At 37.1% G+C, this 110,799-nt stretch overlaps 1 protein-coding gene across 4 annotated transcripts; it reads left to right on the top strand.

Moving 5' to 3' along the window:
- The first annotated feature begins 1,417 nt into the window (after positions 1 to 1,417).
- On the top strand, positions 1,418 to 94,130 carry OGDH (oxoglutarate dehydrogenase). 4 transcript variants are annotated; one of them, XM_051976437.1, is made up of 24 exons: positions 1,418 to 2,147; positions 17,234 to 17,482; positions 38,414 to 38,602; positions 41,280 to 41,382; positions 52,084 to 52,128; positions 58,948 to 59,063; positions 62,710 to 62,864; positions 63,331 to 63,477; positions 64,641 to 64,731; positions 65,961 to 66,140; positions 72,757 to 72,885; positions 74,717 to 74,896; positions 77,753 to 77,905; positions 80,173 to 80,275; positions 82,553 to 82,681; positions 83,269 to 83,419; positions 83,868 to 83,995; positions 84,142 to 84,320; positions 85,210 to 85,281; positions 87,104 to 87,226; positions 88,454 to 88,526; positions 90,842 to 91,005; positions 91,874 to 92,028; positions 92,533 to 94,130. In XM_051976437.1, the coding sequence occupies exons 2-24, from the start codon at positions 17,261 to 17,263 to the stop codon at positions 92,651 to 92,653; spliced, it is 3,108 nt and encodes a 1,035-aa protein (XP_051832397.1). In that variant the 5' UTR covers positions 1,418 to 2,147; positions 17,234 to 17,260; the 3' UTR covers positions 92,654 to 94,130. The 4 variants fall into 4 exon arrangements, with proteins under 4 accessions (XP_051832397.1, XP_051832394.1, XP_051832396.1 ...); XM_051976434.1 differs by lacking the exon at positions 41,280 to 41,382 and adding an exon at positions 41,067 to 41,157; XM_051976436.1 differs by lacking the exons at positions 41,280 to 41,382; positions 52,084 to 52,128 and adding an exon at positions 41,067 to 41,157 and having other exon boundaries at positions 1,419 to 2,147.
- Positions 94,131 to 110,799: the final 16,669 nt, after the last annotated feature.

Raw genomic sequence — 110,799 nt, 5'->3', positions numbered from 1 at the left:
GATCTTTACATAGATGAAACTGGCTTATAATATAAAGCAACACAGAATCAGATGTCAAAATATATGATGGAGCCAATTATAGTAGTGTGGAAAGACAAGAGTCTTTTAAAATAAAATATAAAAAATAAAATAGTATTTTTTTCCAAATACATGCAAAAGTACAATTAATCTTTGCAAAAGTTTGTGTTTCAAATTTTTCTCCCTCTCTAGAACAAAAGGGAAAAAACACAAGAAAAAAAAAAGCAAGCAAATAACAAAAGGTAAAAATTCTATGCTTTGATCCACATTCAGTCTCTATAATTCTCTCTGATGTGGATGACACTTTCCATCACAAAAAAGACAAGGGATATGAAATCTGTCAGACAAATGTCTGTCATTTATCAAACTGTGCTTATCTGTATTGCAATTTAAGTTTTTTAAAAAACAAAGTTATTGATTTTCTGCATCTCTGTCCCCTCCTATTTCATTTTCTTTTACCAGTTTCCTGTCTGCTGTTTCTACTACCATCACTTCATGCCTCAGAGATTCAGTTCCTCGTTTATAAAAATGAAACTAAACAAAAGATATTTAAGTTCTTGTCTACCTCTAAGATTCTATGAGTCATTTGAATTTTTTTGATTTCTTTGGCTTCTGCAGCTGCAATGATTTCATTCTCTTCCCTCCCAACTCTCCAATTTTGTTGTATTGTTTTCCCTCTTTAGACTTTTTGAGGGCAGGGTTGTCTTTTTTTTTTTTTTTTTTTTAAATAATCCCAGAGTTTAGCACTGGCTAGAATTATTGAATTATTGAGGCTTTGTGAAGGGGATATAGCTTATGATTCAAAATACTCATAATGCTTTCCTGGTAGACCATATTCTTCCTTGGCTATTTTCCACATTCAGGGCAGCTAGATTGCACAGTGGTTAGAATCAGGAAAACCTGAATTCAAATCTGACCTCAGACACTTAATGCGTTTTCATTCAACCCTTGGTTTTCTCAGTTTCCTCATCTGTAAAATGAGTTGAAGAAAGAAATGGCAAACTACTTTAGTACGTTTGTTGAGAAAATCTCAAATGGGGTCACAGAGTTGGGGACTGAATAATAAAGTTTTTTTTAAATAGCACACACAAATTGAATGACCTAGAGTCACACAACTAATGAATGCCCCAAGAATAATTTGAATCCATAATTTCCTGAGTTAAAAATCCAGCTGTCTAGCCCACTACACCAAGACACCTCTGTAATGGTTTATATGTCACGAATCTCTTTGGCATTACGGTAAAGCCTATAGACCCCTTCTAGGAATAAAGTTTGTATATGCATAAAATAAAATACAAGAATTACAAAGGAAAGCAGTTATATTAAAATGGTATATACCATAACACACACAAAACCCTTCAGAACCCCCGTTAAAGAGGTTGCTGCTAAATGTATTTATTCCTATTATCTCACGAAAGAATTAATGTTTCACGAATCAAGCAACTAGTAAATGCTTGTTGAATTTAATCGACTAAGGAATTATTTCATCCTCAAGAAGGTTTCCTGCTATCAGCAACCCTTGCAGTCAACGTCAAAGTAGGTCCCCACCCGGCAGGGCAGGGCTGGGCAGGGTACAAGGAACTATGACTAAGCACTGTATGGCCCGTGCTGAGAGTTGAGAACCCACACGAGCTGGGGCCTCCAGTTGCTTCCCCACTTCGCTCCATCTTTTCTGCCACTTTCTCCCGTTTGCAAGAGTCTGGTACTCGCCCTTCCAATATCATAACATTCCATGGGCTCCAGATGTCTCAGAGGTGCTGGATACTGTGACGTCACACACTCGGGCAGAGCCGTCTCAATCCCTAAAGGGTACCTGTGAGGTTAGGCCTCGCAGGCTATTGCAGGCCCTAAAAAAGTACGCCTTAAGGAGGAAGGCCCTCCGGAGAGGCAGCTGACCGTTTTCAAGCCCAGGGAGTCTAGAGCTCAGGGGTGGGGCGAAAGGGTGACGGAAGAAGGAGGAAAATCTAGGGCCAAGGGGCGGTGCTTCGGTTCTTTCGGGTTGAGGGGCGGGCCAGGCTGCGTAGTGACGTTACACGCCGGGGCGGGCGGGGGCGGGGCGAAGGCACTGGTGTTGCTGAGAGTGGGGGAGTTGGTACCTCATTCCCGGGTGGAGCCGGAGCTGGAGACAGGTAATTCCTCTGCTCTTTCTGTTTACCAGGAACTGGGCTTGGACCAGGACTGAGACTTTTGCCCTACGGGCTATTGAGGCCGGGCAGCCGCGACCAAAAAGCATGGACATCGTGTCCTTGCAGCCGCCGCCCGGGTGACTTGGCCTGCGGACTGGAGGGGGAGGGGGTTTGGAATTGGGGGCGGGAAGATAAAACGGGGTAGGGAGGAGAGTCGGAGTCATAGTGAGGCGGAGGGAGGACGGGTGGGAATGGGAGAATTCTGAAAGACTACCTTTGGAGCCAATGGGAAAGGCCGAAGCGGTTTGCGGGCGGAGATTGGCGGCTGCCGGCGCGCGCTTCAGATCTTGCGCGGGCGCGGCGAGGCTTCTGATTGGTCACTTGGGATAAGGGGGTGGGGTTATTTCGGCGGGCGGATGTGAGGGAACTAGTTGCTGCCTCCTCTCCCTTGACCTTGTGGGTCAAGGGGAGAGCGTCACGTGGGCAGAGGAGTGGAGGTGATCTTGTCCGGACACTGTTTGTCCCTTCCTTCTTTCAGTCTAGTGTCCGGGCTCCTCCACGCGCACCCCCTCCTTCCCGGTCACGCCCTACAGATCTTTCCAAAGCGCTGCCTCCTTCGGGGTGGAACCGCACCTCCCTAGTGCCGGGAGATCCGCCCCATCCCACCCGGGAGTCCCGCCCACCTTGCTGTCTAGCCCGGCTTGTTAGAGCAGCCGGCTGGGCCAGGCTGGTTCCTTGTAGCTGCCTTCGGATCCTGTTTGTGCCTGTGTCTGGCAAAGCAGAAGTTCTCTAGTGGAACCTGCGCCTCGGATATGCGTTTTCTCCCGGACCTTCAGCTCCTTAGATTTCGGTGCTTGGGAGGAGGGGAAGCAGGGGTCTGGACGAGGCTGGAGTCATATTTTTATAACCTTACAGTTACTCGTTTAAAGCCCATTAATTCTTCAAAGGATCAGATTCATTAAGGACTTTATTTCCTGACCTCTCCTCCCTGACCTTAACCCTCAGCATATTGCTCTTTAATTTTCTTTTAAGTTGTTAGGATGTTACCACTTTCCAAGCTTTTGGGGATGAAAAAACTAGTAGTTATAAAGGACTTTTGAACTAGGGTATAAAGTTTTAACAGCCCCCTGGACTGAGTGGCTCCTTTTCATGAAGCCTATGAATTCTAGCAAAAATATCCTTATGACAGAGCAACAAAATTTTATGAAGTTGACCTTTCAAACAAGGCTATGATGTAATGAAAAGACTTATGATTTTGAAAAGAGAGGATCTAGTTTTGAATCCAGACCCTTCCAACCTGCTACCTATGTGTGACCTTAGAAAAAGATTTCACTTTTCCTTATTTTCTTGAAAGGTCAGGTGATGGCCTCCAAGTACTCTTCCAATCTTCATCTCTGATCCTAAAGGAAGAAGGGAAAGTGACCTTTCCTAGATTCTCTAATCTATGACTTGACAATTCTTCTAACTTCCTATTCCCTACTTATTAAAAGTCCCATAAATTTCCACTTTTCAGAACTTTTACTAAAGCATTTTAAAATAAAGAATAGGAAAGTAAAGTGAATTGTCAGAGGTCGAATTAGGGAATATACAGGAAAGCTAACCATGGCTCCAAGACCATATTGATGAAACTTTTTTTCTTTCAAAAGAAAGCAGTTTTGCCAAACACCTATTTGGTATTCCAGTCCATTTTTTTCTGACCATATTTTCTCTCCATTTCCTTTTGCCAACTTTCTGTCTCAAACTGAGTAAACCTCATCTTATTGCACTAGGCCATAAGAGGTGATATCACGGAAGGAACTTCCATAGTGCTGGCTTCATCTATCTTTATATTATATATTTATATTATAGCCACTTTTACAGTTTGTTGATTAGGCTTTCTTTGACCTCTGCAGCCATAATAACTTTAAGTAAAACTGAGTATCCTGGTCTCAGGCAATTAGCATTTATTTGAAGTTGCTTGTGTTCTGAAGATTAATTAGCTGGGAATTGCAGAGAATTTATTTAGCTTTTCCACAATCACAGACTGTTTTCCCAGTGTTGGGGTTAAGCCTATGTATCCCAGGATGCCCTTTGCTCTTTGTCAGCCTACTTGGTTGCCCAATTTTTTGGATCCTCTTTTAGAGGATTTGATTTATCTGGTAACTGACACATTATTCATATCTGCTTAGTTTTTTTTGAATCAGAGGCAGGTGGATAGCTGAGCAGGAATCAAAAAAAAAAAAAAATCAGTGAATATTTATTAAATACCTGTCATGTGCCACGCTTTATTCGAAGCTGTAGGGCTACAAAGAGGCAAGCAACAGACAGCCCTTAAGGAGCTAACAGTCTAAAAAAAAAATAGGCTATGGGAAGTTCCCCATCCTGTACTTAGCCATTATTGATAGCTAAATGTATCCTTTTTAAATAAGATTTTTTTGATTTTTCCAACATGATGTGTAGTGGAATGTACCACTACATTAAAACTCATAGAATTGGGATTTAAATCTGGGTTCTCTTACTTAGGACCTGTGTGACCTTGGTTAAATTACTTCTGAGGGAGGTAGATTTAGATGTTTTTTGATGTCCTTCCAACTCTAAAACAGAAGTTAGAGGTAGAGGAGATTTTAGAGGCCGTCTAGTACAACTGTCTCTCTTTCCAGATAAGAATTAGCCCCATGTCAAAGCTAGTGAGTGACAGGGGCAGAATTTAAACTTGTTCCAGCTCTGTACATACTGTCTCCATGTGAAGTCAAATTGTAATGCTAGCCTCTTCTGAATTCTTAAAGTACTTTTTACAAAATGCATAGTATTGTTGTTTGTGCCTATATATTATTTCTCTTCCATTAGTTTATAAATGTTTTGAGGATAGGGAACAAATTTAATTGTCTATATCTCCAGCATTTTTATATATAGTAGTTGCTCATTGAGTAAAGGAACAAATGCATATGACTCCTAAATTTATATTTCTAGTTACCAATAAGCTGCTTTTTGGATATTTCCATTTGGATGTTTTGTTATCTCTTCCAGTGTTCAGCATGTCTGAAATAGCATTCCTTATTTTTTAAAAGTCCTTTATTAATTGTTTTATTTTTTTTCTGGTTATACTGTATGTTAACTTTTTTTTTTTGGCTGAGTCAGTTGGGGTTAAGTGACTTACCCAGGATCACACAGCCAGAAAGTATTAAGTATCGGAGGTCAAATTTGAACTCAGGTCCTCTGGACTTCAGGGCTGGTGCTCTACTCATTGCACCACCTAGCTGCCTCTGCATGTTACCATTTCTTTATAATATATATACATATATGTATAATATGTGATATAATATAAATGTTACACATTTCTTTATGAATTAAGCATTCCTTATTTTGTTCCCATACTAAGTTCTACTTTTTTATACCCATCAATGATGGGATAATTCTTAAGAGTCACTCAGGAACAAAACCTGAATCATTTTGAATCATTCCTCTCAAGAAGCAGCCTTATGGTGTTAGATAGAGATCTGAACCTAGAATTAGGTGGACTTGTTCAAATCCAGCTTTGGACATTTTCAAGGTATACTATCCTGGGCCAAGTCACTTCACTTCTGTTTTAGTTTTCACACCCCCATAATGGGAATAATGTTTACCTCCCAGAGTTGTTTTTTAGCTAAAATGAAGTTATTTGTTAAGTGCTTTGCAAACTTCAAGAATGCTTTGTATAATGATATCATTCCCTTGTCCCTGATAGCCATTAAGTTATTAAATCCTGTTGAATTTTTCCTAATTTTTCTTTTTATATGTCTTTATTTTTTTCCATTATCACCATTTAAGTTTGGATCTCATTGCCTTTACACGTGGACTATTATAATAATTTCTTGGCTTCTCTATCTGGATCATACATAGATCATAAGATTTGGAGCTGGAAGAAATCTTAAAGATCATTTACTTCCACCCCTTCATTTAATTAAAAAGGAATTTGAGGGGCAGCTAGGTGGCACAGTGAATAGGGCAAGTCACTTAACCCCAATTGCCTCAGCAAAAAAAAGCCAAAAAAAAAAAGGAACTTGAAACCCAGAGGTTTTAAATCCCTCTTTCCCAAGACCACATAGGTTTTTGAATCCAAATTTTTAACCTTGTTTTTTGAATCCAAATCCGGAGCTCTTTATAATATATCACTGTTGGCAGTAAGGGAGGCCTCCCTATCTGTAGTTCCTTCCTCTTCCATTGAGTCTTATACACTTGGCACCAAAATATACTAAAATTCCAAATTTATCATTTACTTCTGCTCAGGTACCTTAGGTGCATTTCCATAAGACTTTGTCTTTGTTTGTCATTGGAGGCCCCAAACCCATCAAAATAACAAACTTTAGCCCCCCACCCTTTTCCAATATGAACTTTTTGTTATAGTCAGGCTATATTTCTCACTGCCTCCAGGACATATTTTGGCATTTCTTTCTTAATACTTTTGATCACAGTATTTCTCCTAACAAAGATCATCCCACTTTCTTTTCCTATCCTTTCTTCAAGGGCTAGCTCAAGACCTACATCTTCTATAAAGTTTTTCCCTTTTTGAACCAACTTAGATTCTGTTATTTTCCTGCCCTGCATAAAGACAAAACTTCATTTGATTTTGATTTTCAATTTGGTTGCAGACTGAAAACTATTAGCCTTAAATCTTTAACCTCATAAATAGGAGGTGTCCTAAAAATGCTGAACCTGAGTATCTGTTGTATATGCCACACATAATCATATCAGTGGGGAAGCAGGATGTAACCTGGTGGATTATAAATTACACATATACATTGATAGAGGGAGATTTGGGGAGTTCCCCATATTAACAAAATGACTGGGTTTGTCAAAAGGTCTATCTAATGTATCTACCATTCCTGTGATTTCTTTGGTACAAGGAACTCCTAGGGGAAAAAACAACTGCACCAATGCAAGTTTGAACCTTCTCTATAACTTACTCTGATTAAATTATTTGCTGATGGTCATAGCCAGAGAGTTTTAAGCTCTCCTTCCACTACAGTATACTACTGTGCGTGCGTGTGTGTGCACACACTTTTATTCATTTTCAAGTGGCTTTTTTAATTCAACAAACATTTGAGTGTTGACATCTGTAAACCAATGATTGTGCCAGGTGCATCTAGAAAGAAACAAAGTGGCATGCACCAATAGAGTACAAAGTAGAAGTTGATTTGTGAGTCCCTATTGCTTTGTGAGGGAGTGAGAGAGAGCCCTTCTGGCTAGATTAGTTTGGGCTAGGCCATAAAATGGATGGATAGGATGGTAACAAGTGACAAAGAAAGAAGGATGGCATAAGTAGGTAAGCATAAATGAAATCAAAGAGATAGGAAATTAGGGATCTGTAGAGGGAAGGACCAACAATCTTGTTTAGTTGGAATTTGGGTAACAATGGAACTAGTGTGAGGTAAGGCTGGAAAGTTGGAGTTGGTCAACTTGCTTGCCAGGTATGTCTTCTCAGGAAAGAACACAAACTGTTTCATACTTCTACAGATCTCAACATAAGACTTTGTGTATGTTGTTGAATTCTTTCAATTATATAGTGCTACTTAATTATGTGTTAGTTGGCGTAGTTTTTATTTAAAGCTATAGTTTATACTCTTCTACAGCATCAGTATTTTATAATGTGGTTTATGTTAGGTATTTATTGAAGCCCCAAGCTCAAGCTTAATCAGGAAGACTCAAGTGCCCCAAACCAGATTAAAATATCTTTGAAAAATGTATAACAAAATAAGTAAAACTATAATAAATACAGTAGAGATAATAAGATAGTTTGTGGTTTTCTAAGTCAGTATGCTTTGGGGATATTTTTTTCTATTTGGCTGTGACACCACTGCTTTATCACATTGACTCAATATAATGCTAGATTCAAATCCTCAGGGGGAAAAAAAACCATTTCATAGAATCTTAGATCCAAATGAATGTAGAAATTTCATCCTTATGTATCCTAAGGAGTGATTCCCTTCCACTCACCCCATTCCTTTTGTTTGTTTTTCCTTTTGGTTTTGGCCTCTTTCATGTCTTTTCTGTTGAAGTTAAATCTGAGAGGAAGTTTTTGGACTGTTTAGATTCCTGTTCCTAGACCATTTTGATTGACAGAGGATTTAGCTCCTTTAAGTTGTACTATCTTCCTCCTTTCCTTTCTCAGAGCTTTTTCATAACATCTTTTATGACATGATAAATGTGATTTCCAAATAGCTTTCCCCTAAATTGTACTGTTAAACAAAACAGAACCCTCAATTCTGGAAGATGCCATGAATTTCATACTTTGCTGTAGTAAGAGGGTGAGAGATTTGATTTTTTAAGTTAATTGTTATGTAAAAAGTAATTTGAAAATCATTTGATCCAACCTGCTGTTACAAAGTTAGGATAAACATAATTTCCAAAATGTGAGACAAACATAATAAACCACACGTTATTCCTGTTAATTAGATAATGTAGAAAATCTTTGTATCTAATCTAATATCTTGGCTTAAAAAAATTCTTTAATATCAGAATCATCTGTCAGTTTAGGATTGTAGACAACAGGATTCCTATGAAGGACTAGAGACAGAGAATTAGAACAAAATTCTTCATTAAGACTCGTTTAATTGGCTCTATAATTAATTTTGGCAATGGAAATTGCCATTTCAGCTTTTGGGGTCTTAGTGGCTACATCTATAAGATGATGGGGCAGAGAGAGCAATTAGATCATCTCTAATGGCCCAGGTCTAAAATTCTGTGACCTCTGATTTGGGTATGTTTGAACTTGGACGGTCGGATTTTTAGATCAACAAGGATAGGTACCTTTGACTTTTTCCTAGTCCAATCCCACCATGTGACAGGTAAAGGAAAGTTCAGAAAAGTTACAAGACTATTAAAGATGGAATTTGAACCCAGATCTTCAAACCACAGTTAAGAATTTGATAAATACTAAAATTCCCTTGCAAAGGTAATTGACAACATTCTGGCCTTTGTGCATTAGACTCTTAGTTTTCATTTATGTGTCATTTTTTAAAGAATCCACTTTAGCATTACTAGTAGGTTATTGGATACAAGTCTCTTCTGCAGTAAGTATTATAAATGTGTTTCCCACAAAGATCTTAGTTTTTTAAGTTAAATTAGCTAATTAGAATCTAGTTAGTATCCCTTATTGGAGGACTGGAAATTGCTTAGCTAATTTCATGAGAGGTATTTGGGGTGTGTGTGTGTGTGTGTGTGTGTGTGTGTGTGTGTGTGTGTTTATTAGTCTATGTATGACTAAAGAAGGGAAAAGAATAAGCATTTATTAAACAACTACATTGTGCTAAGCCCTTTACAAATATTATTTCATTTCATCCTTACAACAGCCCTATCAGATAGGTGCTATTATCATAATCTTTATTTTATTTAAGATGGAGAAGTCTGAGGCAGACAAGGTTATATGACTTGCTCAAGGTCACACAAGCTAGTTTAAGTATTGGAAAGTGCTTACCTATCACTTCGCCTGGTACATAATAGGCATCTAATAAATGTTAATTGATATATTGATTTTAACTCAGGACTTCCTGAGTATAGATCCAGCTTCTTATCTACTGTACTAATGAGTTTCAGTGAGACACAAATAATAAAGTCCCAGATGGTGACATTATTTGATTTCCAAATGCATATTTCCACTGGGCTGGAACTGATAGAAACCTAATTTATATACATTATGACTTCAGGTGTTACAAATGCCAATCCACGCCTAGTGGAGGTTGACATGTGTGAAAATATAAAAGCAGGGGATGTCTTGAGTCAAGAGAGACCTGAATTTAATTGAATTAATTGAGAGAATACATTGATAATTCCCCTAGACTCTAATAGCAATAAGTTGCTGGAGAACTAGGGAATTCGTCTTCAGAAACTCCTGCCTTAATTAGTTCAGGCACTGCTGTGCTTCAGTCTCCTATCACCTCAAGGCCAGCCATATCTCATTTGAATCTCTGGCTCAAAGTGCACAGAGAAAAGGCAAAAACTCCTATTTTCTGTTTCTCTTCCAAGAAAATTTCTTTGAAATTGTAAATGTAAAAACATTAGAATAATAGTTTCCCAGGTTTCTGGGCGGGTTGGGAGGGAAATATTACTTGAATAAAAGAGGTAGGAGAAAGGTATGAGAATGCTAGAGGCATCTATCTACACCCAAAGAGATGACTGTGGAAACTCAGTGTGAATCACAACATATCATTTTCACTCTTTTTTGTTGTTGTTGTTTATTGTTGCAAAATGTTTGTTGCATTTGTTTTCTTTCATTTTTTCCCTTTTTGATCTGATTTTTCTTGTGCAGCATGATAACTGTATAAATATGTATATGTATATTGGATTTAACATGTGTTGTTATCTAGAGTGGGAGAAATGGAAAATTTGGAACACAAGGTTTTGCAAGGATCAATGTTGAAAAATTACCCATGCATATATGTTTTGAAGATAAAAAGCTTTAATAAAATTTTAATAATATAAATGATCTCCAGTACATAGAACTGTGTCAGAAACATGGTAAAAGATTAATAAATGCTTGTTGATTAATTGGGGGAGAAAAATGCTACAGGTAGACTAGAAATATTCAAATTTTCAAGTAGGAGAAAAAAAGTAGAACAAATTACAAACAAGTAAATTAGAATGAATTGCTAAACTTAAGGTTTGTAAAATACTTCTAGAGGCAATGTAATAAGACTAGTTAGTGGATAGAATATTGGGTCTGGAATCAGGAAAATATGACTTCAACTACTGCTTGTCAACACTTCCTAGCTATATGACTTCTAATTTGTATGCATTTTTTAGACCTTGATTTGTATAAGTTTCCATATAACCTAAAATAGTTTTCTAGTTGAGATCACAAATACTTCATCTTTTCTTTTACTTTTTTTCCTAAAAAAGAAAGTGTTATTACTAGGGCAATTATATCATGGATTTGTGAAATACATGTCATGGCCAAATAATTTTCCTTTTTTGATAGAAGATTTCAGCAGGGCAATTAATAAAGTTTCGTGATATTCTTATGGACAGAGTAGAGACATGTCAGTAGTATAATTGAGTAGATCTACAATTAGTTGCATCACCATAACCTAAGATTTTTGATTAATGCATTATTGTCAGTCTGGAGCAAGGTCCTTGGTGCTTTGTCTGTAGCTTCTCCTTTGTCTTGCCTTATTGTATCCAACATTTTAATTAAGATATTAGTTGAAAACATTCTAGTCATTGTAGATATCTCATAGTTAAGCATGGCTAAAATGTTGCATACTGGGGGTAAAAACACCTAAAATGACTCTAAGTTAGAATGATGAACCAGAGCCAACAAAATAAAATTCAGTCAATGTAAATGTAAATCTGACCTTACATTTAATGAATTCTTTCAGAATAGGGTGGAGTAAACCTGGTTTGATAACAGTTCTTTTGAAAGATACTTAAGAGTTTTCACTGACCATAAATTCATTATAACATATTAATATATTCTTAGGTTGCCCCTTTCCTTTTTTTTTTTTTTTTTCTTTTGGAGAAGACTAGTAATTTAAGAGGTTTGGTAAAGAAACTCCTTGACCAATGCATACTAGCAGGCCTTTAATTTGTGGTCTTAAGACAGTTGCTTTTGGCTTTTGGAGTTGGGGTTGGGTTTGGGGGCTTGAGGTTTCAGTGACTTGCCCAAGATCATACAGCTGAGATGTATCATATATGTGGGACTTAAACTCTGAGCCTTCTGATTCTGAGGCCAACCTGCTCTTTAGTAGGCTATGTTTCCTCTCCAGGTTAAACAGCCCAAGTTTATAGATCTGACAGTGAGAGGCTATTTTATGTTACTAAGTCTTATTTACTACAGGTTAGGATTGGCCAAACTCCTTTACAAGCACCCACAGAATAAGGAAGTACAGGGGCAGCTAGATGGTGCAGTGGATAGAGCACCAGCCTTGAAGTCTGGAGGAACTGAGTTCAAATCAGATCTCAGACACTTAATACTTTCTAGCTGTGTGACCCTGGGCAAATCACTTAACCCCTCAGCAAAAAATAATAATAATAATAATAAGGCAGTGCAGAGAGTTGGCTTCAGAATCAGAAGACCTTGTGATCTAAACCCCAGTTCTACCATTCAATGCTTCCTTCTTATGTGATCTTGGGCACCTCACTTAATGGGCCTCAGTTCTCTTATTTGATGACCTCTTGAGATTCCTTCTAATTTTAAATCCATGAGGGAACCAAGTTTCTGATATCACATTAGTAGATATCATAAGTAGGAGCCTAATCCAGATTTTTCCAGAGGCATTTTTTCCACTCTGTCACACTGCACCTCTCGCTAGGAATATGATGTCCAGATTGCTGGAAATAGTACTAGACCTTAGTTGTAGGTGGAAAATTGTTTCTAATTATGTAGCTACTTAAAATGGGACATTTATAGACTATATCCAAGCAAAAAATAACTAAAATAGGGTGGGTAAAGTTCTGAAGGCCTTGCTGTTTGAGTAATTTGGACTATATGATGTAGAAAAATTTAGTAAAGGGAATGGATTTCTCTCTTCAGATATTTGGAATGGAATGGAAATCTATTTACTTTTTATGTCTCCAAAGGACAGAACCAGGACCAGGAGAAATTAACTAGAACAAGAAGAGAGTTAGGCTGCCTTTTTCTCATTGATAGTGGTATTAATGGGGAGAAACTGAATCATACCTATTAAGAATGTGGTGTAGAAGTGGTAGCAGAACTTATACATTAAGTTTGGGATTTCATCATAAAATCATATATTTAGAACAGGAAAAACCCAAGTTATCTAGTCCATTCCATTTTACACATAGGACAACCCAGGGCCAGCCAAGTTAAGTGACAAGCCTGCATTTATACTTAGGTACTGGATCTGCACTTTAAGCCAAGATCATGCTCAATTAGATTAGACAAAAATCTTTTCCAGCACTGAGTGAATGTGATTATTGTTTTTGTAAAATATAGAGTAATATAAGCAAAGAAATTCTCACCAACCCTGATTTATATTCAGCTTACATTTCTTGAATCTTTAAAGGTATCAAGTGTATGTTAAACAGCTTTGAGATCTTTAAAGTTGAAGTGAAGAGATATTTTCATTTTAACATCACAAAAAGTTCTGTGCAGTTTTTTAAATTACCTTTTTAGAATTTTCTTAATGAAAAATGTTGAACCATACAGTAAGAACCATATGGATGACTACTAAATGGAAATTGAAGTTGACCTCTTTACTAAAGTGATTTGTCAGGTGGCAGTGTAGTGATATGCTGAACTGGCATTTTAGAGGATATAAACTGGGTTAGTGTTTTCTTAATAGCTCACCCATTATCAGTTATCAGTGGGTAGCTTTTGTGGATATTATCTTCCACATCATTAACATGATATTTAGAGAGAGCCTACATACTTTGGGCATTTCAGACTGGAAGGAATTAGTTTTAGATGTGTGCATGGAAGGCACATTTTAAAAATTCTTGGCCTCTTCTGTTAGACAAATCTTTAAAGGTATATAGATAGTAATACTAAATTTGTTTTTAGTTAGTCTTTCTTTAGTGGAAAACATTTTAAGATACCAGTTGAAAACATGTTTGGAAAAATATTCAGAATTGTTCCTGTTTGATCATATGTTTTGTTTTTCCTAATTTGTTAAATATTATTTTATTGATATCTTTTGTTTCCCATTTTGCGTGGAGTAGGGGGGCAGGTTAATAAAACTAACCAATACCAGTCAATGCTGAGAATATCTGTTCATACCACATTCATAGTCCTCCACTTCAAAGAAGGAAGCTATTTTTCTCTATGCCAAGCTTGATCATTATAATTCCATATTTGCTTTGTAATTTAAATCTGGATTGAATGCTGCATTTTTATAAATCCAATTGATATCCATAAGAACTATATGTTCCAGATTTGAGATTTATCTTATGTTTGTATACTTATAAGCAAAGTTGCAACTTTTGTGTCTTTATGGTAACTAAGTTTTCACATAGTTTCATATGACATTCACTGAATTCATGATCATTTTGTATCATTAGCTCTCTTTCCTTGATAAGATACTATCTTTCCTTGATGACTAAAACTCTTAAACCTTCATTCCTCTCAATGTGCATTCTAGCAGTTTGGAGAGCATAAAGAAAATCATATACATGTTAACTTGGCTTAGATTTTAAAATAAGAACTTTGTACTAGTGAATAGAAGACTACCAAAGCTATCTTTGTATCTCCCTTGTTTTAGATGGAGGAAATAATCATACTGCTGTATTTCTTTGATTAAGTTGATGCCTGATTTTTTCTGACCTTCTTTTGAGTGTCATTTTCCTCATTTATAAAATTAGGATAATAATTGCACTTACCTTCCAAGATTGTGGTAAGTTTGAAATAAGATATTTGTGCACCACTTTGCAATCCTTGAATGCCAGCTGCTATTTTGATTATCATTATTATTACTACCATGTTTAGTAACAAGTCTATATTTACATAACCCTTTAAAAGTTTACAAAGTCTTTTATGTACAATAGGGTGGTGAGATAATTATAAATATTATTCCCATTTTATAGCTGAGAGAATTGAGTCTGGAAGGGAGTAAGTAATAATATTATCTTAGTTATTTAAGTGTTGTACCCTGTAGTTGAACACTGATCTCTAGACCTCAGGTGCAGTGTCCTTTTTACGGCAGTGATGATTCAAAACCTTTGCAGTACTCTTTTTCTCTGAAATGCCCTTCTCCTATACAAAAGTCTAGTCATTCCAGCCAGCTCAATTCCTATCTCTTCCATTAAGGGCTTTTAAGATTGTCTCCAGTCCTCACTGATATTCTTCTAAAATGGCAACACTTCATGTTTGTTTCTTGCATTGTCACGTAACTATTTTTTTGTGTACCACACATCTTGTCCCAGCATTTTCTCTTATCTACACCTCCTGGCTTCCTTCAAATCCCAGCTAATACCTCACCTTTCTTAAAGGAAGCCTTTCCCAAACCTTCTTAATTCTGATATCTTCCCTCTATTGTTTATTTCCAGTTTATTTATTTATTTTTTAGTATATAGTTGTTTTCATGTTGTTATTAGCTTATAAACGCCTTGAGGACAAGGACTCTGGTTTTCTTTGTTTCTCCATTGCTTGACACAGTACTTCATGTAATTAATGTTTATTGACTCTGTGATAATCTGGGTTAACATTCTAGAATTGAGCAAACAAAACATTAACTCTTTACTCCTGGAGTTAAATGAAGAACTTTCTCCCTTCCATTGATACTTTAGTAGAATGAGTGCTAACCCACCAATCACTTCTATCACTAGACCAATCTTAATCACCAATTATTGGACCTTTAGGTGGGGAAGACAATGATATAAACCAGTGTTTTTCTTTTCTTTTTCCTAAGGCAATTGGGGTTAAGTGACTTGCTCAGGGTCACACAGCTAGAAAGTATTATAAAGTGTCTGAGATCGGATTTGAACTCAGGTCCTCTTCACTTCAGGGCCAGCCCTCTATCCACTGTATCATCTAGTTGCTCTGTTTTTCTTTATAAAGATTTGGTACTACCCTTAATCCATTTCCCTGAGAAAAAGTCTTTTGATCCAATGAGGTTTTCTTGGGATTTTGAAAAGGGCTTTGGAGGAAAACATTTTAAAGAAACTAAAAAGGGTTTTAATATTCTCCCATATTAACCAGTGAAATAATTGCTGTCATGATCCGATTTTTCAGGTCCTTTATGAATTCGCTTGAAAACCATCAATGCTACCAGAATTTAGCTTTCCTTGTCTTGAGCTTCTCTGCCTTTTAAACCCTATTTTGCCCTATATACTTCACCAAGGGACCCAAACCATAAGTTTTTCCCTTTCCTTTGTAATTATATGTGAGACTGATTTTTTTTGTACGAGTAGTGGATTTGCTTCTTAAAATGTGGCTGTGTCATCCATTTGAAATCTGTATATACAAATTCTTGTTTAAAAAACTAAAATATTAAAAAATCAATATAGTAAAACATTGATAAAAAGCACAAACGTATATATTATCTCTCTAGAGCATTAATATGGTGCCTTCTACACAGTAGACTCTCAAAATGTGTTATTTTGATTTGACTTAATCATTTATTTTGCTCTTCATTTTGTCCAGTGTGCCAAATGCAGACTAAACACTACTACTGAAGGTAATGCTGGGTTTAAGGTTTTATTTCTGTCGTGTTTTATTTCAACCTTGGGTGTCTAAAATATCCAATGAAACAATTTTTGAAATGATCATATGTAAAGCAATATATTTCAAATTATTCTTTATCTTTTGTCTTTCCATATTCCTTTATAGTCTTCCTGTTTGTATTTTTTAATGTACAAAAGTGTTTCACTGATATACTACAATATGTTCAGTCATTTTCCAGTATTACCATAACTTTGGATTCTTTTCCCCTTTTTTTTTTGGTATTACATCTATACAGGCAATTTTGGAGACCATCATTTTTCTCCTGAATAACCAAAGTAATATTTAAAGGAACTGTAATTTCCTGATGATAATGTAATTTCTCTTCTGTGGTTTAATAGATGGTTTTTTGAGATTTGTGTGGTTAGCCTGTAGATCTTTCTCAGCTTAGTTATGCTGATCCTTGAATGTGTGTGTGTGTGTGTGTGTGTGCGCACGCACATGCGTGCATGTGCATGACCAACCGATAGTTATCAGTCATCAATCAAGAATTAGTTATTAAGCCTCTACCATGTGTTAAACTGAGAATACAGAGACAAAAATGAAATGCCCTCTGCCCTTAAAAGATTCATTCGATGAAGTTAAGAATTATCAATTTGGCACTTAGGTAGTATACTAGATAGAGCACTGGATTTGAAGTCAGAAAGACCTGTGTTCAAATGTGGCTTCAAACATTTACCAGATGTTTGATCCAGAGCAGTTTGCTTATCCTTTGTATATTCATGTGAAGCTTTTTGTAAATCACAGAGCACTGTGTAAATTTCAGCAATTATTATTGTGTGCTCTTGGCATAGCCTTCAAGCACCCAGGCTCATCTTTACAACCTGAGGTAGGTAGAGATTAAGAGAAGGACCTCTGATAAAACCAAGTTAGTAGAATTTAAAGTCTAAAAATATGTATTTCCCCCTTGTTCCAGTTGTCTTGTTGCTTAAATATTATTTTATTCCTATTTCAACAGGAGCTCGTGTGAGGCTTCAGGACAAAAATGTTTCATTTACGGACTTGTGCTGCTAAATTGAGGCCATTGACGGCCTCACAGACTGTTAAGACACTTTCACAAAACAGGCCAGCAGCAGCTAGGACGTTTCAACAAATTAGGTGCTATGGTGCACCTGTGGCTGCTGAGCCCTTTTTGAGTGGGACTAGTTCAAATTATGTGGAGGAAATGTACTATGCTTGGTTGGAAAACCCCAAAAGTGTACATAAGGTAAGAAAGAGCACCCAGCATCGACTTTTCTTCGTCATATCAGATATACTGATTTGAACAATTCAGTTATTGGTTTCAGGTAAGTGCATTTATTTAAAGGAGTCACAAAATAGAAGGCAGCATGGAAGTCTTGCACCATTCAATTCTTGTACATCAGACAACAAACTTGGATCCTTCAACATCTGGATGAACAAAAATGGGCATCCCCTGGAGGCCTGGCTGAAGTCAAATGAGCTTTGGAAGTACTAAAGCCTTGGAATATTCAACTTTGAAAACTCAGATTTATCAGCGAAGAATACAAGAAAGTGCTTCTACTTCTACTTCTACTTCTTAGGATTTGCTGTTGGGGTGGTATGTCATAAAAAGAAGGCAAATAAGGGAATATTCATGGAGGCCTTTTTTCCCTAGTACTAAGAACATGTGCATTTTCATATTTTTAAGAATCTCCTTATAATCAATTAAATAATTATTATGTGCTATTAGTCACACAAAGAGAAAAATGAAGGAAACAGATCTTACTCTTAAGGGAATTTATGTTTTAATGGGAAACAATATGTACACATAAAACTATGTAACAAGCAAATAATTTCAAGAAGAAGCATTAACAAGTGGGAAGATCTGTGTTTGCATTCTTGTAATAGAAATCTGAAGGTTACATTTTAAGTTCTTCCAATGGTGGGGATTTAAATTTACATTTAATGACCATTTCTTAGGTTTTAAGTGAATGTAAATTTGTAGACGGGACAAATGGGAGGAAATTATGAAAGTAAACAGTATTTCTGATTTCATAATGGAATTATATAAATACAATTACATATATTTATAATACTTATAATTTTCAATATATTTATACAATGTGTATTTTTTTTATAAATGCAAATTAAAGAGGCATTGCATAGTGAATAGCAAGCCTGTCTTGGAGTAAGGAAGACATGGGTTCAAATTCTGCCTCTGACACATATTAGTTTTGTGACCTTTGGCAGGTAACTTAACCTCTCATAGCTTTGGGCAGCTCTCTACCTAGATGTTATAGAGAAGATACTTTTCTTTCCTCAATCTCACATTCACCTTGGACTAGTGGGCATATTCTACATATTGAAGTTTTCCTGTTCTTTAAAAATGGATGTGCCAAAATGCCTAGGAATAGCTGCCCAGTAGTATTGGGATCTGCTCTTGTTAGGATTTCCATCTTTTTCATGGGGCAGTAGTAGGGTTAAGAGCCATGTATACATACTTTCATGGCAACTATCATAAAACTTTTACATCTAGAGGTTTGAGGCTCTAGTTCCAGGATTCAGAATGCTTTAAAATAATCTGCTCTGCTTATCTAAAATAATCTGATAAATGTTTCAAATTGCCAGAAGTGACATATCACATAAATAGCACATTTATACTCACAGTGTACTCTCAAGCAATTTGAAGAACATAAAGATTTAACAAACTTGGCTAGGATTTTAAAGTAAGAACTTTGTATTAGTAAGTAGAAAATTACCTGTAGCCACCAGTCTCCTTTGAAAAAAGTGGATTTTAGATCACTTCAAATGAGATGAAGTAGTTTTGCTCAGTTTATAAACAAATCACCCGCCTAGGAAAAAAAAAAAAAAACCTTGTAAAAATATTTATCTCAAGCTTCATCATCTTACAAAAGTATATACAAAGTTTTTTGGTGGGGAAGGGGAAGCAGAATATTTTGTGATTTTCTGTTATGAACTTTGGTTTCAATTTAGGGTCTGAATTAGGGTTCAATAGGTTCCCTTGACCTATTCTCATAAGAGATGAAGATATGAAATTAGAACACTTAAGAACTTTTCAGAGCCATGATTTTGGAATAATTTTCTGCACAATGATGCTTTCATGTAAAAAAAGATTTTTAAGCCATAACTCACATTTTTAAAAAACTTGAAACATTTTGCTGGCTTTCTTCTGATATTTATATTTTCCAGTAATCCTTCCTTCCTCTTCTAAGAGAGCCATCCCTTAGAATAAAAAAGAAGAGGTAAAGATTGAAGGTTAATAGTATGTAACATATAGCTTATGTGGATAATAATTATTATTATAATCAAATCTAGCATTTACATAGTGCTTTGTGGGAGGGTAATTCTGAACCTAGTACCCAAATTCAAGTCTGTGAAAAGCAAAACTGAACTTTGAAAAGTCAGATTTATTAGTCAAGTTTATCAGGTTTATTAGATAAGGAAAGGACCGTAGTACTTGTAGAGTCAGGTAATCAGTAAATCTTTGATATTTGGCAGTATATAATATTGATAAAATTTCTAAGATACTTAAGGTGAAATATGTAAAGCACATCTAGAGATAACTTAAAAAGACTCAATATTTGCGTTTACATGAGCATACATACACAGATAATCTGAATTTAAACTTAATGGGATTTTTTTTCTCTACCAAGAGCCAAAATGAGCAGTTGATTGAGAGCCAGCTGGTGTGAATGATTTATTAAATGGATTTTATTTTTGCTTTTTGAAGGAAGCAAATTATTTTGAGACTGTGAATAAAGTGTTCATATGTCATGCTCATTTTGAAAGCACATTTCTTCATGAGCATTGTAAGTTGACAATTCAATTGGTAATCTTGATAGCCTTTTAAATATGTAGATATTTTTTATGTTCATCTGGTTTTCACTAATCTGGAAATGTAAGCTGTCCAGTAATGCCTTGTTGGCTTGAAACTGAACTGCCTGATTTTGTTTTTATTTTTGTTTTTTTCTTTTAAGAATTCTTATTTTGAACTTGCTTTGCATTTTCAGGGGGTAATTGTAGGGAAGAACAGAGGTCCTATGGGTTTGAACAACCAAATGAGCTTTCTGTGGGAAACAACCAAATGAGCTTTTTGGGGAAGTTAGCCCTTTAAAGCCTCAGACTCCAAAAATGTTTTAAAAGTCAGGGAATAGGAGAGGAATAGGAGTCACTGCTATTAGGATAGCCCTAACATGGATTAAAAACAGAATAATTGGTTCGTTTGATTTTATGTCCCTATCCTGCTCCATGTGACAAGAAATTTAGAGATTTGCTGTGGTCTTCAGTTAACTAGACCAGCAATTTAATTATTAAATTCTCCTTTACAAGGTAGTGTGCTAAGTATTGGAGTTATAAAGGCTAAAAAATGGCAGTCCCTGTCCTCAGAAATTTATTCTATAATAGGCAAAATAATGTTTGATGGGAACCAAAAGAGAAAGAGATTCAGATAAAAGTGCTTTAGGAAAAGTGGAGGTAAAGGATAATGCTTTCGAATAAAGAATTCTCAGGGAAGGTTTCATGGAAAAGATAACACCTGAACTATAAGTACATAGTGGAAGGTAGAATGATGGGACTTTGCAGGTACTTGTCACCAGAAGTCAGCATTTCATCTCCCATAAAATAAAGGATTGAGGTTTGAGCCTCAACCCTCTTGCCACCTCCTATGATGGGACTTTCATGATTTCCTCTTCATGTTTAATGCTTACATCCAACTCAGATTGCCTTGTATTATCTTTGGGTACCCTTGAGGGCAGGGGCTTGTTTGTTGGTTTTACTTTTAAATCCATAGGACCGAAGTTAAGGAAAGGCTTTTTAAAGATAAGGGAGGGAACTAGTAATTAGAAAGAAAATAAAGATGATTAAAGAAATCAATGAAGATTCCAGGATTGTGTCAGGAGTAATGTTGAGATAGAATGAAGAGGTATAAGTGCAAAGATTGAACGAAAAAGGATAAAAAGCCACTTTGGTAGTTTTTTTTTTTTTTTTAATAACTCATTTACTAAGTTCTAATCCTGCAGAAGTGCAGGGGTTTTTCTAAATGTTTGATTCTTTAAAAACATATATATAATATATAAATGGAGGGGACCATATTTAGAACCTTTGAGGCTTGAGGGTAGGAGGAGATTTGCAAAGCTCTGAAATCTTTTTTTTTCCTGCCCATTTCACTACTTTCGGTTAAATTAGATTAGATGATGAGGTACTTTGGATCATACTTTTTCCCCTTTGGCTTCCATCTCTTTGCTTTCCTGATTCTTTTATGTTTTCTCGTTATTTTGTGATTTTTCCTTTCTGTCTTGTTTGCTCGTTTCCATTTTGTGCTTTTCTTTTTATTCCTGTTCTTATTGAGTTAATTTAGTGCTTTTCTTTTTCTTGTCTACGACTCTTACTATCTCTTGCTTATTGTCTAAAAGTGCCATAAATACTTTAATAAGCATCATTTTACTGTACAATATGTGGACATGGAAAAAATATTTTAAACTAGTTTAGCAACAGCATGTATAAAAATAGGTCCTCAAGGCTTACTAATTCATTACTTGTTGGTCAACCTGTTAATGATGAACCCTCCTGTTCTTTAGCTAGACTGATTGGTTCTTAGACAAGTACACAGTCTGAAAGCACCCTGAAAAGTCTGTCTTGTTTTTCTCTCCTGGCATACCCTTTCAAAACTCACAGTCAACTCTATCATTACGGTAAGGTATCTAAGCAGGTGGTATGAAAAATTGCAATGGATGGAGTAAGTTTGACAGAATTGCCTAAGTTTTAGGTGATCAGCTATTCTAAACCTAGGATATGTACTTCTCTTTCATGTTCATAAAAGTTCCATTGGTTTCAGCCTCTCCAGTTATAAAAGAAAAAAAATTGAATTATGGGGCACCAATCATCAGTCAGTAAACATTAATATCAGGCACGGTACTAAGCACTGGGATAGGAATACAATAAAGAAAAAAACATCAAGAAGCATACTTTCCAGGGTGGGGAAATAGAATCAAAAGAGCAGCTTATAGAAGATGAACAATTGATTAGGAATTCTGAGCCCTTCATAAAGGGAGGCTTTAGGAGCAAGTGTTTTTGCTCTGTCCTCCATCCAATCAGAAGAGAGAGGTAACTGAAAGGTACTAAGAAGGTGTGGGGTAGCACAGCTGAAACAGTCTCTAAGCCTTTCTGGTGAGGAGCTTATGCTGGGTGACCTTGATATTTATGGAGTCCAAACCAAGCAAAGCAGCTAATAAGAATTGAAGAAGAGATTTCACAATAGAGGCAGAAAATACTGATTTACAGAAATGTGTTTATTAAAAGAAAGGCTGACCTATCTTTTGAGTGTGATTTAAAAGTACCTAGTCGGTTCAATGGATAGAGAGCCAGGCTGGGAGTCAGGAAATTCAAAAGAGATATTTGTAAAAAGCTTAGTACAGCACTGACAAATAGAGGCTACTGCCATGCTAGTTACTATTGAAATCCTGTTAAGTATGCCATGTAGACTTGTATTATAATTCAATTTTGTGTCAGAATTCAAAGACTTGCTCTCTGCAAGAAAAATAAATAGATATTTGAATAGATATTTGCAAAGTAATCTGCTCTTTATGTTGTGCTACTTAATTTTGACAGCCTATAGTAAATAAGAGTACTTTTTTTTGGGTCTCCCACGGATACTTTTAATTGCTTTTTAAAATTGTGTGTGTGTGTGTGTGTGTGAGAGAGAGAGAGAGAGAGAGAGAGATTGATTTATAGGCTTCTTTGGAAATAGTTTTAAATTAGAAGCTTTTTTCTAAAATAGGATATGTGGTTCTCTTATGTGGGATTTCCCTTAATTACGACTCTTAATGCATTTTTGAAACTATGCCTTGGCAGTCTTCATCTTTGGGAAGAGAAAAATCTCTAAAATTTCTGTTTTGAATTGATAAAATATGTGTACAAGTACTTATTCTGTACTAAGCACTGTGGGAAGAACTATTCTCAAGAATGAATATCTTCAAAGAGGTAAATCTTAACACTTCTTTATTTAGTAATAGCTTTTTATTTTCAACATAAATGCAAAGATAGTTTTCTACATTCACCCTTGTGTACCAAATTTTTCTCTCTTCCTTAGACAGCAAGTAATCCAATATATATTAAACATACTAACACAATTTTTAAAAAGGAGCAAACTGTGAGACAATGAAAAGTTAAGTACTAGATTGAATGATATACGATAGCTATAAATTATAGAAGAGAGTTTTGATGATGGCAGAGGCTAAGAAGGTTTCAAAGTACAGTTGGAGTTTAAGCCAGATAAGCAGAAATTTATTTATTTTTAAGTTTTGTTTTTATTATTTTGTTTTATTTTGGTGAGCAAGGATTGAAATAGATAAGGAGAGAATTGAAGGCTGAGTATTGGAAATGGATGATTCATGTTTGTAGGTTAGTTAGGAATTTGATAGAACATTGTACTTATGGGGCAAATGATGGGAAATCATTTGAGAAGGTAAAATCTTATTGTGGACAACTATGTAAAACAAATAAACATTTAAATTTGAGATAAGGGAACTATAGAAAGTTTCTGATAGGGAGAATTAAATGAAGAAAATGCTAAAAACATTAATCTGCAATATGAATTAGAAGAAAAATACTAGAGTCAGAGTGCCTTACTAGAAAGCTAGTGCAGTAATATGAGTGTAGGGAGTAAATTGGCAACTAAAATGATGACTAGAAAATATATCCACAAGATTTCTGGAGGGAAAGAGATTGTCATAGGCAGAAGGATACATGTTACTGGCTCAGTACTTTTTTTTTTTAATAGTTTTTTATTTATAAGACATAAGCATGGGTAATTTTTCAGCACTGACCTTTGCAAAAGCTTGTTCCAAATTTTCCTCTCCTTCCCCCCACGCCCTCCCCTAGATAGTAGGTAGACCAATACACATTAAATATGTTAAATATATGTGTATATATATGTATACAGTTATCTTGCTGCACAAGAAAAATCAGATTTAGAAATAAGGTAAAAATAACTTGGGAAGGAAAACAAAAATGCAAGCAGACAAAAACAGGAGTAGAAGAAATGCTATAGTGTGGTCCACACTCATTTCTCATAGTTCTTTCACTGTGTATAGCTGGTTTTCTTCATTATTGAACAATTGGAACTGATTTGGTTCATCTCATTGTTGAAGAGACTGGCTTAGTACTTTTTTAAAAGGTGGTAATAACAGGCAAAGTCACTAGAGAACTTGCTGCTTTAAGAAGGGCAGTTTCTAATGAATCCATAAAGAAGCTGGGTACAAGTTCTTTTATTCGAGAAAAATAACTGTGGAATATTGATATCATAATCCTGTCAATGCTGCTCTCTGCCTGTCTCAGGGAGTAGTTAAGGAAATTCTAATAGGGAGAATCCATTGTAGCAAAGGCTCACTTAGATTCCGCTTAAATTATTCAAAAGTCTACTCATGCCAATTGCCCCTCCCTGTAATCCATCAAGCTATCTTTTTCTGCCTCCTCATTTTCATTCCCTTCATCTTATAAGACCTGCTGATAGTTAAATTCTTGAATGATTAACTGTCAAATGCCAGCAGTGGAAAGAAAGTATGATCTTTGTCCTTCCTTGAGCTTAAAGTCTAATGGAGGAGATAAAAATGTACAAATATGAAATAATTTACAAGCTTGTAAATGTTATACAAGATGGGAAATACTTATAATGGTAGAATTTGTCCTAGGCTTTGAATGATAGAGCACTTAAAAGAAAGCGTTTATGGCTAGTAGAATAGAGTGAGCAAAAATGTAGAGGAGAAACATGATCAGATGTTTGGAGACTGTGAGGAACCTTGAATAGAATGAAATGTCTATTTGAGGAATTGGTAGGAAATAAAATTGGCTGGAGGGAGTAGGGTTGGAATTGATTATAGAGGGCTTAAAAGCCAAATGTAAGATTGAGTTAGGGCTCTTGAGCATGACAAAAATGGAGCATAAGAGAGATAATAAGGCAAAAATGTGAAGCATGAAATATAGTAACAAAGAGAACAATGTTAAGAAAGTCCTGAGGAGACAGAGCTATCTAAATTTAAGGAAATATGAAAGTAGTATAGAGAATAAAGGGTCAATAGCAAATCACAGAGATTCTTCAAAGGAAAAAATGGACTTTTTTTTTTTTTTTTTTGTCCATAAGGACTATGGGGTTTCTCATTGGCTATAAGTTTGAGGTTAAAAGACATTTAAGAAAGGGTGTTTTCTAGTCATTTGGAAATACAGGCTTGGGATTCAGGCCACATCAGGAACAGAGATGACTAATAGAAGTCTTATGAGTAGGTTGGCTCAGAGTGAGCTTGTAAAAGTTCAGATGGTCATGAACAGAGAAGACAACTGAGGGAGAACATACACAGTTTGGGAAAGGTTTTAAGAACAGGCAAAGGAAAATAGTTAAAAATGTTGGAGAACCATCAAAAAATTGCAGTGTCAGAGGAAGAATAAGTTTCAAAAAATGATCAGTGAAAATACAGAGAATTCAAAGGATGATGATTAAAGGCCATTATATTTGTCTTGGAGATGATTATTAGTTACTAATCAAACACTCTTGGAGATAGGAGAGGAGAAAACTAGATTATAGACCATCAGGGATGAATAGAGACAGTGTAGAATCAGTGGCTATAGAATATTTTTTCAGGCTAGAGAGATTACTGCATGAGAATTAGGAGGCGCATTTAAATCCTATCTCTTAACAGTTCCTGGCTATAAATCCTAGATGGACATATCACTTAACCTTGCTGAGGCTCAGTTTCTTCATCTGTAAGAGATGGAAAATAATAGTGCCTATTTCTAAGAGTTTTTATAAATATCATATGAAGTAATATAGTAAAATACTTTGCAAATTTTAAAGTACAATATAATTATTAGCTGTTATTGCCATAGGGTCAAATAAAATTGTATTTTTTTATTTTGTTTTAAAGATAATGGGAGAACTGAGCATGTTTGAATTAGAAGAAAAGAAGTCCATGGAGGAGAGATTGAGAAAGCCGATAGAGGGGGAAGAGATAATTGTGGGAGCAAGGTTCTTCAGCAAGTGGGAAAGAATGATCCCAAGAACAGGTTGAAGGGTCTCTTTAACATTCTCTTGTGAAGGGGTTAATAAACATCTAAAATAGTGAGAAATGAGACAACAAATGGAAGAGAGAACCCTGGCCCTCTAAACTGAATCAATGGACCCTGAGTAAAGATTGTTTTTGGTTTTGGTTTTCCTTCTGTTATTTCTTTGGTTTTGTTTGGGGGTGGAGTGTTCAATCTGGAACTATGAATTCATCCAAGTAGGGACTTCCCAGTGATGAAACTCCCTCAGTATAGAGCTGATTTTCACCCCCAGGAATTGCCTCAGCATTGAGAGGTGGTGATTAGCCAAAGGTGACTCAGCCTAGAGTGTGTTACAAAAGCCTACGTCTTTTCCACACTGAGTCCAGCTCTCCATTTTTGCTACACACTCTCTGGATCTTCTGGTTTTTTAAGTTTGTATTTTAGGTAATAAAATTTCATTTTTTTTTTTTAATACACATAACAGTATGAAAATAGAATATAGAAAAGAACTGATATAACACAGCATAGGGCCAATGGACAAGCAGCATTTATTATTAAGAAGTTCCTCTATACCAAGTGCTTTGCAAATATTTGATCCTCACAACAATCCTGCGAAGTGTTAACTATTATATTTATTTTATAGTTGAGGAAACTGAGAAGTCCCGAAAGAGTAATATTGAATTATATCTATGATATGAGTTTTTTGGTATGTTTTTTCTCCTTCCCTTTGGAGGATGGAAGAGAGTAGAAGCTATATTTTATTCTTCTGTAATTTTAGAATGGTGACTCTTTTAACATAAAATTGGGTACCAGTAATCACCAGTCACATTGTAACACTTTCAGGTTTACAAAGCAGTTTCTTCACAACAATCTTAGGAAGTGTACTTTTTTAACCTAATATAATTAATGTTCTTCATTTTACAGATGAGGAACCAACTGAAAGAGAGTGCTTATCCATACTAACACAACTAATAAATCTTGTGGTTCCAAGTTCAAGTTTTCAAGAAGGCAATATCAGTTTAAAAATATAGAACAGATGAAATTAATGTGTCATTGATTTTCACCATAGCTTTTTAACCTTTACACCAAACATCTATAATCTTTTTATGTTATGGGTGTGTTTGGCAGTCTGTCAAAGTCTATGGAGTCTTCAAAATAATATTTTTAAATGCAATTCTCAAATTAACTTATTATTTGACTCTTAATAAGTTGCAGCTAGTTGGCATAGTGAATAAAATACTAGGCCTAGAGTCAGGAAGACCTGAGTTCAGATCCAGCCTCAGACACTTCCTAGCTGTGTGACCCTGGGCAAGCCACTTCACCCTCTTTGCCTTGGTTTCCTTATCTGTAGACTCAGCTGGAAATGGCAAACCACTCCAATATATTTTTTGCCAAGAAAACCCTAGATGGAGTCATGAACATGACTGAACAACAAAATTATTGTCAAAATAATTTTGGAGGTCTTAGGGATTCCCAGGAGTCCTCAGACCATACTTTGAGAATCACTACACTAGAACTTGAGACTACCTTATCAACCTGAAGGAGGTTGAGGCATAGGGAGAGGAACGAGATTAAATCTTAATTTTCTTTTCTACTAAATCCATAATTCCAAGACTAGGTAAAATGAATGTGGGGGACTGAATGGAATTGGATTACACAGGACTTTGTACTTTTTATTCATTGTGTTGAAAGAACATTTTAAAGAATTCATTCTGGATGTTGATCACAAATTTTTTTTGCAGGTGTAATAATCCTAATTAAAATTGTTTGGTGCATTAGAGCCACCTTTGATCTAAAGCAAAGTCCCTGAGGTTTGCTATCTCTAAAGTCATTTTCTGAAATCAGCACATTTCAGGGGGTGGAGCTGGAATAGCTTATTTTTATCTAGTATATGCTGCTATGTGCATACAGAAGGTCAGTAACTCCAGTTTATTTTCCAGGTACTTTTCCTCCTGGACTTTTGAAATATAAACTAGAGTACTATCATAACTAGAATAACTTTTTTTTTTCCTTCTTTAGATCTTAAGCTTTGTTTGTAATAAATTGAGTTTCTTCCTGTTACCTTAAGGCAAAATTCTCATCTTGTTAGTTTTTTAATACCACATCAGAATTAGCATTGTAACAAAGCTTTAACAAATATTAGGGATTCAAAAGAAATCTCTTGCTCATTGAAATATTGTAACGCATCAATAGGCATTTATTAAGGGCATATATGTTCTAGACACTGCCAAGGCCTAGAAAATTTGAGAAGGAGGATTAGTGTTGTCTCTTGGAAGGCTGAATATTATGCCCTATGAGATCAATCAGAAAATGAGTTTATCTTATTTTGGAATAGCAGATAGGAAACCTTAGAGCTAGGGGATAATCTCTATTGTGTCTTTAGAGCCTAGTGGGTCTAATAAATTTTATCATCCTGGTGTTTTTCCTAGTCTCAGAGGGAAACTGGCTATAGATATTGGTAGAATCATACTTCTTTCAGAACTACATTGCCTTTCCTCCATGGGGTAGAAATAGCCATGGGGGATCATATCCTCTTAGCAGCTTAAATCAGCCCTACCTATGTTCTTGGATTGAGATCACCTTCTAACTTGACAGAATTAACATGAGTCAGCCATTTCTGTTTTTTAGAAACTGCTGTTCAAGTATCATTCGTTGGCCCTGATTTCTTGAGAAATGTCTTTCAAACAATATCTGCGTTTATCAGAATAAGTCTACTGATAACTTGTACTGTTTTAGGAGCTACATAGACCTAGTTTCTATTACTGGGAGCTTACAGAGTTAGGAAAGCACTTTGGCATATAGGGCCAGTAATTACATTAAGCCTTTTTAATGTACAATTTAGTAGGTGACATATTCTTTACTGGTCAAAATGTAAGGTCTCTACCCTCCTTTTTCTTCTTGGTTATTATTTTAATTTTATTTGTCTTTGTTTCCCCAGTATTTCACACTTAGTCTAGTCTACTACATGATAGGTACTTAATGTTTGTTGAAGTGCTGTGGGGAAAAATTCCAGTTGACAAATGGGACAAATATCTAAACTAGTCAGTCTTGCTAAGGAGGAAAAGTGGAGCTGCTAAAGCATCACTCTTGTCTCTTACCATGTCTTTGGGAGTAAGAAGAGGCATAAGTATGTATTGGGGTAGTGAGAGGACAACAAGAAAATAAGAATTTTAATTTCTAGGCTGGATTGGGATAGAGGGAAATATTAGTCCATATCCAAATCCAATTTGTTGAAGGTTGGTCAAATTTCAGGAAGTGTTCTTAAATCATGAGAAAATTCTGACTTTGTATGCAGAGGCTAGAGTGGTAACACTTGTAAAGCAGGAGTGAGGTGAGTGGGCTCAGTATTGGAATGGTGACGGAAGTCTTGGAAGGGGACAGGCTACGCTAAAGATGATGAATATCATCCTGTCTTTGCACCAGAAAGGATTTAGGCTGCTGTGGAGTTATTTTCTGTTATCCCTCACCAAAAAATAGAACTGTTGTTTTATTGTCTGTGGTGAATTTTAGGACCTGGTTATCTGGAAAGAAGATGTAGTCCCTTTTTGGATTTTTTAATTCTTGAACATAAGAGGTAGGGGCAAAATATGTGATGTCCGTGAACATCACAATTGATGAGACAAAACCATGTCATTCAGTGAAAAATCAGTGACAAATAAGTGAATCAATCATTCTTCTATGGAAGAAAACTGGAGCCATTCAGCTCTGTTTCCTGATCTTGCTGATCTTTGTCAGCTCTACAGAGTCCAGAGCCTGTACTGAGTCCCTCTTAGCATTAGCTATTAATTTAACAGTAGCAGGAAGCTAATGAATTCAACCACTATATAGTCCCCCTTAACTTAACTGAAAAGAGCTTGAAAAACTGAAAAAGTCAAATTATATATAAAGTTTTGGAAATTATTCCATAAAACTGTTTATTCTTAAAAATCTCAGTTGTACTCAAGTTTTGAAATAGCTTGAGAAAACAAGCTCTAGCCTTGGTACCAAATTCATGAGCCTAACAATGGGTAGGATTTAACTAATTTGAACTGTTGGGAAACCTAACTGCAATCCGTGACCCTATCCAACCAGATCATCACCTCATTTGTAAGGAACTCTTGATTGTGGGGCCATTTCAGATAATATCTGGAGCTGTAATCACCTTAAAAAAGAGGAAGAAATGGCAAGTGATGGGCTAAATTAGCCAGAATTGGAATTTTATTAGGCTGATCCTACAAGCTCATGGTTTTGTAGCATTTTATAGTTTATGCTACAGTTTCAGCTATAGTTTATGCTAAGTTCGCTAAACTGGTATGGGCCAGTGCTGACATGTTAACCCAAGATTTTTGACTAAAACATACTGGTTTGGAAATCACAACTTTTCTTGCTACTTGTGTCACGTCACCTTGGACAAATCATTTCACCTCAAGTTTCCTCATCTTTAAAATGAAATGGTTGGGTTGTGGCTCTAAAGGTTTCCAGTCCCAGTTCTATGACCCCTGGATCATGCAAAAAGTAGATGTGCTTTAGAGATGATATTATTTGTTTATTATCTCATTTCTATGAATCAATCCTCAGTTTCCTCAAATGTAAAATGAAGAGCTGAGACTGGACAACCTCTAAGGCAAAGGTTTTTAACTGGAGTTCTGGATATTGTTTTAAAATATTTTGATAATTGTATTTTCACATAATTGGTTTATTTTGCATTTTATGTTCCAAATTTTAAAAACATACTAAGAAGGCTTTAGTAATCTGTCAAAAGAGGCTTATGACATCAAAACAGTTAAAAAGCCTTGCCCCAGAGTTTCCAGCTCTATAGAATCCAGGACTTTCAGTTTTTTACCCTTAGAAAGTAATTTTCAGGTCAGGATGAAAATAGTGCTTTCCTGTGCCATTGATATTTACCTGCAATGCTATAGAAATAAAATCAAATGAATGAGGTCCAAAGAAATCCAAAGTGAAAAGAGCCAGAGTTCTCAGAGAATAAAATATCAAAGCCAAATTTTCTTGTTTTGTTTTTGTTTTTTTCATTGGTTTTATTTAGGTTCTCTTGAGCTGCATAAACAGTAAGGAAAAAGAGGCTGGTGGCAGATTTAAAGAAGGCAGCATCTGTCCTTGGCAAAGCTATTAGTGCACTATGTAAAGCTGTATTTCCTGGATATATGCTTTTTCTTTCTAGGAGGTTCCCAGCAGCCTGAAGATACTGGTATAAACCAGTTTTTTCTGACAGCATTCTGCTTGAGCAAAACTTTCGTCATTACATTTGTGCTCAGCCAATTGAAAAGCACCTGGGGTTCTATCTAGAGTACAAAGGAAGGTCAGAGAGAAGAAGCCTGATCACAGGGATTGGGCCTGTCTCCCTTTAAGGAGGAGGTAGGACTCTGCAAAAGGCTGCTTGCTCCTGCCTTGGATAAAAATCTGTTGTTCTCTAAAACCCACAGCACCTCCTTAGGAGTTTAAAGAAATAATGTGCTTGACCCAACCTCTTAGACGGAAGTTTCTTTGTATAGTTGACAAGACAGAAGCCCAGAGAATGAGTGTGTCATCCCTTGGAGAGAGGTTGAACTGGAATCAGCCTTCTGGGTCATATATAGGCAAATAGATATAGAGCTGAAAAGGACTTTATAGAAGCCATGAACTCCAATCTCCTCATTTTACAGAAAAGGAGTCTAAAGTCTGAAAAATTTACCTTTTGTTCAGAGTTTATGAGCTTAAAGGCACAGCCTTTTAATTTGGAGATAATATTGATGAGGATTTCCTTTCTTTGTGTATGAGAAAAAAGTGTTAACATCAGAGCCTTCTAAAATTCAGGAGTAGTTTCTCCCCCACTACTGAGGGTAAATAGGGTAATGATAAGTATGCTAAATTTATTGTTAACCAGTCTCTAATTGATTTACAGATACCAATGGAGCAGCTCCTCTTTTTGATGCAAATAAGATACTAAGTGTATTATATTTAAAGAAGTTTAATTGTATAGTATTTGTGAGATATCTGGATTTGTGGCTAATGTACATTTGCAAAATAGAAAGCTTCCATTTTACTGGGGAAAAACCACCCCTACATAGAAAAGCAAATTTATAGCAGTGAGGAGTGGGGATGGAATAAGATCTAGAAGAATTTAGTGAGAGGCAGGAAAGGCCCCAGTTAAGTGTGGAACAGAAGACTTTTTCTTTATTAATTGTGGTGCTAGATAGTATATGTGCCAGTGTATTCTGGGTATTTGTTTTTCAGGAACAAAGACAAATAAAGATTACATTATTGGATAAAAGATTCTTGGTTAGTCAGGTACCAAATATGCCCAGTATTATTTGAGGTTGGAAAAAAATGTGAACATAGATTTATGGTAGTCTACTACCAATACTTCATAGATGAGAAAATGAAGGTTCCTAATAATTTAAGTGATTTGCCCAAGATCATCTAGAGCTAACTTGCAAAGGTGACATTGTAAACCCAGGTTCATTGCTCCAAGTCATCATCCTTGCTACTAGAGTTTTGCTGGCTGATGATAAAGAAATTTAGTTAGGTCTGCCATTTCTTTTTTTTTTTTTTTTCTTTTTCTTTTTTTTGCTTTTTGCTGAGGCATTTGAGGTTAAGTGACTTGCCCAGCATCACACAAGGAAGTGTTAAGTGTCTGAGACCAGATTTGAACTCAGGTCCTCCTGACTGAAGGGCTGGTGATCTATCCACTGTGCCACTTAGCCACCCCTGGTCTGCCATTTCTTTATGTAACTTAGAACATGTCTCCATCCTGTTTTTATTATTCCCCTTCATTCATCCATGATCTGGCTAAACTGAACCAGTAGTATCAGAAGTAAAATTTGAACCCAATATCTCCAGAGTAAGTGCTCTAAACATTATATGACCATAGTTCTGTGTTTATACATAGCTCCTTAAGTTACTGTGTCTTCTTCAGTCATGGTTTTGCCATTCTGTCCTAGACACATTATACATTAACATGCATAAGCCCCTCTCTCCCTACCAAAAAAAAAGTATTCAGGCAATGCAATGACATGTTCATTTGGAAATTGACATATTTGGGGAGCAGGAGGCTGATAGTGAAAGCTCCATTTTCCTATTGCTATTTTTCTCAATTGGCAGTTATTCAATCTGCCATGGAGGCTTTCATATCACTGTGCTTTCCTCAGTGCCTTAATTAGATGCTAAAAAGTTCTGATGTCTATCTGCAGAGAGTGTGTTAAAGAAAACTGTTGAAATATAATGTATATAAAGCACTTTATAGATTTTAAAGGGTTATGTAAATTTCAGCTATTATCATTAGAAAATTTTGTGTTTGAGGAGAATTTGGCTTTATTCTACCTTTTTTTTTTTAATCCATTCTAGAAAGCTTAACTCATTTTTACTACAGAATGCTAGATAAGTGACTGTAGGTCATTATGCTGATCAGTAAGCAGCAAACTGTACCCAAAGGTAGTAAAGATTGCATAGAATCATAGATTTAGAGATGGATAGATTAAAAGCTATCTAGTCCAATCTCTCCTTTTACAGATAAGAAAACTAGAGGACCACCGAAAGTAGGTGATTTGCTGAAGATTACATTGGTTGTAAATGATAGGCTGGATTTTTGAAGTTAGATCCTCCAACTCTAAATATCTTTCCATTGTACCATTTTAAAATAAAAATGGTTTGAGTGGAAAAGAGAATTATGCAAGTAAGCACAATGGTTTGATTTTTGAATGGGTTGATAGACATATGATTAGTGCATCAGAATATTTTATAATGGAGTTGTTAGAGAGAGCTGACTTAAGTCAGGATGATCCAGGTCCCACCTCCAGGCAGGCCATTTAAATTCTCTGTGGCTAGGGCAGTCAAGTCACTAAGACAGGGTTCATCTCCATTGACAGAAGTTTCACTAGCCTTTCCAGGCACCAGTAAAATCTCAGAGCCAGACAAAAAATTATGACAACTATGGAAATCAGTAGGAAAGTTGGTTTTGCTTCAGTGACATTAATTTTGGAAACTAAACTTCAGAAAAAAGAAACATGGTAAGTAAATCACCTTTGCTTAAAAAGTCTACAAAGCCAAAAAAAAAATCTCATCTTTGTCCAATTAAATAAAGTAAATTAAGAGTATTAATTAATACTTTAAAATCAAGATTACTCCAGCAATCATAGTCAAAACTTTTTACTGAAAACCTAATAGATAACTATTAAATTGTTTTTGTATTGCCATAAACATGAAAGAATGCTGTTGCTATTTCCCTCTAATATTGATCTCATTCCTTCACTAAGATGTTAAGCCTGATACCTCCTGTGGCATCAGGTGTTCTGGGTTCTCAGGAACTGTGCCAGCTGAGCAGAAATTTGAGCAGAGTCTACCATACTCCCATAGCTTCGAGGGTGACCATGGTGGTAGATACTATCATCTGCAGATCAGCTCATCCACTTCAGGTTGAAAGTAACTAGGAAGTTTTCGAACCCTGTGCTCAGGAAGACTGTTTACAAAGACAGAACTTTGCCAGGAGAGGAGGTTCCCTACACCAATGAGATGATAGATCCTTGAAGGATTTAGGTCAGTAGCCTCATTGCACTAATAAGAAGATTTAAACCATGTAAGCAGAAAATTTTATGAAGCTTTTGCCTGTTTCATAGTGGTCCTGGCATGTGATTAGCCACCTTATCGTAACCCTTTAAAAGTCTGCTTTTTGGGGACTAAAGTTGGAGGTGCTAATATGACTTCATGAAATACTATTTGGCATGCAGAATTAAAAATAAGCTTTTTTTTCTTTTTCTTTTTTTTGCAAAGGGGTAGTTTTTGTATCTCAGCAGCCATATGGATAAAAAAAAATTATTTATTTGGATTCTGTATCATGCTTTAACATTTGCAAAGCACTTTATATGTATGATCTCATTTTGAACCCCCACACCATTCCTATGAAATACGTACTACAGTAACTGGTATACTTATTTATAGATAAGAAAATCGAGGCTCAAAGGGCTTATGATTTATCCTGTCACACAGCTAATAAATGTTTGATGTGGTATTTAAGCTCAAATCTTGCTGACTCCCAAGTCCAGCACTCTGTCCATTAAACTGGACTTAAAATAGTCACCAACTAGAATAAATATTAACTTTTCCAAAAATTGTTCACTTCTAAGACTTTGAACACTACATTTTCATCCTCAGTTTACTTATCTGTAAAATAGATATCTCCCTCAAGGATTATTAGGATGAAATGTGTAATATATATAAAAGACCTTTGCAAACTTTATAGCACCACGTAAATGTTAGCTGTTGAATTAAAATTTGCCTATATAATTCATAGTATCCGCTTCCTTATTCCATCTGTCTTCCCTTTAGCAGCAGACGCCATTTAGCCATTTCCTACAATCAAGTACAACTTAGTAGACATCTCATAGTAGTATACATGCAAAAAAGGTGTTAGAGAATCGAAAACTTGAGAAACTTCCTTGGCTGTTCTTTGTAATATTTCCTTGATAGGGAAAAATACTACGAACCATTGTCCTATAGATGTTAATTAACTCTTTGGGCAAGTTGTGCCCTCACAGCCCCTAGACAGATGTTTCTTTACCTACAAAATGAAGGGGGCATAATTACATTTCTCTGTAAGTCTCCCTCTGTTGAAAAATTCTCTGATTTTAATTTAAGGTGGAGATGCCCAAAAAACTGAATAGAGACTCAGTAATTGAGCCAATATTGAGAGTTAACTGAAGTCAATATTGTGTTGGTTGGTTTTCTTGAACTTTCCCCCCCATTTTTACTTTCTTTTACAAGAGATGGCTCAATGAATATGGGAAGATAAATGGATATATTTAGAAATCAAAATGATGTTTAAAAAAAAAGATTCAGTAATTTTTATAAACCATATTTGCAGGTTCTTAGGGATAATACCTTTTAATTTCTTAGGTATGTCTCCTGGTTTCAGATATAAAATTCCTCCTTTTGAACTGTACTTTAAAAAAACTTAAAGTTTAAGAGCCCATGTCTGACTTTTTTGCCATCTTTGAGTCAATATATTTCTTCATATATTCATATACAAATTCATATGCAACAAGCAAGGAAATTGGGGATAAGTAATTTGCTCAGAGTTCCACAATTAGGAAGTGTGTGTTAAGTGTTTTGAGGTTGAATGTGAATGCAGGGTTTCCTGACTCCAGGGCAGTGTTCTATCTACTGCACAATCTAGCTTCCCCCTTTCATCTTATTCTCAGTAGTTTTCTGTCTTCCACAAGAAAATAATTTTTCTGATTTTATTTGGAGCCAAAGAACTGTGAATTTAAATTTCATCCCTGCTAGCTCCCTGTGTTAGCCTAGAGCTATCATTTAGCCACTCTAGTTAAGCTGCAGTTTGTTTATAGGTTAAATGAAGGGGGTGGACCATATGACCTTCGAGTTATGACTCGAGTCTATGATTGACTTTCCAGTTATTGTAACATGCCATTCTCCTGTATAATCCTGAGTAAAAGAGGAATTGTTTATTGATAGCCTACTCCACTACTCTCCTGAGGACTTGGGTTCACATTTGTGAGTCATAGGTTAGCAGACTAGAGAATACCTAGCAATCAACCAATTACTATTATACAAGAAAAACTTAAAACTCAGTCGTTTCAAAAATTTTCTATACATGCTTGGATTTTGTAAATTCCTGAGAAAATTATTCTAGTATTTCTAATGATATTTGTTAGGATAGTTATAGAGGGATTTCAGGCCTTGGAAAAAGCTTGTACTCAATTGTGAGGCCCTTCTATTCTGATTTTTTTAAAAAGATTTTTTTGGGGAGGGGTTTAGGTTCATGAGCTTCTATTGCATTTAAAGATCATTTATTGAGCTCTATTCTGCCCAGAACTGCACTAGGCATTAAGGAAAAGAAAACACATGAGCAGAGAGCCAAGAATTAAACTTTGGGAACAGTCACGCATAAATTTAGATTTGGAAGGAACATTATAACTGCTTGAGACCAACCACTTTATTTTCAGTGGGGAAATTGAGGACTGGAGAGGTGACCATAACTATTGGGAGGAGGGAAACAGGTATTTCAGTGGATGCCAACTGTGGTAGGCTTTATACATTTATTTTTATTTACATATATACACATACATTAATACATACATGTTATGGTGATATGTGTGGATAACACTCCATTTTCACAATAACATGAGTGTGTAGTTGCTGTTATCTATTTTACAGATTAGGAAACTGAGGCAGAGTGGGTAAGTGACTTGCGCAGGGTTGTATGATTAATAAGTATTAGGATTAGATTTGAATTTAAGCTTTTTGACTTGGCCCAGTTTTCTATCAACTACCATCCAGCTACTGTTTCGATTTGGGATTAAACAATAGATAATGAAATATGATTTCCAAAGAAGTGCTAAAGAGTCATATGCCACATTTTGATAATAATATTTATATAGTGCTTATCAGGAACTATACTAAGAGGTTCAAAATTATTTAATTCTCAACAACCTTTGAAGATAGGTGTTATTGTTATCCTCCTTCCACCACTGAGGAAATTTAGTCAAGATTTAATTCTCAACAACCTTTGAAGATAGATGTTATTGTTATCCTCCTTCCACCACTGAGGAAGTTTAGTCAAGATTACAGTTAGTAAATGTCTGAGGTTTGTGTTCATGTTTTTTTGACTCCAGGCCCAGCACTCTCTTCACTATATTAACTAGCTAATTCAACTTCTTCCATTCTTAACATAGGCACTATCATTTACATAGAGTCATTTAAGGTTTACAAAATGCTGTGTGGACATTATCTCTTACAAGGAAAGAATCAAACTCACATTTTGCTAATTCCAAGATCACTTCTCTCTCAGACCATATTACTGCTTACCCCTAAGCAAGGGGAGAGAAGGATAAGAAGTGAAGACAGTAAGAGCCATAAAAGATTTGAGTTATATAAAGAAGAACCAGGAAGAGTTGTAACCATAGAGAAAGCTGAATATAGTCACTTAGCCTCCCTGGATCTTGTTTTCCTCATCTGTAAAATAGAAAGTTTGGGGGAGATTAAGGTAGTCTTAAAGGTACCTTCCAGCTCCAATTTTATGACATTATGAAAGACCAACTCAAATATTCCCATGTCTCTGAAGAAAATCTCCACCTGTGATCTCTTTTAAGTAATTGTGAATGTGAACTTCCTCTACCAGCTACAAACTTAGCTTTCTTTGTCTTCTTGTCTTTAGTCATGGGACATATTCTTTCGAAATGCCAATGCTGGAGCCCCGCCTGGCACTGCCTACCAAAGCCCCCCACCCCTGAGTGGTGCCTTGTCAGCACTGACCCAAGCCCAATCCCTGGTTCATGCCCAGCCGAATGTAGATAAGCTTGTGGAAGACCATCTTGCAGTTCAATCTCTCATCAGGGCATATCAGGTAAGTGGTTTAGAATTTTCCAACATATAGTAAGCAGAAAAGGAAGGTTGTCAAAACCCTTCTTTGCTTTTAAAATACTAAATGTGGTTATGAATATTCCGTCTTTTTTTTGGTGGTGGAGATAGTATTAGTGAATCCACTGATTCATGTATTTCCTCCCCTAATATAATCTTCATACTCTAGTTTAACATTGATTTTTAAAATTGTTTGAACCTTGGAGAATGTCCACAGGCCCAGAAACCAGACCTTCCTTTGTTGACTCTGATACCTGATGCACAAGTATCCCCTTTTCAGCTCTCTTACTTTCATAAGTTGGCAATGATGAGATTGTGTGAGTGAGCCAGCCCAACATTAACTTAAAACATGATTTTATATTAAAGCAAAGTGGAGACAGGTTAGAGTGATCTAATTGTGACATATTGACACAGAGACTTTTGCCACCTATCATTCATCTTCTATTGCCAAAGTCAGGGCTAAGATAGGTTCTTTCCCCTTTTAATCACCGCTGGATGGGCTACCATGTTAAACTAGCTTGGAGTGAAAGGGTTAAAGAAAACTGGGACACAGAGAAGATACATACAGAAAATAAGGAAAAACCAAACAAATAGAAGAAACACATAAGAGGAGCAGATTCAGTTGGGTGGCAGAGTGCAGGGAGATGACTACATATATATTATCTAAGTGTGTAGATTTTATTTTGGGGATTTCTTTTCTTTAGGCCACAGCATCCCTAACAGGTTTTGCTTAGAATATGATTTTGGCCTAATTTAAGTATTCCACAGCTAAGGCCTAAAGCCATTACATTTAAGTTAAAGACTATTAAGAAATGGAAAGAGCATTGAATTTGTACTCACAGAATTACTTACCTTTGTGATTTGGAGTGTTTGACTTTACTCCTCTTAGACTCATTGACTACTAAAATACTCCCAGTTCTAACTCTGCAATACTGTTGACCCTTTCTCCTCAACATTCTTCTAGATCAGAGTTTCTTAACCTGAACCTGGTTTATAATTAGTTTCCTTTATAATTCCATGCTATTTATTTTATTCATTAAAAATAATCCTGAGAATGGGTCTGATTAGAAAGTTCACTAAACTGCCTGGGGCCTCCATGACAAAAAAAGGTTAAGGGATTCCTTTCTGATCTTTCTTATTAATTATTATCTGTCTTATTAATACAGGAGTTTGGCTATGTTTTATCCTACATCCTAAATTTGTTGACATGTGGGAAATTACTTTTTTTTTCCCCAGGAACAATGAGTAGAAGTTAAAAAAGAGTCAGATTCAGACAGTATAAGAAGAGGCTTATTGTCAGTTAGAACTCTATAAAATTACAATTAACAAGCTGCCTCAGAAGTAGTGATTTCGGCCTCACAGCAGCTCTTTACACAATATAAGGTGACTATTTGTTCAGTATGTTTTAGTGCATCTTCTTGCCCAAATATGAAATGAGGTCCCTTGTAACTCCAAGATTCTTTAGGTGATAATAGAATATAAGACACCTTAGGGATTGGGATCTTCGATTGCCCTTCTCTTTGTGAACAGTTCTTTGCCATACCCTCATTGTGTATAACCTGTATGATTATACACATAGTATATATATATTCCAAAATACTGCTTGTTGTGCATACATTAAGAGGTGGTAAGTATGCCTTGACATATTGCCTGTTGGCCATGTTATCAAGTGCTCTTAGGGATAATTTAAACTTGATCAGAATTTCTAAAAAAGAATCAGCAATCCCCCTTTACAAATCACCAGTAAGAAATTATATATGAAATGTTCAAAGCCTAAAGGAACTTAAAATTTTGAAAGAATGTTTTGGATTTGTTTTTAGATATTGAAATTCTGCAATCCAGATCAGAAGTTATTCTGTATTTGCTTTGATTGTTACTTGGTTCTGAGTGTCCCTGGCTACTCTTTATAGCCGTGGGAAAAGAACTCTGATTACAGCACATTATCACAGAAACCTTAAAACCAAAGGATTTTCTCATCCCATCGAAGGGTTTTGGTGTTCTCTGGAGAAACCCTCAGCCCATTAGAAGAATCAGACATTGGCTTTTTATGAGCCTCCCTTTATTCCACCTAGCTAGTCAAAGTAGGGTGTTCCTCTTCCAAACCAAGGTAAGTTGCTGAATGGCTGAGTTGTCACATATTTGCATTCTGGTTGATCTTAGCCAACTGGATAAGAAGGCCAAGTCTGGAACTTAGGGATAGTACCTTTAGTAATGTGATAGTTGATTATGAAGTATATGTCCCCTTATCTCCAAAAATATATAAATGTCCTTGGTACCTGCTTTTTGCTGATTGACAAGTTCTGGGAGCCTCTTGGGTAAGGGTAATACTTATTGTATGAAATCACTGGTGCTAATGGTCCTAATTAGGGCTTTAGTCCTTCCAGGTTTGTGTAAAATGCATGCCTTTTTAAAAATTCGGTTTATTGACTGATTTGTGTTGTTGCTTCTAGGTCAGGGGTCATCACATTGCAAAACTTGATCCCCTCGGCATTAGTTGTGTAAATTTTGATGATGCACCAGTAACTGTTTCTTCAAACGTTGGTGAGAATTACTCTGCAAACTAATTTTAATGTAATTTTACTTTTTTTACCCCTTCCCTCTTTTTTTTTTCTCTTGTCCTTTTGTATGTGTCCTTTCCTTTCCATTGTTGGCCCATTTCATAGATTCGAGGGCACCATGTAGCACAGCTGGATCCCCTGGGAATTTTGGATGCTGATCTGGACTCCTCCGTTCCAGCTGATATTATCTCATCCACAGACAAACTTGGTGAGGGTTCCTAGAGCAGTTAGTGCCGCACTGCTTGAGCTCCTCTCTCCCTTTCACAGCTGATGGGAGCCAGAATGCTTAACAGATAAGTAGGGAAGAGTCTTAAGTTTCCTTTGTACTGATCACTCTAAATTGATAGGTGAGACTATTAGTACATCCTCAGTCCAATTTTGGTGCTTTTGATATGTGATCTTTGGTCACGTTGTTTTTTCTCAATTTTAAAGAAATAATAATCAAAATCTGTGCATTGAAGAGCCTTTTTTATTTAGTTTAGTTTTAAGGAAAATTTAATTGATTTTATTCTTTAAAGTTGAGCTTCTTATAAATTAATTTTAAGGGAAAGGGATAAGTAATAGTCTCAAATGACATTAAAATGAATTTTTTTGTTGTAAAAAAAGGCTAGTTGTGCTAGGGGAGGAAATTTTCAACATGTAATAGCTGATTATTTCAAAGACTAGTTCCTTTGCCTTCAGTTTTCCCTTTTCTAGGCCATAAAATGCAATTCCTTATTTGGCCTAGAGCAAAAGCTTGATGAGTACCAGAAGTAGGGACTTTGCTTGATTTGGGGCTTTGCCCTAGAACCCTCTCTTCCTATGCTCTTTGAGCCTGAAGCATGTCACAGTTCTTATTGGGCTGGAGGCCTTTCACATCCCTTACTTACATTATAGCAGGTATCAGTTTCATTGCAAGTTGAATGTGCAGCTTGAGTCTTTGAATTCCTAAATGTCAGTGATCACAATGAGGAAACTTTGGAATGCATTCCCAGAGTATAGAGAGGCTGGAATCAACAAGCCATTTGGGAGATATGCATGTGCACCACACAAATGAAATCCTGCTAGAATTAAAAGGCTGCTGAGGCATTTGAGTGAGCCCTCACTGCATCCCTTACCCCTTCCTCTTAATTTCACTTGAATCAGAAAAGCTGGCATTTGACTAGTTCAATGCAGGATAATAACTGCTGAGCTCTCTTAACCACAGGTGCTTTCCAAGGGTTAATCCATAAATGTTCCAAGTGGCATGCTAACCTGTGCTAAAGCAATCATAATGATCACTAACAAAAATGGCAGAAGTGCCCCACAAGAAAAGCATTGTGCATGCTAACAGTCTGATGATTATCTATTTAGCTACAGCTACAACAAAGGCATTAGCTTATTCATAGTCCTGCCATGGAAATTGGCATTTTGGGGAGGGAAGGGAATACAGAAGGAAAAAACTTCTACTTCAATCTGTTGGAATTTTGTGGACCCTTTCAAACACAAGTGCATTGCAGATGTGGAATGCCAGAAATGTCTCATGCATCTAAGCTTGCAAGATCTTTGTTTCCAGGACTGACGTTATCTGTTTGTCATTATGTTCCTTTTTCTTGACTCTCAGCATGGTAGAGGTTTTCCTTTTCATTTTACCTCCGATCCCTTAATCATAGCAAAAAAAAAAAAAAAAAAATTATAGGAAATCTTCTGAATGTCATTTATCTAGTGTCCTCATAGACATCCCCAGAGAAAGCTATAAGTATGGTTATCACCTTTGTTCAATTTGGCCTATGGTATGGGTCATGAGCTGATTCCTGTCATCTGAGGTAGAGCTGGGCATGTAATTGAGGTAACTATTTTTGTACCATGACAGCAACCTCATGGTCCAAAAAGTAACAGTTCTTCTCCTGATAACTAGAATCAAACAGCTAAGCACTCCCAGGATGCTTCCTCTAAACTTTTGGTTGACTTTGCAGGCACATGAGGCCATTGTAGGATATACTTTTTAAAATTTGGAAAGTATTCAAAAGTCAGTGGATCTTGGGTAGAGCAGGGAATAGTCAACTCTGCTTTGGAGAGTCCTTGATGTAACTAATACCATATTTGCCACCTATATTAGGTGGCATATTTGACCACATTCTTAGCCTATTTTCTCAGATCATGGGCTAAGTGTTTGTTTTTTCAGACCAATGATCCAAGGTTAAATTTTTGGGTAAATCAGAGACACTTGAGCTATTCCCAAGCTTTGGAATAAGGAATTCTAAAGTTGATAAATGCTTAACCCATACATTTGGCTGGAGAATTATGCATTAGTGGGTCGTTTCTTTGTTGCCCCAGTGAAGACATTGCTATAAATGAAAAACATCATAGTACAAAGTAAATACAGGATGAGTAATTACAAAACATAGAATTTTAGCGCTAGCCCTCTCATTTTACAGATAAGCCCTGGGAGTTTTAAGGTACTTGATCAAGGATATGTAACCAGTTAGGCTGATCCAGACTAGAACTTAATTCTCTTAATGAAATATTCAGGGCAGATTTAATTTGCTTCTGCTTTTGGAATATGAGTACATTTTACTTTGGATTATAATGTTAGAACTTAAAAGGGTGACTGAGAATCACCTACAAGCTTCTCATTTTCTAGAAAAGGAACTGAAACTCCAATTCATTCAAGAATTTATAAAGCCACCTACTATGTGGCAGGCATTGTGCTAAGAAGGAAAGCATAAAAACAAAAATGAAACTGATCTCTGCCATCAGGAAACTTACTTTCTATAAGGGAGAAAGAATGTATATATTTAAATAAACATGTAATAACAATAACAAATAAAATAATAAAATCAAAACAAAATGAGACAAATCTTAATATGTGAAGATCAGCAAAGGTACAGCTTGAGCTGAATCTTGGGGTAAACTAGAATTTATTATCATTACATGTTTATTTAAATATACATTCTTTCTCCCTTATAGAATGTAAGGAGAATGTATTATGGACATATACAGAAGCAAAGAGATGGAAGTCAGAAGGGGAAGTAGGCCTTGGCTGAGTATAGATATGCAAAGGAGAATGATATTTATTTATCATGCCCAACAGGAGTCTCTGATTTATTCTAGAGGCAAGGGGGAAGTCACTGAAAGGAGAGGAGTAACATGGTCAAAGCTGAGGTCTGGAGAGGGGAGAATGAAGGTAGGGATATCATTTAGGGTACAGTAGACTGGGAGGTGATAAGGACTGAGGTAATGGGATCTTGTAAGTGGAAAGGAGGAGACAGATGTGAGTGAAGTAAATTTGACAACTGATGAAAAATGAGTGGACAGAGGGAAAAGTTGGGGATGACTGTTAGATTGCTGTTTGAGTGATGGTACCTTCAATAGAAATAGGGAAGTTAAGAAGAATTTTACCTTTGGAAGAAACAAATTCTCTTTTGAACACGTTGAAGCTGAGCTGCCCATTGAACCTAGCTTTTGGAATTGGCAGACAATTGATGATACAGAATGGGAGCTTAGGAAAGTTGAGGCATATTAGATAATGTAGCTATCATCTAGATAATCATGATAGTTGAACTCACAGAAGTGAATGAGTTCAACAGGAGAAAGGAGAAAAAGAAAAGGAGGCTCAAGATAGACCTCTGAGTACAACTCAAACATAGGGGATGATTAATAAAGGTCGGCTGGAAAACCAGAAGAAAACAGGGCATTCGTATAGCAGCTACTATGTGCAAGGCACTCGGCTGAGACTTTGCAAAGATAGTATTTCATTTGATTCACACCACAATCCCTGAAAAGTAGGTGCTGAAGCAGAAAGGTTAAGTGACTTGCCCAGAATCTCACAGCTAGTTAAGTGATACCGAATTTAAACTCATTTCTTCTTACTTCAAGTCCAGCACTCTGTCCAGATAATTAATGAGATTATAGGGTCAACTGGGTTGTGTGTGTGTGTGTGTGTGTGTGTGTGTGTGTGTGTGTGTGTGTGTGTGTGTGTGTTTTAAGTATGAGGCTCATTTGGAAATGTTTGTGGGCAATGGCAGTGAAAAAACCAATAGACCATGGAAAGGTTGGCTATCAGAGATGATGTTGTAGGGCAAGCTGTCAGAGCAGACTGGAATGGAATTGACATGTTGAACACACAATTAGTGTCAGACATGAAACTAAAAAGAGAGTAAATAGAGAAATAGAGCATCACAAAGGCAGAAGGTAATTCCTGCCCAAACTGTACTTGACCTCATGCCTCAAGCACTACTGCTGCTTAGCAATGCTTGGAACTTAGAGGAGAAAATGTATTCAGTCCTCTTAATTTTAAATTGAAACTTTAAATGTATTTTCCCATAGAAATATTGTTATATATGATGATTAGATGTTATGGTATTATTAATATACTATCCTACTCTGCTTGAGTATATTGTGGGTTAAATAAACCAGAAAAAACAACCACTGTATAACCTTGTTTATATGGGTCTTATAAACTGGAATTTCTTTCTGCCTACTTCTAATGGCATTTTTGCACATTAGATGCTATCAACCTCTAAGTCAAAGAATCTTCAGCCTTGATTTGGTCATGATATGAAAAACAGCCCTCTTCAAGGGTTCTTGCTTTGATTTCAATTCATAGCTCCTCAAGAAAAAGAAAGTACAAACCAAAACTACCATAGATGTGTTGGGAGGATGGAAGGGAAAGGGCAAGGGCAGTTAAGGCAGTATTTGTTTCCCAGGAGGATAAGAGTCTTGATACCTGAGTGAGTGAAATTAAATAGCAGAAGAACCAAGCTAATTGACCTTCTTTGAAGATCTATATTTTCTGTAGTTTGTTTGGCGGGGTGGGGGAGAAGCAGGGAGTTAGTTTGGGTGTTTTTTTTTGGTTTGTTTTGAAAAATCATTATAGATTATAAAGAGAAGCTATCCTGCACTAGCCATTTTGAACCTTCCTTCTCCTTTCTCCATTTGGAAAATTTGGAAGGTCTTGTGTTATTTTTTTAAATCAAGGAAAGACTTGTTTTGTAGAGCAGCTTCATCATTTCTTATAGAAAAATTTCTGCTTAGAGCACTTATAAATTTGGATATCTTTCCAAACAAGTAACATAATATGGTTTAACAGGTGACTGAGAGAACTCATTTTAATTAAATGAAATAGTGTTGTGGGCTTTTTTTTGTTTGTTTTTTTGTCATTAACAGTTACATGATCCCTACTATGAGACTCAAAGCACTATCTAATTACATACTGCTATTATTTTTGAAACAGAGGCAGCCCATCTTTAGCACTGATTTTCCAGAAGTAAGAACTTCTAAAGGATAAAAGTTAATGTGTTTTTAAACAAGTAAACACAAGCACATGAATTTTGTGGTGCCCAGTTGAAGAAAACTTTGAGGAGGAGGAGCTGCTAGGTAATGAAGTGGATAAAGCACCAGTCCTAAAGTCAGGAGGACTTGAGTTCAAATTTGATCTCAGATACTTAACATTTCCTGGCTTTGTGACCCTGGGCAAGTCACTTAACCCCAATTGCCTCAGCCAAAAAAAAAAAAAAGAGAGAGAGAGAGAGAGAGAAAGAGGGAAACATTTGTGAATATCTTGTCACCCTTCCCCTACTACAGATTTTGATGAATCAGAGATAGGAAAATTGTTGTCAGGAAAAGTTTGTGTAGATTTTTCTAGAATCTTAAGTCTTTCCTGTAGAAAGCTTGATGAAAAAGGTGGGGGAAGGACAGGAAGGAGGAAGAGTTGTTGTAGTTGTAGTACAGATTAACTCCTCTGTAGTTCTTATCAATCAAAGAAGTTTTTAGAGTATAAAGTCCAACTACCATTTTTAGCTTCGAAGGAATTTTCTTGGGCTTCCTATCCCTGTTTCTAGCTCTTTTGAGAGAAAAGTATTGATTGTTATCTTCTGATAAATTGAGCCCTTTTTTTAGATTTAGGCTAGCTATTCATATTGCTACTCATTGCTCACATTGACCTTGTACCATTGCTTTGTATCAGTTAAAGTGCCAAAATTATCATAGCAGCACTGAGGTTGGAATTTGCTGAGTCTGGCATAACCAGTGTGTGTCAAAAGCAAGACCAAGTCTTAACTCTTTGGACAGCCCTTTGTCAGGGTACATTGCTCCTCATGAGACTTTTCACTAAAACTAAATGTATAAAGCACATATCTGTACTGTATAAAGCATGGATCACTGGTGCATGAGGTTTCAGATTCTAAGGCAGAATTCTGGACTTAGCTCATTGAAACTTGATGTGATTACTGACATCCACAATAACAACTTGCACACAAAGCATTTTAAGTAAGGTGATGCAGATCAGAGGGAAAGTTAATTTTAACCACCAACAAAAACTAGAGATGAAATACATGTTGATCTATTATGCTCTCACTATCTGCCAGTCATGAAGGTAATGAAGATAGAATTGGAATACTCCCTTCCATCTATCTTTCTGAAGAATCGAGAGATTCTTAATTGTTCTTCCAGTCACATTTATGTGTCACACTCATGTAAAGCCACATGTGGAAAGGGATCTGGAGATTATTTTAATTTGTATGCCATGTTCAGGCTAGTTGCCTTAACTTTCCTTGGCCAGTAGCAAAGTGAAGCTTAAATTGCCCAAGTTTGGCCAGAATAAAGTACTGATAGGTATTGAGGATATGCAAAAGATTTCTATGCCTTATAAAAAAAATTTTGGCACCTAAAAATAAAGAAAGTATAGCTATGGAAGGAATTTACTATCACTTGACTAGTTGTAACTCTATGTAACTATTATAATTTAATAATAGACTTGCTCAAAACCTTAAATCAGGAGATCCCTAATCTCCTATCCAAAGTGGTTTCACAGAAGCCCCCAAATGTCCAGCTCACTTGTATTCAAGGTCTTACTTATATGGCAGTCATTATCTATATCAAAAACAGGAGGCACACTTGTACTCAAAAATGGTTCTTCTCCCTTTTGTTATCTTCCCTCAGATCGGTACACTTACAAATCCAAAAGACTAAGGGGAACAGTGCCAAATGAAATTCCCTTTGGTAGTGGTGGCTAGTGCTCATAGATTGTGACTTTTGTTTCTGGTATTATAGTGAGCCAAATGAAGAATACTTCAAACTGGATTCTCTTGAGAGCTCCTCCAGGAGTGACTTGGAAGTTGCTATTCAAAGATAATAGAACCTTGCACTCTTGCTTCTTGATATGGAATGAAGTAGGCAGCATTTAGGGGAGTTTGTGATATTATTGATTTTTCCTTTCTCTCCCTCTCCCTTTCTTCCTCCCTTCCCTTTTCTCTCTCTCCTACTCTCTCTCTCCTCCTTTTTCTCTCCTCCTCCTCTCCCCCTCTCCCCTTCTCTCCATCTCTCTCTGTCTCTGTCTGTCTTTCTGTCTGTCTCTCTCTCTCTTTCTCAGAATGGCACCTTGGATACCTCCTCTCCTCTTCCTATTCCTCAACCTCTTTGCCTCTTTGTTCTTCCTTTAGCTTTCCTGTGGTCATCCTTTCCTCTTCAGAGATTGAGTTAACAAAGTGGCATAACTGTGGAAATATAAATTTTATCATAAGCATCAGACAAATCTTTCCCTAACCAAATTTTGAAAACCTCATACCCTAATCTTCTAGTTTGTTTTGTGTTGCTAAGAAAAGTTTTACTCATCCTTGAGATGGAAAAGATAAGGAAGTACATCCAACCAGCCATAGGTGATTTTAAAGTTAAGTGCCCAGGATCTTTCTGACAGTGTTATATATACATACATGTTTATACATAAAGGCCTCGTCATAAGAAATAATAGACCATAATTATAAAAATGCCAAAAAAGCATTGAGTTCTAGATTCAGCAGAAGGCTAAAAGTTTTGTCAGTGTCATGCTGCCCCCTATTGTCATCATGTTACAGATTGGCTAGAAACAGAAAGTTAACAATGATTGTTTTTCTCAGGACTTATGTTCCCTGATTGGCTTGTTTGTCACTAGATAAGGCAACACGATACACTGTAAAGAGTTTAGATCTAGGAGTCAGGATATTTGACTTCTCGTCCTTTCTCTGTCAGTTAGGTGCCTTCCATTAAAGTTCACCATGTCTGCTAAATGTAGGCAAGTACTGACCAAGGTCCAAAAGATTGTGACATAGTAATGGGGTATGTGTTGGAATTAGAGACGAAAAAGGCCTTCATTTTAAAGATGAAGAAACTGGGACCCTGAGAGATGATGGGTCCACTTTCCTCATATGAAAAATGAAGGCTCTTTCCCCCACAATAGGCATGGTTGTATATCCTTAACCTCTTAGTATACCAGATAACTCTCTAAGACTTAAAATCACAATTATGGCTGTGGAATAGGAACTGTTCTGAACAAGAAAAAGAATATTCTTCTAAAGGGATCTCCTCATACCAATGAAATCACAGGTCTCATAAAACTTTGTTACTTAAAGCAGCCAATGTGGTGCTTCACCTTTTTTATAGAAAGATACTTGGTAGGGGCAAAGTTGTGATTTGTTGAGATACACTGATCCATAAAAATAGACAGTATCTTCTCTTTAAAAGTTTTAAAGTTCTAAATGTTGAATCTAGCTAATTGCCATATCAACTCATGTGAGTTGGTTCTCATAGCTTCTCTTGTTTATGACATCAAGCTCTTTACTTCACTAACAACATCAAAGCACCAGAAAATCTCCTTGACCCTCTATCTTTATTCGATTTCTTCTTACCTTGTAACTAGTTAATTTCTGTAGGTACCCTGGATGATTAACAGAGCTAAGCTCTGTTAGGGTAGCTAAGCTACCCTAATGCTGGGAAATAAATAGTAAAGAAATAAAACCCTGTAGTAGAACTAGAGGAAAGTAAATCTTAGCTGGTTAGTAATTGATGGTGCTAGAACAGAATACTTATAGTATGGACTGGAGGGAAGGAGGGGACAACAAGCTCATTTTTCTTCAGTTGCTGCTCTAGATTAGGCATTTGCAAAATCACCTGGATTCACATCCTTTCTTGTCTTGTCGCTGTGCAAAGACAAGGAACAATGATCTCATTTGGCCACTGCTTAGATATGTACAACATTGCTCTGTCTCCCATGAATTTGCTCCTCTGGACACAGTCAAAAATCCTTTTTTCATTCCTTGTTGCTTTAGCACAGACTTTACTTCCAATAAGCTGTCAACCCTTCCATCATTTTTGCATCTTTGAAAGCTTTTGCCATGATTTCTTGACTTCCTCACAAAACATCTGAGCAGGATACAGCTTGATTGATGGGGACTTCTGCTGCTTTTTCTAGCCAAAGCCAAACCAAAATAAAACAGACTTGAGTGGAATTTGCCCTGAGTCATTGAGGACTGCATTGCAGTCCATAGCATCACACAACTACATAGTTTAAAAAGATGTGTTATTTTGGCATTTGTTTTAAAAAGAAGAAATTACTACATTCAAGAAAATGAGTATTTTCTATAAATGAGGCTTACAATTATACCTTCCAATGTTCCTTAGGCTCTTTTTTTTTTTTGCTATAGGCCTTTGCAATGGTAATGATATAACACAAGTTTAGGGAAATTTTGTAATAGATATAATGGCATTGTTGTCATGAGATCTGATGTATTGTATAGAAAGAGAAATCTCATGGTTTTCCATCCTTAGAGAAGATAGAAGAAAAATTAAGTAAGACACTGATGATTTAAGAAGCCTTTGGATTTCAGATTCTGTGGAATAGAGGCAAGATCAGGTCTCCTTCCCAAATCATATTGTGCTTTGGAGAGCCCAAGTGTAAGGTAGTGTTTGCTTCTTTAAGAGTCCCACAACTGGCTATTCTCATGATTTCATTTAGGGCCAAAGTTGCATATCTCTGTTGTCCTTTACTTGCCCTTAAAATCAGTCTAAGATGGTAATGAAGAATCTGGTCATATTCTATTAGAGTCTTTCCCTAAAATGATAAGCTTCAATTTTGACATCTAAGAGAGCATTTAACTGATCTTTAGCAATTAATTTTAATAAAAAATATCCAATTTTCAGCATTTTTTTGGAGATGGAGCTTACTTCTGAAGAGTGGTTCCTGGACTATCCCCAGGTTCTTGCTCCAATACAATTCAGAATATATACACACATTTGCACTCGTTCTCTTTCTCTCTCTTTCTCTTTCCCTCTCCTTCTCTCATCAACATGTCTCACCTCACTTTTTGACTTCCAAGCAGCTTGAACTGAGATATGAAATACGTTGTACAGCAAAAGATAACATCCTGATTTTCTTTCTTGACAGATAAAGGTTATTAAGGAAAATATAGGTGGTGTTGAATGCTCAGTCAAAAGCCCACTGGGGAGAAAAGGGTACAACTGCCCATCTGTTGCTACAACATTTTTAAAAATTCTTTTTTGAAGAATCTTCACCAATAAACATCTATGCTGGTTATGGCACCATTTTAGGAATAACAATGAGCAAGTGTTCTGCCTTTGGAAGTCAAGAATCCTCCTCTCTTTCCTCCACCTTAATACTGATTGCTAAAGCCTTTCAACCTCTTGGGACTTAAAAAATGATTTACTTTATCTATTAAACTGGCCCTGGGGGAGAAAGGGTACACCAAAATCCCCAAATTTTTGTATTTTAATTTTTTCCAGTGTGTATTGAAAGCAACCGAGATGGATGTTTTCAACTAATTAAGAAAATTGCCTTAACATACTTGAAATTGTAAGTAGATAAGGTTTCTCAAACCAGGCTGCCTGATTGCTTCCATGAAAATACTTTCCAGTGAAAACTGGCTCTTCCCACAACCTTCTCATTTTTATTGATTTAATTTCCAGCTGTTCTACAACGGATTTTCCATCTCTGTTTCCCAGAGTAGTCATCTTCCATTTCACAGTGCAAACCACTAACCCCTTTTCCTTTGATGTGACTATGTTTAAAGTTATTTAACTGTGCTTTCCCTTACTGCTTTCATGGTGTAGTGTTTTTAACTAACTCTTACTGTCTTTTTCCCTCTGCACTCACCTCCTCCCTTCTCCCCTCACCTCCCAGATCTCGCAGTTTTCCAGGAGCGACTCCGAATGCTAACTGTAGGAGGTATGCAAAGAACAAGTCTCTCACCCTTTTGGAGCTGAGGACTTTATTCAAATCAAATGTTCAACTTTTCTGGGCATGCACAGTTTGGGGAAAGTTGGCAGATCTTCCCAATTGTTCATTACATTTTTTGTTTGCAAATTGTTTCAAAACTTGTTTTTCCCATCCCTTCATCTGTCACATGTGATCTCATTTTTGTTTTCCCACCCTTTGTGTTTTTGCAAAAGCATTTTCCATCATCTTTGCTTCATCTTGAGCTTCTGCTCTTTGGCATAGTTTGTCTAGGCTTCTTGGTGTCACTAGCCAAGAGTTAAGCAGTAGTCATGTTAAGTTTTGCATGTTAGTGGATTCTTTTCTTTATGTTCTGTTCTGTGGCTCCTTCTCAGCCCGGGACTCTTCTGGCTTCTGTTGTTCTGGCACCTTAATATTTGGGGAAAGATCCTTTTCTTGGTGTTGCCCATAACTGAAAGAGCAAAAGAGCTGATAATAAGATTTCATTAGAATGGGTAGTAGTATCTATCTCTTCCTGACTGAACAACTTTGGTTCCCAAGTTTTCTTCATTTAAGAGAATGAAAAGGAGCAATGGATATAGAATTTAGCTTGGCTTTTAAGATACTCTTGGCCTGCTTTCACCCACCATCCTGTTTAAATCTGTCAGTCTCCTCCTGAACCTTGGCTTTCTCCAAATTCCTATATAGGTAATCTCTAATGAAATCCCCCATCTTGTCATAGACATAACATTAGTAAGAATCCAATCTCTGTAAGTACCAGAGTTTAAAATTTGACTGAAGGACTAGAAAGCAGAAGCCAGTCCTTCTGTCATTTAGCCACATACCTCTAGGTAATAGTAGACTTAAGTCAGAGGAAACCAAAGAAGTCATAAATCTAAAAACCTTTTCCAGAGATCTCTGTGATGCTTGGATGCTCAGCATTTATGTTATTCAGGTGGTTCTTATCCTGAAAGAGATTTTCAAAGAATATATATATATTTTTTAATTCCATAAGCACATTGTTATCCATGGGCCAATCTGTTTTGAATTATGATAAGCTCTCCTCTGGAATGAGTTTTGTCAAGAAGAAGCAAAAACTCCCCCAATAATATTATTCCCTACTGCTCATTATCCATAGAACATACTTCAAGAGTCCCTTCCGGTCCTTCCCTTTCTAGAGGAAATGCCAGAGAGCTGAAAGAACAGAACTGGACATGAACTATTTCTTAGCAAAAGGGCTTGAGGAAGGTACAATTTGCTTTAAAGTTTAAAATTTTATCCTATGGTACAACCTGCTTTTCAACAAGGCTGAGAGATTGTGAGAGAGCTCCAGCCCTCTACTAAGTAAAAGAATTAAATATTATTCCCTCTAAATAGCTGTTGTAAAATTGTGACTCTTTTTGGTTAAATTTCCATCACTTTTCTATGGTGGAAAGAGCATTTGGCTTATAGTATGAGGATCGAAGTTCAAATCCTGCTTCTGTCACTATCTATTATCTGAAGGGAAATCATTTTTCCTATCTGAGCCTCAGTTTCTAGTTCTGTAAAATGTCTGTAAAATGTTCTAAGGTTCCTCGCAGACCTAATTTAATTAATTAATTTAATTTAATAACTTATAGATTTATGATCTTTTTGATTTTTATATTAAAAAAAAAGAAGGTACTTGGTGTTTGGGGAGAAAAAGATCACATAGGCATAGGGTGGATTTTTTTTTCTATTTTAGATAGTTGGCTCATGATAAAAATGGGAAATGAAAGTAGTACAGGATATTGTCATGTTGTGGTTGTTTAAGCATTTTTCAGTTGTGTTTAGCAAAATGATCCCACTTTGGGTTTTCTTAGCAAAAATACTGCAGTGGTTTGCTGTTTTCTTCTCCAGATAGTTTTAGATGAAGAAACTGAGGTAAATAGGGTTAAGTCATTAATCTTAGACAGACTAGTCTTCACACAGCTAGTTACAACTTTATTGTGAGTGAGTGTCCAAGGCCGGATTTAGACTCATGAAGATTAAGACTTCCTGACTCCAAGCCCAGTGCTCTATCCATTGGGCCACTTCATAGCCCCAGACTTCCTCCCAAGTTTGTAGGTTGCCATCTGGGTTGTTGGATATTTTTCTTGTTCTTGTTTTTATTGAGAACCTGTGATTTCTTTAGTCTGGGGAAAACTCCCCCTAACCAAAGAGATCTGCAAGTATAAACTTAGAGAGTTGCCTGGGGCCAGGAGAGTTTAAGTTACTTGCTCTGATTCACATACACTGCATGTTACAGGTGGAATTTGAACCCATTTCTTTTTTGTTTGATTCAGAAACTAACTCATACAAACCATTCTATGTCACAGTGCTTCTCAGTCTCTTTCTTACCATTAAAACATGCAATTATTGTAGATGTCTTTATTCAGGTTCTGAAGTTAAGAACAATTCAGTTGACCCCCTTTGATTCCTGAATCAAAAAAAGGGAAGTTTTTTACATTTCTAGGGTCCTCACAATGTCCATATAACTAAAGCCTTCTGGTGAAATCAGTTTAGATTTTTAGAGCCCTGGAGTGTCAGAATAGAGAAGTTGCTTTAGTAGAAGCAGGCTACTATATTAAATTCCAAATTAACGAGGCCTTGGAGTCTTTGTCCTTATCAGGGGACTTGGCATGCTAAGATTTTAAACTAAAATTAGTTCCTAGGCTCCCTGCTGATGCAGTGCACACTATTCAGGTACCGGGGTATGGGTTGCAGTGTTGTCTCGGAAAGAATTCAGGCTCAGGCTGTCTCCAAATCAAAGGAATTTATTTGGACATTTACTGGGGGTAACAGGTGATACACCCTGCAGGCTTCCTTAAGAGAGAGGGGCACCCAAGCAGAGGATGGTGAAGGTCCTTTTGTAGTCAGGATATTGGGGCTGGGAAGCAGCTCAAGATTCTGTTGCACACCATGCTGTGGAGAAATTTTCTTTCCTTGCTCCCTGGTCATCTTTATTAGGTGGGGCAACCATGAGGAAGGTCAGCTTTCCTCTAAGCCTCACACTCTTTTCCTGACCTGCCAATCTCAGATTTTCCCTGTTTACCAAGAAAAAGGTACCCAGTTTCTTCACAGAATCAGGGCCAAAATTCTTGTATTTTAAGGCAGAATTCTTAATCAGATTATTTTTTACTTGGCAAGTACAGTGAAAGTTTCGGTGTGTATAACCATGACTGTAAGTACTGATGCTTGATAGCAGAATATATGCTGGGAGGAATCGGTGCTTCTCACATCCTCAATTTGATCCTGCCCTTTCCTAGTGTGAGCTTCTGTTTCCTATCCAGGAATTCTAATTGCTGCAAGCAATTCCCTTAGCTTGTTACCCAGGTAGGTGGCGGTAGTGGATTGGAAATGAATCTGCATGCCTAGAGGCCACTTGGAACTGCTTTTGCCTCAGCTCCTGGGTTGGTTGGGTTTTTACCCCCATACACCTGCAATTCTACTCCCTAGCCTACTACCTTCCTTTTTTCTTTGCTGCTATGGAAGAAAACAACCTGCAGTTGAAAGTCCTGTCTCTGGCAGATGTCCTCTCCTTCACCTTATCCCAACTCCTTTTCACTGATAGTTTTTAAGTTTAATAAATCCCATCTCTTCCCTTTTATTCCCATGGAGCTTCAAGCAGAGACTATCATTCTGCTTCCCACTTGTACATATTCCCTCTGGCTGTAGTAATTCTCTGAAGAAGAAAGAAAATTTTTTGCCGGGAATCAGGCAGTCCAGTTGTTGAGGTTGGGAAGGGACCCCAAAAGGTTGAAGGTCACAGACCAGTAGTAGGTGTCTCAAAAAAATTTGCAGGCCTGATCCCATCTCCAAGTCAGGTGGCAAAGTTTATTGTAAATTATAACACCAATTGAAGCTGGCTACAGTCCAGAGAATTGAGCAGAGTTAGAAGCAAGGAGACACATTTATGTTGGTCTTCATGTCACTGATATGCTAATTTTATGACCTAGAGGTAGAACTGAGCGGGCTCAGGAATTTGCTTATAACTGATCAGCAGACCTAGGACTATTCTAAAGCCAGACTTTAGAGTCATTGACAGACAGGATTGTCAGAACAATAGAATTCTAAGATTAGAGAGTGTCAAAGTCACTAATAATTATCCCCAAAGTTTAAGGGAAGAAATAGTATATTCCTAGAACTTTTATAATCATTGACAGAACAATAGCATACTTAGATCAGAGGGCTTCAGGATCACAGATTCCAAAACCAGAAGATTTAGAATCACTAACATTGTTAGAAGAAAAGCTCCCTACGGTCAGAAGACCTTAAAATTATTGCTGTCTCCCCTCGAAGCTATATTCCATCACAGCCACTCCAGAGCTACTGGAGTGGAAGATAGGACAACCTAACATAACGTGCATATGAGTGATATGAGCCCTTTAATGGGGATAGTAGAAGAAACCGAACACCGCCTGCTATTCTGAAAGACTATTGTTGAGTCTGCTCTTCTTTCTTCCCTTTTGCTTTACTGAAGAAGTTTGCCAACCAAGTTCTGGATACCTACTTACCTATCTGTAGAATTGGACTGCCTCCATGAGGAGAATCCTTACTCCTCCCCTTCAGTGTTCCTTAGGAAAAAAAGAGAATGAGAATAAATGAACTAGAGCATCTGATTACCTTCCTTTGTTTCTGCCACCACAGCCCTTCAACAAATCTACTTTGTCTGGGTTGGCTAGGTAAATTTTGAATTGTATGTTTTAAAGGTTTGGATGTCCCTGAGAAGCTGTGTCATACAGAAAAATGCTTAATTTCTAGCTAGGGCAGGCTTTTTAAGATGCTCAAGTAAGGGCAGATCCAAACAAATGGGATATCCATTTCTTGACAAATGGGAAGGATAAATAAGCACAGAGGAATTGCTCTGGAAGAAGCAAGTCTTTGGGGGAATCAGGATGGTGGTGTCAGGATTCCAGTTTCCAGAGCTTATAACTCAAAACTTGCCTTCCTGGAGAAACAAAACTGAGTATCAGTCTTTGAGGAATGTGGGTGTGGCCTTTAGTAAAGATAGTCTCTTCATAGTCATTGTACACATTTTCAATATCGTAAATACTCTTCCTACCCACTCCTATCCAATAATGATGATGTCCCTTTTCTCCTTTTTATGTGGACTCTAAGATGAGGAACTAAAATATTCTACAAGCCCAAGAGCTCAAGTGATAATCTTGAAAGACGGGCCCATTTGAAAACCAACTATCATTTTGTTTCATGGTATTGATATAAACTATAAATTTGCTCCCAATGTCATTTTGTTCATTACCAAATCTTGCCAGTCAGTTCCTTTGAGAGTTATCCTAGAGGATTGTAGAAAATAGAGAATGATGATGTTGAAAGCAATTGTCCTTAAATGATGGGCACCAAATGTTGGGGTTAGGTCCTGTGATGTATTCACAATGGCCCATCTCTTTACAATGTTGATATCTTTGTTTATAAGAAGAGGTTAAAGTCAAAACGAAAAGGTAGAATACACACTAGGAGTGATAAATATGAAATAGATTTGGGAGAGCATATAGTAAGTAAGGAAAGGGATTTTCACAATTAACAATGGAAAAGACAAGTTTCACAATTAACTGTGAGAAAGGGAATATACCATTATGTGAGAGTATGCCGTTGACGGCAGGCTAAATCCATAGAGAAGTTTACCACCCTAAAAGAGTTACTTAGCTATAATGAGAAAAACTCCATGAGGCACAGAGAAGGGGATAAGAAGAAAGACACCACGAGGCAAAACACCATAGTGGGCTAACCCACTCTGGGATTTAGCAAAGATGATATAGAGCAAATTTAACCTTAGGGATTTGACATCACAACTTGGCTTTCTATTGGATGCAGGAAGATAGAGTTATGCAAGACCTCCACAGGGGTAGATCCCCATCAGTGCCTTCCTGCTTGCTTTGGGAGTAATCTTATCAGAACTTTATGCTTTCTCTTTACCCAGAATCTCATCAATTTTAAATACATTTGCTAGTAAATAGTACACCAGATTTTTCATGAGGAAGATGCCCAGTATTATACTCAGTAAGTGTTCAATAAATAATTTTATTAATTGGAAAAAAAAAAAGAAATCTGCCAGTAAAATTCACTTTTTCTAATGTGGAATGTTTTAGATTAGCCAAAGAAAGTAGGAATTTGGGAATTTGGTTTTTTTTTTTTTTTTTTTCTGTTCTAAAGTATTCCCCACTGTATTGTTCTGTTTACCTCTCTTTAGGGCCAATAGTTTCTATTCAGACTTCTTGATACACAGCTTTAATGCCTGTTTCTTTCTGATTGTTTTCCTATTTCATTCTTTATTCTTCTTACAACCTTTTTTGTTATCTAACAAGGACTATTAACCCCTTGTTTTCTACTCTCTCCCTTAACTATTTTTGAACCATCTATGGTTAACTTGTTTAAAGGACATTTGTGACCTTTCCCTCTTCTCACCCATAACCCCAAATGGAGGGGCCTGGAAATATTTGTGGATATGGAATTAAAATTGTTACAAATGGCTTTCTTATGGGAGCATTTGTATACATATGTGTATTTTTTGTTTTATCAGATTGTCTCTCTTGACATTTCCCATTAATTTTTGTTCCTTGTTTTTGTTTCCCCTGCTGAATTTTGCATTCCTGGCTCTGATTATTCTTATTATTTATTTTCATGCAAACTTGTTCCCTAATTATATGTTTGGTCTGGTATGATTTTTTTTTCTCATTTTTTTTTCTCCCCGGCTGGGGGAGGGGAGGAATCCTTTCCCCCTTTCCATAAATAATTGGTTCCTGTGTGACTGTCCCATATTCTGCAAACACATCTCTCCTCTTCTGGCTTGTCCTACCCACAATAATCCTGCAGGGTTTTATGGATTGGACGAATCGGACCTCGACAAGGTTTTCCACTTGCCCACTACTACTTTTATTGGAGGAAAGGAGTCTGCTCTCCCACTCCGAGAGATCATTCGACGGCTAGAGGTAAGAGACATATATATGACATGTCAGCAGCAGAATCTTAGGGATAGAGTTATTCATGGGTTTTAAAACAAAAAGGCATAGAAACCCCGATTGACTTTTCATAAACTATCTGTTAGCTAATGGGAAACATTTCATACAGTAGTAGAGACTTGTTTCAGATCATAAGATCTTACATTGTTTTTTGTTTAAAATCATTAAATTTAAAAGAATTTTTTTTATATAATAAAATGTGTAGAACAATAGGTAAACTATTTACCACATATACATTATACATCCATATAATCTAACAGCTCACATTTTGTTCAGTGCTTTTAAGATTTAATTAAGATTAAATTTAAGATTTAAGATGTACATCATCTTATTTGATCCTCATAATCAAATATGTGAGGTGGATTCTGTTATTATAATCTATTATAGATCGGCATTATGGCCTATTGAATAAATGACCTTGTAGTCAGGAAAAATTGGATTCTGGTACTCCCTGTGATGATACATATTGGCAGTGTGACCATGGGTAACCCTCAATGTTCTAGACCAACACTCTCATTGCAAGTTGCTGAAATGCATCAGTGGAAGGAGTTTTTACACTGGGAATTCCTTAACACTAATGAAATCACAAGTCTAGACTAAAGTTTGTATCTGTGTATCTCTATATGTATATGTGTATATGAGGATGTGTCTTGTATGAAAGCGTTTTGAATACTCATGGTGGTCCTCTTCTACCTGTTCTCTACATCTCTTAAATATGCCTTTCTATGTTCCAGGTCTTTCATTGTAAGTTTTACTTGATTACTATGCTAAATTTTTTGTGTACTCTCTTCTGTATCTATATTATATCCTACTCACAACTTTAAAAAATTAAAGGTAGCATTACTTTGTGATTCTCTGAGTTTTGATACATCAACCTGAAAAGATGACAACCAATCCGGGAGACTGTCCTATCTTTTTTAGACCAAGAATTGAAAGAAACTGGATTTTCCTTTTTGTAAGTAAAAATAAGAGTAGCAAATCATTTCAAGAATGTTTAAGCTGACAGTTTCCTTTGCACTTTGACTATTCAGTAATAGAATTCAGGTTTTTGGACACCAAAATTCTAAAGAGGTGAAGGGAAATCTCAGCCTTGACCTAGTTCTAGATCTCCTCTAACAAGGATATTCGCACATAAGAGGAGGATATAAAGAATCCAAACTAAACCATTCACTTCTTAAAGGGATTCAATATCAAATGACATGCTAAATCAAGGAACTAAAACTTCACTGTAATAAATTTCAGCTCTGAACCTGGGGAAAACTATGAACTCTTAAGATGACTGATGGGAGCTTGTGATAAGACTTCAAAACATGATCCTTCCCTTCAGGTCAACAGTGATTTGGTTCATGTAATCTCTAATCACTCCTAATATTCTTAAGCATGTGCCTTCAGATACATTTTCTGTCATCATCAATAGCTATGGTAGGTGGTAGGGACCCTGAAATCTGTCATTCAGATTGTTTGGAAAAAGAAGCCAAATAGAGACTAAAACACCATAGGGTCAAGTTAACTATAAATTCCATAAAGGTCTATTGTTCCTAAAGTAATCTTTTAGACCCAGTTTAGGTGTCATCATGTTATTATCATAAATATCACCTAAAGGTAACAATTACCTTGCTCATGGAATTAGACAATCACTTGAGTGAAGAGGATGGGGCAGGATTAGGGTTATATGAGCTATCCTTCCCAAAATTAGGCTACCAAGGATTCTTCCTTTTTCCATTATGTCTCTTATGCTTGGGAAAGGTTCTCTTGTTCTTAACTTGGATAATGATTTCAGTTGTTTTTAATTTTTATTGTGGGTGAATGTTGTATCACCTTTTAAAACTTACCCCATGTATAGTGATGAGAATCCTCATATTTTGAAAGACATGTGAAGGAAAGAGAAGTTGTAGAAGCAGTTTGCTACAAGTGCAGTGTGAGTTCTGTTTCTATGATTTCCTTGTCTCTGTTGCTTCATTTAAAAAAATGAAAGTGTTAGTCATGACAGTTTTGAGGTTCTCTTCCAATTCTAAATGTTTATGATTCCAAGAAATTATACCAAAGTGCTTTCAAGGTGAAGAAGTTTCTTAAGTTTTTATAATCTTTGATTACAAGAGTTCGTTTTCCTCTTTGCTTTACAAGTACTAGGTGCTTAATGAATGCTTTTTAAATTAGATTAATTTAACACATGGGTCAAAGACTAGCAGAATACTCATTTTGACCTTTAAAAGACTTGAGATCATAGGATGGTGGAGAAAGAAGGAGAGAATGCCTTGTTACCACTGCCTTCTCTCTCTTCATTATCCAACATGTGTTCTGGGAAAATGAAATTGATATAAGCATTGAAATCCTAAGGATGACAGACATGGGCAGTCCCCATTCCCCTCATAACCCCTGCAAAAAATGTGTTTAAAAGGCATTATGCCATTCAGGTGAAGTTTCAACAATGTTTCTTCTCCTCCCCCTCCTCCCTTCCCCTCCCTCCCCCTTAACTTTCCTCTGCATGTTCTTTCCCCTTTCCTAACTGATGTTCTTTTGCCTCCTAAATGGAATCACTTTACAATCTCATACTATTTCCCCCCTACACCCTTCATTCCTTTTCCTCACACTTTACCACTGTTATTTTGTTTGTGGATCTTTCTGTCCCTATGTCTAGAGCAGCATGTTTCACGTGTCCTGAAAATTTTTTTGTAGGGAGATGTGGTGCCGAATTTCTGGGTTATTTATAGTATAAACAATGTTATGTGCTTAAAAGCTGCACACATGTTTTTTATCCAGCCTACCTGCATTTTAAGCCAAAAAAAATCCATAAGATGATTTAATTCTGCAGCAATGAGGAATGCTAAGTGATAAGAGGCAATAGTATTGAGCTGTGAAACCATTGGGTTAAAGGTATTTAACCCAATTGATAAAATAACCTAAAATCCAGAGCTATTGGAAATTTATGGTAGAAGGAATCTTATCTAATAGTTCTATCCTATCTAAAAAAGAGACACAATGAAGATTCTGGTCAAGAGAGGCAGCCCAGTGGAAATGGAACCAGAGGACCTTGATTTAAATTTTAGGCTTGGCTCTTTACTGACTTGGATATTGGACAAGTCACTTCATCCCTCCAAGCATTTATTTCTGCATCTATTAAATTTAACCATCCCTTAAGTCAGTTCTATCCCCAACCTATATCCTACATTCAGTGGTAAAATGTCTTTTTTGCCTTTTAACATTATGATGCCAAAAAAATGACCTTCCTAAGGATGGCAATCCTCTTTGGAGAATTAACTCAGCACATTAAGTTAATGTAGTCTGTTCTTACTAACATAAATAAAGCTGATTAGGAATATTTTGGGAAGATGCTAATTGTTACACCCAAGTGGTCTTGACATGAAAGTAAGAAACCACAGTATAGAAATGAAAGATTCTGACTGCCTCTTCTCACTGCCCATTCAAGTTTAAGGAAACGGAGCTAGCCCTATCTTTGGCACTGCCCCTTAGGTCACTCTCTTGGTGCCAATGAAAGGAGGATATATATATTAGAGTTGACTACTGTGCTTTTATCCAATTGAGCAGTCACCACACTTAGTCCTCAGCTAAAACCCCTTTTTAAGTATTTGGCTTTCCTTGTGTGTTTGTAAAATAGATGGCTTATTGCCAACACATTGGAGTGGAATTCATGTTTATCAATGACCTGGAACAGTGCCAGTGGATCAGACGGAAATTTGAGACTCCGGGCATCATGCAGTTTACAAATGAGGAGAAGCGTACTCTACTAGCAAGGCTGGTTCGCTCTACCAGGTATATATGTCTGACATAATATTAGAGATTGAAGCTTCAAAGACTTTCTAGCAGGTATCCCCAAAATGTAGGCCTTTTGAGGGAAGATTTCCACACAGATGCATTTTACAAAGTCTCACATCCTACTTGCCGTCATTGACGACATAAGAGTCCATAGCTTCATTTGAAACTATTATTAGGATTATTTCTTCGAACTTAAACTTGAGAGACAGACTCTCCCCACACCCCAAGTGTCCAATTTCTGCATTTGTCTACCACCTTACAAAGTAGGAATTCGGGCTGTCAGTGAACAGTAATATAGAAATGTTGGTGTGATAGAAGGCTCACTTTTGTGCTTAAGTCATTCACCTCTGTCATTCTGTAATTGTTTGGATCTTATTTCTGAGTAGTCAGAAAATTCTCATGTGTTGATCGTATGCATTCTTAAGAAGCCATCTGCAAGTTTATATGGTTCCTTGTCTCCCAGGTTTGAAGAATTCTTGCAACGAAAATGGTCATCTGAGAAACGTTTTGGCTTAGAAGGTTGTGAAGTGTTGATACCGGCCCTGAAGACTATAATTGACAAGTCAAGTGAAAATGGAGTGGATTATGTGATCATGGGAATGCCACACAGGTAAACTGAGCAGAAAGGATGCTGTTGGACTAAGCGGGTGCTTTATAAGCCACATCTGTGTCACTTAGAGACACCTTTTGTGGGAGTAAAAAAGAGTGAATGGTATCTATCATGCTACTTATGTGGGAAGATTATGAATTCTTTTTTTGGTAACATTAACTATTGTTAAGATAAACTAATAGGTACCTTAATCTATTTTTTAAAAATTAGTTTTCAAGTCCATAGGCTTTATTCATTACTGTTGGGTAGTGAGTGACCCAGCATCTCATAAAATAATGATTTTTTTCTGTTTTATTTTATTTATTGGGGGGGGGGGGGGGGAGGTGTGAGGCAATTGGAGTTAAGTGACGTGTCCAGGATCACAGGAAGCATTTAGTTGTCTGAGGCTGGATTTGAACTTGGGTCCTCCAGTCTCCAGAGCTGGTGTTCTATATCCACTATGTTATCTAGCTGCCCCTTTAATTTTCATCACAGGACTATTGTTTTTGTGCTTGCAGGAAAATGCCCTTTGTAGAAGATCCTAACATCTTGCTTTAGGGAAGAACATATTGTTCAAAATGCCTGCTTCACAGTTTGAGGATTCTTATAGTATATTATTGACTGTACATAATTTTGTGTTGGAAGTAAGAGCCTTGTATTAAGGATGCTCCTGTGAGGAACAATTTCTAGAATCCTGGGATTGAGACTTTTGAATTTAGAGGTTCCAAGCTTTCCTAAGGTCACTAGTGGCAGAGGCAGGATTTAGCAAAAGTGAGATTAGTAGTTAAGATTTCTCTGGAGTTTGGGACATTCGTGAATTATAGGGAATGGCCAGTAACAGTTTTGGGGAAGGACAAAAAAGAATATGAAGAAGAATATGTATGGATGTGTGGACTATGGAAAACTTGAGACGAGTTCCTTATATGAACTCCTGAACAAATTTGGGCTATTAGAAGACAATGACTCTGTGCTCTATCAGACAGTTCTCCAATAGATGTCATGCTTGTGCCATCAAGAGAAAGCTGGTTTGTGTGCCATGAGTAGTCAGTGGGTACAGAAGGAAAAGGACAAGACCTGCAGGTTGACTGGAGGTTGAATGTAGGGGTGGCTTTTATCACTAGATTCAGGGATTGCTGTCAGTGCAGGTCTGCTGATCCCACCTTGTTTGTGTGTGTGTGACACAGAGGGCGCCTGAATGTGCTTGCAAATGTGATCAGGAAGGAACTGGAGCAGATTTTCTGTCAATTTGATTCAAAATTGGAGGCGGCTGATGAGGTGAGTCACTTGTCTTGCTTGGCATCCACTAAACTTGATAACACTCACTACTCAGGACTTCTGAAGAGTCTTTTTGGGACCTAAGGGGGTTACTTCTGTCTACCAAAGCTAGGTTAACAGCTTCTTTAGTTGCTAAGGTTTTCCTAGAGGAAAACACATGGAATATTCTGGTTTGCTGGGTAGTGAACATGACTTAACCTTGAAACACTACTGCTCATCTTTCCCTTGGGACTGGTTTGGCCAATCCTTAGTATTATATCTATTACCCTGTCTGTAGAGATGAGCTCCTGAAGATCAGGATGCTTTCTGTAGTGTTAGGGAATGGAAAATACAAAAAATTGTCCCTCAAGGGCAAAGCAACTGGATTACCAGTTTAAGTACCTTGATACACTGCCCTTTGAATACCAGTAGAAAAGGTTGCCAGCATTACAACTAAATCCTTAGGCTAGTCCCACTTTGGGGCGTGAACAGTAATGTCAGACTCAAATAGAAGCAGGTCCCTGAGAAAACCATAAGTTAACATTTATTATATTGGTGGTTTTTTTTTTTTTTTAATTAAACATCTCATTGTTTTTAGTCATGTCCCAGTTCTTCACAATTCCCCATTTTGGGGTTTTCTTGGCAAAGATGCTGGAGTGGTTTATTTCTTTCTCCATCCCATTTTATAGATAAGGAAACTGAGGCAAACCTAGAGTCACACAATTACAAAGCATCTAAGGCTGGATCTGAACTCAGAAAGATAAGTTTTCCTGATTCCAAGCCTAGTGCTCTATCCATTGTGCCACCTCATTGCCTTTGAGGCAATTGGGGTTAAGTGCCTTGCCCAGGGTCACACAGCTACAAAGTAGTAAGTGTCTGAAGCCATATTTGAACTCAAGTCCTCCTGACTTCAGGGCTGATGTTCCACCTAACTGCTTCCTCCCTCCCCCCAACTATGTTTTAATCTGAGTCAGTTACACTTGGCAAGCATGAGTTTGATATCTCTCATATAAAGGATCTGGTTTTCATTCTCATCTTGCTTAGCCACACACTGGTTAAGACTGTTCCTTGGCAAAATATTTTGCCTCAGTTTCTCATTTCTATTTAAGTTTGACAGCACTTCTGGAGAGAAGTAGACTTAGAAAAGGGCCTTAGAACAGCTACTTTTAGGGACTAAGATAATTATGCTTTTCCAGTAACAAAGATGTGATTTTATTCTGCCAAATATGTTGATATTTTGATATATCTAGGGTTCTGGAGATGTGAAGTATCACTTGGGCATGTATCACCGGAGGATTAACAGAGTAACAGACAGAAACATCACGCTGTCCTTGGTGGCAAATCCTTCTCACTTAGAGGCTGCTGATCCAGTGGTTATGGGAAAAACCAAAGCTGAACAATTTTATTGTGGGGATACGGAAGGAAAGAAGGTAAGGTTCCATACAACAGGGCTTCTTTTTTTTTTTTTTTTTAATTTAAATTTTATTTTATTTAATAATAACTTTGTATTGACAGAATCCATGCCAGGGTAATTTTTTACAACATTATCCCTTGCACTCGCTTATGTTTCATTTTTCTCCTCCCTCCCTCCACCCCTCCCCCCCCCCAGATGGCAAGCAATCCTATATATGTTAAATATGTTGCAGTATATCCTAGATACAATACATATTTGCAGAACCGAACAGTTCTCCTGTTGCACAGGGAGAATCGGATTCAGAAGGTAAAAATAACTCGGGAAGAAAATCAAAAATGCAAATAGTTCACATTCATTTCCCAGTGTTCCTTCTTTGGGTGTAGCTGTTTCTGTCCATCATTTATCCATTGAAACTCGGTTAGGTCTCTTTGTCATAGAAATCAACTTCCATCAGAATACATCCTCATACAATATCGTTGTCGAAGTATATAATGATCTCCTGGTTCTGCTCATCTCACTCAGCATCAGTCCATGTAGGTCTCTCCAAGCCTCTCTGTATTCATCCTGCTGGTCATTCCTTACAGAGCAATAATATTCCATAACATTCATATACCACAATTTACCCAGCCATTCTCCAATTGATGGGCATCCATTCATTTTCCAGTTTCTAGCCACTACAAACAGGGCTGCTACAAACATTTTGGCACATATAGGTCCCTTTCCCTTTTTTAGTATCTCTTTGGGGTATGAACCCAGTAGTAGCACTGCTGGATCAAAGGGTATGTACATTTTGATAACTTTTTGGGCATAATTCCAGATTGCTCTCCAGAATGGTTGGATTCGTTCACAGCTCCACCAACCAAGCATCAGTGTTCCCATTTTCCCGCATCCCCTCCAACATTCATCATTATTTTTTCCTGTCATCTTAGCCAATCTGACAGGTGTGTAGTGATATCTCAGAGTTGTCTTAATTTGCATTTCTCTGATCAATAGTGATTTGGAACACTCTTTTCATGTGAGTGGTAATAGTTTCAATTTCATCATCTGAAAATTGTCTGTTTATATCCTTTGATCATTTATCAATTGGAGAATGGCTTGATTTTTTATAAATTTGAGTCAGTTCTCTATATATTTTGGAAATGAGGCCTTTATCAGAATCTTTAATTGTAAAGATGTTTTCCCACTTTGTTGCTTCCCTACTAATCTTGTTTGCATTCGTTCTGTTTGTACAAAGGCTTTTTAATTTGATATAATCAAAATTTTCTATTTACAACAGGGCTTCTTAAACTTTTTCCACTTGCAACCCTTTTTCACACAAGAAAATTTTGCATGCTCCCAAGTATATAGGTACATAAAATAAATATGCAAATCAAACATGTATTGATAATCATAACTTCATGACTCCCATATTCAGTTTTGAGCTCCCATAAGGGATCGTGACCCACAGTTTAAGAAGTTGTGCCTTAGAAGATGTTAACAATAAATATGATTGACAGAAACACATAGTCAAACTCTGGGTGCCATCTTCTCCATATCTCAAAGAATATGAAACTCTAGGTGACATTTTTTTTTCTCCTTAGACATTACTGGAAGCTTGTCGACCATTTTTTAGTATTTGAAAAATTTTTAATCTCAGAATTTCTAGACTTCAACCAAAACAGAAGAAGAAGAAAGGATGTTGCAGGGGAAAGAGTAGAGAGAATATGAACAGAAGGCAGGACAACAAGGAAGCCAGAGAGCCTGAAACAGGAGGGTCACCTTAGGAGGCAGGAAGCAAGATGAGTTTGAGAAGGTAGACTCAGGTTGTAAAGATCTTCAAAAGCTCAATTAAGGATCTGGGACTTTATCTGATAGTTCACAGGGAGTTATTGCAAGTTCTTAAGCTTCGTTTATTCAACAAATGTTGTCTTACAGTATGCAAGACTTAGTACTTAGCAGTATCAGTCTAGAAAGATAATTAAAATATGGGCACAGAGTTAAGAAGTTAACACAATGTCAGAGATAGAATTTGAACCCACATCTTCAGTTCCAGAGCCACAGCTACTTCTACCATGCCATACCCGTCACTTTAGTAACTGAACTTGTGCAGATTCACAGTTAACTTTTTCATCCCTAAAGAAGAGGTTGGACTAGGTATCATCTGAGATTCCTTCTAGCTTTATGACTGAGATCTTATATGTGGTCTCAGCCACTGGGAAGCTTACAATCTAATGTCTGGTGAGTGAAACGTAAAACTGTTTTTTAAAAAATAATCTGGCTGTGACATACCAGGAGATTTTGACACCAGTTAGAAGGAAAACACCCTTATGAGACTTTGCAAAAGAAGAATCACTATAAGTTTGTGACCAAGTAATGACTAACTAGAATATTAAGATTCTCTATCTTAGAGATTGCCTAGTCCAACATAAATATTTTACATCTGAGGAAATCAAAGCCCAGAAAAGTGAATTTAGCTAAAATACAAACCCAGGTCCTTTGACTCCATATCCAGTTTTTCTTCTACACTATGCTTCCTTTCCAGACTTAGAGATTGATAATGCAGGAATCAGTAAACAAGATTTATTTAAACCCATACTATTTCCCAGGTGTTGAGGAAAATGAAACTATTTCTACCCTTAAAGGAGTGTTGGGGGCAGCTAGGTGATGCAGTGGATAGAGCACCAGCCTTGAAGTCAGGAGGATCCGAGTTCAAATCTTACCTCAGACACTTAACACTTCCTACCTATGTGACCCTGGGCAAGTCACTTAACCCCAATTGCCTCAGCAAAAAAAAAAAAAGAAGAAGAAGAAGAAGAAGTGCTAGGTCTGATCAGATGGAGGTGGTTGGCAAGGAAGAATGCAGGAAATATACAAAATAATTTCAGAGATCATAGAAGAAAAGAACTAGTAATGAAAGAATAGTAAAAGGTAATATATAAAGATTGGTATAATTTAAATGGATTTACTATAGGATCAATACTATGAGAGATGTGAGATGAAAGTAGAACACAGACTTGCTGCCCATAGAGCATTCAAGTACATATCTCCAAAAGTAAAGAAATGACTAAGCCTTGTGCTTTAAAACACAACTTGGGATCTGACTAATCTGCTGGTCTCTGAAGGGAGATGTGTACTGATGTCTCTTATCTCCTGTAGCCATAGAATTTCCTGTGATATTTTAATTCCCTGGTATATTGACTACAAGATGTTCTTTCTATTGTATTTGTAGCTGAGTAGCAGAGGGAGGCAAGATATTCTATAAAAATTTCTTTGAAAAAAGGAAAAATGAAATCATCTTATCTTTCTCAAAATCAGAAATTCCTCTCAACCCATTTCTGTATCCTTGAAAAATAACGAGATTGTGAGCAACACACGATGGAAGATGAACAAAGAATAAACACTTTTAAATTATCTGTCTTCTTAAAGCCAAAAATAAATGGTAATTTGAATCCTGTAAAATGTCTCATCCATTCAGACAGCAAGCACTTACTAAGCGCCTGGTACCTATGGTACCAGGCACTGAAGATAGAAAGACAGAAAGGAAACTGTTATCCATTTATACATTTCTCTCCCTACAGGGAGCTTATATTTTCCTGCTTTACATTAGTGTTTTGAGGCCTGGTCAAATTATGCTCTATTTTGCCAATGAGACCCATAATTTTCGCTCTTTATTTCTAGAGGACACAAATGTAAAATGATGTTCACTGAGACAAGAGATAACTGTCTGTAGGTTTTATTCCTAGCTCATAAATTTAGAGCTAGAAGAAACCTCAAGGAGCATTTGATTCATATTCCTCGTTTTACAGAAGAGGAAACAGAACACTTAGAGTGGGGCAACTTGCCGAAGACCACAAAGGTGTAGTGGCTATGTGAAGATTTGAACCAGCCTCCTCTACATAAGGAATGGTTCCGAATGAGGGGTTGGGGTGGGGGAACATACCAGGAAGTGACTGTCATGTAAAAACAAAAGGTGTATCATAACTAAAACTTTAAAGGAATAGAGCCAGAGAGTCAGGGTTGAGTTCTTTATGTAGATAGCAAGTGTTCTACCTTGCTTCCATTCCTTTTTCTTTGTCACTGTCCTCTTTCTCAGTATTTTTATTCTTATTTCTATTCTTATCTTTTCCAATCTATCTTCTCCTCCCCTTTATCTTCTCCCCCTTCAAGCATAGTTAGTTCCACAGCCCTGCCCCACCTTCTATCCCTGCTGTATCTCCTTTCTGGTAGCTACTGCTCTGTATCTATCAGGGAATTTATTGTTTTTTAGTTAAGAAATGTGAAACCTAGAGTATGTCTATTACATAATGCACCCAGTACACATGAAAGATTACGTAACCTTGTACAGGATTTGTGAGTCCTGACCAAATTTGGCTCAGTGTTTATGCAGCCTTAGGGATTTTTAGTATCTGAAGACATTTCTCAAATACCAAGATGTAGCAAACACAGACATAGCTCATGCCTAGCAGACCACAATTTTGAGACCCAGTGCTAAATAAATCCTTAGAGAGTGGACAGTTACCATCAGATTTACATGTGTGGTATGTAATTACATCTTTTCATCCTGCTTATCACGTCCCTGAGACTGCAATTACAGCCACTCACTGTGTGGGGAGCCATGATAATGACAAATGAGTTACTCATGTTTGAGCACTGAAGCATGACCAGAGAACCAAGAAAAGGTTACTAGGAGTGATGAGATCTAGCAGTAAGGTGTTATCAGCTATCAGAATATTGGGAAGTAAGACTACAGCTGAAAATGAAGTAAATAATTAGTCTAGAAAAACAGAGCTGAGAGTCTCTAAGGAGAAAAAAAATAGCTATGAAAAGTAAAAAGTAAAAATTCAGACTAATGACCTTTTTATAATGATTTTAACCATCTACAAAGTAAATATAGTTTGAGGCATCATATCCGAAAGCCTGTGAATGGTTTTTTTGTATGTCACTGTTGACACTTCTACCCATCAGTCACATTTCCAAGCTAATTTTTTTATATGTATTTGAGTGTGACATTCTTTTTGGTTCAGACCCATAGGCCAAATCTGTTCATTTCATTGGTAATTGGCACTCTTCACAAGAAAACTCCCTTCACTAAAATAAGTCAGCGACTCTGTCTTAATATAGCATCTTAAAGTGTATTAGGACATTGAAAGGTTAAATGATGTGATTATGTGTCAGGGGCAGCATTCCCTTTATCTTTACAGTACATTATCTTACCTCATGTCAATTTGGCTAACTTCTCTGGATCCTCTACTCATTAAATGTAGTTCTATCTAAATTCACTGTCTGAATAAGAAACTTGAAACTAAGGGGATGCCCATTGAATTAGGGAATAGATTAACAAGTTGAATGTAATATTAAATATTATACATTATTGCATAATATTATATGTGAATATAATGAAATACTGTTGTTCTATAAAAATGATGAGCAGTCTAGAAAGACTTAACATGAGCTGAAGCTGAGTGAAGTAAACAGAACCAGAACATTGAACAGCAAGATTACATGATGATCAACTATGTTATACTTGGCCCTTCTCAAGACAATTCCATGGAAAATGGGATGGAAAATACCATCCACATCTAGAGAGAGAACCATGAAGACTAGATGTGTATCGAGACATAGTATTTTCTTTTTTCTTTTTTTTTAATTTATTTTTAATACACACTGCTTTATAGATCATGTTGGGAGAGAAAAAATCAGAGCAAAAGGGAAAAACCATGGAAGAGATTAAAAAAAAAAAAATGAACATAGTCTGTGTTGATTTACATTCAATCTCCACAGTTCTATCTCTGGATGCAGATGGCTATCAGAAGTCTATTGAGATTGCTTTGGATCACTGAACCGCTGAGAAGAACCAAGGCTTTAATAGTTGATCATTGCACATTCTTGTTGTTATTTTGTACAATGTATTCCTGGTTTTCTGCTTGTTTTGTTTAGCATCAGTTTGTGTAAATCTTTCCAGGTCTTTCTAAAATCAACTTTTTCAGCCATTCCCTAATTTACCAGCATCTTACTCATTTTCAATTCTTTGCTACCACAAAAAGAACAAAACAGTGTTTTCAGCTTTTTGTTTGCTTTTTCTCATGGTTTTTTTCCCCTTTTGGATTTGCACAACATGAGAAATATGGAAATATGTTTAAAGGGATTGTACGTGTTCAGATAGCTTGCTGTCTTGGAGAGCTGGGAGGTAAGAAAAGGAGAGAAAAAATTGGATGAGTGTTGAAAACTCTTTATATGTATTGGGAGGTTGGAGGTGGGAGGAAGCAGAATGTAATCATCTTAAGGGCAGGGACTATTTCTTCATGGTTGTATTTTAGTAAGTGCTTAATACATGTTTGACTGCTTTGATGACGAACTTGATCATTATAATTTCATAGTTTTCACTTTTTACAACTGGTTATAATCTATATTCATATTGTTATACTTGTGTAACTTTTTCTGATTCTGTTTATTTAACTTTGTATCAGTTCCTAAATTACGTCCATTCCTAAAAATATAAAATAAAATGAAGTTGATTTAGAAAAAAAATTCTCTGCCAAAAAAATTCCACATCAGCTTCCACTATCATTGTAGAGTTTGAGTATCTAAAAGGAAGAATTTTCCAACTGGAGTCTTAAGGTCTCTGGATTTATGGTCTACCTATTATCTTTTAGGTGATGTCCATCCTTATACATGGAGATGCTGCATTTGCTGGGCAGGGTATTGTATATGAGACATTCCACTTGAGTGACCTTCCTTCCTACACTACACATGGCACTGTACACGTGGTAGTTAACAATCAGGTAACATGATTTTTCCTATCTAACCCTTTTAATTTTAATTGTTTATATCCATACATAAACCTTAGTGAAAAATCTAGCTATATTCCTTAGGCATGTTGAGTATTTAGAGATCATCTTATAATCAGTAGCAGTGAAGGAAACTTCTAAAAATTTATTTCACTTAAAATTATTGCATAGTATACACCGATAGACTCCATAATAGAAGTTAGCAGTGATACAAAATTCAGCAATGAGACATGATTCTTGTCCTAATGGTATTAATAGAGTAAGAGAGTGATGTGACACAAATACTGGTAACCACTACAAAATGATCCTTGATAACTGCATAACAAGTGTTACATGGGGAAATGAAAATAGCTAGTAAGCTAGTAAGACACAGTATTTGAACCCAGGTCTTTCTACTGTGCCTTATTAATACTGCTTCTCTGTTTTTTAATATTCATTCATTGGCATCGTTCCCACAATGTTGAGCTCACTGAGCCATTTAAATATTCAACTTGACAGACTTCACAGGATCCTAGATTTAGAGCTTCAGGGAAACTTAGAGGTCATCTACCAATTCCCTCATTTTATATGGGGAAACAGTTCAGAGAGGTTAAACTATTTTCTCAGAGGTATATATATAGTACTTGCGATTCTTTTACTATGTACTTAGTTCTAATCAATTACTGCCCAAATGTACAAACTATCTCTATAGGAGGATAGTAAAAGAAAATCATTGAAAAACCAACTTTAAGTATTTTATTATTCTTAGTCTTTTATAAGAAAATAAATAAATAACCCTATCTTCCCATGGGCATTCATCCTGGTTTTTTAACTAAAACAAAATAAACTTTTCCATGGCCTTTGGATTCCAATTGATTGTTTAAGAACTGGCAGGAGTGAATGTGTTTTGGTGAATGTGTTTCTGGATCTAAAGAAAGAGCCAGAAAATAATTTGGGACTATTGTTTTCCTACTGGAGATATCCCTTAAGAATTCTGTACTTTCCCTTTCCCTCCCTCCCTCCTTGTCTGTCTGTGTCTCTGTCTCTGTCTCTGTCTCTGTCTCTCTCTCTCTCTCTCTCTCTCTCTCTCTCTCTCTCTCTTTCTGTGTCTCCCCATTCCTCCTCCTGGGTGTGGGTGTGTGTCTATTGTTCCCAGGGATGCCATGTTATAAAACCCTGTGCTTTATTTAGTTACATTGTGTCTATGGGTGAAAATTGTCTGAAGTCTATCTGTGTAAATAAGAATGAGGATCAAATGATGAGTAGAGGGCAGTGTTTAGTAAACTCTCCTACCCTCCTTTGTCCTTCCTTCCCTCCTTTCTACACAAGTCCTCCTGGCATCTGAGGTGACAACATCTGGTAAACCTGAGTTTATTTTTCTGCCATAGAAAGACATGCTCTATCTGATGACATTAGCTAATGTTGCAAAATTAAATATTTCAGAAACAAAATTCCAGGAGCAGTTCCATAGAAACAGTGTAAATAAATGATCATTTAGCCAAATAATGTTATTAGTTTATAGGTTTCCAGGCTTTACAGTGGGGTTTGGTTACAAAAGAATCACACTGTTAGTTTGAAATTATTTATATTGAGGTAATCCTTATAGTCCTAGTGCCTATAGATAGCTTCTTACCTCTTAGGTCTAATATATGTAGGTCTTCTTATCATAGTTTACTCCTCGGTAACCTCTGGATTAGATCATTATGGTGGTGGTAGTGGTGGTAGTAATAATGATGATGATAAAATTATGATGATAAAGAATGATAACAATGGAGCTATTTTGAGATTATCTTAAGTTATTGCAGAAGAATCCTTGTTGACTCAGATCTGGATGTTTTCTTTGCAGATTGGCTTTACCACAGACCCTCGTATGGCCCGTTCTTCTCCATACCCTACTGATGTGGCCCGAGTGGTAAATGCACCAATTTTCCATGTGAATGCCGATGACCCTGAAGCAGTTATGTATGTGTGCAATGTGGCTGCTGAGTGGAGAAGCACTTTTCATAAGGATGTGGTTGTGGATTTGGTAAGTAATCATTGGGATTCAGTCATTGTTGTTGTGGATCTTTATATCTCATTCCTTAATTTGCCTGTCCTTGTTTTTGGCTTTTTGTGGGGATTTAAGAGAAAGAAGAAGAGAATCTTAGCTTATCTTGTCAACTCAGAATTTTCTCTCTTATTAAACACATACAAATAATCATCTAGTTCAAGTCTTTGCATTTCAGAGATAGAAATGTCTTAAAGATCATCTGGTCCAACTCATACCTGAATAAGAATTCCCATTACTACATACTTAACAGATGGTCATCTAGCCTACCCTTGAAGATACCTAATGAGGGGCCATTTCCCAAGGCATTCCTTCTCTTTTGACAGCTCAAATGGTTATTAGGATTTTTTTTTTCACCTGAAGTCTAAATCTGCCTTTATACAACATCTGCATTTTGCTTTCACTTCTTCATTTTGGACACAAGCAAAACTGTTCATATGACAGCCTTTCAAATGTACTTAAATTGTCGTGTCCAGCTCAGCTTCCCTGCCCCAAACAACATTTCTCCAGCTTAAATATCCTCAAATTACCTTAATCATTCTAAGATGTTTCCAGGAATCAGTCATGCTCACAGACCAGTCATCCAATTTACAGATTATTTTCTCTTCTTTTCTAGCACAGATAAATTCCAAGATATATTATTATTTCTGACTAACAGAAGCATTGAAGTGATGGAAAATAGTTTTTATTGATATTTTCTATTTTTTACATCATCATAGTATCCCATATATCTTTTCCTTTATTCTCTCCCCCCCCAAAAAAAGCTGATCCATATGAGGAAAAGAAAATCAAGTACAAAAACAGGTGTAATATGTAGCACTTGTAGACTTCCCTGAGGAAAGAATGGGTTGAAGACCTATTTATATTTGTATTTATATTTTGTTATATTTACTTTTGATTTTTTAGTATATCAACTTTTTTCCATTTAGATTGTTGTAGTTTGTATATACTCTGTTTACTTCAGTTGATATGTTCTCCATGCTTCTGTATTTATCTCATACATCATTTCTTACATCACAATAATACTCTTATGTTCGTGTACCACAGTTTGTTTAACCATCCCCCAATTGATGGCATCTACTTTGTTTTCAATTCACAAAAAGGGCTACCATAAATATTTTGGAACACTGTGTATGGGAACTTTTTTCTCACTGATTGTATAAGCCTATCAATGGAATTTCTGGTTCAGAGTGAGAATATTATAATTATCTTATTTGCATAATTCCAAACTGCTTCTCAAAATGATTATACTATTTCACAACTCCACCAACAATGTATTAGCCTGCCTCTTTCCACAATCCATTCAATATTATTGTCATTTTTTCTCAACTTCTCCTTTTTAAAAAGAAGCTTACTTTTTAAAGCATTTTTTAAAATAGCTTTTTTCACTTTTCCAAATACATGCAAAGATAGTTTTCTACATTCATCTTTGCAAAGTCTTGTGTTCCAAATTTTTTTCCCTCACTTCCTTCCTCCCATCTGCTTCCACAGACAGCAAGCAATCCAATATAGATTAAACAAGTTCAGTTCTTCTAAATGTATTTCCATATTTGTCATGCTGTGCAAAAAAAATAAAATCAAAAGGTGAAAGGGAAAAAACATTACAACAACAACAACAACAAAAAAAAAGGTTGAAAATACTATGCTTTGATCCCCATTTAATCTTCCTAGTCCTCTCAGGATGTAGATGGCTCTCTCCATCATAAGTCTATTGGAATTGCCTTGAATTACCTCATTGTTGAAAAGAGCCAAGTCCATCACAGTTGAGCATCATAGAATCTTATTGTTGCTGGGTACAATGTTCTCTTGATTCTACTCATTTCACTTAGCATCAGTTCATGTAAGTCTTTCCAAACTTTTTCTTTGTTTGTTTGTTTCTTTCTTTCTGTCTGCCTTTCTTTGTTTCTTTCTTTCTGTCTGTCTGTCTGTCTGTCTGTCTGTCTTTCTCTGAGGCAATTGGGTTTGAGTAACTTGCCAAGGGTCACACAGTTAGGAAGTATTAAGTGTCTGAGGCCAGGTTTGAACTCAGGTCCTCCTGACTTCAGGGCTGGTGCTCTATCTACTGTGCCACTTAGCTGCCCCTTTTCCAGCCTTTTCTGAAATCAGCTTGCTTGTCAATTTTTTCCCTTTAATTCACAAAGCATCCCTAAGAATTAAGAAGGGAGAGTCATCCTAATTGAAATGAATGACTTGCAAAAAAGCTACATAATATTGAGACTAAAACTAGAATCTTCTGAATTCCATCCCAGTTTTTTTGTTTTGTTTTGTTTTGTTTTTGCTGAGACTTCTCTACCTCCCAAATATAACTAAAGAATTTAGTTTTTTCTGTGAGTTAGATGCTCATCAATTGGGGAATGACTGAATAAGTTATGGTGTATTTTCATAAGTAATGGAATATTATTCTATAAAAAATGCTCAACGGGATGATTTAGAAAGACTTGGAAAGATTTACATGTACTGATGCTGAGTAAACCAAACAAAAGCAAAATAAAACTGTTACACAGCAACAGCAAGCTTGCACGATGATCAACTATGATAGTCTTGGTTCTTCTTAGTGGTTCTGGGATCCAAGGCAATCCCAGTAAGTTTTGGATGGAAAACTCTATCAATATCCAGAGAGAAACCTCTGGAGACTGAATATAAATCAATACATGCTATGTTCATATGATTCGTATGCAAATGTTATGTGGTGTGTTGTTGTTTGTTTTTTAATGAATGTACATATATGACAACCCCCCCCCCCCAAAAAAAAAAAAAAAAAAGATGCTTTATATGTAAATGGGGGAAATTTTTTTTTAATTTAGTTTTCTAATACGTCTTTCCTTTGCTATATAGGTATGTTACAGACGTAATGGTCACAACGAAATGGATGAGCCTATGTTCACTCAGCCCCTCATGTACAAACAAATCAGAAAACAGAAACCTGTATTGCAGAAATATGCTGAGACCCTAGTGTCACAAGGAGTGGTAAATCAGCCTGAATATGAGGTACAGTCACTTGGGCTATCCTTTTTACTCCATCAAACAAATTCTGTCAAAGTTAGTCACCCAACTATATGCCTAAATCCTGGACAGGACCAAAAAAAAAAAAAAGGAGATGGTTGCCATAGTACTTGTCTTGAAGAATGAATCAGTGTGGGGATCCTGCCCAAACACAAATGAAATTTGTGTTTCCTCCACTCAGTGATTCTTTTTTGCCTGAAGGATAAAACATAAACCCTTCTATTTGGGATTTTGTAGTTCTTTCCCATCTAACTGCAACTTGACTCTGAAAATACCTTAATAGCTTTCAGCACTCCAAGCTTTGGCCAGTCAGCCAATTTGATGCTCTGCATATGTGACGTTCCCATTTCCATTCCTTTGCACAGGCTTCCCCCCCATGCCTCTTCTTCTGGACAATCTGGCCCTCTTCAAGGTTCAGCTTAAGTACTTCTTCCTACAAGAGGTTTTTCCAGGTTTCTCCCAATTGTTAGGGGACCCTTTTCCCCTACTTATCTCCTCCCTCAAAAACCTTTTAATTTTTATTCACATGGTATTTCCCCCAGGTGAGCATAGGGACTGTTCATTTTTCTCTTCGTATTCTCACTGCCCTAATATGTCTGCCACATAGGCACTTATAAATAAATGCTGAATTTATTAAATAAATACATAAAAAGAAACAAGAGTTCAAAGGAAAGAGACCATTTCACAAAAGAACTGAGACTCAAACATTGTTTTGAAAGAGTAGTGAGAGGGATGTGGTTTGGAGATAAGGTAAGGGGACAGCTATATGTGCACAAAGAGAAGAGCCATTTGTAGGAGACAAGTAAACAGGAAAGCAATTAGTTAAAAGTTTCTGTTCATTAGGAAGACAGTTATTTGGAGTTTTAATATGATCCCAGCAGAAAGTGAGAGTTGCTAAAGAGTTATTGGGCTAGGCAGGCAGTAATAGTGCGATTTTTTTTTTTTTTAACATGTAATGGGGAGAAATGAAATATTAAATAAGATTTTTTTAAAAAGGAATTTTGCGAAACAAGTCTGGAAAGACAGATTATGGTAGCTTTTTTTTTTTAAATAACTTTTTATTGATAGAACCCATGCCAGGGTAATTTTTTACAGCATTATTCCTTGCACTCACTTCTGTTCCGATTTTTCCCTTCCCTCCCTCCACCCCCTCCCCCAGATAGCAAGCAGTCCTTTACATGTTGAATAGGTTACAGTATATCCTAGCTATATGGTATCTTTTAAATGGCAAATAGAACAACTTAGGAGACAGAATTTAAAAAAAAAAAAAAAGACAAAAAGGACAGTCACTCCAAGTTTGGGAAAGTCAGGGAGAAGGAGAGTAATGATGCCATTAACAGCTTTGAAGAAGAAAGGAAAGACAGTGGATAATGTTTGGGGAAAGGAAAACATTAAATTCAGTTTTTAAATATCTGCTCTATACCAAGCACTATGTGGCACTTGCTAGAGATATAAAAACAATAATGAAACAAACCCTGGCCCTCTAATTCTACATGAAGGAAACAAATTCACATATAAATCCCAAAAGCAAAATGTGTGGATAAAGAACAAGTAACATAGGGTCAGAAAGTGTCAAATCAGCACTGAGTCCTCAAACTATGGGACATGACTTTTTTTTTTAATCACTTGAAACTTAAGAACTTTATAAGGAAATATGTGGACATCTTAGTAGTACTGTAGTGAACAAAGTGCCAAGCCTGAAGTCAGGAACTCTTCTTGGAGTTCAGATCAGATCCAGTCTCAGAACTGTTCTTCATCTTTTAATCTTTCTTTCATCTGTTTCTTTTTTTTTTTTTCATCTGTTAATTGAGCTGGAAAAGAAAGTGACAAACCATTTCAGTATCTTTGCCAAGAAAACCCCAAGGAATTAGGCACTAGTGAAAACAACTCATCAACAACACATGGAATCTATTTGGGGGGAGGCAGAACTAGGAGGGATGGCAAAGATTTCTGAGAGGTCAGAACTGAACCTTTGAGGAATATTGAAAAACATAGACAAGGTAGCCAGAAAACAAGTTCTAAATTCTAGTAGGGACCCATGTTGACTTGAGGGACAAAAGGCCTTTTGTTACCTTGACTCCAGAAAGCCTGAGAACTAGCACAGGTTGAATTTCTTGGCTTACTAAGAAGCTTTAGAACATGAGTGTAACTTGTCCTCCCTTGAAATATGAGAGAGAGCGCAACCTCTGGAGTCTGGTTGTACTCACTGTGTTTGGTCTTATACCTGATGTGCTGTGTCAACTACTTTCTAGGAGGAGATTTCCAAGTATGACAAGATCTGTGAGGAGGCCTTTGCCAGATCTAAAGATGAGAAGATCCTACACATCAAGCATTGGCTTGACTCACCCTGGCCTGGTGAGTAGTAACAGGTCACTTGTTAAAGCTTTTTTGTTCTAAGACCACAGTGAAAGGACAAGGAGAGAACAAATTGGCATTTCTTAGAATGCATGTGGAAGGTGGAAGCCGTAATATAACAAATAAACGAAGAAAATTTCAACTGTCCTATTAGAAAAAATGAATTCGAGATGAATGAATAAGGACCATTTGACCCTTTTTTCTTTTTTTTCTTTTTTTTTTAAATATTTTATTTTATAATAACTTTATATTGACAGAATCCATGTGAGGGTAATTTTTTTACAACATTATCCTTGTACTCATTTCTGTTCCAATTTTTCCTCTCCCTCCCTCCCACCCCCTCCCCTAGGTGGCAAGCAGTCCTATATATGTTAGATATGTTACAGTATATCCTAGATACAATATATGTTTGCAGAACTGAATAGTTCTCTTGTTGCACAGGGAGAATTGGATTCAGAAGGTAAAAATAACCCGGGAAGAAAAACAAAAATGCAGATAGTTCACATTCGTTTCCCAGTGTTCTTTCTTTGGGTATAGCTGCTTCTATCCATCATTTATTAATTGAAACTGAGTTAGGTCTCTTTGTCAAAGAAATCCACTTCCATCAGAATACATCCTCATATAATATCGTTGTCGAAGTGTATAATGATCTCCTGGTTCTGCTCATTTCACTTAGCATCAGTTCATGTAAGTCTCTCCAAACCTCTCTGTATTCATCCTGCTGGTCATTTCTTACAGAACAATAATATTCCATAACATTCATATACCACAATTTACCCAGCCATTCTCCAATTGATGGGCATCCATTCATTTTCCAGTTTCTAGCCACTACAAACAGGGCTGCTACAAACATTTTGGCACATACAGGTCCCTTTCCCTTCTTTAGTATTTCTTTGGGATATAAGCCCAATAGAAACACTGCTGGATCAAAGGGTATGCACAGTTTGATAACTTTTTGGGCATAATTCCAGATTGCTCTCCAGAATGGTTGGATTCATTCACAACTCCACCAACAATGCATCAGTGTCCCAGTTTTCCCGCATTCCCTCCAACATTCATCATTATTTTTTTCTGTTATCTTAGCCAATCTGACAGGTGTGTAGTGGTATCTCAGAGTTGTCTTAGTTTGCATTTCTCTGATCAATAATGATTTGGAACACTCTTTCATATGAGTGGTAATAGTTTCAATTTCATCATCTGAAAATTGTCTGTTCATATCCTTTGACCATTTATCAATTGGAGAATGGCTTGATTTCTTATAAATTTGAGTCAGTTCTCTATATATTTTGGAAATGAGGCCTTTATCAGAACCTTTAACTGTGAAGATGTTTTCCCAGTGTGTTGCTTCCCTTCTAATCAATCTTTCCCTTCTAATCTTCATTTGACCCTTTTTTCAAAGATTAATCACATTATAATGAATATACAATTAAAGGTAGAGTAGAAGAAATTATACTTATCCATGAGAATATTCCCTCCAAAAGTGCTGACTGTATCCATTTTTTCTTTTCCTTTGCAAATTTTTCCCATGTTTTCCCATGAATACGCTATAGGGTATCTTTGTTTTAGTTATCGCTTGCTTTCTCTCGCTTAACTTTCTGGTCATGCATCCTTTATTCCATTTGTGCTGTGATGCTCTTCATTGAGATGTTCCGGCCTACTCATGCTTCCAACGTACTCTTCCATTGCCCATTAGGTTTCCCTCAACCTCCATTCTTTGGAAACTGTGGTGTTCTGTGATCCATAGCCATACAGAATCACCAATACAAGGAAAAGGACACTGACCCTTCCTGCAAAAGAACTAAGTTCAAACCTTGGCCTCTGAAATCAGAGATCTTGGGTTCAAATCATGCCTGTGGTGCTTTAAATATCTCTGTGACACTGAGCAAATCACATATATTCTCTATGGGACTTGATTTCCTCGTCACTAAAACAACAGGATTGGACTTGGCCTTTGAGATCCCTTTCAGCTCTAGATCAATGATCCTATGACAAAGAGACAAACCTAGTCTCTGCTTTTCAGGATTTTGTATTTTAGTAGACATTAACTTATATAACACTGTAAATCTAAGTTGTAAGTACAAAAGTTGCCACTCCTAAATTTGAAAGTTCTAGTGAATCTTGAGACTTTTTAATTCTGAATCTCCTTCCATAAAGTTCTGTATTTTCTTATTCAGTTCAGGGAAGAACAGAATAATCTTTGGCCGTCAATGTTCCATCGTAGGCTAATAAAAGTAGACCTGATGATGATCTATTTCTGGCTTAACTTTTCTCTTCTAGGTTTTTTTACTCTAGATGGACAGCCCAGGAGTATGTCTTGTCCTTCAACTGGTCTAACTGAAGAGGTTCTGACACACATAGGAAATGTAGCCAGCTCTGTTCCTGTAGAGAATTTTACCATTCATGGGGGTAACTAATAATTTTACTGATTGTAGAATAAAACAGTAATACTGTTCCAAAAGAACCATGAAGAGAATGGTTTCCACCTCTAGAGAAAATATTGAATGCAGAATGAAGCATACTTTTTAAATTTTTCTCAGGCTTTCTACATATTTTCTTTTGCATATATTTTCCATGACTCCATTTGTATAATGTCAAAATTGCTTTCCTTTTCAAGAGATGGGAAAGATGGGAAGGAGGAAGAGAATTTGAAACTGAAATTATTTTTATGAATGTTAAAATGTTTTGACATGCAAAAATAATAAGTTGTTGGGTTTTTTTAGTTCTGAATAGTGTATGGGTTTAAAAAAAAAAAATTTGATGAAATTCTAGCTGTCCTAGTAGACACATAATATATATAAGTATTGAGAACAGTCAGATCACTACAATTTTAAACCCCATTTTCAAATGAAACAGTCATATTGTTTTCTAAGCCAAAACTAGAGAGGGACATCTCATCCCTACTTGTTAACATAACACAATTGAGAATCAGCCTGTATAGAAACTATTGCTGAGTATTTGGTCAAGCCTGAGATTAACTTTGAATGTCTCTGTAGGCTTGAGACGGATTCTAAAAACCCGTGGAGAAATGGTAAAGAATCGAACAGTAGACTGGGCCCTTGCTGAATACATGGCTTTCGGCTCACTCCTGAAAGATGGAATCCACATTCGGCTCAGTGGCCAGGATGTTGAACGGGGAACCTTCAGGTAAAGCCTAGTAGTTTCCACCACCTTGGGCAGGGGAATTATAGAGGTCAGAACTCTTAACAAGCACATCCTTACTGCCCTTTAGTCAGTGGGGTCTTGGCTTGAAAAGAATAACCACAGAGGCCACTGAGGTGTATATGATGGATCACTAGCCCTAGTTTTAGGAGAACTGGATTCAGATGTGGTCTCAGATGCTTATTGTGTGAACCTGGGCAAGTCATTTAACCCTAATTGTCTCCAAATCATAGAAAAGAAAGGAAAAGAGCAGTCATGCTGATTTCTTTGGGCAGCTTTGGTTAAAAACAATGCTCTTTTATGTTTGTACAGATTTTTGGGAACTCTCTTCCTCAATCATAGTTTCTTACTGTGTAGCTTGTGAAGCTACAGTGCAGTGACATTTGAGGGGGGAGAGGAGAAGTTGATATTAATAACTATTCTTCTTTTTCAGCCATCGTCACCATGTGCTACATGACCAGAATGTAGACAAGAAAATCTGCATTCCCATGAACCACCTTTGGCCCAACCAGGCTCCATATACAGTCTGCAACAGTTCTCTGTCTGAATATGGAGTTTTAGGTCAGTGTCCTTGAGTATACACTTCGTCTGGAGACTCATAATCTACCGTATCTATGTTGAATAAATGTGTCCTTGAGTACACATCTTTGTTCTTCCTCTCTTCTGAGGTAATGATCTGTCCTTTATCCTTCCTTTGTACTACATAGGCTTTGAGCTGGGCTTTGCTATGGCAAGTCCTAATGCCCTTGTCCTTTGGGAGGCTCAGTTTGGTGACTTCCACAACACTGCTCAGTGTATCATTGACCAGTTCATTTGCCCAGGACAGGCCAAGTGGGTTCGACAGAATGGCATTGTGTTGCTACTCCCCCATGGCATGGAAGGAATGGTAAGCATTTCTCTCTCCACTGGTCTACCCTGGTACCCACTCCTGCCTAAGCCCATTGCTTAGATAGTCTACTCTCTAGACCTCACCTTTTGCATATGACCATCATATTTAGCTTCTGATCTATCTATCCCAGATATTCCTGTAGACATTAGTCAGTTCTTGTCTCCTGTAACAGTTACAACAAAAAAGATGTGCCTGCTACTTTCCATTCTCTCCATGCAGATATAAATGGGAAATGGTGAGAGGAAGTTGCTCTAGGTGGTAACCCCCAAGAGCCCATTTCTCTACCTTACCCTAAATCTCCCCTTTTCCTTTTTACACTCCCCCTTCCTGAAGCAAAACAGGAAGCTTTGGCTTTGTCATGTATTCATGGCATGGCATGGCATGGCATGTAGATGTGCATGTGTCATCACTTTCTGATTTTGAGTCATTGTGGAAAATAAGTCTTTGATAGTACATAATCTGACATTCAGACCTCTCAGTACTCTCATTCTTAATCCCAACTTTTAAAGGCCCAGTCTGCTCCAGGTGCTAGGAGCATCCAGTGCTATATCAGTTTGTACTACTGCTCACTATCTTTAATCTCTGGTTTTGGAACAGATGAAAGCCTAGTGGAATGATCCTGAGGCCATATAAAATGAGGGCCTTCATTAAGGGGGAAAAGAGTCAAAAAAAGCCCCAGGTACAGATAGCAGTTTCAGATAAGAATGCCTAATGATGCATGTCCTATTTGTGAGTATGAGAAGGGATAAAGGTGTCAAGAGGTCAGCAAGGGGAGGAGAAACTCAGCAGTACTCAAAACACAATTTGACATTTGTCAAATCCGTGACAAGCATCATAGATTTTCAGCATAGGAGTGACCTCAAACTTATTTCTTGCTTGCTTCTAGGGTCCAGAACATTCATCAGCTAGACCAGAGAGGTTTCTGCAGATGTGCAATGATGATCCAGATGTCTTCCCTGTAAGTTAAGTTGCCTCTGGACTGGTTAGGACTCTGAGTTGGGTAACTCAGTTTGGTGCAGACAGTCCATGATGTATAAGGGAAGGGAATTGGAGGGAGAGAATTCCTCCTCAAACTTTTAGCCCTTCTTAAATTCCCACTTGGAGTCTTGTGGTCATCTGCCTGTTTTTGGCAGTTTCCATCTTGGTAATCACTTGTGGGGTCTTATCTCCTCCTTTCATTTAGAAATGAGACTGGATGACATGACTGTGCCTTGTTTTCCTAATTAGTTTAAGTGGGTAGATAGGTGTGGCCACTTTGCCTGCTGGTTTTCCCCTAAATGAGAGACCTCAGCAGAGTACAAAGGAAATAGAAATGTGAGGGCTACTTCCTGTAACTTCCTGCTCTTGCCAGTGGAACCTGAATTTGAAAGTTGTAGATTATATTTACTACTCCATGACAATTCCCTCCAATTATCTTTTTAAAGAACTTGTTTCAGGGTGATAATAAAGAAACTGAGCACTAGAGTCCCCCCTTTCTACGGAATAGGATTTTACAGGTTCTGTGACTTGCCCAGAGTCACATGAATAAGAAGTGTTAAAGCTGGGTTTTTCACTTAAAAACTGTGGTTCTAAATCCAGCTCTCTTTCGAGTGAATAACCTAAGTATGCTGACTGTATCCCAGGGATTCAAGACACTTTATTTTGAGAAGGAAACCAATCAAGAGGTATTTACTAAGGACTAACTGTATTGCTAGGTGGCATAGTGCACAGAGTGCCAGGCCTGAAGTCAGGAAGACTCCTCTTATTGAGCTCAAGTTCAGCTTCAGATATTCACTGAAGTGACCCTGTCATTTCATGCCATTTGCCTCAGTTTCCTCATAGAAAAGGAAATAGCAAACTACTCTAGTATCTTTGCCAAAACAAAAGTCACAAATGGAGTCACACAGTTAAACAATAACTATTAATTAGTAGTTACTATTCTAAGTCCTTACTGTATATCATTTTATCATAGAAAGAAAAATGCTCTTGATAAATGTGGAAATGTTTAGAACAATTAGACATGTTTAACCTATATTGGATAACTTGCTGTCTAGGGGAAGGGGAAGGTGGAGAAGAAGGTAGAAAAATTTGGAAAACAATGTTTTACAAGATTAAATGTTGAAAACTATCTTTGTATGTGTTTTGAATAATAAAAAGCTATTATTTTAAAAAAGCTTATCAGGACAGATCTTTAAATAATAAAATGTATAATTCTTGAAGAAACAATGAATCACTACACAGTGAGAATAAACCAGAGACTCACCACAATGGAATCAATAAATATTCATCACCAAATATTTTTGAAATACCAAAAAAGAAGAATACTTCTGCCCTCAGAGAGTTTATAATCCATTTTGAACAAGATGTATAAATGTAAAACCACCAAAGAGTAACTCTAGACAGCATATAATCAAGAGCAAAGTTGCACAGATAGCCCTAGTTAATTTTTACTTTACTCATTCTGAATCGGAGGGCAGTGAAGTGCATTTTGGCTCAAAGCAGAATTCCAGAATAGGACTCAAAAATTAGAGACCCAAAGTATCTAATGATTGGACCTAGAATTTGGATCTAGAGAAGCATCTGGACTGGCTAACTCAAAGCCCTCCATTATGATACTTCTAGCTATAAGATGAGGGAATTGTTTATCATTATCTCTGAAGGCCCTTGAATATCCATACTTCTGGTTTGTAATCTTCCCACCCCAAAGACCCAGACCCCGTCTTGAATACATAGGTCTACAAATGGGGTGGTTTTAGTGACTCATTGGATCCTGACAGTTCACTGTGTTCTCTTTGCTATAGAAACTTGATGACTTTGATGTGCGTCAACTCTATGACTGCAACTGGATTGTTGTTAATTGTTCCACTCCTGCCAACTTTTTCCATGTCCTCCGACGACAGATCTTGCTGCCCTTCCGGAAGCCGGTCAGTTACAGAGCCTACTGTGCCCAATAGAAGGCTCTGATCCAAGAGCTAAACCCAAATTGATTACCCTCTTACATTCCAAGAGAAAGAGTTCTGGATGGGTGGTGCTGACCTCATGGAATTTCTGAGAGTAAAAGCATCCCTTATAGGAAATTGGGCAAAAGTGGAGTCTGATCCACCAGATATTTTTTCCCCCACCTATTCTGCAAAAACATTTTTCTCCAAGACAGTCTACCTTGGGATGGTGCTGTTTCAGTCTTTGTGATTTCATTCACTGTGAGTGTAATTTCCACTGATAACATTGAAACCCATTCATGCTTATAGTAAATGGTTTCCTTCATGGCCCCAAAAAAACCTAGTAACCAACGTTGGGGTTGGGATGATGGGCATCTCTGAATTTGTCTGGGATTGTCCTCTGATGGTACATATACAAACCAATTGTTACCAGGCCTATACTCAAAGTTTGTACTTTAATGGGATAGCCTTGGACGACTCAATTCTGCCTCATCTTTCACTGCAGTTCAGCACATTAGCTTCCCATCCACAGTGAATGCAACAATTCATTTGAATTCAGTTGAATTATTGAGGTGGAGACAAGATACAGGAATGAAAAATGAGCCTCTACATATAGTCTGTTTGCATCAGGCTTTTTTTTCCTTTAGCCAAATTTTTTTAAAATTGAAGAATCATTCTAAGGGATTCTCTTCTCCCAATCTTGATGAATAGAGGTGCTGTTGAGTGGTCCACTTTCTCATTGGGCATTTTGTCGCTAGTTATGTCTGAATGCAAGCAACCAGGTACTTGCTGATTTCATGTGAGGAGGATCCTGTTTAAGGGATATAGAATGGTGCCATTGAGAAACCAGCATAGTGTGAGCCAAAAGCAGCTGCTTACAACTGTGATGTAGGAGAAGTCGACAGCTGCTCTTATTGAGTTGTTAAGGGGACTCAAAAGGTATATTCCATCTAAGTTGGGATTTACATCTCTCTCAGTCTGTGCCTAGTAACCTAATATAGTGTGAGAGATAGAAAGAGAAGGAAGTAGAATTGCATTTTCTTTCTTCCTTTTCTGCCTCCTTTTCTCCGTGGAGAACCTCTTGTAAAGAGTTGGAGGGATTTGCAATGTAAAGGCTCCCATTAGTGAATAAGAGCCTAGTTGATTTACCAAGCTCCCTCCTGGAGCACTCTGAATCCAGCCTGTCGTGAGTCTTTTCCCAATGTATTTCAGTTGATCGTCTTCACTCCAAAGTCACTGCTGCGTCACCCTGAAGCCAGGTCCAACTTTGATGACATGCTTCCAGGTAAGAGCATTAGGAAAAGTTCCATGACCTTGTCCTAGAGGGGTTTATTGCTTTCTTTTTCCTAACTCCAGGGAGAGTAAGCTTGCAGCTGTGCTGCAGGGCTCTTAGTGAAAGCAGGTTTGCTGACACTGGGGAGCCCCAGATACTTCCTTGGTGACTAAGCCTAGAGAGAACATCTGCCCTTGTTTCCTGTTTGTTAAATGGTCATTTGTTTGGTAGAGTTCTTACAGAATGAAACAATATGGTGGCTAAGCCATTGTCCTTGATTTCCCCTCCCCCCCAAAAAAAGGAAAAGAATAGAGTCTGCAAAGGCGCTAAGATAGCAAGCATAACTTATTCCTCACAAAATTCTAGAATGGTTAAAGAAACTGGGAGTTTTGAGCTTGAAGAAGACTTTGTAGGGTGGGGAGGAATATAAGAACCACCTTGTAGTGTTGGAAGGACTGTCAGTCCCAGAGGATGTTGGTCCTGTTATTTAATCCCTGGGGTCAGTTAGGAATACTGGGTAAAGGTTGCAGAAAGGCAGGCTTGGGCCTGATGTAAAGAAAGCTTCTTAGACCTGCCCAAGTTGTAGGTTGATAGAGCAATGGCCAGGAGTCTTCTACCATCTAGTTGTGTGACCTTAGACACACTGAGGACTTTAGTTTCCTTATCTATAAAAGGAGATAAGACTAGATGATCTCTAAGGTTCATTCTAGCATATGGATAGATTATTGAGAAATAGTGTTTCTGCCTATAGCAAGATGGCTATTTGGGTTAAGAAAAGAATGAACAAAAAAAAAAAAAAAAGAATGAACAGTTAACTTCAGGAGATAGAATAATAACAATGGTAAGGAGGTATTATTAATTCAAGTGTCTTAAATGCATCTGAGTGATAGCCCTATTTATTCTGAAGCATCTGAAGAGTTTCAGATACCCAGGCATTGGTAAAGGTCTGTAATTACTTGTGGCCCTTGAGTTCTGATGTCCCAATCTCAATTTTTGCCATGGGCTTTACCATTTTCAGTGTGTTTTGTTAGCAATTTGTAAATGCCGCTGGCCTTTCTTTTACTCTTGGAATAGAGTTGTTAGAGTAGAGATTTCCAATCCTGAGGATTTATAGAAATCTTTCTCTTGTGTTAAAATGGAGAACCAGCACTGGAAGATATCTTAGCTGTATTTGCAAGTGGGTGGGAATCCCCATTCTTCTACTCTCAACCCACTTCTCCCTCCTAAAAGGTACATAGCCCCCTGCAAATCTACCAAAGGATTTCCCTCAAGCTTTTCTATTTCAGGAAGAATTCTGTGCTCTTCAAATTTTCTTCGCATCATGGCAAATTGTATTTTTTTCTGGTTGATTTGTAAGATCACAGGTGTCAAATGCAACTCTGGCCTGGATTAAAATGTCACTGAGAAATGTTTAAGAAAATAAAAATACATTAGAACATAGACAGCATTATATTTTAAAATTAAGTTAATATGCAGCCTTCAGGGATCTTTTTATACAGATTAGTGGAACTCATTTCTATTTGAGTTCAGCACTACTATTTTATTTTTTTTTAATTTAAATTTTATTTTATTTAATAATAACTTTGTATTGACAGAATCCATGCCAGGGTAATTTTTTACAACATTATCCCTTGCACTCGCTTATGTTTCGTTTTTCCCCTCCCTCCCTCCACCCCCCCCCCCAAGATGGCAAGCAATCCTATATATGTTAAATATGTTGCAGTATATCCTAGATACAATACATATTTGCAGAACCGAACAGTTCTCCTGTTGCACAGGGAGAATTGGATTCAGAAGGTAAAAATAACTCGGGAAGAAAATCAAAAATGCAAATAGTTCACATTCGTTTCCCAGTGTTCCTTCTCTGGGTGTAGCTGTCTCTGTCCATCATTTATCCATTGAAACTCAGTTAGGTCTCTTTGTCATAGAAATCCACTTCCTTCAGCACTACTATTTTAAATGTCTTGTTCCTTTTACAAAATGTATTGGGATGATAGATACTCAACAGCTTGTTTTTTTTGCTGTGGTTATATTAAAAATTATACATGTAAAATCACAGTGAACATAGATCAAGCTCAGTATAAATGTGTTTATCCAAATCCATGATATTAAAACTTAAATAATCCATTACCTTGAACAGATGAAAAAAAAAAAATCATTCCAAGGAAGATGTTTAGTTAATGCGTGGATGATAGAGTCATCATTGAAAATTTTCTGATTAGTAATTAAAGAGGATTGGGAGATGTCAATATTTCTGGGTTATGTTTGATTGCTCTTGCTGGCTAAATTTCTATAGATAACACTGTCCATTGTGGGCTCTGTTCCAGGCAGCAGTTTCCAGCGTATTATCCCAGACAATGGTCCTGCTTCCCAGAACCCAGAGAAAACCAAGAGACTTCTCTTCTGTACCGGCAAGGTGTATTATGACCTTACTCGAGAGCGACAAGCCAGAAACATGGAGGCAGATGTGGCTATCACCAGGATTGAGCAGGTGGGAAAAAGGATGAACTATAAATTGTAAATGTTGGCATATGCTGTAATAACAGGAAACACCTCCCATGTCTGTTTGTTCTTGCAAAGAAATAATTCTTCTGAATATCCATCTCTAATACTGTATAAGGCCCCTGCCCTCGGTAGGCTTTTTTTCTTTATATCTCTAGCAACTAGCCCAGTGCCTGACACGTGGTGGCTCTTAAAAAAGTGTTGCTGAATTGAATTACTTGATTGCCATCCTCTTCCCTACCTGTCACTATCTGCTCTCTCTTTTTTAAAACACTAATATATTTATTGCTTCCTATAGTAGAATGGAAACTTTAATTAAAGACAAAAACTTTTTTTTAATCTTTGTATCTTCATCCTCTAAGATAGAACCTTGCGCACACATAGCTGGTGCCTAATAAATGTTTGTTGAAGCAAATTACAACCTTAGAGAGGCTTCCCTAACTGATTCTTGCTCCACACTCCATCACCAACTCATACACACAATTATATTGACTAGTTACAGTTCATATTTCTCTGTAGGCATGGTACTTTATTTGAGGGCAGCCTTTCTTTTTTTTTTTTTTGTCTTCATATTCTTTATGCACATGTATGCTTTTAGGACATAGTGGCCATTTAATAGAAACACCCTAGAATGAGTTGTGGTTACCAAAGGCAGACAATGAGATTAGTAGTTGCCTCTTAACCTAGGAATGCCTTTTCATGAGAATGGAGACTCTGTAAGGGCTAACCTCTACCCTTTACCATTAGAACTTCATCTGTTTGAGTGTTTGGAAGTAAGAATGGGGCTAGTTGGGTTGTCTCTGTCTCCTTTCTCAGAATGTGCTGTGTTTGAAGCTGTGGTGTTGTTTCTTTCCCAGCTCTCCCCCTTCCCCTTCGACCTCTTGCAGAAGGAAGTGCTGAAGTACCCTAATGCAGAGCTGGCCTGGTGCCAGGAAGAACATAAAAATCAGGGTTACTATGACTACGTGAAGCCAAGACTTCGCACGACCATAGACCGAGCCAAGCCTGTCTGGTAATTATTCCTACTGCCCTGCCTGGGCTATATTCCATCCTTTGCGGGTGCCCTCCAGAAGCTCCATATGGCTCATATCCAGAAGGCACTCCAATCCAGTATTATTCTGTATCCTAAAGGGGATTCTCACCATCTTCCTTTTTAGTGCTGTTGGGTGAATATCAGAAAATCCTAGGTAGGTAACCTAATGGAAAGTGATAGACTTAGAATCAGACCCTCATTAGTTGTATGATTTTTGGCGAGGCACTTAACCTCTCTCATCCTAAATTTCTAATTCTGTAATATGGGGGGAAGGGGGGATGTAAGAATAGCACCTGTCCATAGGGATGTTTTGAGGATCAAATGAAATAACATGAATAGAGCTTTGCAAACTCTTAAGAGCTACACCAGCTATACCAACATTAGCTGCTCTTCTCATTGTTATTTTTGATGAAAATGAACTTTATGTTCCTGTTGAAGGAACAAGATGGGATTCACTGCCACTGACTTTTATTTCCATCTCAGGTATGCTGGGCGCGACCCCGCTGCTGCCCCAGCCACAGGCAACAAGAAGACACACCTGACAGAGCTGCAGCGTCTCCTGGATACTGCTTTCAATCTGGACTCTTTCAAGGGCTTATTCTAGGCCTTGGCCTCAGCTACTTGGACCCTACCTTCTGTCTGTCTGTATATCCATATCTGCCACTCACTTCTCTTAACTCCAGACTAGATCAACTAAAGTGTGGCGCCCAGCTTCTGCCCCAAATCTCTGCTTCTTCTTTTTGTCCTGCATATTCCTATCTATGCTCCTCCTCTCCCCTCCAAAGCTGTTCTCTTAGAAATTGAAGTTGTCATTTCTCTATCAAATAGTCTTCCTCATTCATCACCACCAAATGTTCAACAGTTCCTAATTTTATGACTGTCTTGGCTTTCTGTGAAGGTGAATAGCTTTGTGGAATAGCACCTTCTGCAGAAGCAGCAGTGAGGAAGGGGCTACTGCTGTCATCACCCTTCTAAGGACCCTTAACCTTACCAGGCAAAAAGCCTTTGTGTCAGATATTTCCACTCCCTGTCTTGGTAAAATTTCACCCCCCACAATGCAAAGGAGGAACTTTGGGTTCCCCTTATGCTGAAAATAATCCCTAGCAAAAGAAGAGTCTCTTTACTTCAGGATTGGGATTTTTCTATAGCTAAACCCAGAAAGATTATCCAAAAGGAAAGAAATTGTTCCCAAGAGCTGGATTTTGCCATGTTCTTCTAATTGAGACTCAGATGATACCCAGTCATAGCAGGGAGATGGACTCCATTAGCTATCAAGCTTAAGAGGAAAGATGATAAGTCCAGGTTGAGTCAGTCCCAGAATCCAAAACAGGTGGCCCATTAGTTTCTTTCCTCTAGTATATAGTTGTCCCTCATTTATTTTCCTCTGTGCAATCCCTCCTAAGCTTATTGCATGTGATCTGCATGTCCCAATCTTTCATATTTTAGTGACCAGGAATAGCTTCAGCCTTTGCTGCTTCTGCCCTTTTTTCAGCATTGACTATTCTTCATGTCACAGAATTGGCAAAACAGTGTCCCTTTCTGGCACCTAAGTCTTTCATACTGCTGCCTTTGTCACAAATATGTACAGCTTTGTTTTGGGGGTGGAATCTGGAGCATAGAGCCACAGGTTATGTACATCATGTGAATAATGACTTTTCTATTGAAGTTAGCCTTAGTCTTTGGCCAGAAAGTTTTCCCTTCTCTTTCCGCAGCCCATTGGGTATGTGTTGCTCTGAAATCTGACTTGGTATATGAACCTAGCCATGGCCTTTTTGCTTGTTTTCTTACCACCTCTTTCCTTTCCAATGCCTCTTTTTTCCTCCCCTACTTCTTCCTCCTTTAATTTAAAAAAAGGGAGTAGGGGTGAGATAGAGACTTTCTGATGCATCCTTTCCTGTGCCAAAGCAAAAGGTAGCAGGAGGTGGGAGCTGAGGGGTAGGAGCAGGGGCAGAAATTGATGACTGCTCCTTGTCATCACTTTGATTCTTCACAGTGACAGATCTGATTTATTTATTTTGGTTAAAAAACAACAGCTTTTCATTGTATTTGGCTTCACCAATAAAATAAAAAATTATCCTGGGGCCTGTCTAGATCTTCAATTTAATTGCCAAGGAAAGGCCTTGTTCTGAATTATGTTAACTTGACCTAAGTCATTGTATTCCCCTATATCATGGGAAGATGTAACAGAGCTCTGGGTAAGTTACACTCTAAGAATCTTTCTTAGTGCTTACTTAAAATAGGGAATAAGGTATTCTTGCATGTTTTTCTTTCCAGAGCCATCATTCCTAAGTACATACATACATATTCCACACTGTGAAAAAAAACTTTCCAGTGAGATAAATGTGGTTCTCATTTCCTTTATTGGAATCCAGAGATGGTACAGTGCTCATTTGGATGAATATATATGCAAGCATACACCAAGGAACAATGTGTATCTCTTAAGGACTTTTAATTTTTCTTTTTCATAATTTCCCTCATACTTCCCATACCAAGCTTCACTTTTATTCCATGTAACTACTTCATCCTTTAATTATCTTCTACAATGAGGGAGTTGGACTCTTACCTTTTGGGCATCTATTCCAATGTTTCTGTCAGCCCTAAATCTATGATTCTGTAAAAGGGGAAGGGGAGGGAGACACACCTGTAAAGCATCTTTAGGAAGTTTTTAAGATAGGAAGACTGGAATTCAAATCCCTTTAATGACAAACTAGATACTGTTGTTCTAGAATAGGGGTTCTTAACCTTGTTTGTATCCTGGACCCCTTTGGCAGTCTTTTGAAACCTATAAATCCCTCAGAATCATGTTTTTTCTTTACAAATAATAATCAAAGAAAATGCCACATTTTTAGTTCTAGGTTAGTGCAAATAAAGATGCATTTTTTCCCCCTCCAAGCTCACAAACCTCCCTTTATACTCAAGGTTAAGAATCCCTTCTTTAGAAGACAGGCAGGACCTTGCTATTAAAACATTTTTAGCTGGACAAGATGCTTTACAGGTGTGTCTCCCTCCCCTTCCCCTTTTACAGAATCATAGATTTAGGGCTGACAGAAACATTGGAATAGATGCCCAAAAGCTAAGAGTCCAACTCCCTCATTGTAGAAGATAATTAAAGGATGATGTAGATAATAAGTGATTGAACCAGAATGATAGTCCTCAAGTCAGCAAATCTCTCCTGTACTTACTGTGTACAAGGCACTGTGCTAGACAGTTGTGTCCTCCAAGAATTCTGAGAGGAAAATATATCCACATTTGTGTGTATACAAAAAAAATTCAAGCAGGAGAAAGGCCTAATGGTAACAAAACACCTAAAATGCCAATACCTTGCACAGAATATCTGCTTAATATGTGATGATTTAATTTCAATGAATAATAGTACTGGGTTTGAATAAGGAATTCAACACCTTTTCTCCCACAACCTTTTTGTTTCTGTGGTAGTTGCTATTTCCTTTTTTTTTTCTTACAGATGACTTCTATCAAATGTTGATTTTTAATAGTACTTTATTTTTCCAAATACTTGCAGATAATTTTCAGCATTTGCCTTTACAAAACCTTGTATTCCCTATTTTTCTTTCTCCCTCCTCTAGTCCCCAAGACAGCAAGCAAACTAATATAGGCTAAACATGTGCAACTTCTCCTAAACATTTCTTTATTCATCATGCTGTACAAGAAAAATCAGATCAAAAAGGGAAAAAACAAGAAAGAAAAACAAGCAAACAACAAAAAAGTAAAAATACTGTGCTTTGACCCACATTTAGTCTGTAGTTCTGTCTGGATATGGATGGCCCTTTCCATCACAAGCCTATTGGAATTACCTTGAATCAACCTAATTGTTGAAGAGAATCAATTCCATCACAGTTGATTATCACATAATCTTGTTGCTATGACAATGATCTCCTGGTTTTGCTCATTTCACTTAGCATCAATTCATGTACGTCTCTCCAGGCCTCTCTGAAATCATCTCCTGATCATTTCTATTGAACAAATAATATTCCATAACATTCATATACCATAACTTATTCAGCCAATCTCCAACTGATGAGCATCCACTCAGTTTCCAGTTTCTTGCCACTACAAAAAGTGGCTGCCACAAACATTTTTGCACATGTTGGGTCCCTTTCCTTCCTTTAAGATCTCTTTAGGATACAAGCCCAATAGAGACACAGCTGGATCAAAGGGTGTGCACAGTTTGATAGACCTTTGGGCAGAGTTTCAAATTGTTTTCCAGAATGTTTGGATCAGTCCACAACTCCACCAACAACAATGTATTAGTGTCCCAGGTTTCCTACATCCCCTTATTCAACATTTATCTTCTTAGTCAATATGAAAGTTTTGAGATCAGTATTCCTTTTCTTACCCTCCATTTTCAGAGTAGCCTTGTGGATCTGGGAACAATCCTAAAGTTTTTGTTTTTTCCTATAACCAGGATCCAGTTTACTCTTAGAATTTTTCTGTCATCATCCCCAAACCATATGCAAAAACCATAACACTTTTATTTTTAGAATTTGTGTTCTGTTTTCGGTTTTGAAATCACCCTCTTTTAATAAAGAAGATCAATCACTGAAAGCAGGTGGTTTCATTTGGAGGAGGGAAGTAATCCTAATTTTCCTCTATATATTGTTCTGTAACTTAACCTCACTGAGATGTTAATTGACTGACCAGGATCCCTCATATCTAGTTTGTCATTAAAGGGATTTGAACTCCAGTCTTCCTATCTTAAAAACTTCCTAAAACTACCTCTTAGCTAGTCTACCTTATTTCCAAATGTCCCAAGTGAAAGTATCCTGGACCTTTTTATAAAGACAGAGTTGAAGTTGGCCAGGAGCTATAAATTATAAGAGAACCCCCCCTAACCACCTTCCCCAGCATTTAATCTAAAACAGAAGGAAACAAGCTTAGGAAACATGCTAAGAGGGAGGGGGGCCTGGTGACTTCTTGCACAAGGAGGAGATGGCACATTAGGAGAGAATTAGAATTAAAATTTAAGCTCTGTGATGTTTTAAAATTAGAAATAGCCATTAGCTTCTCTTAATTTACCACGTTTCTGAAATCAGTAAACTGGTGTCCTTGTTTGCTTTCACTTCTAGTGAGATTTCTGGCTGCCTCTTAGTTCTAGCTCTTTGTGTGGCTGAGGACAGTAGCAAACATTTTTGTCATTTTAGAAAAGGCAGGGAGGGCCTCTAGGGGAACAAAGGGACTTGCCAAAGGTCACAAGATGAGTCACAGGCAAGAGCCAAGACCTAATGTAGCAGAGGCCCAGCCTGTTAGGAGTTTGAACATTCATATTTATGTTAGAAGGGGTTTTTTTGAGAATTCAGCAACATTCTTTGGAGAAAAAAATCAACCTAGATTTTCTATCCATTGAAAGAATAGTTAAATGTTGACTTCAAAGGCAAAATTGAATTGCCCAAGATCACTTACCAGTTTATGGTTGGTTTGTGGACCAGAACCTCATTTTCTTGAAGTCACCAAAACAATCTTCACTGCAAGGTGGACCCCAGATCCAAATAAAAGGATTGATGATTTCCTATAATGGGATATTCTGGTGGATAAAATGGTTAGACTCTGGGTGATACTACTTAAGATTGATTTAAAGCTGGTTGAGCCATCATAACCAAAAAGTGTTAATATCTGTCAATTTGAAAGGTCTCTAGTGACCAAAACTCTGTCCTTTGGTCTGTCTTGTCACATTATCAGTGAGTTGGATGAAGACAAAAGCATACTTATAGAAATTGCAATGTCACAAAGGTAAAGGGAATCAAAAATATGAGAGATGACTGAAGATTCAAAATGATCAACAATCAAAAATGCTTAACTAAAACTGACAAGATAAAATTAGAAATAAAGGGAATTTAGAATAGAGAAATCCTGATTTTTTTTTTTTTTTGCAGCAATTCACATTAAATTGGGGTTTCACCTGATATTCAGTGAAAAGGCCACTGAGATAGTAAACAGAAAACTTGCCATATAATGTTGGACTTGTCATTTCTCTGGGCTTTATATTTCTCATCTATAAAATGAGATTGAATCAAGAGCTGGTACTTTCATAGTACTTTAAGATTTGCAGTTTAACTTTATATATCTCAAATTTTGATCCTCATAAGCCTGTGAGATATGCCATTTTACTGAGGCTTGACACTGAAATGATTTATCCAATTTGTCTAGTCCAAATTTCCACCATTTTATTTCTGATTTTAAGTGGCTTTGGACTTAATCATTAAAGTAAATTTTTTTCCAGGTCTGATTCAAATATATATCTTGATATAGCAGCTAAATCAGGTAACCCAATTCTAGGACATATGCATATACCTGTCTATCCAATGTCCTGATCAAACCAGGAATGGATTATTGACCGAATATGGTATAGGTATAAAGTGACTTCTAATATGGCAAATAGCAATAAATATAATCAATAGAAACAAATACTCCTTGGGGATTTAAGAGTGTAAAAGCATCCTGAGACTCTAAAAGTTTGCTTCAGGGCAGCTAGATGGCACAGTGGATAGAACACCAGCCCTGAAGTCAAGAGGACCTGACTTCAAATATGATCTCAGACACTTAACACTTCCTAGCTGTGTGACCCTGGGAAAGTCACTTAACCCCAGTTGCCTCAGGAAAAAAAAGAAATATAAAAGTTTACTTCTAGATCAGAAATAGTACTTAAATTCAAGTCTCCTGGGTTTGGAGGTTAACTCTACTCACTCTTCTATGCTCTCTCTCTCTCTTAGGTATTATATTTTAGAAAGAACATAAGCTGTAATGTGCCCAGAGGAGGGGTGACCAAGATGCAATAAGGTCTGGGAATCCTATCAGATCAGAGGTTTGTGAAGCATGGATAAAAGTAAGGAGAAGCCAAACATGTTAAAGGGATTTTAGGACTGAAGACTCATCTGAGGTTTCCTTTTAAAAAATAAGTGAAGTGATTTGCCCAAAAGCACTAAACTAAGGAGGGGAGAAGCCGGTATTCTAAGGTGGAGAAGGGCCATTGTTAGAGAAAGAGTTGGGGCCTCGATGAGGAAGAGCCTAACCAGAGCTGTCCAACTTCACAGGCTGCCTTGTTTGAAGCAATTAGCTTCCCTTCACTGGAATTGTTCGAGCAATGTCGATTTAGCCCTCTGAAGTCTGCAAAGCCCTTTCCTAACAACCTTGTAGTGCATGCATTATCCTAATTTTGCAGATGAAAAAAAAAAAATACGTGTTTGTCCGGCGACCCTGGAAGAAGGGCCTTGACTTAAAATATCAGGAATCTTTACGTGCCAAACGGAAGCACCACTTGTCAGGGATGCTGTACAGAGGAGTTCTCCACTGGATGAGAAGCTAGACTGCATGACCTCTAAACCCCCTTCTGGGAAACTGTGATTCTGCCAAAAGAGAAATGAGGATAATGGGGAGGAGGGGGGAGTGGCGAGAGTTCCAAAGAGTTCTCTATGCCAAAGCAGTCTAGGCGCGCTGCCGGATCTACCCACCTGGCTCCCTCCACCTTTTTCTTGGCTTCAGTATTTCAGCCTAGCTTCCCCACCTCCTCCCAAGTCCAGCTTGCTTGGCTTAACCCTGAGGCCCCGCGCTCGCTGGAAGCTGAGCAAAGATGGATAATGGGAGTTCTAAGAAGTCAGGGCTGTCTCCCGCAGCATCATCCTCCCCCTTTCCCTGGGGAGCTCCTGAGCCTGAACTGTGCTTTCCTCCTTATCCACCAGGTGTCCCCCTTGTTCCCCAAGTTCTGGTTCCAAATGAGGGGCCCCAATCAGGACTAGAACCCAAGGTCAGCGGGAGCCAGTAAAGAGTAACTAGCCATCCTTAGCAAAAACGGCGTCTCCCAGTCCGCTCAGCGAAGAGTTAAAGAATGCAGCTCCCCAGAGAGGGTGGGGGAGGTCGGCTGGACTGCGGCTGCGTGTAGCACGTGTTCGCCCAGAGAAGGCGGGTGAGCAACCCGAGCGAGGTTGCCATGGAAACACGATCCCAGGTCCCGGGAGGGGGGAAGGGCAGGCGGGATGCTTGCCTGAGGTTAACCCCTTCCTTCCTGTCGTCGTCCTCCTCCCCCGGACTCTCTGACTAGGGGTGGGGCCTGGGAGTTAGAGAAGGAGCCACAGGAGACCCGGGGCTGAGCGTTCTTTACCCCCTTCCCTAACGCTTCTCTCGCTGCGTCCATGCGGCCCTCTTGCAGACCTCCCTCCCCCAGATCCCATGCGCCCGCCTCGGTGTCTTGTTAGCCGAGCCAAGTCAGGCCCCTTCTGGACCGAACCGGGCGCGGTGGCTGCCAGCGGGGACGCCTCGCCTCGCCCATCCCTTCGGCTCGCACCCCTCCCGAGGCCGCTTCCCGTCGTCGCGGCTGTTTCCTGCGGGCGTGGGCCAGCTCCCTCGCGTGGCCCGAGACCTGCCCGACCCGGCCCGGTTCGGCCTGAGCTCGGGAAAAGGGAAGGGGAAGAGCCGGGCCCAGCCCAGCCTGTTTCCTGCCCAGCTACACATCCGGCAACCTCCCCTGTCCCCAAACCCGCTGACCCCCAAGGCTCGAGGTGGCCCAGCCGTGCCCGTTGAGTGGGGGAGTCCTGGAGCTGGAAAGAGAGTAAAGCTGCCGGCGTCCTCCCTAAGACCAAGACCTTCCTGGACGGCTCCTGCCATTAACTATCCAAAGAATTATTTTCCCCATTCTCTACATCTTCATTTGCCCCTGGTGCAGGCCCTCAGCCCTTGGAATACTGCCAGAGCCTGCCGCTTGGTCTGCTGCCACAAGTCTCATCCCCAAAGCTATCCATTCTCCTTACACCTGTCAAAGTGATCTTCCAAACATTCCATCACGCCCTTATTCAATAAACTCCAATGGCTCCCTGTCACTTCCAGGATCAATATAAAACTGCTCCCATTTGACGATCAAACCCCTTCACAACCTGGCTCCCTTCTACCTTTCTAGAATCATTCCTTAATCTTTTCCTCTCTCCCCTCCCCCCATCAAGTGACACTAGCCTCTTTGCTCTTCCTCTCGAGCAAAACACTTCATTCTGACTACATATTCACTGGCTGTCCCCATGCACAGAATTCCCTTCCTCATTTCTGTCGATTGACTTCTTTCAAGTCCCAGGTAAAATCTTGTCTTTTTACAATAAATCTTTCCAGTTCACTTTAATACTAGTGCCTTCCTTCCATAGATTAATTCCAAATTATCCTGTATCTATGTTGTTTGTAAATAACTATTCATATGTTGTTTCCTCCATTACAGTGTGAAATACTTGAGGACAAAGACTGGGTTTTGTCCTTTTTTTGTCTCCCCAGCAATCAGCATAGATCCTGGCACTTAGATGGCATTAAATGCTTATTGAGTGACTGCCAGACCCTTCATTTTCTAACCTCTTTTACTAGCCTTGGAATCATTCATCTAAAACTCCCACTGACTTGAGTTGGAATAGCCAAATTGGCCTGCAAAATCTTGAATTTCTCCCTAGTAACCCTTTCTGCCTTTCCCTATCTGTATCCTTCTTTCTACTCATAGCCATAACCCTGTCAGGTTCTTATCTCCTTTGACTTAGACTATTACAATTACTTCATCTATCCTCTACAAAGCTGTCTAAGGATTTTCCAATGTCACTGTCCTTTTCAATATATCCCAGCACTCCCTATTATAGGGTCAAATATTAATTCATTAGAAGTTTAAAGCCCTTCACAGCCTGGTCCCAATCTACTTTTCCAGCTTTCTTAGACATTTTGTCTTTTACCTACTTCTAGTTCATCAGTCTGGCCTTCTAACTCAAGTATCATGGGCTTTCTTCCACATGCATATGGGAACACATGCCACAAGCTTCTGTGTGGCTTAAAGGAAGATATTTCCTATCACAAGGGAAATGAGATTGGACATTCTGCTCACCTCCAAGAATGGGAGAACTGGGCTAGAATTATATCTACTCTCAAATATTATTATTCTAGGGTATGTGGATTTCAGGTTTAAGCTAACTTCTGATTGTTGTTTCATTAATGGGGAAACAGGACCCCAAGCTTCATATCCAAGGCCTTTCCCCATCAAATACCAGTTCCATAATGAATTCATATCGGAAATAGAAAGGAAACCCATTTATCCAACTCTGTTATAAAACAGAAATCAGAGAACGTATACATAGGATATTATATACCAATATAGAATGAAGGAGTTTTTCTATTGGGAGCAAGGTAACTTAAAAGAATCCTATATCTCACCCAAGGGGAAATGTCCAAAAGTCTCTTATAGCAATCTTGGACATTAGACAGCTAATTGTTCTTATGTCAGCTTCTTCCCAGAGTCTTTTCCTTCAGCACTTGAAGAGGGAATGATATCTTCTATCTTCTCTTTCTCTCAAAATTGGAAGCCAGAAATATCCAAAATGGCTGCAGAGTCCCAAAAGACTTAAGAGATCAAGTTCAAGGAATCCCATTATCATATCAAAACTGGAACTCCAGTTATACTAGCCATACCCACATATGGGCATTCTATTTCTATTCACTGTGCTTTTGCATTGGCCACCTCTGAAGCCATATTTATAATAACTAACATTTATAAAGCATCTGCCAACCACTGTACTAATCACTTTACAATTATTTCACTTTATCTTCACAACATCTCTGGAGGTAGATACTATTATTATCCCTATTTTTACAAATGAACAAACCAACGCAGAGAGGTTAAGTGATTTGTCCAGGGTCACACAGCCAATAAATATCTTAGTCCAATTTCCTTCAAGATGAATGGCACTAGGAATGTCCATCAATTGGAGAATGCTTAAAAAGTTGTAGTATATTTATGTAATGGAATACTGTTTTTCTATAAGAAATGAACAGGCAGATTTCAGAAAAACCTGGAAAGACCGATGCTGAGTGAAGTGAGCAGAACCAAGAGAACATTGTACATATAAACAGCATTATGTGATGAGCAACTATGATAGACTTAGCTTTTCTCAGCAATAATGATTCCAAAAGACTGGTGATGGAAAATATCATCCACATCCAGAGAAACAACTGTGGAGTCTGAATATAGATTGAAGCATACAATTTTAACTTTTTTAAAAAATTTGTTTTTTCTTTCCTATGGTTTTCTCTTTTGTTCTGATTCTTCTTTCACAACATGACTAATATGAAAATATGTTTAACATGATTGTATATGTTATCCTATATCAAATTGCTTGCTGTCTTGGGAGGGAGGGAGAAAAATTTGGAACTCGAAATCTTACAAAAATGAGTATTGAAAACTATCTTTACATGTAATTTAGGAAAAATAATAAAGTAAAATACTATTAAGTAAAAAAACAAACACTGATTGGCACCACCTATATGAAGGTTTTCCTGATCCTCTGGCTGCCAGTACTTAGTATTCCTATGAAAATCACCTTGCAACTATTTTTTTAAACCTGTTTCTGCATCCTGGCATCTGGACTTTAGAATTATGTGAAGTTGAGTAAACCATTTCACTTCTCTGCCTCACTTGATGAGTAAAAAGAGAATGAGTTAGGTGACTTCTAAGATCCCTTCCAGCTTTAAATTTTTGATTTTATGACCTAAGAACCATATACTTTAACTATAATGCATAATACATCAGGTCAAATGAGTTCATAAGAAATAGATAACCCCTTTACAACTCAGTAGATGGTCTTAGTTTCTGTGGTTCAAAAATTCTTTACCTTTCATCTAACTTGATGATTTCTTCATCTTCAAATGTGATTATTCTAAAGAAAATAGATGTATAATCTTGGCTAGTCCAAGGTAAATCCATTTCTACCCAGGTGAAGGGTCAGAATGGTCTGTAATTGTCAGTGACTCCTCTGGCCCTTCTAACCAGAGAATTCTTTGGTTCTTATAATTCTAACAATCCCTTGGTATTTTTCTTTTTAGTAACTATAAGGTCATCCAAAATAATTTTCTTCCCACACCTCAAAAGATGATAATAAGAACTAAAGGGTCACTGTGACTTGTATGCCCTTGTCAATATAGTACAGGCTACAGCTATGAGTGAGATCAATTTGCTTTTCTTTCTCAAAAGTACCATCTTGTTCTTGGTTCTATTATACTCCATTTTTAATTCTGATCCTCTCTTCCAAGGTGTGTCTTATTCCTCTATACCAAAAATTTAAATAAGTATCAAATATATTGAATAATTTTTATCTATTAAGTTAAATTTCCCAATCATATCATGATTAGGATTTATGGAAAATGGGCTAGGATAAATTATGGCTACAGTTGGCAAAATGTGTCAATTATACAAACGATTTCCTACAATAACAGGCAACAGAGATAGCATGGGAAATTGAAATACATAAATTCAACCACATATAATTTTAGCCAATAGATTCTATTTCTTTGCCCACTAAAATTTTTATTATAGTTGCTAACAAAAATCAGAAGTAACTGGCTTGTTTTTAACTCCCTCAATTTATTTCCCCTTTGGTGGAGTTGCTAATGATTAATGAAAAATGAGCAAAAGACAACAGAAGGGAGGAGAAAAATGGATATTAACCAGCTAGAGAAATTTGCAGCAATCCATTACTATTTAATCCTTCCTCTCCAGTTCAAATGTTAAAACTCTGCTGTGATTGGCTAATGCAAGGTCTTGCTCAGATATTTCTAAACTCACTTTAAGGTTACATTTGGGAATATTCATTCCAGTAGTTAGCATCATATCCTTGGTACTTAACCTCTGAACAAGGGAGATTTTTGTAAATAGTTGCAAAAGACAAAGTAAAGGCCCAACAGATTCTTGTACATATTTGGAAGTATCCTACTACACCTTTTCCTAACCCTGGAAGCTATTATATAGAATCCCACTTCAGGGGTTACCTGAATTCCCTGTCTCCAAATATTATTTCTTAAAAGCTATCATTTCTCAGACTATGTGGACTAAAATAATGAATTCTTCTTAGAAGCTGAAATTTTGACTCATTAAGCTTTCAGCCTAACACTATAAACTTTTTTTAACTCCTATGTGTTCTATTTTCTACTGACTTTACCTGATTAAATTCAATGACTTTTTGAACTATAACTGCATTTATTACTATTCCTGCTAAATATTTATAGAATAACTTTTTCTTTAATTACTTATTTCTTGGTATATGTATATTATTCCCCTGTATATGTCATTTTTTATTTGAATACATAATTTTAGTAAATAAGAAGTGTTACTTGATAGCTACCAACCTATTTAACCAAAAGTGAATTATTCTGTTATTAATATTTTTGAGTACCTACCACAATGTTGGTAAATAAAATGAAGGCAGCATACCTTTAAAAATACAATTGGCCATATGAAAAAAGAATTCACTTAATATTCAATTGATATTTTTTGCTTACATTATGCACCTAATATATATTTGTTCTATATTATTATATATATATTAGGTGCATAATGTAAGCAAAAAATATCAGTTGAATATTAAACATAAATATGACTCCTAAAGCATTCCTGGAAAGATCAGAGTGACTAAAATGCAGTGTTTAGCCAGAGGAGACTTTATGGAAGAGGTAAATGTTTAATATAGTTTTAAATGAGGCAAGGGACATGGTTTGGACAAAACATTCTAGGCAGGAGGAATAACATTAATGATGGTTCAGAAGCAGAGTTGTGTGCAATGAACAATAAGCAGATTGTTTGGCTGGCTCAGAGAGCACAGACTGGCATGTAACAGGAGATGAAGGCAATTAGATAAGGGAGAGGGTTCAGATGATGAGAAAGGTCTTGAAGTACATAGTTAGAAGTTTAAATTTATTACAAGTAGTATGGAAATGCAGAAAGAAAAAAAGATAATAAATAGTATTGAAAATAAATAGGCCCTAGTAATAGATGAAATTTTTACTAGATGACCCAGGAATAGGAAGTAAAAGAATCATGGATTTAGAGCTGAAAAGAATCTTAGGAATCATGGAGTCCAGGTGAATTGAACAGAAATAAAAGGTAATTTACACAGTCAGAAACCTGGAGAACCTGGAGGGTAGAAATACTATTGACAGATAGTGGTGGGAAATCTGGAAAGAAGTGAAGACCTGGAAGTATCTTGTTGCCAAAAGGAGATTGGAGTACAGGTGTCTTAGAAATTTTTTTTTAAATAACTTTTTATTGACAGAACCCATGCCAGGGTAATTTTTTACAACATTATCCCTTGCATTCACTTCTGTTCCAATTTTTCCCTTCCCTCCCTCCACCCCCTCCCCTAGATGGCAAGCAGTCCTATATATGTTAAATATGCATAGTATATCCTAGATACAGACGGTAGAAATAACTCGGGAAGAAAAACAAAAATGCAAACAGTTTACATTCAAGAATATATTTTTTTAATGAACTGGAAAAAGAATACGAGATCAGAGGTAGATGGACCTAAGTGACACATTACACAGGTAAATGGATAAGTATGTGGAGGTGATTACATTTGCTTTTCTCAATTCTCATTTTCCCTGACCCCACAGAATTACAGAATGTTAGAGTTAGAAAGACTTTAGAAATTATCTAATCCACACACACCACTCCACCACTTACAGATAAGAGGGCTATGATCTAAAGAGGTTAATTCAAATTGCTATTAAGTAAAAGAGCCAGTATTTTGATCCAGGTTGCCAAACCTGACATTTGTTCCATTATACCACACTATTAGAAAACATTAGAAAAGCTCTAGTCCTGAAGTCAGGGGACCAAAGTTCTTGTCCTACAACTAATTCTTCATCTATAAAATGAAAGAGTTTGACTAGATTATCTCTTCATGTTCTTTTCGGATCAGTAGTTCTGTGACCACAACATACCCTATCTTCAGCGATATTACATTGTCCTGGTTCTAATCTTTTGAATGTGGGCCAAACCTTTATCTTTTTTACTGGCTCCTCTTCCCCTTCACACCTAAATGTGAGTATATCCTTAACCCTCTGTTCTTCTCTATCCTGTCTCCCTTAGAGATCTCATTGACTTTTATGACTACATTTATCACTTCTAGCAGAAGACAGTTCAAATTACATCTCCAACCCTGACCTCACTCATGAGTATTGGTTATTATTATCCCCAGTGGCCTACTTAGACATTTCCATGTGGATATACTACCGTCCCTTCAAGCTCCAGAGATTCAAATCTGAATTCTTTATAGGACTTAGAGGTATACAAAGGATCTTAGAGGTCATCTACTCCAACCTCCTCAGTTTACAAATGAGATCTAGAGAGGTGGTGAGTCCAAGATCAAAACAGGTCATTAGGATGGAAGACTCAGGAGAACTGGCATTCAATTCTATGTCTTCTGACCTGAAATCTAGAGAGCTCTTTACTGTTTGATAATGTCTACTACTATATATATCCACAGGTTAACCAGAAATGTAGATGGCATGACACTTAATCTACTGAAAAATAATCTGTAAGTGGATCTAGCATTGGTTGAATCGACAGTCTGAAATGTTTTAGTTTGACAGCAGCTAACATATTCAATTATTTGAATTTTATTTTCTCCCTCCTCTTCACCTGTTGATTTCCTACCAAATCCAAGGCTTTTCTTTGAAGCCTTTTCAGATCTCTCAAGTGAAGGAAAACTTCTTCCTCAGATCTCTTAGAAGTACTTTATTTTCTAACTCTCTGGTACAACAAGTAACATAGTATATTATAGTTATCTGAGTTTGTTTCTAATTTCTTTATTAAGACTGTTGCTTTTTGTGAGTAGAGATTGTTTCACTTATTATATTTTTATCCTCAGACCCTAGCTCAGTGTCTCGCATATAATAGATACTTAATACTTGATTTATTTACTGACTTCTAAATTTTGTCTTATTATTTATTCAATAAGCATTTATTAAGCATTAATATGTCTCACTATATGCTAGTCTTTGGGGAATTTCACGTCATTCTCCAGTACCCAACAAAGTGTTCTATATATGACAGATGTATAATAAGTGTTTGTTGAATTAATGAATTTATCTATTTGTGTATATTAATAGAGAATAGTGGGCAAAGTGCTGTACTTGGAATCAAGAGAAACGTGGGTTCAAATATTAGCCTAGAATTCCAATAGACTTGTGATGATCTGCATCCAGAGAGAGAACTATGGAAAGTGAATGTGGATCAAAGCATAATATTTTCACCTTTTTGTTATTGTTGTTCTTATTGTTTGTTTGCTTAATTTTTTTCTTTCTCATTTTTTCCCCCTTTTGAGTATAACTTTTCTTACCCATGACAAATATGGAAATGTGTTTAGGAGAATTGCACATGTTGACCTACATTGGGGGGAAGAGGAGAGAGGGAGAAAAATTTGGAACACAAAATTTTGCAAAGATGAATGCTGAAAACTATCTTTGCATGTATTTGGAAAAATTAAATACTCTTTTTAAAAAAAGAACCTATCACAATTGAAACAATAAAAGAAATTGTGAGGCAAAAAAAAAAAAAAGATGAAGAAAATATAAGTCCCATGAGAAGATAAACTTCTCTTTGGAATCAGAGCAAAAAAGACAGGATTCAGGGAAAGAAAAAAGGAAGGGAAGAAGGAGACTGGAATGGAAAGAGGAGAGGCAGCTAGATGACATAGTGGATCATGAACTGGACTTAGAGTCAAAAATATTTGGTTTCTGTCTTTGACACTTCATAGCTGTGTGATCCTGGACAATTCTCTTTATCCTCTCCTAGCCTTCACATCTTTAACTGTAAAATGACGATGATAATAACACTACTTCACAGGGTTGTTGTAAGACTCAAAGGAGATAATATCTGTATAATATTTTATGAAATATTAGCTATTATTCTGGTTACATTATGAAAATGTGTAGAGAGGTTTGGATTTGGTAATAGAAGACATAATAACAATGATAGCTAATAATATATAGTTCTTTAAGGTTTGTAAAATGTTTATTTGATCCACAAAATAACCCTCAGAGGTAGGTTCTATCACCTATTAAAATCTCTTTTACAAAATGAGAAAACTGAAGCTGACAAAAAGAAAATGAATTTCCCAGAGTCACACAACTAGTATTGCCTAAGGCAAGATTTTAGGTCGGGTCTTCCTGATTCCAAGTCTAGCATAATCCACTGCAATACCTTTCTACCTTATAGGGATGAATGTCCTTCTCCTTCCCTTATCTGTGAGAGTATAAACAAATTACTTCTGGACCTCAGTTTTCCTTATTCATAAAAAAAAAAGGAAGGAATGGAATTTGGTGACTTCTAGGATCCCTTTGAGTTCTAAGCTTATGAACCTATAGGAAGAAGACAAGGTACCAGCAGCAATCCATAAGTATGAGAAGAACCAAAAGAATATGATCCCTATGAAATTGAAGTTGTGAGGAAAGAGAGGGCAAAGGTAGTGAAAAAGGCCAAAACTATGACAGAAAAGAGACCATTGGCTTTGATCATCAATAAGTCATTGACGTTCTTAGGTAAAGAGTATAAGTATGGAAATCCAAATATAAAGACTTTAAAGCAAAGTTGAGAAATAAAAATAATTTGATGAGTCAGATAAAACTATAGGACACAGATAACTTGTTTAAAGAATAACTCCCATAGACATAGACAAACATCTTGACATTTTGCTGAAAGAACATAAGGATATTCTCTGATTGTTTTCTGATGCCTGGGGCCAGCTTCAAGAGGTTTGCTGAAAGTTAGTCAATGGGGACAGACTTTTGTCAGAGAAATTGGTCAGAAAAATTCTGACTTCACTCAAATCATGGCAAGGTGGATAGAGAGCCAACCTTAGAGCCTCTTAAATTATAGAGAAGGTGCCAGTGCCTCAATAGAGGAAATTTCCTGGCTAGTTAGTTCCCTATTCCATTGAAGTTCTAAATCTAGTGTCTATCTGATCCCTATCCCATATAAAATAAAAGTAAGGATCAGATTTTTTTTAATCTCATTTTTATTCTCTTGAACTTTTATGGTGGTATGTAACAAGACAGAGAAGGAAATTTCTCCTTTTCCTTCTTCAGGATTGGAAAATCGTGACAAATGCCTAAGAGGCAAATTCCTAGATCTCTAATTCCTGGCCTCCTGCTGCCTTTCAACATGTTTCCTTTTCTGAGCACAGAATACAAGACTAGAGTTCCTGAGAATAGACTTTCCTAGCCATAGCCAATTGGGGAATTCCACCTGACATTTTAATCTACCACCACCACAGCCACTATACCACCTACCAATTACTCCATGTTTAATAGGCCAAGATTTCACTCAGCTGACTAATATTAATAATGATATTTTCTTGGCACAGTGTCAATTATGTAAACCAATGCATAAACCTCAATATTTAAAGGACTAGTTAAAAATTGCCAATTATGATGTCAGCTTCTTGAGAATAGAGACTTTCCCCCTTTTTTTGTATCCTCAGCACTTAGCATGGTGCCTGATACATAGTAGGCACTTAATAAAAACTTGACTTATTGACTAGGAGAACTATTCAAAAACAGTTCCAAAATAGTCCAAGGAAATCATGTGATCACTTACCTTGAATAATGCCTGTCTTCCATTGAATCACAACTAATCTGAGATTGACTGGCTTTCTAGATTTAGGCAAACTGGAGCCCAGCACTATCAAGGACTTTCCTTTTTTTTTTTTTTTTTTTTTTTAAACTTCTTATTAACAGAACCCATGACAGGGTAATTTTTTCAGCATTATCCCTTGCACTCACTTCTGTTCCGATTTTTCCCCTCCCTCCCTCTACCCCCTCCCCCAGATGGCAAGCAGTCCTTTATATGTTAAATAGGTTACAATATATCCTAGATACAATATATGTGTGCAGAACCGAACAATTCTCTTGTTGCACAGGGAGAATTGGATTCAGAAGGTATAAATAGCCCGAGAA

The sequence above is a fragment of the Antechinus flavipes genome, chromosome 2, assembly GCF_016432865.1.
Source record: "Antechinus flavipes isolate AdamAnt ecotype Samford, QLD, Australia chromosome 2, AdamAnt_v2, whole genome shotgun sequence".
NCBI classification, from domain to species: domain Eukaryota; kingdom Metazoa; phylum Chordata; class Mammalia; order Dasyuromorphia; family Dasyuridae; genus Antechinus; species Antechinus flavipes.
The sequence above is the reverse complement of the archived record's forward strand: the minus strand, read 5'-3'. Positions and strand labels throughout refer to the sequence as shown.

What these genes read in the sequence shown, in the direction of transcription:
- OGDH (XM_051976437.1), top strand. Translation starts at nt 17,261, where the DNA reads ATGTTTCATTTACGGACTTGTGCTGCTAAATTGAGGCCATTGACGGCC. An exon ending in AGGATGTGGTTGTGGATTTG is followed by an intron (nt 74,897 to 77,752) that starts GTAAGTAATCAT and finishes TTTGCTATATAG; the next exon opens with GTATGTTACAGACGTAATGG. An exon ending in ATGATCCAGATGTCTTCCCT is followed by an intron (nt 85,282 to 87,103) that starts GTAAGTTAAGTT and finishes TCTTTGCTATAG; the next exon opens with AAACTTGATGACTTTGATGT.